Source organism: Balaenoptera ricei, chromosome 3, assembly GCF_028023285.1.
Source record: "Balaenoptera ricei isolate mBalRic1 chromosome 3, mBalRic1.hap2, whole genome shotgun sequence".
NCBI lineage: Eukaryota > Metazoa > Chordata > Mammalia > Artiodactyla > Balaenopteridae > Balaenoptera > Balaenoptera ricei.
The window spans coordinates 94,747,636-94,869,531 of NC_082641.1; the positions used below are offsets into that span (position 1 = coordinate 94,747,636).

The 121,896-nt window shown below is 40.0% G+C and overlaps 1 protein-coding gene across 5 annotated transcripts; it reads right to left on the reverse strand.

Moving 5' to 3' along the window:
- Positions 1-57,151: 57,151 nt before the first annotated feature.
- On the reverse strand, positions 57,152-104,661 carry TRIM36 (tripartite motif containing 36). Of its 5 annotated transcripts, XM_059919412.1 has the most exons (12): positions 104,383-104,661; positions 92,687-92,921; positions 86,052-86,072; positions 84,939-85,264; positions 83,248-83,394; positions 79,197-79,292; positions 69,934-70,187; positions 69,575-69,699; positions 65,908-66,198; positions 62,693-62,990; positions 60,853-61,240; positions 57,152-57,212 (listed from the first exon to the last, which is right to left on the reverse strand). In XM_059919412.1, exons 1-11 carry the CDS (start codon positions 104,443-104,445, stop codon positions 60,886-60,888), a joined length of 2,211 nt encoding a protein of 736 aa, XP_059775395.1. In that variant the 5' UTR covers positions 104,446-104,661; the 3' UTR covers positions 57,152-57,212; positions 60,853-60,885. The 5 variants fall into 5 exon arrangements, with proteins under 5 accessions (XP_059775395.1, XP_059775394.1, XP_059775397.1 ...); XM_059919411.1 differs by lacking the exon at positions 57,152-57,212 and having other exon boundaries at positions 60,726-61,240; XM_059919414.1 differs by lacking the exons at positions 57,152-57,212; positions 104,383-104,661 and adding an exon at positions 95,011-95,298 and having other exon boundaries at positions 60,726-61,240.
- Positions 104,662-121,896: the final 17,235 nt, after the last annotated feature.

Sequence of the window (121,896 nt, forward strand, 5' to 3'; positions counted from 1 at the left end):
GACAAGTTCACAGTCGGCTAAATACAGAGCTGCTACATCCAGAGGCATTTGAGGCAGCCACTGGGCCACGTCCTCAGATGCATATTCAGCTGGAGAAATTTCCATAAGTCACCAATGACCCCCGTCTTCATTGGTGGACTTGCACGCAGAATGCCATACATTAGGCACTCTCACAGAAGATTTTCTGATCAGTCAGAAAGTTGACCACTCCCAACCATCTCCCTGGTGTCACAGCCTAAGGAAGAAAGGGTTTTCAGGAATCTTATTTACACATAAAATGGAATTTGTGGAGACAAAAAAACCTGAAGGTCTTAGTTGTCTACAAGATCAATGTGTGGTAAATGTACATTGGAGTTAATCGATCAATCAATCAATCTTAGAGTGCATTCCCGTTCCCACAAGTATAGCGGATAAAACCTCGGAGGTGGTGTCTCCATTGTTCTGGCACTGTGTTCTCTTCCCAGTGCCTTTTAAAAGAATCTCTGTATCAGTTAGGATGCCTTCAGTTGCTGGTAACTGAGAACTCCAACTGAAACTACCACAGATGACACTGAAATGAGTTAACTTTAAATAAAAGAAGTTCAGAAATCTGGTCATCCAATTCCTGTGATTCACTTGGCTTTGTTCTTCTCCATGTGTTAGCTTCACCCTCCAGATGGGTGGGAGAGTTCTAAACTTCACATCAGACGCAGGCAGAATAATGTCACTTCTCCCACTGGCTTCCCTGGGGAAGGAGGAAACATCTCCAGAAGCCCCTGTCCCCAGAGATCTCCCTTCACATGTCATTAACCAGACCTGGGTTACAACCCTTTCCCTAAAGCAGCACCACACAGAGAGACTAGGATTCCCAGTGCTGTCAGGAACCAACTAGCATCCACCACCAGGGCTGGAATTGGAGACAGCTTTTCCTGAAGCCTATGGATGGATGTGTGAAAGAAGGATGGAGGCCTGAACAAATGCAGTCTCTGCTAGGAAGGAGAAAGGAGGGAACGGCTATCTGGTGGGCGACCAGTGGTGTCTGCTATAGGCATTCATCAGCCGTCCCTTATGCAAGGGAAGGTGATAGAATCACGTTCTAAGTGATTAATCCCTTATCCAATTCAGAGTCCAGTTCCAAGGGAAGGTTTACAACGAAAGGTCTGTGGAAGTTAAGGGTTCCTTCTTCAGATAGTCCTGACCGGATTATCACAGAGCAGAGAGACCTTCAGCTCATGTCAAAGCATAAGCAGCCTCTGCCACCATGAGGATCTGCAGGGCCAGCAGGCAGTAAGCATGAGCCCCTGCAGATGGCTCCAGCAGCAGCCTGTGGAGGATCCTACAAAGTAACTCACACAAAAGCAACGGAGAAACAAGGGTTGTGAAGCACAAAGAAAGAAGATAAGGGAGCACAGCTGCTACCTTCTAGACTCTAAAATAGTAACTTGTCCTGTGTATTTCTAGACTCAAAAACTGGGTACTCTGAACAGAAGTTTCAGGAAAACAACTTTTAGCTCAATATAAAATTGAGGTTATCAACAACCAGAACTGCCCAACAATAGCATGGGCTCCCATTAAAGGCTGAGAGGTCCTTTTCACTCAAGGAGTTCACGTAAGGCTGGTGACAAGGAAATCTGCCCCAGGAGAAACACACTCAAGGCATTTTAATAACAGTACAACTCATTTTGACACGAAGCATCATGCTGGTAACTTATAAGGCTCAACGAGTGCTTGATCGTCATGTATAACATGCATTTATTTAAAGTTTCTTAAACCTGAAAAAGATTCCCCACTAAAATGTACAACCAGGAAGTTCCTGTGCATTGATGAAGTTAGGACATGGGTTCATTTCTTCTGTGTGAGTGGGTAAGGTGCAAAAGGATGGCCAAAACCAAACTCATCTTCCCCAAAGTCAGCACTGACTCTTGACTTTCCTACCTCAGCGCCATTCTCCTTGTCACCCAGGAGTAAGTCCTTGGAGTCAGAGGTCCTTTCCTTTCCCTCCCAACCAGCCAGCAAGCCATTTGAATGTGGCCTCCAAAATGCTTCTCACATTTATCACTTCCTCCCTTTCTGACTGATCCTCTGGTTCCGAGAATAATTATCTACCCCTTGAATTTATGCAATAACTTCCTGACTTGTGTCTCTGACCCAAATGTACTTCCTAAAGTTCAGCTTCAATGACATTACTCGTCTGCTCAAAACTTTCCATCAAGTAAGGACAGCTAAGCCTCCAGAGACACACATTATCCAAGAATAGCCGGGTCTAATTAAGGTACAATCCACACCTCCAGAGCAAGGGGGTCTTCACAATGTCTGCCCAGTGGGATTTCAGCATGCTGTAAACCAGTGACTGCTGTAGGCCTGCCATTCTTCCCCCTTCCAAATGGGAGTTTAAAAATGGCTCCACAATTATACATGAGGGGAGGGGGCAAAAATCTTATCTCTTTAGTTTATAGGAGGAAGGAGGTGTCCATTGAACTAATAGAAACTGTTGTGAATCACCTGGAGATCCTGGACTCAGAGCTGGGTAGAGTGACTGGATTTGTGTTTGGATTGTTTCCCTTGGAGAGGAGGTGACTATAATCGATTGTAAAAAGCTCATTGACAAAGCAGACTGAGCAGAGACAATTCCAACTTTTGACAAAATCCCATTTCGTATCCCTTTTCCCGAGCACACAGGAAGACCATGTTTCCCAGCCTCCCTTGTAGTTGGATGGGGCAATATGACTGGGTTCTAGCAAACAGGATGTTTACACAAGTCAAGCAGGACACTTCCAAGCCTTGCACTTAAAAACTTCTTGCAGGACCCTCCTTTCCCCTCCACTGTTTGCAGCAAACTAAGACTGTTCAAGTCAGTAAATTTCCGAGATGGTGGAGCCTCTAACAGCCTGAGTCTCAGAGTAACCACAAGGAACAGAGCCCCTCCCCCTATTTACTCTGGTTGGTTCCATTCTGTGCTTGAGAAATGTTCCTTCTGACGTTTGACATTTCAGGGTCAGTATAGCTGGTGCTGACTAGTCCATACACAATCCCCAACCAGATATTTCATAAACTATAATTTTGGTCAAAAAAGATCCAGAAGAAAGAGTATGGTTAAAATTAACCAAATTCATCCAACCTTCAGAAAAATTCTCCCAGGGTGTCAGGGTCCTCTTACTATTAAAAGTTAGCACAGGTTCATCATCATCTGCATGTTTTACCTTAATCACCAAAAATTGCCATTCTTGACCAAAAATTAATTTCACCAAACTTGAAGCTTTTCCTTACTTCATCAAAAAAAAAAAAAAAAAAAAAATGGGGAATACCTTTTCCCTTGAATATCTCGGGAAATTTTTACTACAAAATTAAAGTTAAAAAGTAGCTCAAACTGTTGAAAAAAAATTTTTTTAAGCAACTCAACTGTAAAACTCACAAGCAGTAGTCCAAAAAGAGAAGACTAGTCCACATGTTAGGTTGTCTCTAATTTTTGGTTTAAAGTGATGTGGTTTTAACATTTATAAAATATCCAATCTTATTGTGGGAGGTAGGAAAACTTACTAACCTAAAAGATGAATACGACTTGAAAAAACAGCATTGATCTGTTCTCAAAGAGCAATGTTATGTATCTTTAAATACTAAAATCAAAGAAAAAGCTAGTTACTTAAAGCACTGAGGTAGCAGTTTTTAGATTTCAGTGTCAGGCAACAGTTGTAATTTTCAACAGTGTAGACTCCCCTCTGTGTTTGTATGTGGTCCTATGAGCCCTCTTTGGATTGCTCCTTGGAATCTCAACACCCATGTTACCAGAATATACTTTAACTCCAATAATCCATTACAAACTTTCAAGTAGACAGACTTCATCCACATAGACAAAGACTAACCAAAGCAAGCCAACACATGAAATGAAAAAAAAAAAAAAAGAGTTAAGCAGAGAGAAAACCACAAGAATAGAGAAAAAAGAATAAATTGGGGAAAAGAGTGAAGCAAGGGAAGGTGTGTAAACGGAGAAATGCATTATCAGCATCCTTCAAGTTACCAGGAAAGGAAACAGGAGGAAAGGATAAACAACTGAGAATGGCCACGTGGAATCAGCTGGGCAGAAGTGTTCCCTGAGTCTGATGTCCTATGAAAAATTACCATCTCAGGCTTTTGTTTCTGTCTTATACCTGGTAGGACCACAGAATTTGTGAGTAGGAAGGTCCCAAACACCATACCTACCCCTGTCTGATGCAGAAATCTTCTTAAATGTCCCTGAAATGTTTTCCACTGGAACTGGAGATTGGGTATCCCAGCATCACTAAGCTGATGAAATTTCATAGGAGCCAGAGTAAGATCGAAAATGCCAGGCAAGTGTCTGCTTTTCTTTCTTTCTTTCCTCCTTTCTTTCTTTCTTTCCTTCCTTCCTTCCTTCCTTCCTCCCTCCCTCTCTCCCTCCCTTCCTTCCTTTTTCTTTCTTTCTTTCTTTTTTCCTGATTCCCAGGATGTGGGAGTAGCGTGTGATGCATTTCCTCTCCTCCAGGGAATGTCTCAGCAAAATTACAGACTTTCAAATTTGGAAGTAGACATTGAACATGGTCAAAGAAAGGAGGACAAACAGAGATACGAAAAGTTTAGCAACAAAATTCACTGCAAAGTGAAAATACAAGATTGTTTTCCTGAGAAACTAGGTTTAGGGCAAGAGCTGGTCCCATCCTGGACAAAAGCCTTTAAAACTTTAGCTGATGTTAATGATCCCTCAGGGAACCTCTGAGATCCATCCTCAGCCACCCTCTCTTTTGACCCTACACACTCTCTGTTGACTCTTACCGCCCTACCCTCACTCCACTGGGAAGGCTTAACCTTTCTGAGTGGCAAAAAGAACAGGGTGATGACAATTGTCATTGACCCAAATCGATTCACAAAAGCTACCATGTCAGGAGAATGAATTCTACATCCTCCCAGTCTTGGGGTTTCATTCTAAGCAAAAATGATCACCAGGGAGAAAGAAATGGCAACACAGATACATGAAAATATTCATCTTATTTTCATGACACCAAGCCAGCAAGAGACAGGACAGGTTATAATACAGAGGAAGTTCCAAGCATGAAAACTCAATTCTGTCCTTTGTTTACAACTCCAAGACTGCCACCCCTATGATCTCACCCTAATCACATCTCACGACCCTCGCAAATTCCTTTCCAGATCCTTCTCCAAGATGGAGCCAGATTGATCAAATACTGTCCATGTATAATTATTGTTTGATTTATTTACATTTGACTTGTCTCATTATAATATCATTTTCAAGGAAGAGACCTCTCATTCCAATAACCAGCTACTCTCTATTAAGACCTCTGTCCTATCTGGCTGCACTTTGAGTGTGTTCCTTGTTTATGTCACCCTTAGAGTTACAAGAATTCAGATGCTATTCGGCCTCCTCTTCATTATCTTAGTGAACTGAGTATTTCAACTTTAACTTTAAAAACCCCAAGTACTAAGGTCTACAAGTTTACCTCTTTACAAGGTCTTTTACCAAATGCCAAACAGTAACATGTATAGACCCACATACTACTATTGCTTCCACTCTCCTACAACAGACGTCCTCCTTCTCTTTGTCAGAATCTATCCCTCTCCCAGAGCAAACTCATCCAAGCATGGTTTCACTATTGTCCTTGGAGGGATGAGGTCCAAGTCTGTATCTGAAGCACAGACCTTTCTTCTAAATGCCAGCCTCTATTTTCAGCTATTTACCTGACATGTCCCTGAGCCATCTTGCTTAGCTTGGCTTCCCTGGAAAGCAGAATCTGAGATGGAGATTTCCACGTGGTGGTTTATTGGAGCTGCTCTTAGGAATACCACCTGTGAGGGAGCGCTGTCAGCAGGGAAGAGCAAGGAGAGGTTGAACGGTGATGCAGCCCCAACAAAGGCTCCCTCAGTCCCACAGGAACCAGATGATCCTTCAAATCTGTTCCAGACTGGGGCAAGGAGGCTCAGACTTCGTATCCCAAGGTCTACCAGCCCTTGATTGTAGGCCGCCCCCAGAGAAGGGGGCATAATCTTCAGCGAAGCAGTGTCCTTCATGGCGATCTCCAGGGAGGAATTCAGCTATGAGCCATGGCAGCCAACTTCCCAGACAGCTGGGGAAATGAATATCTAGCAGCTTTACCTCCTCCTGATGATCAGAAGCAGGTGCTCCTGCTAAGACCGTGACTTCTTCCCTTGCCTCATGCTATATTGGCACGAGGAGCCTGAAGTAACTAAGTGAAGTCATAGCTGGAAGTTTAATAGAGACTCTTCTTGTGTTTCCTGATGGAAACATGTCCTTCTGAGAACCAGGACTTCTAAACCCGTGAAGCCCAGGGTTGCAGGGACAAGAAACACGAATTCCCCAAGTGGGTCAATGAAGCAATGGCAAGAGGGGCCACCTTCTACCTCTATCCCCTTGGTTTCCAGACTCATGTATTCTACCTTTTTGGGACACAGCACCACATATTGGTTGTTGATTTAGAATGCATATTGCGTCCTAGAGGATGACCCCATCCTGGCAAGGTATTATCTCAAAGTTGGTGCCACAGCTGTGCCTTTGAAAGGCCATTCTGTTGCTCTCTTTGGCTGCACCTTCTAGGTGGCATGGTATATTGGGGCTGGAGGTGCAGTATGTGGTGGATACAGTGGGTCCCACGGTCAGGGATGCATTGCTTCACTTCCTTTGTAGTAAGTAGGTGCGGGTGGCACATCACAGTAACACATCCAAACGGAACTCATCGTCATCTCTATCCCCACTCCCAATCCACTCCACATCCTACTTTTCCTATCTGTCACAAGCACACTGCCATGCTGCTCAAACGCGATGTTCCCAGGCAAGCAGTGCCACAGCCTGTGTAGCCCTGGCACTGCATCTTCTCTGGCACATGATTCCATATCCCAGAATATATTCAAAGCATCCTCCTGGAGCAGAAGTTCCTCTCCAAGATAAGTAGCTTTTAATAGCATTACTATATAGAAATAACAAATATGTTATACAGTAGGACAAGAAATCAGATGAATTTTCAAAAAACAGACAACTTCAAATAAATGTGGTGTCTTAGCAGATTGCTTTGGACTGGATGTCCAGAATGCCAGGGAAGTGTATGCACTGTCCTTTCTCCTTAGAAACGACTTAAGAGAAGGAAGCACTGCTTTGGGAAAGAGCACTGGAGTAATAACCAAGAGATCTGAAATCTAGAATTGGATTTTCAATTGATAATGATGTAATTTAGTTAAGACATTGAGCAACTTAGTCGTCCATTTCCTCATCTATGACCCTACCTACAAATATCTATTCCATGTCTTCTCTTGGATACCTCAAAGGTACCTCAAACTCAACACGTCCAAAACCTACATCATAATTTTTCCCCACAATCCAGTCCTTTTCTAATATTTCCAGTTCCTGCAAATGGTACCACCACCCATTCAATAGCTCAGGCCAAAAATCTAAGAATTATCCTTGACACCTATTTCTTCTTCAACCCCTATATTAAATCTATAACCAAGCCCTGCTGCTTTTACTTCCTGAAATCAGGATAGATGGTTCTAAAATTCATCCACTCCTGTCCATCTCCTCCACTACCATCAACACGCCCACACCTACTCTAGTCCCAGCCACTTCTCATCTGGACCAATGCAGGATCCTCCCAACTGTTCTACCTGCATTTACACCGTCTCCTCCCCATTCTCTTGAGATTCTGGGCATTTAGTCTAAATGCCCCACAGATGCAGATACACACACATACACACAAACACACAGATCAATTGTCTGCAATACAACCAGAGTAACCTTTTTTTTTTTTTTTTTTTGGCTGTGTTGGGTCTTCATTGCTGTGCTCTGGCTTTCTCTAGTTGCGGAAAGCGGGGGCTACTCTTTGTTGCGGTGGACAGGCTTCTCATTGCGGTGGCTTCTCTTGTTGCGGAGCATGGGCTCTAGGTGCGCAGGCTTCAGTAGCTGTGGCACACGGGCTCTAGAGCACAGGCTCAGTAGTTGTGGCACATGGGCTTAGCTGCTCCGCTGCACGTGGGCTCTTCCCAGACCAGGGCTCAAACCCATGTCCCCTGCATTGGCAGGTGGATTCTTAACCACTGCGCCACCAGGGAAGTCCCCAGAGTAACCTTTTGAAAAGCAAATCCCCTCCTGCCACCACTGCCTGCTTGTTTAACAGGACCTAAGAGGCAGGACACAGCCAGGTCCCTGCCTCCCTCTCCAGCTTAGTCTGAAATCAAGCTCCCACTCACTCTGCCTCCTGGAAAGCCTCCTCTGTTATGGGCGGAATTGTGCTCCCCTCACCCCAACCTACAAAACATGCATGTGTTAAAGTCGTAACCCCCAGTATCTCAGAATGTTATTATATTTGGAGGTAGGGCTTTAAAGAAGTAATTAAGGTAAAGTGAAGTCCTATGGGTGGGTCCTAATCCAACCTGACTGGTAAGTAAAATCAGTAAGAGGAGATCAGCACACAGTCACACACAGAAGAAAGACCATGTGAAGACATAGAGAGAGGATGGTCAAATACAAGCCAAGGAGAGAGCCTCAGAAGAAACCAGCCCTCCTGACACCCCAATCTCTGACTTCCTGCCTCCAGACCTGTGAGAAAATAAATTACTGTTGTTTAAGCCACCCAGTCTATGATAATTTATTACAGTGGCCCTGGCAAACATCCTCCCCAAACAAAATTCCTAAATCACATCCAAAAATAACAGCCATCAGTTTCTGAGCACATGCCTTGTGCCAGGGCCTGCCCTTGGCCCTTTGTTACATTATCTCCTTTAACTCTGACAAGAACCATTGTCCCTAATGAGAAGGAACCTGGGAAGCTCATGGATTTGCAAAGACCACCTGGCTCCAGAGCCCCTGCTCTTCCACACACGCCATGGCTTCCTGAGGAAAACTTGTCTAATGTTTCTGGAATTCTTGGGGATAATCTGGATTATTGCTTAAAGCATGAGTGTTATAAAAAGCCAAGTCCCCTTTCCACTTGGAAGCTGAAGAGTGGCTCTCAGCCCAGCTGGTGGAACACCACAGGAATTCACTATGATGGCCATGGAAGGAGGAGGAAGGTAGTAGGGATGGGGGGTGGGGTCTTTCCTTGGGGGAGCTTTGTGATCTAGCTAAGGTTCCCCCCAGCCCTCCCTCCATCCTCCTCTTCCTGTTTATCTGAAGGCAGGCCCTCCGTGACTGGACAGCAAGGTGGCCGTGTAAAGCCATCAGGGGAGTAAGATACTATCGGTGTATTAAAGCTGAGCCTCAGAAGGTACACTTACAACCATCCATGTCCCTCTGAATTTGCCTGGGAGAGTAAAGACTGCTTTAAGGTATTGCTTGAAAGCATGGAGTTTAGAGTCATGTCAGCCTAGGTCTGAATACTACTTCTATCTGTGAGAATTTGGGCAAGCCATTTAAATTCTTTAAAGTCACTTTCCTCATCCCTACAGTAAGAAGAGCAATTATAATAACATTATTATAGGGATATCATAATAATCAAATGAGATAATAAGTGTAAAGCGCTTACACAATACCTAGCATAGAGTAGGCTTAAATAAATAGTGTCTGTTATTAGAATTAATGAGAAAACATGCTTTCACATGGGGGTCTGTCTACAGTATTGTAGCATAATTTCTTACCTGTTTCAGACATTGTCAGTGCACCTCCCACATCCCCTCAGTCTTTCCTGTCTGCCCCTCCCCTGGTCACTGTGTTCTCTGGCCTCTGACAGTCTGTACCTGGGCCTCTCTGGGTGACATCTCAGGCTACTGGAGCGTGAAGAATGACGGGCACAGAAGTATGAAAGCCCAGCTCTCTTGCTTTGCATGAGGACAAACTCTGAGTTCCCTGGTGGGATCAAGTTGAGGATGAATCTTTGTCTGAAATGTCATCCTTGCTTGACTCTTTCCCCCTCCCCATCCTGCCTCTACCCCCCCCCCTCACCAGTTTCTCCTGGGATCATTTCCTCAGTAAATCTCCTGCACATGGACCCCTGTCTCAGGGTCCATGCTTCTGGGGAGTGCAGCCCAGGAAAGATCCCATCCTTCTGGTACTACAAAGAAGACTGACAACCTTTTCAAAGGTCCAGCTCTAAACCCTGCAGAAGAGGCAGGATGCAGGGCTTGAGGAGATGGGGTCCAGGCATTTAGCCCCTCCAGGTTCAGGATGTTGGTGCTTCACCAACACAACTAGTGAGTAAAAAGGACATGGGTTAAAATACTCTCTTTTGAAATCATCATGTTTGAAGTTGAAAATTTGAGAAATGGATGTTCTTACCCTTTTGACTGCTTTTTCTGAGCCTTAGCGTCTCCATCTATGAAATTTTATACTAACAAGTTTCACAGGGAGTTTATGGGGATGCCTGTACTTGTATCTTAACAAAATATTTTTAAGTTACTGTATTTTCTTTCTGCAACATCACCTTCTCGCATTTAGCCCACTGTCATAAAAGATGCTGCAACAAACCCCAGCCAGCACATGGTTACCTAGAGCACGGAGGAGGGAGTCATGCCGTGGAAAGCACACAGAGTCTCTACATACAAGGTCTCTACCATCACAGGGACCGAGACCACCAAGGTCTACACCATCACAGACACTGTGACTACCAAGGGGACCATTCTTTCTTCCCATTGGTCTGTGCAAATTCAACAAATTCTTACTGAACACTCTCTGTGCACCAAGCACTCTGCTATCTGCGGTGGTCACTGAAACTGACAGTTTTTGCCATTGTGGAATTAAAGACAAAAATTAATAACGAAGCAAAAAACACATAATTGCTAACTACTCTAAATGTCAAAAAAGGAAAAAGCCCAGGGTGCTGGGAGGGCTTATTATCGGGGATATGACCCATGGGAGTGGAGTGAAGGAAGGCATCCCTGAGGAAGCTAAGAGGGAGGGAAGGAAAGGAGGTAAACGAGCACTGAAGGAAGCATGTGCAAAGATCCTGAGGCAGCAAGAGGACTGCACATTAGAGGAAGTAAAAGAAAGCCGAAGGGGCTGGAGCACACAGTCAAATGAACGTGGTGGGAAACAGCGCTGGAGAGGTGACGTGAAGCCTGGTGGCACAGGACAAAAGACCACCAAGCACCTTCCCCGCCAATGTCCCCTGCCTAACTGGACCGCCCCACCTCTGGGATGCATGACCCAAGCCCTCCCTAGCAGGTCTGCCTGGTCTCTGAAATCTAGTGCTTTCCACCTGGGTCCTTCCTGGTTTCATCCACATCCAATTTCTAACGTTACCTAAGACTGTATTTTATTGTGAATTGATACAAAGAGTGTGGTGCTCTGATGACAGAGGTGAGCTCATAACAGGGAGGGCAGAGGCTTTCAGCACAACAATTAGTAGCCAAACCATCAACAAGTGTTTTCCAGTGATAGTGATTAGGGGTCCATGTTGAGGAGCTGTGAATTGTGCCCCCTCCTTTCCTAGAGTATATAAATGCTCCTGCAAGACTCTTCTTCTGGTTTGCTGGTAAACAAGATCAGAACACCACTTAGCAAGAGAACTCCAAACACCGGATTTTGTTTTTTAATGCCATGCGTGGCATTCGGCATTAATGCTAAAAAAAAAAAATGCAACTTTGCCAACAATAACCCACGTAAATGTGAAGGACTCTTTACAGTGAATAACATCTGTGATGATGAAGAAAGTTCAAGGGAAAAAAGCCTCAGCTGCAGTCCCGCAGAGATAAAAGCGAATCCAGGAGAGGAGCGGACCTTGAGATTCAGCGCTCTTGAAAGGCAGCATTATCTTTCGCTCAGTCAGTTTAAAATCCTCACGCTATGTTTCAGGGACAGGGACACTAATGAATCCAGTGAAGCAAGTCACAAAAACCCCAGATGGAACCGAGGCAGCCCTTTGTCCAGGTCCCATTTTCACCCTATCCCCAGCTAGGACCTCAGCCAGCTGACCTCGGGCATCCTTCGGCTTGGGCACCCCCCCCCCCCCCCCGGCACACTCAGCTGGACCCAGACCACCAGAGAGGAAGGTCAAGATTACTGAAGACTTCTATTTTACAAGTAACTGTGCTGCTCAAGAGACAGAGGAAAAGTAGACTACACGAAAACTGTATGAAGATACCACTTTGTCAAATTCATTAGAAGTTAAAAAAAATAATAAGACAAAAGAAGGGCAGAGGCTTTTTCAATCCCTAAAGAAAAGCAGTAGAGATTCACCTGAGGCTCGTAGTACTTAACTACGAGTTTATTTTGAACCAAAGTTGATCCTTTTTTACTATCAGTTTAAAAAGTAGCTCCTAAAGAAAGATAAGCTTCATATATTCCTAACTCAGAGCGTGTTTCATGGGGCTTGCCCACGATGAGACACACACACCGCAGCTCACCCTGTGTGTCCAGTGGAGGGATTATCCAGCTGGGGGCGGTGGTTTCCAGGTCCCTCGGCAGCCCTGCGCTCAGCCATTTAGCTGAGCCCTTTCTTACCCTCCATAGCAAGGGCCTACCAAGCGCGGGCAGAGTTAGTTCAGGAGACCCGCCCAGCTCCATTCCGGAGGGCTCTGCTGGGAAAGCTAGCACACTCGTCCACACTGATGCTTTCCCTCCCACTCATCCAACAATCCAGAATCATGAGATGGTGGGATTCAGAGGGGGCAACGTCCAAGTAAACATGGTACTGTCTGTCAGGGCTTTAAGACAAATCCAGCAGTGGGTCCAAAAAAAATGTGTGTGCTTCCCCACGCTTTCTGAGCTTGACTGGGGCTCTCTGTTCCCAGAGGCAATAAATTCAGGAGCAATCGTATGCTTTCTTGACCTGACAACGGGGAAACTAAGAGAAGAAGATGACAAACAGAGGTAAGAGAGCAGCAGCTGCCGAAGGATGTCAGTGCAAACTGTGGGCGGGGTCGTTGGTTTAAAATAAAACTTAAAAAAAAAGGAAAAGTAGCCAGCTTAGCCTGAGCAAGGCTCTGAGTGCCAACTTGATCTTCTGAGTTCACACAGGGTCATCGAGGGTCAGCCTCTAGAGCACCATATTGATACTATCATCCCCATTTATTGAGCACCACTGGTATGCCAAGCAGAGTTTAAAATGCTTTATCTGCATGCTGTCATTTATTTCTCACTATAACCCCACAAGGTTGGTACTTTCACTACACCCATATCACAACTGAGGAGAACGAGGCTCAGAAAGGTCAAATCAATTGCTCCAGGTCACACAGCTAGAAAGCACAGACCTTCAGACCCGGGACTGCCCACCCCCAACAAGGCAGCATCTTGTTCATCTCTGCAGCATGGCCACCACAGCAGGATGTCAGCAAACCACATGGAGCCGAAATGACACAACCCCAGCTGCTTCCAGCTCACATCACAAGAGCCCCAGGTGAGTTTACAACACCTACCTGCTGGTCGGGACAATAAGTGTGGGGGGGGGGGCGGGGAGTAACACAAGGCCCCCTCTGTTCCAAGAGTGAGGAGACCTAGGCCAAGTGGCTACCAGACCCTTCGGTGGGCCAGAAGGACAGACCCCCAGGGTGGAGCCAGCTTCCAGCTGTCACATCCACAGACACATGTCACATCCTGCTCCTGAAGGCCAGGGCAGAAGTTGTGACACTGTGAAGGGAGAAATGAGAATCCCTCTACGAGGAGTCTTACCCTCCATTGCAGGGTGGGTGTTAAGGAAGCACATAAAGCCAGCTGAGCTGACAAGTGACAGATCGCAGGAGGCCACAACTCCAGCTGCCACCTCTCACTGCCAGAGCTCTGGGGAGATGCAGCCTTGGGGAGCACAGAAGGGGGCCTGAAAGGCCAAGGAGATGCAGTACTGGCAGCAGAGGCCCTGGCCTAGGACATGCTCCACAGATGTCCGATGAAGAAATGAACAAGGTAAGGAATTCAGAGGTGCAAACGACTATGTGTAAAATAAATAAGCTACAAGGATACATTGTGCAGCACAGGAAATACAGCCAATATTTTACAATAACTATAAATGGAATATAACCTTTAAAAATTGTGAATCACTATGTCATACACCTGAAACATATAATATTGTATATCAATTATACCTCAATTTTTAAAAATCAGTTCTGTAACAAAACAAATTGAACAAGTTGCAAACAAGACCTTGGACCTGGATGTGTTGCCTCGAAACCCCACATGAGATGGATTGCTGGAATTCTTCTGTCCTAAAGCAGGAATTTGGGACCAGGGTTCTAGATGGGGATGGGGTGTGGAAAATGGCAGCATTTTTAGATAATTGAGAGATTAAAAAACAGAGATGCCTCACCCGAGCTCACACAGGTCAGTGAGGGAAACAAGGTAAGAAGCCCAACCTCCAGGTGCCCCCTCCATAGCCTCCCCTCCCCACAGGGTTTCCACACTTGCCTAAGCATAGGGTCACCTGGGGCACTTGTTTTAAAAATATGAATTCCTGGGCCTGACTCGACATTTACTGAATCTGAGTCCCCAGGGGCCGGGGTACATGTCTTTTTCATAAGGACTGCAGGTCCTCGTAAGAGCAGACATGTCTGGGAAACACAGCAATACTCCAGGACCTTCTTGCAATGGCCTTTCTGACATGAGAGCCTCACCAGTGTAAAAATTTTGAAAGCTATTTCCTAGCTCAAATGAATGTTTAGTGGTTTCAGGTTTAAAAAAATTAAAATACAATACAATGAGAAAGTCATTTTTGAGAGAAGAGTAAGAATTAAATGAAAATGGACCACTTAGCAATTATTTTCAAAAGTCAGATGATTTTGAAGAAAACCGCCAGCACAGCAGAAGTTGAAGGTATCCATTGTGCTAATAAGTATACTAATAAAGGAGATTTATTTGGAATTCAAATAAAAGTCAAAGAATAAGCTCACTTGAGACCTGCCTGTATTTTTAGAGACTGTGCTTTCTTAGGAACTTTAGACCCGAAATTAGTAAAAGTCAGTGAATCCTCTAAGTAACTGAAAAAGGTCTTGATCCCAGCCTACCTCACAGAAGGCCCCATCATCTAGGCCCTACTAGATGGTAGATTTGGGACTCTCCTCTTTCCGTCTACTGGCTGGCCTGCGGGAGGCTGGGTGAGGGAGTCCCTGAGGAAACAGGCAGACCTGGAGGGTTTCAAGTCCTGTCTCCATAACTATGTGTCCTTGGGCAAGTAATTTAAACTCTCTGGGTCTTGACTTCATCACCTACAAATTAGGGTAATAATGAAAGCTCATTCTCAGGGTCATTAGAAGTATGAAATGAAGGAAGTTAACACAGAATCTGCACTTAGTCAAAGCTCCGTAAGTATTAACCAGTTTCATTACTATTTTTATTGTGAAGTCTCAGTGTTACTCAGCTTTTTAATTAACACTGGCCTCATGTGGTCACCCACTGCTAAAATATTTTCTATTCCTGGCTTCCAAATTTGCTTGTATACCCGACATCTGAATTTTTACCCAGAACTAGTAGCACCATCCACATCAGCATCACAGCTTTTTAAAATCTCTCTCTCCAGGCAATAGGCTGCTCTGAGTTGCCCCATGATAAAAAAGTACTCCTAAAGGGGACTGGACTGAATTTTCCCATATTTAACTATGCTGAAGAGTCAGAGCTTATAAGTACATTTCCTGTGATGGGATTCCCTCATTCACCATTCAGCCAAGTCTTACTTTTCCCTTAAAACCTCCTGTGTGAGGTCTTTCTTCCCAATGAACCTAACCTGTGATGGGGTCGCACTTCACTGATGACCTACATTCAGCATTCATTCATTCATTCATTCCTCAACAAAGATTTACCAAACACCTACTAACTGCAACATTGCTTTTGTCTGTATCTTTCATCTGGCACTCTCTTGTGATTAATAATAATTATTATTATTATATTATTCCCACTCCACACTAAATTGTAACTCCCTCACCATCACAGACCATGCTGAATTCCTCCCTAAATCCCTAGTGCCCAGCAAGTGCTTTCCATACAGCAGACTTCCAGGAAAAGCTTTCTCATTGACCATGATCCAGATCCTTATCCATGTGGGGCAGTTTCCCTCATGGTAGAGAAGATAGGCTGCTCAACCAGCTTGCTTGGCCTTACTAGCAAGGTATATGACCTTAAGGTAAGTCACCATATCTCTGAGATCCCCTCAAGCCTTAAGACTTGATGCAACTTAGATCCTTGTACTTCTAAAGCTTAGTTACTTCATCCTCGGCCTCAGAATTTCCACTAAAAATGCTTCTCTCTGGGCATCCCAACATAGAGGAAAGCCAAGGGACAAAGAGACCTGTACATCCTCAGAGAATGGTTTCTGCATTTTCCCAGTGAAGTCACATATTCTGTTTCATTTTATTAAAAAACTCAAAAACATTCTGCTGCTAATCTTATCCACTTTCCATCTCATCCTTTATCCTCTCCTTCCCCCCAGGAAAAGACAAATAAAAACATATTAAGACCAAGTTGACTCCAATCAGCACCACTTTCAGCATTCCCTGAAGAACAGTGAACTCAGTAGTTGGTCAGTGACCAAAGATAAGAAAATTACAAAAGTAAAAAGACCAATATCTGTCCTGAAGTAGACTGAAAATTCCCTGCCCGTCTGATTTGTTGCACTTTTCATCCAGATGATTTGGCATCATGGAGACACAGGTTTTTACTCTGTTTATATTTCATGCCTTCAAAGGCAATTCATAAAAAGTAAAATAAAAATTTTTAAAGCATAAGTCTTGGGTGATAGGAGTTTCATTAAGCCATATTTGTTACTTAGATTTGGCATCATAAATTGTATTTGAGTCTGATATTTGACTTCTTTCATCAACTTTCCTAGACCTCTAAAATGTAGAAGTTCATCCATATTTTCTTCTTCACTCACAGATATCTTCCAGTGACGTTCTAAGTTGGTGAATAAATTATTATAGAAGTTGTCTGAATTGCACAGCCTCATTGGAGACCAAGGTGAGTCTCTCTGGAGCCACTGGTCTTCACGCTGCACTCTGAGAGCACACCGTACCCATTGCCCTGCTCACAGCCCTGTCCTTGGGAACTGCTGGTCCTGAGGCAGAGAGAACAGGGTGTGTGTGAATTTCAACAAAGTCATCACCATGGCTAGAGAAGCAAAGTACAGGTTGTGCTCATGGTGGGTGAAAGGCATCTTTGGACTCCAAGTACCGCACACTTCACTTTCATAAAATATTACTGGGATGTTCTCAGACAACAAGTGATGCATTTGATTCCCACCCTAAGCTGCCCCAAAAGGCAATGATGAGAAAGTCTGGTCATAAGCTTGGGTACAGCAAATGCAAGAAAAATCACAGGAAGTTTATATTTCCTCAACTTGCTGGCTATTTCATGCTCAAGGAACATGAGATTACATTTCTCTTTCTCTTCAAACAAATTAAGCTACAGACTCCAGTTCCTGCAGCTGGAGCCATCTTATTGCTTCCATAGCCTCTTTTTGCTTCTCTTGGCTTAAAGTCTTGTCATGGGGGTGGATCGGACCAAAAGACCTACTACTCCTCTCATAGAAATAACCTCGCAGGGCTTCCCTGGTGGCGCAGTGGTTGAGAATCTGCCTGCCAATGCAGGGGACACAGGTTCGAGCCCTGGTCTGGGAAGATCCCACATGCTGCGGAGCAACTAGGCCCGTGAGCCACAATTACTGAGCCTGCGCATCTGGAGCCTATGCTCCGCAACAAGAGAGGCCGCGATAGTGAGAGGCCCGCGCACCGCGATGAAGAGTGGCCCCCGCTTGCCACAACTGGAGAAAGCCCTCGCACAGAAACGAAGACCCAACACAGCCATAAAATAAAAAATAAATAGAAATTTTTAAAAAAAGAAAAAAGAACTAACCTTGCAGAAGATACAAAAAGAACTCTTGGTCATTTTTCTAAAACCTAAATGAGCACTTGATGCTGGGAATAGAAAAACTATTTTTACTGTTCTATCCCAATTCATGTACTCTTGTCTTGCCTGGTAGTGAAATTTGTAATGTGATTATAAAGCCATGAACTTGATACAATGTCCCTAAATTTAATAACTGGGCTCTGCAAGCAAAAACAGTAGGGAAAAATAATAATAATAAACAATTGCCCTACAGCTGGAGTCTGATCTTTTCACCCGTTCTCTCTAGTTGGGGACAATGCTGGGTAGACTGGCATTTTAGGTACCATTTGGCAAATTCATTCTAACAGAACCCACACAGCCCCCAGACCAAAAATTAGTTCATTCATTTGGTAAAAGGAAGCACGCAGCTCTCAAAAGGTCAAAGTCATGTGAAATTCTTTCATTCCCCATTTAAATAATAAGCCCAGTTGGCTTAGGGCGTGAAGACAATGCTAGGTTACAAGAAACAATATTCATTTCCCTACTGCTCTTCAGTAACATCCTCTTCTCTCCCTTCTTTTTTCCTCCCATAATTTCCTCCCTGAAACTTCAGTTTGCCATTGTCATGAATGGACCCAGAGTCCCTCAGAACAGAGTGAATGTTCCTGAAGAAAGAGGAGTGAATGGGGCCACGTGAACGTAGACAGCCACAGCTCAATTCTTCAGGCAGTTCCTTACCTAACTTCATTCCTTACCTTACAAACCTAGATGGGTGGCACAAGAAGAACAAGGCTAAAAGTAAGAAGACATTTTAATCCAAATTAGAGAAATTCATGACTATTCAGAATCATCCGGGGTTCAGTATTGCTTTTCCACCCTTCTTTCTGAGTAGCAAATAAATTCTGTCAGAGGAAGTGAGATCTTATCAGTCCTCTCTGGGAGAAAACAGACAGTTATACTTTTCCAGTGAGGAAGTGCTAATGTTAAATATATCTATATAGATATAGATATATAAATATATAGATACAAAATATATTTCTATATAAATTTTTAATATTTATAAATATTTTATAAAATATAAATATATATTTATATGTAAATTATGTTTATATATAATATAAACATAATATTTTTATATTATATATAAAGTATATGTTTTATATTATATATAAATATATAATATTTAAAATATTTTCTAAATATATATTATATATAAATATATAGTTAGATACAAAAAATACAGATAGGTAGATATGGATAGATAGATCTAGATAGATAGAGCTAGATATAGGCAGGTTGATGATTGATTGATTGATAGGTAAATACATAGATAGGGAGATCAATTGATCATCATTCCTAGGACATCAGTACAGAATTGAAAAACAGTACTGCAGGCTTGTACACAAATGCGGGAACATATGACGCCAAACCTAAAGAACACTAAGCTGCTCCCTAGAGGTTTTCAGGGGGAAATATTTTTCTTCTCAAATATCATCAGGTAGAGAACACTTGAAGCCAAACCAAATAACACTGAGCTACTTCCCAGAGGTTTTCATGGAACAATATTTTTCTTCTCAAAAACTATCAGATGGAAAACCCAATGACCACACAAGGAAGACCACAGTCGGTTACAACAAGCCACTTTACCATGAACAGGTTTTCCTGTCCTCACTGAACTGTTTTGGCAGATCATGCTATAGTGTTTGAGGAGAAAGTAGATCCAAAACAAAGACCACCTAAATCACAATGGGTACTTTCCCTCCTTTGTCTCGCTAGAAAGAAAGGAGCTCAAAAGCAAACCGACTTCCATAGTCTGAGATAACTGTGTCCCACTTCTTCCTCTTCCTACTAGTAGGACTGAAGTCTCTGTTTCCCCATTAGGCAAATTAAACTGTTATCTACTTCACTGTATTATTATAAAATGTAAGATTAATACATATAAAGGACCTAGCCCACAGTACACAGTAAATTCTCTATAATACTAGCAATAGTTATTATCTTTTGATTATAATACTTGTAGTTAAGATTCTGTAAATCTTGATATTGTCATGACAATCAAGAGGTTGGTTAAAAAGATTATGTATCTTGCACCCCTATATTCATAGCAGCACTATTTACAATAGCCAAGACATGGAAACAACCTAAATGTCCATCGACAGATGAACGGATAAAGAAGATGTGGTACATATATACAATGAAATGTTACTCAGCCATTAAAAACAATGAAATAATGCCATTTACAGCAACACGGATGGACCTAGAGATTATCGTACTAAGTGAAGTAAGTCAGAAACAGAAAGACAAATACCATATGATATCACTTATATGTGAAACCTAAAATATGACACAAATGAACATATCTATGAAACAGACTCACATAGACAACAGACTTGTGGTTGCCAAGGAGGATGTATTGGGAGTTTGGGATTAGCAGACGTAAACTAGTATATATAGGATGGATAAACAACAAGGTCCTACGTATAGAACAGGGAACTATATTCAATATCCTGTGATAAACCGTAATGGAAAAGAACATGAAAAAGTATATATATATATATGTATGTATGTATTTATACATATATATATAACTGAGTCTCTTTGCTGTACAGCAGAAATTAACACATTGTAAATCAACTATATTTCAATAAAATTAATTTTTTAAAAAGATCAGGTATCTCAGAATTTCCAGGACAACTTTAGTTTCAAATATCTTATCCTATGGTCATACATCCAAAGTATTGTCTTAGTAACTAGGGTACTCACTGATAGATATTGCAGGTTATTTGCAATGAAAGAAGGAAAGAAGAAAGGAGAAATTAAGAGAATACAGGATCTATTAAATATGGTAGTTTCCAAACTGGGGTTCTTGAACCCCTTAGAGATTAATGAGAGCAATCTTTTTGTGTTCCTAAAGTCATAATAGACATCTTACCAACTACACAGTCACAAAGATGCTAAAATATAACCAGCACATTAGACAAGTATACTGAATGCTTTAATGGAAAAGGAAATGAGAAATGCTTTCATAAATACAGCTTGCCAAAAAAATAGTAATAAAAAGGGTGTTTAGTGATAGAAAACTTAGGAACCACCACTTCAGATGAAGTTCTTCCATGGCTCCAGGGAAATCCTCCCCAAGCTCCTCTTAAAGTAGCAAATCAGCGATTGCCTTCTTTTTAAACCATAACTAGATGTGAAGTGATATTTTTGCAGAATTGGTTCAATAAAATCACCCTGTAACAGTGACTAGAAAATGTAAAACATGTATTTTAAGTGAGGGTGCTGGCCTCTGTTTTAATAGATAACACAACTTCTATGTCTTGAATGGGATGGTGGTTCTAACAGTTACTTTTCAGTGACGCCTGGGTTCTCCTCCCGGGCTTTTATCCTTATGCCTCCCTCAGACCACGTACCTTTGTTGTCTGGATTCAGGAAGATTCTGTGGCTGTGGAGTAAGTTAACCTCTATGGGGCAGAACTGGCTAGCGATGGGGTGGAAGTCTCCATCTCTATCCCATTCGTGACTACCGGTTGTAACCAGCAGAGCCTCAGCACAGCACTTGGAAAAGAAGACAATGGGATCCCCCTAAATACATTAACTTATAGGTCAACCATCATTATCAGCTCTTAATTGCAGAGCACCAACAAGCTGGAGCACAATGAAATTAGAGGTGGGAGAGTTAAAAACCAGAATATCTGTATCCCAAGTCAATAAGAGCTGGCTGTGACACTCAACACACCTGCACACAAAAGAAATTCCAGGGACTTCCCTGGTGGTCCAGTGGTTGAGAATCCACACTCCCAACACGGGAGGCAGGGGTTTGATCCCTGGTCAGGGAACTAGGATCCTGCATGCTGCCCAGTCAAAAAAAAAGAAGAAGAAATTCCATCCCCTGAGATAGCCAAACCTCTCCACAGCCTAGGCTGGTTTGTGGGCCTGAGGGGTGTTGCTGTCTACCCCAGAAGTGAAGAATTGGGTGGGAAGCCAAGAAAGAGGAGAGGAGTAACGTCCCTCTGCTTTGTGTCTGCCCTCCTTTATGTGGCTTCCTTATTTTATTTAAAAGTATATCTTGGAATGCTCTGAACACACTTCTGTATTTTCTTCCTAAATGAAGCTAAATATGTCTGGACTAGAAAATATTGTATTGTTACTATCTAAATAAACAGACAGGAATTAGGGACGTACCTCCTTACAAGCTCAACAGTGTTTTTTTCTGCCACCTTCAAGGTACACTGCTGCATCGTACTCAAGAGTTTTCCCACCCGTCACAAAGAAAGATATACTGCTCTCTGGAGGAAGACGGGAAGAGGGGAAACACCCTTTCAGGGAAGGGCAGCTGCTTAGTGCTGTTTTCTCATATTTATTCCCCCTTGTGACCAAAGATTATGTTTATGAGATGCCTCTCTTTTTTACATTTCCCATTTCATTATGCTATAATCCATGAATAACCATACTAAAAGATACCATTTATAAAGCACCTATTCCATTCCAGGGTCAGTAATAAGCCCTTTCATTTAACTTTGACAACAACCCTTGAGCTAAGTATTATCACCACATCTGGTTGATGAGAAGTCAAAGGTTCAGAGAAGGTGTGTAACATGCCACACTTCACAGTCCTAGGAGCCGCCAGAGCTGGAATTCAAACCCACGTCTCTTTGTCTACAAAACCTAAGTTCTTACCACCTCACCACATACACGTGCCAAGAGGCAGACTGGCAGACACGGAGTTAGCAGGATTACAGGGGCTGGTGCGAGGGACACCCCCAGACACGTCTTTCCTGGCCAGTCATGCCAGCTGGTAAGTCCACACAGCCGAATTCCCCTCTGTCTCCCCTTCCCCGAGTGGCTAGCCTGCCTTGACCCACCCGAGTCCTGACTTTGACTTGGTGAACCGACTCCAATCTCTTTGCTTCTGACATTGGTATCTAGTTTTGGGTCTCGTTTATTCCAAATCCTCACCTCTAATCTGAGCCTAATCAATCCTTCCCAAGTAGTTTTTCCAGTTGGTCTAGAACCCCATCTCATGAATTGGATGCCAGAAACAATCAGCACATGTGAGCTAAGAAAGTCTTCCTATTAAAGACTTATGAGTGTGTGTGTGTATGTGTGTGTTAGACATAGATACAAACACATTATTTATTTAAAACAAGACAAAACAAAACAAAACAGCTAATACTAAGATGACCCCCTAACTAGCCTGAGGATAGACCTCCCAGGAATCCTTTTGCTTCCTTCAGAGAATTCTTCACAGCCCCACATGTCTGGGGAAAACCGCCCTGCAAGATCAAACCTCCTCCACACAATCCTCACGTTCTTGCTGTTTTTCCCAGGCCTAGCTTGCCATCTACTGGCAAGAAGCAGCAGCAAGAATCCAGGGGCAAGGACACAAGAAAAGAAAGACAGGAGCGGAAACTGACAGCTGCCCTCTACCAAATATTCATGTCCTTAGATCTTCCAAGGCCCAGATCTGCTGGACAACCATGGAAAGGCTGGGAGCAAGGCAAGTTCTCACTCCCAAGCTGCTGGCAATACCTGTGTCTCCCTAAGGAAACACTATGAACAAGTGAGTGGTCCTTGTGTACTTCATTGGCAGAAAATTTTCTTCCATTTAAGAAACTGCATTTAAGGGGCTTCCCTGGTGGCGCAGTAGTTGAGAATCTGCCTGCTAGTGCAGGGGACACAGGTTCGAGCCCTGGTCTAGGAAGATCCCACATGCCGTGGAGCAACTAGGCCCGTGAGCCACAACTACTGAGCCTGCGCATCTGGAGCCTGTGCTCCGCAACAAGAGAGGCCGCGATAGTGAGAGGCCCGCGCACCGCGATGAAGAGTGGCCCCCGCTCGCCGCAACTAGAGAAAGCCCTCGCACAGAAACGAAGACCCAACACAGCCAAAATAATTAATTAATTAATTAAAATGAATAATGCTTTAAAAAAAAAAAGAAACTGCATTTAAGAAAACGCATCAAAATCTAGCAGTAAGATGGCGGAGTAGAAGGACGTGCTCTCACTCCCTCTTACGAGAGCACCAGAATCACAACTGGCTGCTGGACAATCATTGACAGGAAGCCCCTGGATTTCACCAAGGAGGATACCCCACGTCCAAGGACAGAGGAGAAGCCACAGTGAGACGGTAGGAGGGGCGCAATCAGAGTAAAATCAAATCCCATAACTGCTAGGTGGGTGACTCACAGACTGGCGAACACTTATACCACAGAAGTCCACCCACTGGAGTGAAGGTTCTGAGCCCCACGTCAGGCTTCCCAACCTGGGGGTCCGGCAACGGGAGGAGGAATTCCTAGAGAATCAGACTTTGAAGCCTAGTGGGAATTGATTGCAGGACTTTGACAGGACTGGGGGAAACAGAGACCCCACTCTTGGAGGGCACACACAAAGTAATGTGTGCATTGGGACCCAGGGGAAGGAGCAGTGACCCTGGGGGAGACTGAACCAGACCTACCTGCTGGTGTTGGGGGGTCTCCTGCAGAGGTGAGTGGTGGCTCTGTTTCACCGTGGGGATAAGGACACTGGCAGCAGAGGTTCTGGGAAGTTCTCCTTGGCGTGAGCCCTCCCAGAGTCTGCCATTAATCCCACCAAAGAGCACGGGTAGGCTCCAGTGTTGGGTTGCCTCAGGCAAAACAACCAACAGGGAGGGAACCCAGCCCCACCCATCAACAATCAAGTGGATTAAGGTTTTACTGAGCTCTCACCGCCACAGCAACAGTCAGCTCTACCCACCACCAGAGCCTCCCATCAAGCCTCTTAGATAGCCTCAACCACCAGAGGGCAGACAGCAGAAGCAAGAAAAACTACAATACTGCAGCCTGTGGACCAAAAACCACAGTTACAGAAAGATAGAGAAGATGACAAGGCAGAGGGCTATGTACCAGATGAAGGAACAAGAAAAAACCCCAGAAAAACAACTAAATGAAGTGGAGATAGGCAACCTTCCAGAAAAAGAATTCAGAATAATGAGAGTGAAGATGATCCAGGACCTCGGAATAAGAATGGAGGCAAAGATTGAGAAGATGCAAGAAATGATTAACAAAGACCTAGAAGAATTAAAGAACAAACAAACAGAGATGACCAATACAATAACTGAAATGAAAACTACACTAGAAGGAATCAATAGCAGAATAACTGAGGCAGAAGAACGGATAAGTGACCTGGAAGACAGAATGGTGGAATTCACTGCTGCAGAACAGACTAAAGAAAAAAGAATGAAAAGAAATGAAGACAGCCTAAGAGACCTCTGGGACAACATTAAACGCAACAACATTCGCATTATAGGGGTCCCAGAAGGAGAAGAGAGAGAGAAAGGACCAGAGAAAATATTTGAAGAGATTATAGTCGAAAACTTCCCTAACATGGGAAAGGAAATAGCCACCCAAGTCCAGGAAGCGCAGAGAGTCCCATACAGAATAAACCCAAGGAGAAACACGCCGAGACACATAGTAATCAAAGTGGCAAAAATTAAAGACAAAGAAAAATTATTGAAAGCAGCAAGGGAAAAATGACAAATAACATACAAGGGAACTCCCAGAAGGTTAACAGCTGATTTCTCAGCAGAAACTCTGCAAGCCAGAAGGGAGTGGCATGATATACTTAAAGTGATGAAAGGGAAGAACCTACAACCAAGATTACTCTACCTGGCAAGGATCTCATTTAGATTTGATGGAGAAATCAAAAGCTTTACAGACAAGCAAAAGCTAAGAGAATTCAGCACCACCAAACCAGCTCTACAACAAATGCTAAAGGAACTTCTCTAAGTGGGAAACACAAGAGAAGAAAAGGACCTACAAAAACAAACCCAAAACAATTAAGAAAATGGTCATAGGAACATACATATCGATAATTACCTTAAACGTGAATGGATTAAATGCCCCAACCAAAAGACATAGACTGGCTGAATGGATACAAAAACAAGACCCATATATATGCTGTCTACAAGAGACCCACTTTAGACCTAGGGACACATACAGACTGAAAGTGAGGGGATGGAAAAAGATATTCCATGCAAATGGAAATCAAAAGAAAGCTGGAGTAGCTATACTCATATCAGATAAAATAGACTTTAAAATAAAGAGTGTTACAAGAGACAAGGAAGGACACTACTAATGATCCAGGGATCAATCCAAGAAGAAGATATAACAATTATAAATATATATGCACCCAACATAGGAGCACCTCAATACATAAGGCAACTGCTAACAGCTATAAAAGAGGAAATCGACAGTAACACAATAATAGTGGGGGACTTTAACACCTCACTTACACCAATTGACAGATCATCCAAAATGAAAATAAATAAGGAAACAGAAGCTTTAAATGACACAATACACCAGATAGATTTATTTGATATATATAGGACATTCCATCCAAAAACAGCAGATTACACGTTCTTCTCAAGTGCGCACGGAACATTCTCCAGGATAGATCACATCTTGGGTCACAAATCAAGCCTCAGTAAATTTAAGAAAATTGAAATCATATCAAGCATCTTTTCTGACCACAACGCTATGAGATTAGGAATGAATTACAGGGAAAAAAACGTAAAAAAGACAAACACATGGAGGCTAAACAATACGTTACTAAATAACCAAGAGATCACTGAAGAAATCAAAGAGGAAATAAAAAAATACCTAGAGGGCTTCCCTGGTGGCGCAGTGGTTGGGAATCTGCCTGCCGGTGAGGGGGACACGGGTTCGAGCCCTGGTCTGGGAGGATCCCGCATGCCGCGGAGCAGCTAGGCCCGTGAGCCACAATTGCTGAGCCTGCGCGTCTGAAGCCTGTGCTCCGCAACAGGAGAGGCCGCGATAGTGGGAGGCCCGCGCACGGCGATGAAGAGTGGCCCCCACTTGCCGCAGCTAGAGAGAGCCCTCGCACAGAAACGAAGACCCAACACAGCCATAAATAAATAAATAAATAAATAAATAATTAAAAAAAAAAATACCTAGAGACAAATGACAATGAAAACACGACGACCCAAAACCTATGGGATGCAGCAAAAGCAGTTCTAAGAGGGAAGTTTATAGCTATACAAGCCTACCTCAAGAAACAAGAAAAATCTCAAGTAAACAATCTAACCTTACACCTAAAGAAACTAGAGAAAGAAGAACAAACAAAACCCAAAGTTAGTGAAGGAAAGAAATCATAAAGATCAGAGCAGAAATAAATGAAATAGAAACAAAGAAAACAATAGCAAAGATCAATAAAACTAAAAGTTGGTTTTTTGAGAAGATAAACAAAATTGATAAGCCATTAGCCAGACTCATCAAGAAAAAGAGGGAGAGGACTCAAATCAATAAAATCAGAAATGAAAAAGGAGAAGTTACAACAGACACCGCAGAAATACAAAGCATGCTAAGAGACTACTACAAGCAACTTTATGCCAATAAAATGGACAACCTGGAAGAAATGGACAAATTCTTAGAAAGGTATAACCTTCCAAGACTGAACCAGGAAGAAATAGAAAATATGAACAGACAAATCACAAGTAATGAAATTGAAACTGTGATTAAAAATCTTCCAACAAACAAAAGTCCAGGACCAGATGGCTTCACAGGTGAATTCTATCAAACATTTAGAGAAGAGCTAACACCCATCCTTCTCAAACTCTTCCAAAAAATTGCAGAGGAAGGAACACTCCCAAACTCATTCTATGAGGCCACCATCACCCTGATACCAAAACCAGACAAAGACACTACAAAAAAAGAAAATTACAGACCAATATCACTGATGAATACAGATGCAAAAATCCTCAACAAAATACTAGCAAACAGAATCCAACAACACATTAAAAGGATCATACACCACGATCAAGTGGGATTTGTCCCAGGGATGCAAGGATTCTTCAATATACGCAAATCAATCAATGTGATACACCATATTAAAAAATTGAAGAATAAAAACCATATGATCATCTCAATAGATGCAGAAAAAGCTTTTGACAAAATTCAACACCCATTTCTGATAAAAACTCTCCAGAAAGTGGGCATAGAGGGAACCTACCTCAACATAATAAAGGCCATATATGACAAACCCACAGCAAACATCATTCTCAATGGTGAAAAACTGAAAGCATTTCCTCTAAGATCAGGAACGAGACAAGGATGTCCACTCTCACCACTATTATTCAACATAGTTCTGGAAGTCCTAGTCACGGCAATCAGAGAAGAAAAAGAAATAAAAGGAATACAAATTGGAAAAGAAGAAGTAAAACTGTCACTGTTTGCGGATGACATGATACTATACATAGAGAATCCTAAAACTGCCACCAGAAAACTGCTAGAGCTAATTAATGAATATGGTAAAGTTGCAGGATACAAAATAAATGCACAGAAATCTCTTGCATTCCTATACACTAATGATGAAAAATCTGAAAGAGAAATTATGGAAACACTCCCATTTACCATTGCAACAAAAAGAATAAAATACCTAGGAATAAACCTACCTAGGGAGACAAAAGACCTGTATGCAGAAAACTATAAGACACTGATGAAAGAAATTAAAGATGATACCAACAGATGGAGAGATACATCATGTTCTTGGATTGGAAGAATCAACATTGTGAAAATGAGTATACTACCCAAAGCAATCTACAGATTCAATGCAATCCCTATCAAATTACCAATGGCATTTTTTATGGAGCTAGAACAAATCATCTTAAAATTTGTATGGAGACACAAAAGACCCCGAATAGCCAAAGCAGTCTTGAGGGAAAAAAATGGAGCTGGAGGAATCAGACTCCCTGACTTCAGACTATACTACAAAGCTACAGTCATCAAGACAATATGGTACTGGCACAAAAACAGAAACATAGATCAATGGAACAAGATAGAAAGCCCAGAGATTAACCCACGCACCTATGGTCAACTAATCTATGACAAAGGAGGCAAAGATATACAATGGAGAAAAGACAGTCTCTTCAATAAGTGGTGCTGGGAAAACTGGACAGCTACATGTAAAAGAATGAAATTAGAATACTCCCTAACACCATACACAAAAATAAACTCAAAATGGATTAGAGACCGAAATATAAGACTGGACACTATAAAACTCTTAGAGGAAAACATAGGAAGAACACTCTTTGACATAAATCACAGCAGGATCTTTTTTGATCCACCTCCTAGAGTAATGGAAATAAAAACAAAAATAAACAAGTGGGACGTAATGAAACGTCAAAGCTTTTGCACAGCAAAGGAAACCATAAACAAGACGAAAAGACAACCCTCAGAATGGGAGAAAATATTTGCAAATGAATCAACGGACAAAGGATTAATCTCCAAAATATATAAACAGCTCATTCAGCTCAATATTAAAGAAACAAACACCCCAATCCAAAAATGGGCAGAAGACCTAAATAGACATTTCTCCAAAGAAGACATATAGACGGCCACGAAGCACATGAAAAGATGCTCAACATCACTAATTATTAGAGAAATGCAAATCAAAACTACAATGAGGTATCACCTCACTCCTATTAGAATGGGCATCATCAGAAAATCTACAAACAACAAATGCTGGAGAGGGTGTGGAGAAAAGGGAACCCTCTTGCACTGTTGGTGGGAATGTAAATTGATACAGTCACTATGGAGAACAATATGGAGGTTCCTTAAAAAACTAAAAATAGAATTACCATATGACCCAGCAATCCCACTACTGGGCATATACCCAGAGAAAACCGTAATTCAAAAAGACACATGCACCCGAATGTTCATTGCAGCACTGTTTACAATAGCCAGGTCATGGAAGCAACCTCAATGCCCATCAACAGACGAATGGATAAAGAAGATGTGGTACATATATACAATGGAATATTACTCAGCCATAAAAAGGAACGAAATTGAGTCATTTGTTGAGATGTGGATGGATCTAGAGACTGTCATACAGAGTGAAGTAAGTCAGAAAGAGAAAAACAAATATCGTATATTAATGCATGTATGTGGAACCTAGAAAAATGGTACAGATGAGCCAGTTTGCAGGGCAGAAGTTGAGACACAGATGTAGAGAATGGACATATGGACACCAAGGGGGGGAAACTGCGGTGGGGTGGGGATGGTGGTGTGCTGAATTGGGCGATTGGGATTGACATGCATACACTGATGTGTATAAAACTGATGCCTAATAAGAACCTGCAGTATAAAAAAACAAACAAAACAACTAATACTAAACTTTCATTGGGTTATTTGTATGGAAATATGTTAATATAAATGTTTCAGACGTTACATGAAATTTCTAAAAATCTTATATTTGTATGTGTATGGAAATATGTTAATATAAATGTTTCAGGCATTACATGAAATTTCTAAAAATCTTATATGTTCTGGTATAATGTTATAAGTAATAATCCTAGTTATTACTTTAAAATGTATATCTCAGAAATAACTAATTTTCTTGTCAACTGCATTATTATGAACTTTCATCAAATCTTTAACCGTGGTCATTTTTAAGTCTTTTGTCATTTACAGACAGTTCTGGGTGTACTCTGATGATTTTTCAAATATGTTCCTATAAAAGGGTTTCATCTTCAAGAAATTCATGGAAAAGACTCTGACAAGTACAGGTTTCTGGTAACTGACTGTACTGCTGAACTGAATGAATAAGCATTTTCAGAACTCTAATGAAAAACTGATGAACTCATAAAAGTGCTAACAAAAGATCAAGATGAAAAAAAAAAAATTAATTACATGGGACTGAGTGAACTGATGAGGATGAGTATAATTTTTGTGACTTTCTGTCTGAATTAAAAAAAAAAAAAATCCCACAAGGACTGAGAGGCAAAGAATATACAAATCAATTTTCACTGCAAAGTAAAGGAGCTGTTACAGTGGAGGATTACTGGACTGAATGTCAATATTATGACACAGTATGAGTGTGTTTCATGTTTGGTAATTGCAATCATTGTTGCTTTTATTGTGGTCATCCATGTACAATGCTTGGTGTCAGTCTATTTATCTCTTGTAAAAATAAAATACAGTGTGTGTGTGTGTGTGTGTGTGTAAAAATTAAAAAAGTACAAAAAATGGGAAAATATGGTTAATACATGTGCCATTAAGGTTTGCTATTCAAGCCACCTAAAGTAGCCATTAGAACAACAACAGCTTCTTTTGCACTGTGCTGTACACAACCAGCACTGTCTCCAGAACTTTCTATGAATTAACTTTAATCTTCATTATTTCCATGTAAAGTAACTATCCTTATAGAAATATGAGCAGAAATTAAGCAGCCTGTGCAAGGCCACAAGCGTTGCTGTAGAACTGGTCTGGTAATTCAGAGCTCACCTGGCTCTGACACCTAAGCTCTTTCTTTTGTGCTGTCTTAACCATGCACAGCCTGGTTTAAAGTTAGGTAGTAAAGAAGATAGTGGACATGAGTCAGGTTCTGTCTTTTTTTTTTTTTCCTTTGGTTTTTAATGGGATCACGTTTAGTGTTTTGCCATCAAATATGATGTTAGCTGTTGATTTTGGATAGATACCCTTTTGCAACAGAGGGTTTAATTTTCTAAATCTAGTTTCCTTAATGTGTTTGTATGTTTGCAAAAAAAATATTAAGAAACGTATTGATTGTTATCAAATATTTTACAGCATCTTTTAAGATTATTATGGGATTTTTTTTGTATTAGAGATATGGCATGTTATAATCATATCTCTTTTGATAATATACCAGCCTTTCAATCTTAGGACAAATCCTACTTGGTCATGGCAGATGATTATGTGAAGATACCCTGAATTTGATTTGCTAATAGTTTAAGAGTTTTGCATCATTTTTTCTCAGTGAACTCACATATAGGTTTTTGTTTTTTCTTTCCTGATGGGTGGGAGGGTTCTTGTACAAGTCTTTTTGTGTCATTTGAGCTTAAGAAAATGAAGTAGATAACACTGTCGTTTTCAATGGTTTAAAATAGTTTATGTAGCATGGAAATTATCTCCTCTGAAATTCTAATGGTAAAATTATTTGATTATTGAAAAAAAAAAAAAGAAAGAAAAGAAAACGCATCAGACAGAAGAGGCAAATATGAACATCCTAGAGAAAGCTCCAGAAAACAGCCCAGGAGGACTTTGATGCTTCCCAGTGTTCTGGCAGATGGCATGGAGAACGCACAAGCCCACGGTGGGCCAGCGGACAAAGTGGCGAGAAAGCAGGTCATTGCTCTTCCCAGGAACTTGAACTTGTGAGCCCAAACTTGAAGGAATGCCAGTAACGCTCTAGAGCCCAAACTAAAGCCTAATGTTAACTCTTTTACTGACCTTCAATGGAAACATTCTCTGAAAAATAATAATATCCTTGCCAAGCTCATATAAAATTAGAAATTTCTGTATTAAACATGTCAAAAACATATCACGCAAATCTGATTTCAAGGCCCACACCCTTGCGACACCCTGAGCTTCTCAGTAACAGGGAGTCCTTCCAAAAATGACTTTCTTTTTCAAGCTTTGATTTTGTTCCCTAATCTTCTCCACATCCTAAGAGAAGATGAGAATAAGGAAGAAAGATCGGCCAGTCTACCTCATTGCCCTGTGCTCTCACTTGTCAGAAACTGGCCTAATGGGCTTTAAATAAATTTTAAGTGTTGGAGTCTTTTCTCTGTGTAAAGTGCATGTGAATTTCTGGTTAATCGTGACAGACTGATCACACGTATTCATTTCCTTTCCCTCCCAACACTTGGCTAAAATGACAATGACAAAATTAAAAAGATATTACCCACAAGGGCAAAGAGAATGAGAGAGGAGGCAACAGCAGACGAGGGATCCTGGCACACGTGTGGAACGCTGGGCACTGGTGGACGTTACAGAGCAGTGGTATTTCCAGCTAAGTGCCCACAGGGAACAGTGCTGCAGAGAAGCACAGAAGTTCAGTCTGCAGAATCACGGAGGAGAGCCGAGTGTCTGCAGGCACCTGCAATCCAAGGCAGGTAAAGCAAGAGGTACAGGAAAAGGACTTGGTTGAAAGTCTAGAGACAGAGCAGTTAGAAGCCATTTCTCCCCAAACAACCCCATCCCCACAGAACAAGATGACTACCTTTCTCACCCACCACCGGGCTCCCTGCCCCACCCACACTGGGGACTGAGGTTTATTCTCTGGAGAAATCAAGCCTAAGAGAGGCTCAAAATTTTGGGGTGCCAAGCAGAGCAAAAAATTCCGATAGGGCATCAGGCAAGAAAAAAGACTTCAGAGTGAACTCAGCCCTGCACCCTGAATACCAGCAACCAGGTTTACATATCACTATGAATTCAAACGGTGTAAACACTAATTATTCAGTTCTTCAAAACTATGTCACAATCATGACTGATTTAACCAAAAATTGTGGAATAACTATAGGGAGGATTGAGGGAGGGAAGGTGGCAGAGAGAAGAGAAGACAGCAGAGGCCTAAACTCCTCTCACAGAAGTGTAGAGATAAAGTGAAATTGATATATTTGAAAATAGTGGTAAACTTAATGTTTGTAAATATGCAGGTAAACATCAGAAGAAACCATTAAAAGAGTAGAAAGTAATTGCCTCTCAGATGAGTCAAGGAGATAGAGAAAAGGGGGGCACTGATCTTCTCTGTAAGACTTGCTGTACTATATTATTTTTAAATTATGTGCATGTGTTACTTTGATAAAAATATTTTTAATGAAAACAGCTAAGGAGCTTCATTTTGCAGAGATAAAAAAATTCCAGAGATGAATGGTGGCGATGGTTGTACAACAATGGTAGTGTACTTAATGCCACTTAAAAATCATTTAAAAGGTAAATTTTATCTTATCTATTTTTACTACAATAAAAAATGTTAATTAAAATAGCATTTGGATGGATAAAGAAGATGTGGCACATATATACAATGGAATATTACTCAGCCATAAAAAGAAACGAAATTGAGTTGTTTGTAGGGAGGTGGATGGACCTAGAGTCTGTCATACAGAGTGAAGTAAGTCAGAAAGAGAAAAACAAATACTGTATGCTAACACATATATATGGAATCTAAAAAAAAAAAAGAAATGGTCATGAAGAACCTAGGGGCAGGACGAGAATAAAGATGCAGATCTACTAGAGAATGGACTTGAGGACATGGGGAGGGGGAAGGGTAAACTGGGACAAAGTGAGAGTGTGGCATGTACATATATACACTACCAAATGTAAAACCGATAGCTAGTGGGAAGCAGCCGCATAGCACAGGGAGATCAGCTCGGTGCTTTGTGACCACCTAGAGGAGTGGGATAGGGAGAGTGGGAGGGAGATGCAAGAGGGAAGAGATATGGGGATATATGTATATGCATAGCTGATTCACTTTGTTATAAAGCAGAAACTAACACACCACTGTAAAGCAATTATACTCCAATAAAGATGTTAAAAAAAAATAGCATTTGGTAATTAAGTCAGGGATGACTGAACCATTGACCCACTGGTGATGATTGACCATTTGTTGCCATCTACAATATGCGGCAAGGCTAAGTGGCTTTTCTTATATATGTAAACTAACAGGCTCAAGCTGGTTGGTACAGGGCATTCATTAATTTCACTGAAAAGTTATCAAATGATACAGTAAGCACATGACTGAAAATGACGAGAACAATGGGAGACAAATTTTGACCTCAAAGAGTTTAGAGTTGAACATACAGAGAAGAGCGATCAACAATGTATTGCTAGACGTAAGAATCTAAGATGTAATCTGTGAAAAGATCTAGATGGTGCCTCATAGCAACCACTCCATGAGTGCTTGTCAGTGCTGAACAGAAACTGGAAACAGGTAACTGCTCTACTGTTGGTGGTAACAAAGTTTTGTAGAAACGTAATTCTACCCAAAGGACCAGGGGAGACTTTCCAGAGGAGATGCCTTTTGAACAGAGGTTTAAAGACCATTCCAAGCAGAAGCCAGTGGCCTCTCCCAGAGGTCCAGGCTATCCAAATACACCACAAATACTGGAACTGGTGAGGCTGCCATTTAAAGCTACAACAGCTTTACCCATAAAGGCTTTGAAATAAAGTCAACAACGAATGATTTTATAGGGCAAAACAATGCTTTCTCTGACAATCTGTTACCCTGAACAGAGAGGCTGACGGTCTGAGGCAGGGCAGGGAGACAAGGGCTTGGACGGAGCAGGGTGGGGGGAGATGGAAAGGAAAAATGTTGATCAGTGGCCTAGTATTTGCTAATTCTCTTGGTCTTACCATCCAGAAGCAATTACCCTTCAACTTCACTCACCTTTCCCTAGGTTAAACAAACCAAAAACTTCACCTGAGAAAATGGCCCAGTTTTTCAAACCACCCAACAGAAGCAAACAAGACAATTCATAAGGAGACTCAGAACACAACATGGTAAAGCAATTATACTCCAATAAAGATGTTAAAAAAGGGGGGGGGGGGGGACTCAGTAGCTTAGAGGAGAGGTATATGGGTATATGCATGGCATCACCCTCCTTCTTCTGCTAGTCTCAGAGTTCATCTTTAACTCATGATTTCCCTACAGAGAGGCAAGCTTTTGATTTTTATTTTGATGGGCCTCCATGTCCTAAGACACACCAAGAACATGGTTTCTAGCAAAACACTAGATCTACTATGTTACCATTAAGACCAAACAAATTGTCTGATAGAGCTCCTTCCTATGGAATTTTACATGCTTATGGAAACACTTACCTCCAAATCATCTAATTAACCCTACCAACTGACTTTCTCCAGTCCTGACCTGAAGAAATCTCATCATTTCAGGTATTCCTGGGAATTTTGAGAATTTGGTTTAGTTTCTCTATGGTGGAGGATCCCAAGAGCACTTTGATTCTATTACATTTCTACTGTAATGTTACTTGTGCCCTCTTTAGCTCCCCATGGAACCATGAGCCCCTCTGAGGAGGCACTGTGTTGTACTCATTGTGAAAGGAGTAAGAGTGGATAGAAACACAGAAGCATAAAGCTGATGCTATGGTACCCTGTGTTAATGACCTCAGCTGACCCTGGAGGGCACTTGTAGGTGGTTCTTATTCCCACTGCTGGCTTCAGGCATCTCTAGGCCCAGAGGGTGCCATCAGGCCATGGGAGTGTGTCAACCTACTTGTATAAGATGAAGTGTGAGGATTTAATGCCCCAACGAAGGAGGAAGGTTAGTGGATAAATGTCCTGGTCTCCTGACCCTCAGTGGGACAACTCAGAGCTATGCTCCAAACAGATTTCTCACGTGGTCCCCAGCACAATGAAGATCTGGTTGTCCATGGCTCATTAATGGCTTTCCTTGTCTTGTTCCCGCAATCCCTCATAGTAATTTCTGTAACCACCTCTCAAATAAACTTCCTATATGGAGTCTTTGGGAAAGCCCCATGGAAGAATCACAGCAGAGCAAATAGCAGTTCACCATTTGGAAAGCAGCTCTAACATGTTGCTAGAGGCTGAATGGCTGACCAAAGAAAATCAAGAGACCGCATGACCAGAGCTGCCATTCAGGAGCTGGGTATGGTCAGATCCATGAAGTCCTAAGGTCAGGCAGGCACAACATGAGTGGCTGGTACAAGAGAAGTGCTACTTTTAGGATTGAGCCCAAACAGGCTGGAACACACAACAAATTTTCACAAAAAGATGATCCAGACCCTAAGCTGCCAAACTCTTGTTCCTCCCTTAGTTCTTATCTATGATCCTGTGAGAGATTCCCAAACACCAGCCAATAAAGAAAGGAAAAAAAGAATAACAGGCCTGGTTCATGGGTAGGTCATAAAAATGTACTGCTACCACAGTACAGGGCACCCCGGGAAATCCTCCAAGCAGCGCACATGGTCATTAACTTTGTGTGGAGGGAGAAGTGATCAGAAGTCAGGATATTCAAGAACTCCTGGGCAGTGGCAACTGACTCATTATGTTGGTCAGGGGTCTAGAAGGAGCAAGAGAACAATATTCAGAAGTAGACACAAGAAGGTCTGGAGAGGAAGCACATAGATGGATCTAGGGGAACGGGCACAAAATGTAGGTCACTGTGAATCAGATCAATGTCCACCACCAGATCATCCACCATGAGATGTTGTACAGAAAGGCTCATCCCATGGATGACAGCAAGCCTCTGTCCTTGAGCACCCCAAGCGTTCACACAATAGGTTCACAATGGAGTAGTCAGGGTGGCAGGTATGGAAGCTATGCATAGGCCCAGTAGCATGGGTGCCTTCTTATTAAAGATAACTAGTTATTCCCTCTGATAAATGTTAGCAGCAGAAGCTAATGTTGAGCCCTTGATATGATACATTCCCAAGGAGGCCAGGTCATCTGGCGGCAAGTTGATTTCATTGACCTCCTTCTACCCTAGAGAGGATAGTGATTCATCCTTACTAGGATTGACGTGTGTTCCAAGTATGAGGTTTGCCTTCTTTGCTTATGTTGCCTATACCAATATCACTATCAGAGAGTTCACGGAGTATCTGATTTACAGGTGTGGGATCCCATATAACTTCTTCTTGGACCAAGGAACCCACTTTACAGCAATGCAACAATGGACACGTGATCAGAGGATCTACTGGCCCTATCATTTACCACTCCACCTAGAAGGCTGCCTGCCTGGTAGAACACTGAAATGACCTCTTAAAGGCACAGCTCATGTACTAACTTGGGAATGACACCCGATGAAGTTGGGGTGTGGCCTTCAATATGAGGTATAAACATTGAATCAATAACTCTTATGAGGTCAGCATCCCAACAGTTAGAATACACTGGTCTGGGAACTAAGGGGTAACAGCAGAATGACCCTCTCTCCATCACTTCCAATGAGCCACTTGTGGATTTGGGGCTTCCTGTCCTTGCAACTTCAGGTTTGGGGGGATATAGAAGTTATAGCCCATGGGGGTGGAATACACATGTTAGGGGACACAGTATAGAGTTCCACTGAACCTAGTTACCACTACCACTTGGCCATTTGGGGCTCCTCTATAGGAGTTCATATACTACTAGGGGTAGACGGTGATAAGGTGGGTACCACATAATGGGGGCAGGAAGGAATATGCCTGAGAACATGGGTGATTCACTGGGGTGTCTCTTAATGCTTCCACAGCCTTACAAGGGCAAAATAACCAGGGAGTCTCAGCAGGGCAGAAGGTCTGGGTCATCCCATCAAGCTAGCAATCTACAGTGAAAATGTTAACCAAAGGCAAGGAGAATCCAGAAAAAGGATCTGTGAGGGAGAGGATGAATATCATCTTAGCCTAGGGAACACCACATCAGTGCCCTACGAACTCTCCTGCTGTTAAGTCCTGATATTAGAGATATGACTAAAAACCATCTTGAAGAAGAATCAGTGCCAGAGTGACTTAATGTGGGGCATGGTGATGAGCAGTACAAGGGAGGCACCAGGGAAGGTGTATCCATGCCCTGCTCTTATCCCCTTGACACACCCTGGAGTTCATGTGAAAATGATAATTCCCACATGGTCCATTGGCTTCCTGCATCTCTCTGAGTCTGAGGGCTTTCTCCACTCGGGAAGTGTGCTTGGCTCTCCCATGTGGGGTAAGCTGGTAGTACCAGGGAGTTAACAACCCCAGAGTGACTCTCAAGCAATGAGAGGCGTTGATAATGACCCCAGCTTTCTCACCTTTTGGTGGCACAATTCTGAGCTGTGTTTCACACTGTTTCTTAGAGGGATCCCAATAAGACTGAGCCCCAGTTACCCCCAGATGTAACTCTTGATTAATGCCACCCAAATTGTTTTCTTCCTTTTCCTGTCTCACTTCCCCATTCCTTCTGAGTGCTTCCTAGGATCACCTCCCAAATCAACTTCTTAACTCCCAAATCCTTGACTAAGGTCTACTTTAGGGGAAATCCAGGCTAGGGCCAGAAAGTGAAGGAAATGTTGATATATCCAATTAATAGAATAATATGTGGTCAATGAAAGTGATAAGTATATAGGAATATGAAAAGACATATGCATTATAATGTTGACTGAAAGACAACTGTTTATTCTGTTTACAACCGAAAGCATGTGAAAACATATGCTTAGAAAGAGAATAGAGAGACTGACCACTGCTTTGTTGGAGCTGAAGGAAGAAAGTCTCTCAAGGAGGGAGAACAATAGCGTCAAGGTGCTGAGGGTTCTAATGAGAGCATTGGTCTCAAAGTTCTCAGCAGTCACAAACCACAAATCAGGGGCAAGATCACCACCATCCTGGGTACTGCCAGTCCTTTTCCCCAAAGCTGGTCATTTGCTCCCAGAGAGAAGGCTGGGGAAGCTCAGCTGATTCTGCTGTGGCTTTAGAAAGCCTAGATGGGAGAAGCCAAACTAACCACATACAGTGTTTGTAAACCAACCACAGTTTGGAAGAAAAGCTTGACCTCTATGTTGGGATACTCAGTAGCAAAACTCACTACCCCACAGACTCCGAGCAATTCTGACCCACCTTCTGAGTCCAACAGGGCAGAAGGTACCTAAGCCACAAAAAAATGGCTTCTGTCAATGGAAGTTTTCCTTTTTACTGAGAGAAAACAGATTAGCGTTATGTCACAGACCAGACCATAAATGAAAAAGATTTAAAAATTTACCATATAAAAATGTAAGACAACTGGGGGGAAAAAAACACACCATAAAAAGAAAGTCAAAAGCTAAACAATAAACTGGAAAAAACACTTGTAATATATACTATGACAAAGGGTTAATATCTTTAATAAACAAAAACAGGAGACAGATGGTGAATAATCTTTATTCATAAGCTTCACCAACATATTTGAGATTGTCAGCGCTCAGCAGATATTTGGAATTCTATGCTGACCTAAGAGAAAACTTTAAATGCTTTAAGAAGTCAGCATTTATCAATGGCAGTGGAACTGCTAGATTTTGTGAAGGAATCCAGGAAAAGCATTGGCTCATTTCCATGGTTTTACACTGAGCAAAATAAGGAAAGGAAAGTGTTATGCTGGGGCTGAAGTCGTATATTTAAACATAAAGCTCTGTGACCTAGGGCTTTCTAAAAGTTAACAAAGTCCTGGCAAGCTATGGGGAAAATAAATAATAAGGAAATCATTCAATAATAGCTCTGTTTTTAATAAGCTAATGATTTGACAGTTCTATAGGTTGGTTTGTTTTGGCAAGCTTGGAAATAATCACAGAATAAAATGTGAGATAATTATTTGGATAAAAATAAAAGCAACAACAAAGCCCAAGATTTCATATAGCACAAAGGAAAACAACACCTTGTATTCCTCAGGGACTGAAAACCACACAGAAGCAGATACCCATACTGTAATTTGAGGAACCCTAGAAGCTTCCAGTGGAGAGTGTGTCCTTCATTTCCTCCACTGAAATTCAACCTTTGAAATTCAATTCACCGAGATCTCAAAGGCCTTTGGTTTCTTATGCAAATAGCAACAAAGCTATCAATCGACAGTCATTTCCAACTATCACCTTTTGGGGAGGATATTTTTCAACTTAGAGTCAGACCCCAAGGGAAGGAGAGTTGAGATGGAGATTGAGGTGAGAACCCCAAAACGGGAAGACCTGGGAGGGGGAAAATACACATTTTGAGCCATTCCAGTTGTGCCAACCAGGCTTCCGCTGGGTATGCATACTCACAGGCACATCTGGAAGGCGTATGGCTCAGAAGAAAATGCCTCTGGATTGCAGAGTAAAGTGATTGCTAAAGTGTGATTTACTGGCTTAGATAAGGCCCACCTAAAACACATAATGGACAAGCCTAGGTCTTAACTCCGCCCACTCACCCGCAGTCTTTGGGGCCTCTCCGGAGTTTCACAAACACACCCGTTTCACAAGATGAATAAAATGCCCCAGCAGTGGGTTTCCAATTTCACCACAGCCGCTGCATGCCCTTCTCTGTATTTGCACACCTTGCTGGGTTTTAACAGTGAGGACAATTGGTCACAGATCAGTTAGCACCTCAGGAAAGGCAAGAAAGCTTTTTTGAGAAAAGAAAGAGAGAAAGTTTGCAAAGCCTCCAGATGCTGACCACCTCAGAAGAATTACTTTGCACTGCTTTGAACTGAGCATTCCAAACAGCTGAGAATCTTCCTCATTCTAAACTACCTCCCACCAACCCAGGGATATTCAGGCCATTCCCATTGCCTTCTGGGGATATCTCCCTTGTTCAGAAACCAAGAACATTAGATTCAAAAGAAAACTAACATTCTTTAGCACCTACCCATATCAGGCACTGTAAAAGGTGACTGACATGCATTTAATCCTCAATTTATCTCCATTTTGAGTGTGGGTGTTATTGCCCCTATTTCACCAAGGGAGGAACCGGTGCTCCTAGGGCTCAAACCCCTGCCCAAAGTCAGCAACTGGAGTGGAGTCAGAAAGCAACGAAAAAAACAATCTGATTGACACTAAACCTGAAGCCTTTTCCACTTCATCACCCTACTCTTAGGTTTGTGGCTATGAAAAAAAAATGCACCTAAACTGGGTTAAGGTCCACACAAGTCAACTTAATAGAGGAACTGGGTATACTCCTAAGATCCTCACTGGGGAAGAAAAGAGGGAGAGATGAGAAGTGGCCCCTGCACTAATTCAATATCATCGATACATTCATTCATTCAACAAGTATTTACTGAGTGTTTTAAATGCTAGAGGATGTTCTAGGTGCTGGAGATAGCCTGGATGGGGACAGACAAAATCCCTAGCCTCACAGAACTTATATTTTAGTCAGGGAGAGAGATGATAAACACAAGGAAGTCATGACAGGTGGAGACAAGGGCAATGAAGAAAAATATGCAGCAGTGGGCCAAGGGGACAGGACAAGTGATGTTGGAAGGGTGGCCAGGGCAAGCCCTTTGAGGAGATGAGCCTTGAGCACAGCCCTGCCTACAGTGAGGAGGGAGCCACCCACGTGGCTGGGGAGGAGGGGAGGGGCTGGGGGAGCACAAGTGCCAAAGCTGGGAGGATTTCACTTGTCATGTCCCAGGAGCAGGAGAGGGAGGAGGGAGGGGCAGGGCTCGGAGCTGAGGGCAGAGGACAGGCCACGGGCCAGCCCATGCAGACCCATGGGGCCACCCAGAGGGTGGCTGGAAACATGGGTTGTTGGCCACCCTCAGAGCTACTGCTTCAATAGGTGGGGCCTGAGAATGTGCATTTCTACCAAGTTCCCAGGTGATGCCGATGCTGCCGGCCTGGGGACCACGCTCTGAGAGCCAATGATGTGGAGCCTTGCACATCATGATAAGGCTTTGAATTACGTTCTCAATGTGTCAGGAAGGCACTGGGGGACTCCAAGCAGGCGATGAAGGGAAACTGTCTGTACGGGGCAAGGGTGGAAGTAGGGAACCAGCTGGGGAGCAACGACACCAGCTCAGGCAGTGATAGTGAAGGTCTTGAACTAGGGTGGCTGGAGTGGGAGGGGGAGGGGAAAATGGTCAGACTCAGAATATGTTTTGAAGGTAGGACTGACAGCACTTGCCAATGGACTGATGTGTACAAGAAGCAAAGAGAGACATCAAATGATGACTCCTTGGTTTTAGAGCAACCTGCTGAGTAACGGTGGAGGCATTTGCAAAATTGAGGAAGACAGCTTTGGGACTGGGATTCATTTTGAACATACTGATCTTCTGAGATGAATCAGAAAATTTGAATCCAAGCAGGATAGCAAGTAGGTAAATAACTTACATGTCTCAAGCTCTGGGAGAGGTCCAGACCAGAGGTATAAATTTGGGAGGCACCATTTTCTAACCAGTACATGCAATGGTACGGCTGGATGTGATCACTAGAGAGTATAAACCAGCAACAGCCAGTACTGAGCCCCGCAGCACACAAAGGAGATGGAGAAGGAACCGCCGATAAAAAGGGAAAAACCCAGGAGAATATGAAGTTGTGACAACCAAGAGAGAAAGTGTTTCCCTGAGAAGGGAGTGACCCAGTCCTGGTGACAGAAGAGGAATGTTGAGTGGCCGCTGGGCTTAGCAACCTGCACATGGAGTAGTTGGGTGGTGGGAGAGACAAGGCTCAAAATATATGGAGAGAGAAATGAGTTTGTGCAAAGTTCCCATTTATAAGCAGGGTGTTCATTTTCATCAACACATTGTCAAAATGGAAATTCTCTCCTGTCAAGAATATACTTGATATTGCTGTGAAGACAATTATTAATATAGGCTATTTATTTGTTTTTTTAATGTGAATCATGTAAGATAGAGTTTATCAGAGTCCCTATGTTTGTTGGGTACAAACCTGTAGCAATAATACAAACGATGAAGGTACCTTTATGTCAAGTTGTATGTTTTATGTATCCCAAGTACCAATAATAAAAACAAATGTTGGTCAATTATGCTAGAGGAAAGACTAAACTGTCTTTATATTCTCTCTGTAGAAAATTATATTACAGAATTTTGTCACGTGAGGAAACAAAGAACATGCAGAACCAAGAAAGGTAAGGGACAAGTTATATAAAAGTGCGTCAGACACTTAAGTAATAAAAAAAACTTTTTTTGGATTTTGTAATGTTTGTGATCTCTACCAGCTTTTTAAAATTCTTAATTCGTTGTGACTTATTTTCTCATTCCACATATTTATTTTCATGCCTAGTTTTGTATTCATAATTTGATACTCTTACAGAGGCTTCCCCACCCAGAAAACTGTATAAGCTTCAGGTGCACAAAACGTGCATCCATCCCTGAATGGAGGGGACGAAAACCGGAATGGGATATGTTCAAGAAATGATGGGAAGAAAAGAAGTACAGACAGCAAGTATGAAAGCTCTTCAGTGGCATAGGAGTAAGGCTGGGGGGGCGAGGGCGGGGAGCGTGGAGGAGGGGTTACAAAAGGAAAGTTAAATCATGGGAGGAGTGCCTGGGAAATGACACCACAGATGTCTCACATCAATTGGAGATCCTTGGTTGTCACATCTTCTGGAGTTTTCAGTGATGGATAACAAGGGAGTTGGGAGCTTGGAAGATAGACCACACACAACTGGGCATCACCAAAGAGCCTGTATCTCCAGAATTTCTCCTGGTACCAGCCTTACACTCTGACCTTGTGTGGGCACCAGAGAGAAAGGGAGGTTTGGCAGGAGCTGTATTCTAAATCACCTCAGGCACACAATTTCAGTGGGTTTTTAGCCATTGTTAAATGGAATTTGATTTTTGTTTAAGTAAAAGAGCCTGTTCCATCAAAGTCTTATGGGCATACCCAATATATATCAGAGATTAAAACACAGAGATCAAGGAGCTGCCAGATTTGATGTCTGATGAGGGCCTACTTCCTGGTTCATAAACAGTCGTCTTCTTGCTGTGCCTTCACACGGTGGAAGGGGTGAGGGAGTTCTCGGGGTACTTTTGTAAGGGTACTGCCCTCATTCATGAAGGTTCTGTCCTTTTTACTCCTTACTAGCCAATTCCCTGTTACTCCAACCCCCAGTAATAGTTAATATTTACGCTTAACTTTTCCTTTTCAAAATACTATGTGGTCTTTGTCTCCCGGTTGGACCCTGACCGATACAGGTGCTCAGAGGGAGAAGCCATTCTAATACACTCGCTCTCCCTGATAACAAAACCCAGAGAAGCCTTCAGCCTGGCCAGTTTTCCAAATTAAAAAAACTGAATCCAACATCCTGATGTTGTGTATAGAATCTGACACCAGCGATATTTAATACAAGGTACATAAAAGGTATAAAAAAGATTTTCTTCCATGAAGGACAATAGGTTCCATATCCTAGTGGCAAAACTCATGCCACAAAGTAAGCAAACACTTATCACAAATGTGAAAGAAAACCTTGTGAGCCGAAACTCGTCTCTGAAATGAGCTGCTCCTCCTAAAGGTGCCGCCATCTCTTATACTCACAGGAGATCTCAGTCCCTGGAAATGTCCACGCTTGGGTTCCAACCAGTACCCCAATGGGCAATAGTTACTGTTAGTTACAGGTTTCCCTTACACCACGTAATTATCATTAGTTCTTTTGAGCATCCACTAATAAGTCAAAATCAGGGCAATAGTCTGGGTCCTCGGGCAAACATGAAAAGCTCAAAAGTGTTCAGCTGTGGTTTGAGGAGGGGGCACTCCTGGCTGGGCTACATTTCAGCACTAGGGGGCACTATCCTCATTTAGAATCTGCTCTCCCCTTAAACACACCTAATACATCTTTGTTGTGGCTTTATTCCTCCCAGTTAGGGCATTTGTCCAGTTAAAGGGAAGAATCCCAAGAGTAAAAGAAAATAAAAGGCCGTTCAGAGTTCACTTGGGGACTGTGAAAGACTTGCTCTCCAGCTAGTTTCAAAACTCCCAAGAGTGGTCACTGAATTCTGATTTTTACCTGAGCAGTTAGGACGTGTGATTTCCGCTGTGAATGACTCCCGGTCTTACCCATTCAGCACTGCCCCGGCCCTCATCATAACTTGTTCTGCTAACCCCAAGGCACCCCTGGCTCCCACCTAGCAGGTACATGGACCACAGTTTCAGTTCAACTCCCATTGTGACGATGAGGAAACTGAAAATCAGTTACTCTTCAGAGCTTCCAGATCCAGCTCTGAGACCAGAGCCAATGGTCTGGAGAATCCCCAAACACTGCTCGTTCCAGTGAAGTTGTATTTAAAAACATCGTAATAGAGTTGACAGAAAACGATTCCTCCAGGTGGTGTAAAAAACTTCTCCAACAGAAAGAATTGAGGCTCTATTTCCACCATGGTAATTCAGCTGATTGCTGGTACACGGATCATGTTTGGAGTGGATAGCAATTTGCATCTATATCACGGCAGTTACACTAAACATTTACTCTTTGCCAAACGCCAAGGCGAATGCAGAGAGTTCTGCAGTTTATTTACTGCACAGCAGTACTCAGCTCAGGGGCCCACACTCAGCACTGCCTCTTTTGATAACCGACACAATGGTGTCATCTGCTCACCAAGCTGTGTACCCCGCAAGGCAGTGTCTGTGAGGAGGAGGGTGCCTCTTCTAATTCACACAAAAGCACCCCATGGACTGGCAGAGGGCCTCACAGTGGAAATGGCTTACACGGTTTATCTTAACCCTCATTTAATTACTGCAGCCTCATGAGGTGGCTCTTATCATGCACACTTCACAGCTGAGGAACCCGCCTCGTTCTAGGTTTCCCACATTACACAGCCAGTAGGTGGTAAAGCAGGAATCGAACCCAGGTCTGCAGTGCCTAAGCATCTACAAAGACGTTCTGGTGCAGACGATGAAAAGCTGTATGATTACCGGTGTCAATCTGACCTCACAACATTTACATACAGTCCCAGGGAGAATAGTCGCCATGGGATCTTCCCCAAGTCCCCGTATGCCCCTTCCTCTCAACTATGCGCCAAAATAAGCATGTAAAAATGAAACCAAATAAATTGGAAGGCTGTTGCATTAGCTATTTCATTGTGAAACATCACATATAAGAAAGTACATAAAACAAATGTATATGCCACTACAGATGATCATACTAAGTGAAGGAAGTCAGAAAGAGAAAGACAAATACCATATGATATCACTTACCTGTGGAATCTAAAATATGGCACAAATGAACCTATCTACAAAACAGAAGCAGACTCACAGACATAGAGATCAGACCTGTGGTTGCCAAGGGGGGCGGGGGGAGGGAGAGGGATGGACTGGGAGGCTGGGGTTGGTAGATGCAAACTATTACACTTAAGATGGATAAACAACAAGGTCCTACTGTATAGCACAGGGAACTATATTCAATATCCTGATAAACCATAATGGAAAAGAATATAAAAAAAGAACGTACATCTGTGTATAACTGAGTCACTTTGCTGTACAGAAGAGATTGGCACAGCATTGTAAATCAACTATACTTCAGTAAAAAAAAGAAGAAACAAACAAATGTATAGTTTAAATAATAAAGTGAACACTCCTATAATCACCACCTAAGTCAAGAAATTACCAGCACTTCCGGAGACACCTTCCTATTAGTTCCTTCCCAGTCATAACTTCTGCCCACATCCCTAGAGGTAAACTTCCCCTGACTTTTATGTTAAGGGTTTATCTTTTTTGATATCCACATATACATACCTGAAGAATATGGTTAAGGTCACTTGGGCCAGAGTCTCTGCTCTAGGCATTTGAAATAAGATCCTTCCCCTCATGGGCCTTATGTTCTAGCAAATTTGTGTCTGTTTTTGAACTTGATACAAATATCATGCAGACATATAGCACCGTATTTCTTCTGCACAACACTGTGATATTCACTCACTTTGTTATATGTTAGTTGTAGTTATCTTTCATTGCTCTCTATAGTATCCCACATACAAATGTTTCATAATTTATTTCTTCATTCTGCTGTTGATGGACACCTGGGTTGTTTCCAGTTTGGGACTATGAGCTTTCTCGTACATGTATCCAGATGGACATGAGAATGAAATCTCTAGTACATAGACCTATGAGTAGAATTGCTAGACCATTAGATATGCAAATCTTCAAATTTATGACATAAGAAAACTACTGTCCAAAAATGTTTGTACCTATCTACCATCTCACCAACCATGTATGAGTTCCTAGTAATCCACAATTTTGCAAGTACTTGTTATTGTCAGACTTTAAAATGTTTGCTAATCTGATGTGTTAGTGATATCTCAGTGTGATCTTGTTTTGCATATCTCCAAACATGTATTGTTGGATTTCCTCTTTTGAGAAGTGTCTCTTCTAGTCTTTTGCTCACTGACAGTGAAATACAGAAGCAAACCTCATCTTGAGTATACGTCTGATACTGTCAGGCTACAGGCTGCCATTATAATTTAGATGGTATTTTTTTTTTTTGGGCCACGCCATGTGGCACACGGGCTCTTAGTTCTCCAACCAGGGAACAAACCCTTATCCCCTGCAGTGGAAGTGAGGAGTCTTAACCACTGGACCACCAGGGAAGTCCCTAGATATTATTGTTGACATGATGACAGTTGTACCACAGGCTGATGGGGTCTAGAATTTGCTGAGCACCTACTATATGCCAGACACTATGCCAAGGAAGCTACAGCGGAAACTCACCTCAAAAGGTAATTCCAAGGTAATTGTAAATAGAAGCAAAACAACAATGTAAAGACAACTTTTTATCATCTAATTCAAGATATTGGTCTCGCTAGAAAAATAAAATTGTTAAATTATAATGAAAAAAATTCATTTTTCTTTGAACATACTCTATTGATAGGACACTTGACTACAGGAGAACAACAGCAACAACAAAAAAATGGAAAACAGAGGAAAAAAATCTTACTTCCTCAATCTACCAAGATCAAAAGAGAATCTCATGTTATTGAAGAGAGCCAACGAGTATATTCCACTATGTGAGAGAATTATAGAGAAACCCCAGGGGCTTCTAGAGAAACTGGGACTTTGTGACATTTGCTCCCAGTTTGTGAAAGTAGGAGGGAATTAATATTGTGTATACACCAGGCATACATTACTTCATCTAATCTTCACAAACACTACAAGATAGGTATTTTTTCATCTTATAGGTGAGGAAACAGTAGTTTGAGGGGTTATGACACTTTGCGGCGGTTACTCCCTAAAAAGTAGTGGATCTGCGAATTGAACTTGTCTACCTCGCTCCAGAGTTCTTTACATGTCACCACAATCCCTAGGCAGTGGGTCCAGAAAGCATGCCAAATGAGGACATTGTTGCCAAAGTCCAGGAGACCAACTGAGTCAGAACTTAAGCAACACTGACAGGAGGCGGGGAGGTGGGGAGAATTTACCACAGAAGCCATTATTCTTTACAATTTATTAGGCTTTCAGAAGTGGGATGGCGAATTCCTGACATGATTTTCTGGTGCACTTTGATGAGCAGCTGAGGATACCAAAAGGACCCTCTCTCTAAATTACCTCTCTAACCCACTATTCTATCATTTTTAAAAAAAAATTAATAGCTCTCCTTTTAAAATGAATTGCCTAGTTGGGGAGAGCAAGGGTCAAGAGCCCTGGGAAACTGCAGCTTAGTTTTGAGAAACTCTTGAGACCTCCAGTGTCCATGGCAAGTAGGCAGTTATATAAATGGATTTGGGACACAGAGGAGAGGTACAGGCTGGAGAAAATAAACTGTGGAACCATGACTGAAGTCACGTGCAAAGATGAGAGCACCTAAGGGATTAGGATAATCCCCAGGGCTCCACTATGTTCCTAGTGTTAATCAATTAATAGTCTGGAATTGGAAAATCCTAAAACACCAAAAGCAAACACAGATGGTCGAAAATGACTCAAGATCCTCTCCCAGAATGTCAGTAGGAGAAAAATGCAATGATCTGGAGTCTCTATTTTTCCTCTAAAGACTTAACTGTTTCTAAGAGATCTGATCTCTTCAAATTTAACTCATTTGCAATCCAATCTCTTAGTACAGGAGACCAGGATAGGCAGCCTAATTTCAGTTATCTTTTTACAGTAAGAACCTAATCCTTCAGTCTGCATTTCTTTGTCATGCTGCACCCATGTCTTCTATTAATACAAGTGTAGATTCCTCAGATGTCTAGATCCAAACCTAAAGTCATCTAACTGCCAAAGGCTGTTTCATGTCCCTATTCACGGGGAATCTAGGTAAATATCGTTGGAAATATCGTTTGAAAAATGATCATTTGGGCAAAAAATGTCAAACTCATGGGCCAACATAATCCAAGAATATTAAAAGCCATAATTTAAGTCCAGGTGAGTCAATTACATTCCCAGATAAATTAGGAACTGATGCAAATGATTCAAATAATTGCTCTTTATTTCATTTACCTCCCTCATCAAAATATTTGGACTATCTTCGATGTGATTATTTTGTTTAAATCAATATTTTTTTCATTTCAGTTGCCCCTAAATTAAACTATACATCAGTGGAATGCCAACATATAGAGAGAAGGAAGTTAATATAGACTGGAAACCTTTCTAGTTTCACAGATAACCTTTTAAAGTATAAAGTAATTTTACTAACTACATACAAATGAACTGTGAACAGGTTGGAAAACTGGAGAGAAGTGGTTGTGGCTCTTGGTTGAATTAAAACTGATGAAACAAAAAAGTCTTTGGAGGAGTTAAGGAAATGATCTCAAAGAACTCAACTGAGACTATTCACAGATTAAATTAAAATCTTTTCTGAAGCAACTTACATTTTAGGGAAAAGGCAAAGGGTACTGTAGACTAAGCAAATAATAAAGACAGATCTGGGGACTCTCACCAAGGTACACACATCTCTAATAATGGCAAGGCAAGGTGCTACCTAGAATAAATCTAAACTTTGTAGATAACGAGATTTTCCTTAACTGGAATCTAATAACTCCATCCATTTTAGAATTGATTATATAAATCTGAAAATTGTCTATGAAAAAGATTTCTTACCACCAGAATCCTTGCCAAACCATCTGCATTACAAACTTCACGGGTATGGTTTCTCTTGAAAATACTTAAAAGCTGAGTCTACTAAAGATACTGAAAAGATAGAGAACTTCTCATCTTCCCAACTGACAATACATCTCTTCAAAACTCTATGTGAGCCTTGAAAAACTCAAAGGCTTTCAGAGGCAGGGCAAGTTACAAAGGTGAGAAGTGATCCTGAAATGGAAGGGTACATGCCCTGCCCCAAAGCAGAAAGGCGTTCAAATTCAAGTTTTGTTTTGTTTACAAGATAGGTATTTTTCCCATTTACAGTTGAGGAAACAAAACATATACAGGTACATTCCTCCTGGAGTGGCCACTTTCAAACCCATGTAACAAGGACATTCTCCGAAGCATTATGTACAAGAGACTAGAAAATCTAATGACCCAACAATTAAATTCTATGCAGTCATTTAAAACTTGTTTTCTAAGAGTTAATGATAGAACCTATTTTTTCAATTTTTGTCATCATTTTACTTGCAAACATTCCTCAGTATTTAAATGGGTTTAACAGGAAAGTTGGATACTGTTTCAATAGTTAGATTTTGGGATAAGTTTTGAATTCAAATCCCCCCTCTGCCACCAATTAGCTTTGAGACCCTAGGGAGGTTATTTAATCTCTAAGTTTCCTCACCTGTAAAATAGGTAAAATGATACACTCTTGTGAATGTTATGAGAATTAAAATAAGATCTACATAAAGCAATATGCATAAGTTCCTATAATACAGCAGTCAACAAATGATAATAAATAATAAATTCTAACGAATCTTTTAGCTAATCGTGGCTATATTTCACAATTACCTCATTCTGGTATTACCAAGGACCAAGGGTTAGGATCAAGCAAATTCTATACAAGACACATTCTGGCAGATATATGTTGAGATTGGTTGGTTTGTTTTAAATAGATGTGTTCTATAACCCCTACACTTAATTTGGGACGTCCAAACTCACTCTATTATACTGTATGACCCAGTAGCTTGGAAATTTCAATTGAATGTTTACCTAAGTGCCCGAGCTGATTCAAAGCCTTTTTAAAAGATAATTTTGGTCTTACCTGTAAATCTCATGAGGCCAACCTCAGATGACATTTCCCATTCCACTCGAGCTGAGACTGCTAAGTTTTCACTGCAAACTTTATGCTGTCATACCTCCTACCCCGGCTCCCCAGCCATACACGCACAGAGGAACCGTCCTGCTCTCTCCAGCCCGGCTACTCACACTGTGATCTATAGATGAGCACTGTTGGCTTCACCTGGAGCTAATTAGCAATGCAGAGTTTTAAGCTCCCTCTCAGCCCTCCTGAATAAAAATCTGCATTTTAACTAGATCCCCAGGTGACCCATATGCATGTTAACACTGGAGAAGCACTGCCCCACAGTACCTGCTGCTTTTTAATTAACAAGATCATCAGCAGGTTCCAGGAGCCACTGAGAGATACACAGTGAACTGAGTTTATGAGACCCTGAATAGGTGACACAGACTACATGTCCTTTTCCTTTGTGTTTTATGTTCTCTTGCTCATTTTTATGTAACAGCAAAGAAACACACCTGGACCATATTATCGTGACCTCACAGAAAACTGAATTGTCTGACTGGCTGAATTATACCTCAAGTTAATTATTCATTTACAATAGTTCCCCCCTTATCCACAGTTACACTTTCTGGTTTCAGTTACCCACAGTCAACCAGAGTCCAAAAATATTAAATGGAAAATTCCAGAGAGAAACAATTCATGAGTTTTAAATTGTGCGCCGTTCTGAGTAACATGATATCTCACGCTGTCCTGCTGCATCCTGCCCAGGACCCTCAACCATTGACATTGTCCACTCTTGACATCTAAGATCAAGCACGATATGATCATGGCTTGATGATCCAGGATCACCCAAAGCAGATGATCCTCCTTCTCTCGTATGGTCAGAAGATCAATAGTAGCCTAATGATATTCACAACGCCTGCGTCACTCACATCACTTCATCTCATCATGTAGGCATTTTAACATCTCACATCATCACAAGAAGGATGAGTCTGTAAATAATATATTTTGGGAGACCACATTCAGGTAACTTTTATTACAGGATAGTGTTACAAATGTTTTATTTTATTATTGTTGTTGTTAATCTCTTACCGTGCCTAATTTATAAGTTAAACTTTATCATAGGTATGTATGTATAGGAAAAAAAACATAGTATATATAGGGTTCAGTACTGTTTGCAGCTTCAGGTATCCCCAGAGGGTCTTGGAACATATCCCATTTGGATAAGGGGGGACAAGGGGGGACTACTGTACCTCTCCAGTTTGGTTTTGGACATTAAAAGAAAATAACATCAGTTGAAAACTCTGAGTCCCCTAGTACAATTTTGTATTCAAATATATTCCCATCATTTGTAAAAGATATCTTATGAGGTTAAATACTATTTTCAGAAATGCTATTTAAAAGCAGAATGTATATGTGAAGTCACCATATAGTGAGTACTTACTATATACAAGACACTGTGCTAACTATTTTGTATACATTATCTTATTTACTTAAGTACACAGTGCTAGAACTATTTCACAGATAAGATGAAGCTCACAGGTTATGAACTTGTCTAAGATCACACAATTGCTAAATGACAAACCTCAGATATAAATCCAAACCAAAACTTCATACTAAACACTACTGCTCTGTCCATGTGATCCACAAAATTCTCTGTGAGACTGAGCCATGTAGGCAGTAAATGCTGTGAGAATTCCTGCAGTCAAAAACACATCAAATATCTAATTTTGCGTAATGGAGTATCACCCAAACTTATTTGCTCATGGAGTCCCCTCCTTTCCCCCAAACCTATAAACTACTGTTAGATCACCCTTTAGACATGTACCACAATGTACTAACCTTTACAACATTTTAAAATGTTTTTAGAACTCTCTGTCACTCAACAGTTTTAAGGCATATTAGGGACGCTCCAAGAAGGAATTCAAATGCTTACATGTCAAACATATGGGCAGAACTGGTAACCCAAGAAATTTTACCAGGAAAATAACTTCTGGAATACAAATATTTCCACTTAGTCAGACGTGCTTTGTTTAAAATATGGAGGGACTATCTAGGGCACAAAGAATCCAAATGGGAAAACAAATTAAGGTGTCATACAGCACCTTAAAACACTCAGATTTTATAAAATACTGAATCTACTCACCAAATACAAGTTCAATTTACCCCTGATTTTCCAAAAAATATCTTCTACCAAACAAAGTACATCTCTACACTATACTATAGCTCCATCATTTAAAATAAACAAATAAAACCTTAAGAGTCAAGGAGGGACTTCTCTCGTGGCACAGTGGTTAAGAATCCGCCTGCCAACGCAGGGGACACGGGTTTGAGCCCTGGTCCGGGAAGATCCCACATGTTGCAGAGCAACTAAGCCCCTGTGCTACAACTACTGAGCCTGCGCTCTAGAGCCCGCAAGCCACAACTACTGCAGCCCGTGTGCCACAACTACTGAAGCCAACGCGCCCTAGAGCCCGTGCTCCGCAACAAGAGAAGCCACCGCAAGGAGAAGCCCGTGCACTGCAACAAAGAGTAGCTCCCGCTCGTTGCAACTAGAGAAAACCCACACGCAGCAACGAAGAACAAACGCAGCCAAAAATAAATAACATTAAAAAAAAAAAACTTTAAAAAAATGAGTTAAGGAGTTATTTTCTAGAGCATTATAAAATGAAGATCTGAAAAAGATACTAATTATATGGATCCACCATTCCCAAAATAATACTTTATCTAGTTTCAAGATGGCAAAGTCCTATCCACCGCCTCCTCTTGAAAATCACCCCCAAAATGAACAAGAAACTGAAAAGCAAACTCAACTACAGTGCAACTAGGAGACATTATAACTGCAAACTATAATGAAAAGAGAACAGATGGAGGAATGGCAAATGCCTTAGTGAAGGAAGGTCAAATCTAAATGCTTGCAGAGGGAGCAGCCCATGAGAAGCAGGCTGATTAACTCACACAGACCCCAGACGGGCTCAGGAATTGCAGGGACCATGTACCACAAAGGCAGAGGTGAGTCACAGGGCTGAAAACCAAGGGAGACTCAAGGTGCTGGGATCCAGCAGTGATAAAAACTGGGTAAAACTCCTGCCCTCGTGAAGCTGCGTTAGAGGATGCAGGCAAAAGTTAAACTTATAAGTGCTTTGGAAAACAAAGCAGGGAATGAAAAGTATGGGGGGGGAGGATGGTGTGGGCACAATTTAAATAGAATGGTACCTGATTCTCATTGAGAAAGTGACATCTAAAAAAAGACAAAGGTAGGGAAGAACGTGTGGATACCTGGAACAGCAGGAGTAGTATGAAATGCTTCACTTTTTTTCAAAAGGCTTATTCTGATTTTTTAATCGAGAAAAAGTAACGGTGTGAGGGCTTGAGGTATAACATTGTTAGTCCTCACTCATATCTGGTTGTCTTCTTCCTGAGCACTCAGAAGATAACACACCCATGCCTATTAGTTAGCACCATGCAATTAGTTCTAGCCAATAAAACATGAATGGAAAGCATGTACTGAGGAATTATTATCTGCTGGGACTCCTCCATGCTCTTTCCCTGCTGTAGTAACTTTAGAAACCATGAGCTTGGAAGGTGGTGTCACAGAATGTAGGGATCCTGATCCCTGTATCATCAGTGGAGGAGAGCTTTACTGATCTACAATAGATTTTGTGAGAGCAAGAAATAAATTTTGGTTAAATCCAGAGGTTTCAGGGTTTATTAGTAGTAGAACTTAGCTATCCAACTAATTCTTGGCTAAAGAAAGAAGACCTGTTAGGAAAATATTATAATGATCAGGTTAGAATGTTGGTAACTGTGGAGGTGGGAGAAGCTGGATTCTGGGTATTCTGAAAGTCGAGCCAACAGGGACTGTTGGAAAATTAGTATATATAAGGAACAGTTAAACCCCACCTTCCAGTTTCCCAGCTCCACCCTATGTTATCAGATGATGACCCTCCTTCTCACCTCTCTCCTCATCCACCTGAGCCTCAACCACCACCACCACCAATCACTTCAAAAGAAGATAGAAGAGAAAGTCTCTGAAGAAAATTGGAAGAGTTCCTTATTCAGGGACAGTAAGTCCTCAGTTCCTAAGGATCACTATTCCAACAGAAGATTGAAGAACTCTTCTTTGGAGAAAAATGGATATCCCCAGAAGAAAGACCTGCAGAGTGATTTGGGGGATCTGGGGGGTGGAATCCAACAAAAGCCACCTCATCACTTGATTAAGTGATAGTGAAGTCCAATAATCAATAATCAGCCTTTAGTGCTTCAATCTTTAATAGAAATAGCCAAAAACATGTAAACAATTGAGAAAATGCTCTAACAGGGAAGTCAGGAAAAAAGAGTGGAAAACTCAAAGGAATAGAATAACAAAGGGAGGAAAAAATTTTTCAAAAAAATAATTTAAAGTCTAAGAGTAGTAAAAAAAATACTGTGTCAGTGAAACAAGAACAGGATGCTATCAAAAAGAATAAGAATATGAAGTAGTCTAATAGTCACTAGTAAGACAGTTTCAAAAAGGTAGTGATATGAAATTAAGGGGAAGAAATCACCAAAGAAATAATACAAGAATGCTTCCCAGAACTGAAGGAAATAACCAAATTTCCAAAACATGGAACAGGGGAAAATAACACACACTAAGAAACATTATAAATTTTCAAAACAACAGAGAGAAAAACAGAAGCTAAAAGCTTCCAAAGAGGAAAAACAGGTCACAAACAAAAAAACTGATAATCAAAATGGCATCAGACTTTAATAGCAAGACTGGGTGCTAGGACACAACAGAACAATGCCTTGAAAAATAGGAAAATGATTTCAAACGGTTAAGTGGGAGGTTAGAATAAAGAAATTTTAGAACGCAAGATTTCCAAAAATTCTACCTTCTCCAAACCCTTTCTCAAGATACTTACTGGAGAATATGCTCACTAAAACTAGGGCATAAACCAAGTCAAAGAAAAACATAGGATCCAGGAAATGGGGTTCAACTCAGAAGAGAAGGATGGGTTATTCCTGGCATAAGGGCAAAGGGAAGCCCCAAGAGAGCTATGTAACAAGCTGAGGAACCAACTAGCCCATATTGGAACAGGATGACAAAGAGCTCTAAGAAAGATTCCCCAGGAAAAATAAAAACATAGAAATATGTTTGATCTGTGAAAATGCCATATTAGAGGCATTTTATAGAGCTTATGGAAGATGTAGGACAATTTAGCTAGAGAGCCAAAGAAAATTACGTAAACAAAATAGGCACTTATTAACTCCAAGGGAAAAAAGAAGTTGTACAAGAAAGGTAGACATAACAGACCTACTTAGCTGAATATTGAACAATATTTACTTAGAGAGTTAAAATCCTCATTTAATATTATAGGATGTTGGTAAGTAATGTCTAAAATTATTAGGAGAAAATGAACATTACTATAAATGCAGAAAAAACAAGTAAGAGTTAATGTCACAGACTCTAGGGAGCTGGAAGGGGTAGAGGTGGGGGATTGGGAGCCCTCTGTTTTTTGGTATGCATCTTTTACCGTTATTGGACTTTATAAACCCTGCATTTATTATTTTGGAGATATATAGATATACTATATACATATTACTTAGAAGAGATAAAATAAGAGATAAAATACTTTTACAGCAGCTAACAGTACTCACCACTCTACCAAGGAAAGAAAGTTAGAAAATCAATGTTGCTCCAATAGTCTTAATAACACATGACAGGTGTACTATTCCAAAGGACGTTAGCTCTGCACTTAAAAGACTTAAGGTCTTTTAAGGAGACCAAGACTTAGAAAAAAAGAAAACAGATCTTCAGAAGCAGTCATATAATCTGGCCAGTGAGCATAGATTCAAACTCATCTGAACCACATTCCAACATAAACAAAACTAAGGAACTTTTTTAGGTCTTCTAAAAGCATGCAGTATGGCATTTGAAAAACTAACAAACCACTGCATTCAGATAAGATAAACAAAGGAATCTAGGGGGAAAAAAAGTATTTTTTATTATCCACAGGCAGTCAGACTATAGTCTATAATTCACTTATGGCACATTTCAATTTTATTTTGACAGTATGTTACAAACTTACTTCTACATGCAGGCATCAGTCTAGCCAGAACTTTAAGGGCACGTTTTTCTTAACCATAACACTTATTCTTCTCTATCCGAAGATATTTCAGACAAGAGATGGCAAACTCAGAAAAGAAGCAACTCCATTAGTCTCAAAGATGAATGATCTCAGCATAGAATGGCCAACGGGGAAGAGACATACTAAAAAAAAAAAAAAAAAAAAAAGCTAAAAGGAAAAAGTGCATTAGCTTTCTTAATCTTTAGGAATCAAAATGCTTCCTTTCATTTTTATGTGTTTTAGCATTTCAGAACATTATAAATACCCTCATTTAAGCGGCCAGCCAGCACAATGGCCCATAGCCTCCCTTCTTTTCCCTCAAATACACCAAACTCCTCCCCAATTGTGCCAGTTATTCTCCCTCTACGCCACCCGCACAACCACCACCAGATCCCTGCCTTCCCATCTCTGCCCCCAGGAAGATGATCCCTGCTGTGTGCATCTCTAGAGAGCACTTGCTGACTGGCTGCCAGTTGGGTTTGGTCAGCAGGCAGCCCCAGCAGATCCAGTGGAGGATCTTTCTTTCTGACTCCCTCCCTGTCTTGGGCACCACATCTTTGGCAACCGCTGCATCCCACGGCAACCCTTCCTTCCTGTTCTCACTCTCCCTGAGATCTAGTAACACTATTTCCCCTTTTCCCCCTTGCTCTAGAGGCGGTAATGGCTTCAGGCTGTGGCTAGTCTATCCCAGCCTTTCACCACTGCTTGTTTCTTCCTTTCAGGCTGCCCATATCTCTAAGCAACTCTTCCATTAACTTCTTCAGAACTCTGACCAATTCATTATCTCAAAGCCTTTTTGCACTTCATGTTCACTATACCTTACATGTTCTTCACTTAGCCCTTCTGTATACTGGCTCCTTAGAGATCAGGTGTCAAAGCTCCTATCACCTTCCTCAGAGGGGCTTCCCTGACCACCAAATCTAGTATTAGCTCCCACCTCAAGCACTCTCTTAGTCCCTTCCATTTTTATCATCTCTCTTTCCTAGAAATTCAGTTCCTAAAAGTAGGAACCTAACCAGGCTGTCTTGTTCACCTTGTACCCAGTGCACAGCATGGAGTCTAATAAGAGCAGGAGTTAAAGACTTCTTGTGAAATGACGTGGTTTCAAATCAAACTTTAAAAACAAATTCCTTCAAGTTTAATTTTTAAAGCAAAAGAGTCCCAAGACAATCTCCAACTCTTATGGGATGTTATTCCCATAAGCAAGTAAAACTCATTTAAAATGAATACAAATGTTTGGTAGAACAGCATTTCTTAAGACTATTCCCGCCTATAACACTAGTTACTAGATTGTTTTCTGTAGCAATCCAATGATTGATTATATTCCCACATGGGATACACTGTCAGGGCCTATCAGATAACGGGGGCTAGTCCAAAGATTTAACAGGCTCAGATGGTGTTCAATCCCCCAAAGGTAGCTCTAATTCCTACTACTTTCAAGAAAGCAATTGTGAATATGAAAATTAAGTTATTATACAGTATCATAGGGATATGCATGAGTCAACTCTTATTTATTTTAAAATTAAGACCCATCAAGCATTTGTAACAATTCACTGCAATTCAGACTTAACTACCAGAGCCCCATAACCCAAGAGTATGAATGTGAACTAAAGGGCCACTCATCTAAACCAAAATCTGACCTATTATGGATCAGAAAAGAAATATTAGACAAACAGATCAGTTTAGACAGTTGATCCTTCTACAACACAGGTTTAAACTGCATAGGTCCACTTATACGTGGATTTATTTTCAGTAAACATGTTCTACAGTACTACACAACCCCCGGTTGGTTGGATCTTCAGATGTAGAACCGAGGATGCAGAGGGCCAACCATAAATTTATACTCGGCCTTTCAACCGCATGCAGGGTGGACACCCCTAACCCCTGCATTATGCAAGGGTCAACTGTAAATTAGTTTCATGTTACGCTTTTCTAATGATCATCTCCACAAGAATTAAAGCTAGTAAATCCCCAAAATAATTTTATATAGAACTTTAGCTCTAAGTTAATATATTCAGTCAAACATCTTTTCATAAACTGTTCCTATTTTCCGTATAAACAGAGAATTCCTGGAATGCAGATTTCAATAATTATACTTAACTTACTTTAAGTTTTTATTAAAAATGAAAGAAGTCCAAGAGAACAATTTATATGCAACTATACAATGTTTTAAGTGGCTTTCCTATTCCTATTAAAGCTTTATATTTAAAATGTCTACATAATATGTGCTTCACAGGCTTGACACTATCAAACTTTACCACACATGTGACTTTAGCAGCTTTATTGCACAATGATCCACGTTAACACTGCATATTTGTTTAGTTCACCCAATGTCATAAAGTGCTATTCATAGGTGGGAAAGGAACAAAGCTTACTAAACACTGAAATTCTCCATGATATTTCCTACCTCAGTCAGGGAAAAGAAAGCTAATTTAACCTGAATAGCAGATTTCCATTTACATACATATATAACCAGAAAGGAAAAAAAAAAAAAAAACAGATCTAAGAGTTTTGTTTAGTCAATTAAAATATGTCAAAAGAATTTCAAGATGATTAATGCTAAATGCCTAACAGTCTAGTTTCTGAATACTCCAACTTTAAAAAAACTAACCAGTTTAAATAAAACCACCCAAGAAAGAATCTTTCAAAAATGAAGATAAAATTTAGATATGAGATTCTTCAAATTCAAAGAACTTTTAACTTTAAAAAAGGGTACACACAGTCATTATGATTTTAATTATTATTCCTAAACAATTAAATTTGTATTTTTACTTGCTTATATGACAAATGCTTATTACCAATGAGCCATAGAAAATGCCATACAACTGACCGGATAGTTACTTCACATTTTATAATATGTTTAATGACACTAAAAATGTATCAAGAACTTTTCAAACATGTAAACATAAACCAGGACAATCTGATATATAATATTTGTGCCAAAGAATGAAAATTACAAGACACAAAAAGAAAGCAAAAGAATATGACAATTATCAGTGTATCTTCACTAATATTTATGAAAAATAATGATTTGATACAAGCGCAAATATTTTCATAGAGAAACTAAAAAAAAAATTGAAGAAAAAAATTTCCCCAAAAATCATATGAAGTGAAAAGCTTCGTGTGTTAGCCAAGAATTTTGTGTTTCCTGCAAGAAACCATGTTTCCTACACATGCAAGTATGGGCACTACAGCTAAGAGAACTCTTAAAAATGTCCTTAAGAATACAGTTTGTGGTCTTAAAAAAAACCCAGCAGTATTCATTTTCCAGGCAATATATTCTGAATATTAAATACATAATTTTCCATTTAAATATACTACCGTTTCTATGGCCTTTTTTTACCTATCTATACCTTTGTTTTCCGATTAAAAACGAATGCACAACACAATGCTTAGTACTAATTTCTATCCAGAAGGCATTTAAAAAATATCTTCTCTTAGGACATAAACATGATATAAAAATGAAAAACCAAACACAAAAGAAGCATAATAAATACTTTTGTATCCCTTCCCCCAACCCCGAAACAAGGAATGTAAGTATCAGCAACGCAAGCTGACATAAATAAATTAGATTTCCCGGGGGTAAGAAGATAATCCAGTTAACCATTTCAGTATTAACTATGAAAAAAGTATCTTTTTCCCCGGTGTTTGTAAAAGGCAGGAAGCCTGTTTAGGCTTTCTGTTTTAAGAAGAAACATACACAAAAAACAAGTGTAGCGACCAGATACTTAGATGATATGTAATTAGTTACAAAGGTTAACACCAAGGCATTACTTTGCTCACATTTTTTATCCTAAGTCACATCAGATGCTTAAACTACATGGTCTCTTGGTGTTCTAGATATGTTGCTGTGATGGGTTCTTCAAGCTGAATTCCTCCACTGCCCATTAATGCAAATGCTGGATACATAGTATGTGAACAGTCCACTTGGCGCTCATAAAGGCATTTCATGTGATCCATATCATAGAAACCCACTTTGCCTTTATCGTAGTCGAGGAAAACCCCTATACTTGTTGGCATGGGGAGAACTCGATTTTCAGGTTCATTAGAAGAAGTAGGTGACTTGGGAATAAAAAATTTCTTCATGCCTATAGTAACTAACGTAAAGGGTTGTGAAGAATCAAAACAGGTATCCTCACTTCCGCTGTCATGCCCACTGTCTTGCTCGTATCTAAAATACAACACAAACAGACAAAGCAGAATCTTATCTGTATCAGCATAGGCTTTCAAGTAGCTTCGAGACATTTCCACAAGATAATATACATTGAGTTAAAATTAAAATCAATTGTACATCAAAACCTTTCTGGTAAACCATAATCAATTGAAAACATAAGGACTTCACATTGCCACTTAGAATTACGCCACAAACTCAGCCCCAAATTCTGTCATTAAGTAGCATCCATTTTTACCTATATACCTGAGAACCTAAAAATAATAATTTTGGCCTATCAAAAATAAAGCAGGGGGAAGGAAACTGAAGGGACTTGACAAAGATTAAATATTTCTAGCACAAAAATCATATATAAAAAAATTAAAAACCAAGACAGGCCCCCTAATCCAAGGAATTTTCAGACTAAGTAAAATAAATGGGCACTGCAAAATAACGCAGGAGAAAAAACCATGTTTCATTCTCCTGCTAAGAACTATATTTCCTGGTTGGGAGTTCTACATGGATCTATGATGCAAGCAAGTATTATAAAGGTTTTTTTTTCCCCCCCTTGATTATAAAACAGTAACACCTTGAAGAAAATTTTGATACAAAGTTCCTTCCATTTTTTCCCTATGCATAGATTGCTTCTTATATATTTGTGATAATACTACATCAACAACTTTAATCAGGTCTTTTCACTTCTAATATTTCTCATGTTGTAAACTTTTTTAGCATTATTAACAATAATCTACCAAGTAGACATACCACTATGTTTAAGTGACTATTTTCCTATTTCAGTTTTCGCTCTTATTTCAATTTCTCATCTTAGTGCAAAAAGTTTTTCCTATCACTCAGATTGTTAATCTGGGATTTCTGTAGACATAAATGGTCAAAAATTACTTGCCTGGACTAGTGCACACTATACCATCTAACAAAAATAAACTGTACAGTCTCCACTAAATAGTCAAACTCAAGAAACTGGAATTCTCTGCCATGGAAACACGTTTAACATGACCCAATTTTGTAAGTACTTACGGGACAGTTTAAAGAATTGTATCCCTTAACAAAAGAACAACTTAATATCAATTGTGAAATATGGCATTTAGAGGCATTTCACTATTTATGCAATTTTATCACATCATTAAGGTAATTGATATGAAAGACTTTGAAAATTCTAAATTGCGAAGCTATAACATAATCAAGAGGTGTACCCAAAACAGACTTATTTCCTCACAGCATGAGAAATTAACTGCTGAATCTCATTATTCACTGTGTGAATACAAGACAACCTGACTCCTTTTCTTAGCCAGCCACATAAGCACAGCCAAAACACCTGAGTCTAAGAAATGTATACTCTAAATACTAAATACTCTAAATGCAACAAGTAAATCCAAGTCTATTTTCAGTCTCACCTTGCTAAACCAGGATGTTTACTTCCTAAAGAACTAAAGAATTATCAGTAGAAGAATCTACCTTGGACTAACTGCATCCCGGGGAGACCGGAGCCATTCTTGTAGTTTATCACTGGAAGCAACTCCCACTTTTACCAGGTATGAATATGGTTCTACACGGAAGGCCCAAAAGTGTTTCCCTTTTGTAATTCCAACATCTCCAATGATGTAGTCTAAGCTTGTGAAGTAACCCACTTGGATCCGCTCCGCAGCAAGGAGAAGATTAAATCCAGCTCTGCTCTCTACACGGTCTCTCTTCAAGTTCAGCAAGAGGTGTTCATTATTATAGCCACATTTTTCATCAAAAAGGAAACTGAAAACTGTAAATAGAGCAGAAAATTAGTCTGCAAATTATTAGCATTTCTACAATCTATGGTTAAATTTAACAGGTTTTTCAAACAGAAATTACTAAAAAGATATAGGAAGAGGAATATATCATTCTACCCTACACAAACTATGACAAAACAAAACCCCAACTTAGAAATAATTTCCAGTAAATTCTCTGTACCTGAAAATCTTCATAAATTTCAAAGCAGAAGAAACATTTTAAATGCATGAGAAATTTATGAATGTAGTTCCTTGGAATAGATATAGCAAATCTATCCTAAGTATTTTACAGTCTTGAATCTGTCCTTTTATCCCTAAAATAAGGGGCTGTACATTTTCAAAAATATCTATGTATTTTATTAAAACTTTATTCCAAATTTTATAAATATGGAAACTATTAGCAATTTTAGTAAGGTCTTTTCCTTATCAATCAAGATGGCAAACATGAGAAACAGTGTACAGTGTAAAAAAAAAAAAAAACACACACAGGCTTTGGGTTCAGAGAGACCTGGGTTTGATGCCTGGCGCAAGCATTTAACTAGAGTTTAACCTAAACTTTGATTTCCTCAACTACAGAATGGAGATAATGTTGCCGGTGAATTTAACGTTCCTTCTTCGTCGCGAAAGAATTTGGAGAATTCCAAATTCAAGAAGTGGATTTATTTGGAGAGAAACACACTCCACAGACAGAGTGCGGGCCATCTTGGAAGACAAGAAGCAAGAGGCCTCGAAATAGGGCGTGGTAGGTTTTTACGGGCTGGATAATTTCATAGGCTAATGAGTAGGAGGATTGTTCCAATTATTTTGGGGAAGGGGCGGGGATAGCCAGGAATTGGGCTACCACCCCCTTTTTTTTTTTTTTAACATCTTCATTGGAGTATAATTGCTTTACAGTGGTGTGTTACCACCCACTTTTTGACCTTTTATGGTTGGCCTCAAAACTGTCATGATGCTGGCAGATGTGTCATTAACATGCTAATGTATTACAATGAGCGTATGAGGCTCAAGGTCTACTGGAAGTCGAATCTTCCGCCATCTTGGACCTAGTTGGTTCTCACTAGTTTTCATCATGTACTATGGGCTATGTCTTTCTTTTAAAGGTTGTGCCCTGCCCCTTCCCTCCTGTTTCAATAACACTATTCTTCTATCAACTTAAACCCATTCAGCCTAACATTTAGTGGCTGCTAGCCCAAAAAGTGGAAACATTCCAAACGCCCATCAATAGATGAATAGATAAAGAAAATGTGGTATATACATACAATGGAATACTATTCAGCCTAAAAAAGTAAGGAAATTCTGATACATGCTACAACATGCATGAACCTTGAAATAAGCCAGTCACAAAAGGATTATGTGAATCCATTCACATGAGGTACTTAGAATAGGCAAATTCATAGAGGCAGAGGTAGAACAAAGGTTACCAAGCTCTGGGGGAAGGGTGGATGGGGAGTTACTGTTTAATGGGCACAGAGTGTCAGTTTGGAAAAATGAAAAAGTTCCAGAGATTGTGAGTGGTGATGGTTGCACAACACTGTTGAATGTACTTAATGCCACTGATCTGTAAAAATGGTTAAAATGGCAAATTTTAACTATATAATACCACAATTGTAAAAAACTGTCGGCTAACAAGCTAAAACTATTCTCCATATGTGATTTGACCAGTCTTCCTGGGAATGCCTAATGCCCTGGCATGGCATTTCACACTTTCTCTCAATCTCAAAAGTCTCCCAGTTTGCAAAATAAATTTAAATGGTCACCCTATTCATGTGGTTTCTCTTGGAGAAAAGAAAGACAGCTTTTAATGTTTCCTTTCCTCCATCCCCCTTCACTTTGTCACTGAAAACAGTAGCTACTTTCAGGTTTCCTTTTTCTTCCAATTTCAGTCAGAGACTAGAAAAGAAAGCGGAAACTACATAAACAGTAGAATATTTACTTAATACTTGCAAATGGATCCTAAAACTCTCTTTTGGATATTATTAAAATTCAAGAAAAATAATTTGAGCCAACCCTATTTATTTGTATTTCTTTTTAATTAGTCACAATGTACATGAAAAACAGAGTGAATAGTACACTCTGGACAAAAAGGGAAGGATGGGCAGAGTGCACAAAATACGGGTACATAAGCCACTAAAAATGGGCGGGAACAATGAGGTCTAAAAGCCAAATGAAGGAACCTCGGAGGCCGTGACCAACTGGGCAGAATGATTTCCTGCTCACCAGGATGAGCACAACTTTGGTTCTAAATGTCCCTTATCCATGGAGACACTGTAGTGAACATCAACTCACCTGTAAGTCATTCTCATTCTATAAAAATTTACAGGTGCTGTTTAAGTAGAATCAGTGGTTATTAACTTGGAAGGGGGAGGGAGGATTGCTGGGCAGGAGGAGCTTTTAGTGTAGGAAAAAGCTATCCATGTGGTTCTAATACCTGCCTTCCATCCCCATGTGCTCGTAATTACTGAGTGAGAAAAGCCAGACAAGTCAGAATTAGGTAAATTAAAATTATTCTTCACGTTATTGTACCAATAAATTTTTAAAATATCTGCCTAGATCCTATGTTAATAGAGATTTCTATAAACTGATCAAAAATACAGAATTATACTATTTAATACTTGTAAGGTAGCATTTATGCTATTTTAATCCCAAATTAATAGCCCTGCTCACTCAAATGTCATGTTTTTCTGTATCTGATGTCAGTCAGAAATCTAATCCTGTTCTCAGCCTAGATGGTGAAATTCAAGTATTCAGTCTATTTCTAAATCCTAGCTGGGTATGGAATCTACTTTTCTAGAGTATTTTACAGATGAGAGGTGGTTTTAATGTAGGTCTGCATGGACACATTAACTGGTTTATTTTTTATCATGGTCTCTTCCAACTCTATGCTTTTCTTATTCCCACTATTCACAATACCTGGAGCTGGAGGAGTATGAAGAATCAATTCCCTGCTGCAAGGACTGCAGATTGAACCCTTGTAGGCTCTTACTCTGAAAGCATAGTTACAATTACTTTCAAGATCAGAAATGACTTTACTTGTGCCACACACTTCTATCTCATTCCAAGACAACATTTCCTCATCTCTATTAATCTTCCGATATTCGAGGACATAGCTATCAGCTTTATCCTTTTCTGGATGGTGCCAATTTATCAAAGCATTGTTATAAACTTTGCTCTGTTCCTCATTGATCTCTGGCACATCTATGCCTGAAAGAATTATGAAATAGAAAACAATGTTAAAATATTATTTCAGAACCTTTATTTTTCCTTTTATTTCAGTAAAAATGATTTATTGAAAATACTTAAAGGATTTCTCTGCTGTTCAAGAACTTTCTACATTTATAATACTGTGTATAAGAAAAAGAATAAATCCTGCAAATACAACAGGATGTTGGACTTTGAGGACATGCTAAGTGAAATAAGTGAGACATAGAAAAACAAATGCTGACTGCGTGATTCCACTTTCGTGAGGTATCTAAAGTAGCCAAATTCATAAAATCAAAGACTGGAGTGGTGGTTACCAGGGGCTGAGGAGCAGGGAGAAATGGGCGCTTATTAATCAACAGGCATAAAGTTTCAGTTAAGCAAGATGAATAAGTTCTAGAGATGTGCTGTACAACTTCTGTCTACAGACAACAATACTGTATTGTATACCAGAAATTTAAGAGGCTAGATCTCAGGGTAAGTTTTATCATAATAAAATTTAAAAAGGAAAGTAAATTGAGATTTTAAAAGGTATATTTATGTTTATAACTGAAAGGGGAAAGAAGAATGAAAAATAAGACAGACAAAATAAGTAAAACTCAATTTTAGCTTTACATATTAATGCTGAAACACCATAAATTAAAATTTTTAACCACATACTCTTCAATTTCCATCTACTGAATAACAACCCTAGACTTGAAATTTATAATATGTGTCCTCCTATAAATTATTTTAATAAATACTTTTAAATCTAAGTTTGGTCAGTATAATAATAAACAAACTTCAATAAAACATTATATAGTTCTCTTTCATATTATCTTCCACAGAGTTGCAAAGCAATTTATTTATTTATTTTAAAATTTATTTATTTATTTATTTATTTGGCTGCACCAGGTCTTAGTTGGGCATGCGGGATCTTCGTTGCAGCGTGCAGGATCTTTAGTTGCAGCATGCGGACTCTTAGTTGCGTCATGTGGGATTCAGTTCCCTGACCAGGGATCGAACCCAGGCCCCCTGCATTGGGAGCATGGAGTCTTAACCACTGGACCACCAGGGAAGTCTGGCAAAGCAATTTAAATGACTTTTTCTTGGTATAAACAAGATACATATTTTTTTAAGAAAATCAGAAACTACATAAAACACGCACAAATTAAGTAACTCAAAGATTATCACTACAATAATTTTGTGTAGCTCCTGCCAGTATTTTTCTCCCAGTGGCATTCCACTGTAGCAACATTTAACTATTTTCAGAAACATGTTTCTAATTTCTCACTAAAAATACAATGATTAAAATATCACAGCTAAATCTTTGTGCATATTCATAATCTTTTCCTTAGAATAAATTCCAAACAGCTTAACTGCTTTGGTCATATGGTAAAAATAAGCTATAGGAGTTACACATGCACATGCACACATAAATAAAAGCACATTTATATCAAATCACAGAGAAATACACGAAATGAAAAGCAGAAGTCTCCCTCTTCTCCTTGTCCTCCAGCTATGTACAAGCAGTGTACAGCACAGGTATGTCTATGTGTGCATTTGTGCAACTGAATGTTATGCAGCCATGGGATCTGAAAAGCCATCCAAACTACATTTTAAAGTTAAAAAAAAAAAAAAGCTAGTTAAAGGATAACATGACTGGAATGCTCTATGTGCCTGCAGGAAAAAATGAGGAGAGCATCCACCAGTAAGAAGCTGGGTGACCAGCAGCTTTCCATTCTGACCCACCCGTTTTACTGGTCCTTTGTTACGCACTGGTATAACCCGAGGTTACCCACACTCAACTTCCTTTTTCCAAAGACTGTTGTGGGACCCCCAGGGAAGGGAGGACCTTGTACTCCTAAGTAAACTAGCGTGTATATAAAAAACAATTCAAGTATACATTTTGGAAAAAGAGGAAAGTACAGTACATGAAATAGAATCAGCATTTCAAATATCACCACATATTTGGAAAAACAAGATCATCATAATAGACAAGAAAAGTATGTACCTGACAGAGATTCAGGTATTGATCGGAAGAGAAAGGTGGTCATAGTAATAATCCTTCAGTGTGTTTAACTTTTAAACAAGACAAATTTCCTTTGACTGAATACAAATCTATGCATCTATACCTGTACAGTAATTAAACTGTAAGTGTACTTTTCCAAGGACTGTAATTGTTCACCATTATTAGAAGAGAAATCTGAGGGAGATGAACAAGGTGAGAAGAAAAAAGGAAAGGAAGACCTCCCTGCTGCGGAGCAGCAGAACACAAACACAAGCAAATGTTAGGGGCCGAGCTGCCCGCCCTAAAACTCATATGTTGAAGTTCTAGGCCCTAGTACCTCAGAATGGGCCTTTATTTGGAGAGAGGGTCTTTAAAGAAGTAACACAGTTAAAAACAGGTCGTTAAGGTGGAGCCTAGTCCACTATGACTAATAGGACTGGAGTCCTTATAAGAGGAAATTTGGACTCAGATATGTATAGAGGGAAGACCACGTGAAGACACGAGAAGACGGCCATGTGCACACCTAGGAGAGAGACCTCAGAAGAAACCAACCCTGACGACAGCTTCATCTCAGACTTCTAGCCTCCAGAATCCAACAGGAATTCCCTGGCGGTCCAGTGGTTAAGATGTGGGCTTTTACTGCCAAGGACCTGGGTTTGATCCCTGGTCGGGGAACTAATATCCTGCAAGCCCCAAGGTGTGATTGATAGATAGATAGATAGATAGATAGATAGATAGATAGATAGATAGCTAAATAAATAAATAAAACCTTTTACTGCCAGAATCCTATGAAATTAAATTTCTGTTGGTATGTCACTCAGTCTGTGGTATTTAGTTTTGGCAGCCCTGGCAAACTCATACAGCAATGTAAACACTTAAACATCTTAGAATCATTTTTAGCCTGGAGATATCATTTCTAGGTTTCTGCCCTAGGGAAACTCATACACACGCACAAAGAAACACTGACAAAGATGTTCAATAGAGCATTGCTTACAACAGATAAAAAAACAGGAACAGACTGTCTCTTAGTGGGAAACTTACTTACATAATGGAATACTGTAAAGTTAACATATAGCTGTAAACCAGAACTTCATGTATTAACAAATATTTATCTTAAACTTAATTTCTCAAAAAAATAATTTACAAAAAAAAGATACATACAATGTGGTGCCATTCACACAATGTTTAAAAACATACAAACCAAAAGAATCTAGCTTCTGTGCATAAAAACATGGTTATAAAAACATAAATGGCATATGATTTTAGCGTATGATGGTCTGGGCAACTGAGATGCTGCATTATAATGTCAAACTGAAGAGAATTTGTGTTTCTCCTACACAATGTGAATTCAAACTAAAAACATGAAGGTATGCTGTTACTAAAACTCACCACTAGAGAAAAAGGACAATTCTCCAAGAAGTTCTGTTTGTTTAGATGTATTAACAACATAGTCTTCAAAAGAAGTCTGAGCCGCAGGTCTAAAGCTCTTCAAAGATTCTGTAGCTTTCTGTATTCTACAGACAGATATAAAATATTTTATACAAAAATGATTCTTTAAAAAGGCAAATCAGACTAAATATTTTCAATGAGATTAACAAAAGAAAACTTCACTCAACAGTCAAGCTAAGAGTGAAGCAAGAGATACTGCACATAACACAGCACTCTGAACCACTCAGAGCTACAGCTGCAACATAAAGCAGCATTTAATGACACTGCTAGAGAGAGACTGTCAGTTCAAAGTTAAATACCTGAGGTGGAGCTGTTTTGCGGTCTGAACAAAGCAAGACTGATCTGTCTCTTTCAGCACTTCTTGAGCGTATCCCACGAGTCCGTTGTTCTCTAGCAGCCCCTGATACTCTTCCATTTGAGTCTGAAATTTGTCTAATCTTAGTTTCTTAGAAGCATCAATTGCCTTCAAAACAGATGATTTCCTCTCTCCTAGGATTTCAAAGAGCTTTCCAAAATGTGTAATTGCTTCTTCTTTAGCCCGCTCTCCATTACACTATTATAAAACAAGCAAAGCGTTACCTCATCTGCTAAATCCAAATGTCTTTTCAAGAAAGAGTCGCAATTCAACAAAACGAACCCAAATACTGGAAAGAAAAAGATTTTGTCTGACTCCTTGATGTTTTCAGAACAATAATTTGGCATCAAATATGCTTACTAAGGAATGATCAGCAACTTTGAGACATACTTTGTAATTTTATAATACTATATTTCCTTAAGCTTTCAATCTCCAAAGTCCAGCAATAAACAACTTATTCAATGAAATAAGAAAGCAACATTCAATTTGTATACAAAGGAACTTGAGGCAGAAATGAACTGATTTAACCAAAGACACAGGAAAATACAATCTCGCACTTATTTATTTTTATTCATTTCTAATTCAGGAAATTTTATCCTTTCTACCATATACCAATTTTTTAAAAAGTTAAACCACAGCTATGAAACTGAAAAAAATTACATCCTATACTAAGTAATAAAAATGTAACTCTTCTCTTCAAATTAATATTTAGTTATATATAATTATAATTAAACTGTAATTTAATTAATATTTAATTATAAGTTATGCAAATTAACTTTTTTATGCTTGAGTTTTTCTTTTCTGAAAACTAGGGGTAAGAGAGACCATTTAGGTTTTTCTGAAGATTGAAAAAGATTATTTACATAAAATGCCCACCACAACGTCACATACTCTCAATAAACATTATTATCACTGCACACATAGCTATTCCTATACTTTGCCAAAAAATGATCCTCTCTATAGTGCTTATTAAACATTTTGCATGTCCACAAAATCACACCTTGACCTGATTTTGAAAATAAGACCAGCAAAGCACTTACAAGCATTTATCATAATAGACTCATAGCAGCAGCCAACAGAAAAGAGTCTTCAAGAACATTCTTAAAAGCTGACAATATATGGTAGAAGTGCATTGCGCATTTTCCAATGGCTTCTGGTCAACATTTAAAATGAAAGGAAATTTTTTCCAGGTTGCCTTCTCTGATTCCTAACCTCAACAGCCAATTTTTTAAAAGGAGGATAGGAGGAGAGAACAGAGGGTGGTGACATTCTGGTAGTATTTCAGTGACATATCACATTAAGTTCAGAAATATCATTATACATAGATCAAGAGGAGACTTTTTCCAGCTAAGTATAATTATAGATAAAAAGACAGTGTCACAGTCTTCACTGAGTAAAATTCAAGAATGGAGATAAATTTTCTACTGCAGAAGATTCTTACTGATAAGCCTACAAACGCAGCTTAGGTCAAAGGTACAAGAAGGAGTTAAATAATTTCTCCAGAATCCCAAGGCATCAATGCCTACATGAATACTTGATGCCTGAGTTCTTCAGTTTTCAACCTACTGAATGACAAACTCAAAAACAAGCACTGGGTTTCCTTATCTCAGAAGTAAAGGCAGCCTGACTGAGAAAACCAATAAAGACAAATCTAAAATAACCACAGACACAATCCCTGAAGCAACCTACTATCTAGATGATAATGTGCTATGTGTTCAGGGATTATAGTAAACTGAGAGAGTTTGTCAATCAAATACAAATGCGAGAAACAGAATCCTACTTTTAAATTACATGAAAATGCAATCAGTGACTATCAGAAAAATAATATTTAAAATATTAAAGCAATATTGGTAATATGGAGATTGGTTCAAGATGGCAGAGTAGAAGGATGTACTCTCACTCCCTCTTGCAAGAACAACAGAATCACAACTAACTGCTGAACAATCATCAACAGGAAGACACTGGAACTCACCAAAAAAGATACCCCACATCCAAAGACAAGGGAGAAGCCACAATGAGATGGTAGGAGGGGTGCAATCACAATAAAATCAAATCCCATAACTGCTGGGTGGGTGACTCACAAACTGGAGAACACTTATACCACAGAAGTCCACCCACTGGGGTGAAGGTTCTGAGACCCACATCAGGCTTCCCAACCTGGGGGTCCGGCAAGGGGAGAAGGAATTCCTAGAGAATCAGACTTTGAAGGTTAGTGGGATTTGATTGCAGGACTTCGACAGGACTGGAGGAAACAGAGACTCCACCCTTGGAAGGCACACACAAAGTAGTGTGTACATCAGGAACCAGTGGGAAAGAGCAGTGACCCACAGGAGACTGAACCAGACCTACCTGCTAGTGTTGGAGGGTCTCCTGCAGAGGCGGGGTGTGGCTATGTCTCACCATGAGGACAAGGACACTGGCAGCAGAAGTTCTGGGAAGTACTCCTTGGCGTGAGCCCTCCCAGAGTCCGCCATTAGCCCCACCAAAGAGCCTGGGTAGGCAGGCTCCAGTGTTGGGTCACCTCAGGCCAAACAACCAACAGGGAGGGAACCCAGCCCCACCCATCAGCAGAAAATCGGATTAAAGACTTACTGAGCTCTGCCCACCAAAGCAACAGCCAGCTCTACCCACCACCAGTCCCTCTCATCAGGAAACTTGCACAAGCCTCTTAGATAGCCTCATCCACCAGAGGGCAGACAGCAGAAGCAAGAACTACAATCCGGCAGCCTGTGGAACAAAAACCACATTCACAGAAAGATAGACAAGATGAAAAGGCAGAGGGCTATGTACCAGATGAAGGAACAAGATAAAACCCCAGAAAAACAACTAAATGAAGTGGAGATAGGCAACCTTCCAGAAAAAGATTTCAGAATAATGATAGTGAAGATGATCCAGGACCTCAGAAAAAGAATGGAGGCAAACATCAAGAAGATGCAAGAAATGTTTAACAAACATCTAGAAGAATTAAAGAACAAACAAACAGAGATGAACAACACAATAACTGAAATGAAAAATACACTGAAAGGAATCAATAGCAGAATAACTGAGGCAGGAGAATGGATAAGTGACCTGGAAGACAGAATGGTGGAATTCACTGCTGCGGAATAGAATAAAGAAAAAAGAATGAAAAGAAATGAAGACAGCCTAAGAGACCTCTGGGACAATATTAAACACAACAGCATTCGCATTATAGGGGTCCCAGAAGGAGAAGAGAAAGAGAAAGGACCTGAGAAAATATTTGAACAGATTATAGTCTAAAACTTCCCTAACATGGGAAAGGAAATAGCCACCCAAGTCCAGGAAGTGCAGAGAGTCCCATACAGGATAAACCCAAGGAGAAACATGCCGAGACACATAGTAATCAAATTGGCAAAAATTAAAGACAAAGGAAAATTATTGAAAGCAGCAAGGGAAAAACAAGAAATAACATACAAGGGAACTCCCATAAGGTTAACAGCTGATTTCTCAGCAGAAACTCTACAAGCCAGAAGGGAGCGACATGACATACTTAAAGTGATGAAAGGGAAGAACCTACAACCAAGATTACTCTACCCGCCAAGGATCTCATTCAGATTCGATGGAGAAATCAAAAGCTCTACAGACAAGCAAAAGCTAAGAGAATTCAGCACCACCAAACCAGTTCTACAACAAATGCTAAAGGAACTTCCCTAAGTGGGAAACACAAGAGAAGAAAAGAACCTAAAAAACAAACCCAAAACAATTAAGAAAATGGTAATAGGAACATACATAGCGATAATTACCTTAAAAGTGAATGGATTAAATGCTCCAACCAAAAGACACAGCCTTGCTGAATGGATACAAAAACAAGACCCATACATATGCTGTCTACAAGAGACCCACTTCAGACCTAGGGACACATTCAGACTGAAAGTGAGGGGATGGAAAAAGATATTCCATGCAAATGGAAATCAAAAGAAAGCTGGAGTAGCAATACTCATATCAGATAAAATAGACTTTAAAATAAAGACTATTACAAGAGACAAAGAAGGACACTACATAATGATCAAGGGATCAATCCAAGAAGAAGATATAACAATTATAAATATATATGAACCCATCACAGGAGCACCTCAATACATAAGGCAACTGCTAACAGCTATAAAAGAAGAAATTGACAGTAACACAGTAACAGTGGGGGACTTTAACACCTCACTTATACCAATGGACAGATCATCCAGACAGAAAATTAATAAGGAAACACAAGCTTTAAATGACACAATAGACTAGATAGATTTAATTGACATTTATAGGACATTCTATCCAAAAACAGCAGATTACACTTTTTCTCAAGTGCACATGGAACATTCTCCAGGATGGATCACATCTTGGGTTGCAAATCAAGCCTCAGTAAATTTAAGAAAATTGAAATCATATCAAGCATCTTTTCTGACCACAATGCTATGAGATTAGAAATCAATTACAGGGGAAAAAAAGTAAAAAACACAAACACATGGAGGCTAAACAATATGTTATTAAATAACCAAGAGATCACTGGAGAAATCAAAGAGGAAATCAAAAAATACCTAGAGAAAAATGATAATGAAAAGACAACGATACAAAACCAACGGGATGCAGCAAAAGCAGTTCTAAGAGGGAAGTTTATAGCTATACAAGCCTACCTCAAGAAACAAGAAAAATCCCAAACAAACAACCTAAACTTACACCTAAAGGAACTAGAGAAAGAAGAACAAACAAAACCCAAAGTTAGCAGAAGGGAAGAAGTCATAAAGATCAGAGCAGAAATAAATGAAATAGAAAACAATAGCAAAGATCAATAAAACTAAAAGCTGGTTCTTTAAGAAGATAAACAAAATTGATAAACGATTAGCCAGACTCATCAAGAAAAAGAGGGAGAGGACTCAAATCAATAAAATTAGAAATGAAAAAAGAGAAGTTACAACAGACACTGCAGAAATACAAAGCATCCTAAGAGACCACTACAAGCAACTCTATGCCAACAAAATGGACAACCTGGAAGAAATGGACAAATTCTTAGAGAGGTATAACCTTCTAAGACCAAACCAGGAAGAAATAGAAAATATGAACAGACCAATCACAAGCAATGAAACTGAAACTGTGATTAAAAATCTTCCAACAGGGCTTCCCTGGCGGCGGAGTGGTTAAGAATCCGCCTGCCAATGCAGGGGACACAGGTTCAAGCCCTGGTCCGGTAAGATCCCACATGCCGTGGAGCAACTAAGCCCATGTGCCACAACTACTGAGCCTACACTCCAGAGCCCGAGAGCCACAACTACTGAAGCACGCACACCTAGAGCCCGTGATCCGCAAAAAGAGAAGCCACCGCGATGAGAAACCCGCACACCGCAACGAAGAGTAGCCCCCACTCACTGCAACTAGAGAAAGACTGCATGCAGTAACGAAGACCCAACGCAGCCAAAAATAAATAATAAAATAAAATTAATTAATTAAAAAAAAAAATCTTCCAACAAACAAAAGTCCAGGACCAGACGGCTTCACAGGTGAATTCTATCAACCATTTAGAGAAGAGCTAACACCCATCCTTCTCAAACTCTTCCAAAAAATTGCAGAGGAAGGAACACTCCCAAACTCATTTTATGGGGCCACCATCACCCTGATACCAAAACCAGACAAAGATACTACAAAAGAAGAAAATTACAGGCCAATATCACTGATGAATATAGATGCAAAAATCCTCAACAAAATACTAGCAAACAGAATCCAACAACACATTAAAAGGATCATACACCGTGATCAAGTGGGATTTATCCCAGGGATGCAAAGATTCTTCAATATATGCAAATCAATCAATGTGATACACCATATTAACAAATTGAAGAAGAAAAACCATATGATCATCTCAATAGATGCAGAAAAAGCTTTTGACAAAATTCAACACCCATTTATGATAAAAACTCTCCAGAAAGTGGGCATAGAGGGAACCCACCTCAACATAATAAAGGCCATATATGACAAACCCACAGCAAACATCATTCTCAATGGTGAAAAACTGAAAGCATTTCCTCTAAGATCAGGAACAAGACAAGGATGTCCACTCTCACCACTATTATTCAACATAGTTTTGGAAGTCCTAGTCACGGCAATCAGAAGAAAAAGAAATAAAAGGAATACAAATTGGAAAAGAAGAAGTAAAACTGTCACTGTTTGCAGATGACATGATACTATACATAGAGAATCCTAAAGATGCCACCAGAAAACTGCTAGAGCTAATCAATGAATTTGGTAAAGGTGCAGGATACAAAATTAATGCACAGAAATCTCTTGCATTCCTATACACTAATGATGAAAAATCTGAAAGAGAAATTATGGAAACACTCCCATTCACCATTGCCACAAAAAGAATAAAATACCTAGGAATAAACCTACCTAGGGAGAAATAAGATCTGTATGCAGAAAACTATAAGACACTGTTGAAAGAAATTAAAGAAGATACCAACAGATGGAGAGATATACTATTTTCTTGGATTGGAAGAATCAATATTGTGAAAAGGACTATACTACCCACAGCAATCTACAGATTCAATGCCATCCCTATCAAATTACCAATGGCATTTTTTACAGAACTAGAACAAAAAATCTTAAAATTTGTATGGATACACAGAAGACCCCAAATAGCCAAAGCAGTCTTGAGGAAAAAAACGGAGCTGGAGGAATCAGACTCCCTGACTTCAGACTATACCACAAAGCTACAGTAATCAAGACAATATGGTACTGGCACAAAAACAGAAATATAGATCAATGGAACAGGATAGAAAGCCCAGAGATAAACCCACACACCTATGGTCAACTAATCTATGACAAAGGAGGCAAGGATATACAATGGAGAAAATACAGTCTCTTCAATAAGTGGTGCTGGGAAAACTGGACAGCTACATGTGAAAGAATGAAATTAGAACACTCCCTAACACCATACAGAAAAATAAACTCAAAATGGATTAGAGACCTAAATGTAAGACTGGACACTATAAAACTCTTAGAGGAAAGCATAGGAAGAACACTCTTTGACATCAATCACAGCAAGATCTTTTTTGATCCACCTCCTAGAGTAATGTAAATAAAAACAAAAATAAACAAATGGGACCTAATGAAACTTAAAAGCTTTTGTAAAAGAAAGGAAACTACAAACAAGACGAAAAGACAACCCTCAGAATGGGAGAAAATATTTGCAAACGAATCTACAGACAAAGGATTAATCTCCAAAGTATATAAACAGCTCATGCAGCTCAATATTAAAAAAACAAACAACCCAATCAAAAAATGGGCAGAAGACCTCAATAGACATTTCTCCAAAGAGGACAGACAGATGGCCAAGAAGCACATGAATAGCTGCTCAACATCACTAATTATTAGAGAAATGCAAATCAAAACTACAATGAGGTATCACCTCACACCAGTTAGAATGGGCATCATCAGAAAATCTACAAACAACAAATGCTGGAGAGGGTATGGAGAAAAGGGAACCCTCTTGCACTGTTGGTGGGAATGTAAATTGATACAGCCACTATGGAGAACGGTATGGAGGTTCCTTAAAAAACTAAAAATAGAATTACCATATGACCCAGCAATCCCACTACTGGGCATATACTCAGAGGAAACCATAATTCAAAAAGACACATGCACCCCAATGTTCATTGCAGCACTATTTACAATAGCCAGGTCATGGAAGCAACCTAAATGCCCATCAACAGACGAATGGATAAAGAAGATGTGGTACATATATACAGTGGAATATTACTCAGCCATGAAAAGGAACGAAATTGGGTCATTTGTAGAGACGTGGATGAATCTAGAGACTGTCATACAGAGTGAAGTAAGTCAGAAAGAGAAAAACAAATATCATATATTAACGCATATATATATGCATTAACCTAGAAAAATGGTACAGATGATCCTGTTTGTAGGGCAGAAGTTGAGACACATGTAGAGAACAAACGTATGGACACAAAGGGGGGAAAGCAGCCGTGGGTGGGGGTGGGGGTGTGATGAATTGGGAGATTTGGATTGACATGTATACACTGATGTGTATAAAATGGATGACTAATAAGAATCTGCTGTATAAAAAAATAAATGAAATAAAATTTAAAAAAAAATACTGGTAATATGGTGCTAATTCACATAATTTTTCAATGATTTTAACCCATTTTTGAAAAAAATTTGTAAGAAATGACAGTCTCATACTAGCCAGAATATTTTTACATTTAATTACAAAACATAAAGTGATCAAGGGTAATGGCTCTTCAGTTTATTTCAAATAGAGAAAAGAAATAGGGATCAAAATCAATGAAGACTATTAGGAATTTTAAAATAACCCAGTTCTATCCTCTCTTACTATATTTTTAAAGTGCTATCAGTTTTTAAAATTTTTTACTGAAGTATAATATGCAAAGAGGAAAATGTACATGTAAGTGTAAGGATCAATGAGGCTTTGCAACCACACCCATGTAACCAGCATCTAGACTGAACAATATTACCAGTATCCCAGAAGCCACCCTTCTAACCTTTCCAGGCACTAATCCTCCCTCTCTTCAATAACTCCTATCCTGAACAACACAGTCTAGTTTCACCTGTCTTGGAATCAATCACCCAGCATGTACTCCTTTGTATTTTGCATCTTCCTTTCAATATTAGTGCCAGACTTATCTACATTGTTGCACATAGTTGTAGATATTCATCCTTCACTGCTATTTATATTCCACTGTTAATGAACATTTGAGTACTTTCCATTTTGTGGCTATCACAAATAATGCAGCTAAGAACATCTTAATACATGTCTTCTGGTGAACATATGTGACAGGAATATACTTTGGAGTATCTGGAAACTTAAATAAACCTGGTCCTACCGACACATAGTACATTTTTCAAATGCAATCTGTTAGTTTTATAAGATACAGATAATCATAAAAGCTATTATTTTCCTTATATTGCTACTTTGGAGAACTCGTTAACTGCCACATAAAGAATGTCATTCTTTCCTCTGTGTTCCAATATCATTTACTCACAACGTCTATCAGCACGGATCACATAGCATTATTTTTTACATTTGTCTTCTTAGTCCCAGAAAAGCAGGAGTGAAATCTAACACAACTTTGTACTCCCAGCTCAAATAATACCCTCTGGATTTTATGAATGAATAAATGAATGTCTAAATGAATAAATGAAAAATATGCAAACCAGCTTATCACTTACCTCCGTTTCTTTCATTAACAAGTTTAGTTCAGAAATCTGACTCTTCACCTGGCTCTCCTTGCCAATAAGGTAATCAATATCTTTTGAAAGCTTTTCCTATTGGAATATATTAGAAACAGAAATAGAAGTGTAACAAAGGCCTTCCAGAATTTCTTTTAACACAGTACCCTCTTCTCTAGCCTATGATGAACAGACAGTAAAATCAACAATGGTAATTATCATTATTAACCCAGGGTAAACAGTCACTGGCCTTGAGCACACAGGCCTAAAGATACATGAGGGATTAGAAGCAGTTAGAAAAAAGAACAAGGTAGTGATGCTCAGATTAGTAAAAACTCTTGAATACACAAATGGCATATTTTTGTTGTCTCATCATCACTCCCAGAATGCTTCCTCCCAAGGCTTCTAAGTAAATGGAAGGGCAGCAATCCAAATAGTGTTGTCTTCCACCAGATTTTATAATTCACTCTCTCACACACACACCCCACACACAACAGGAAAAACAACAAAGACCCTTCCAAAATAATCTTCATAGTCCATCCCAGCCTAGACGGTCATTAAACAATTACACAATACACAATAATGAAAACACAGATTTATAAAAATAGGTAACTTCAAGAGCTTATTGAATAGTTTGTTCATAAAGTAGTCATTTTGAAACTGGTATAGTTTATCATAGAGATAATGTCATAGATTTTGGTGAGATCACTAGTGTAGCCCAGAAAACATTAATATACCTGAAATACATTTAAAAACAAACAATAATACCCTGACGCACCACGGGGTACAAAGTAGTAAGAGACAATGTATCCTGAGACTAAGAACAAGAACATCCAGAAAACACTTCCCATGCTGTTGCCCTGACAGGAGGATCTGAACATTTCTTGCTCACAACTGGTGACTAAGCGTTGAAAAGAGTTAGGAAGAAGAGGGGCAAAGCTCTTAGGAATTAAAGAAGTGAGTCTCCTTCTTATATCATGGTCCTCTTTTTTTACTTAGACCATGTTACAGGGTAAGAGAACGTATGCAGAAATCAAAGTGACAGGTCTCCAGCATGGCCCATCTTTAACTCTTTGGGACACCCAGCAATCAGACCCAGTGAGTTTCCTTGATGGCTCACTGGAGGGACAGAGGAAAGACCTGTTAGGCAGAGGAACAAGATTTCTGAGAACTCAAGGCACGACGGGACCAAGAAGGAAATCATAGGATGTTAAGGACAGGAAGAGACATTAAAATCCTGCATTTTAATCCAGCATTTTACAGATGAGGAAACCAAAGCTCACTGAGTACAAATATCACATAGTCAATAGCTGAACTAGAAACCTCCTCACCACACATTAACCATGATGTCACAGGCTGAGAGGTGCTTCCTCAGCACCAAGCTGCAAGGAAGATGATAGTTCCTCCGATACCACCGCTGTCAGGCCCATGTTAGGACCAGACCTACGGGGTATGAGTGCTGGCACTCTTTTTAGCTATAGTAGCAAAGAAAGGAATTTGGCCATTTAAACTGAAGTAGGGCTTAGTTCTGAAACAGCTTAAGTTAACAGTGCTAAATAGGCTAGAGAAGAATAGAGGACAGAATTCAGAAACACCGTCCAAGGTCTAAGTGGTTCCAGTGAGCTGTGATGCTTAAACCAAGTCTCTGGCCAACCACAGCCTTTATCTGAGACGGCTCCAGTCTTCTCAGTCCCCTTAAACTTAGGCAGTCTGTGTTAAGACTAGATCTGTCTTAACCAAGAATCAGTGGTCCATTTATTCATAATCCTCCAAAAAGTATATGCACCAGACACTGATACTAGGCATTTTATCCAGGAAGTTCATCTAACGTGAGAAGCAGGTTTAAATCCTTTAGTTCTATCAGGACCCCAGTTCTCTAGGAACTGATCAGAGGCTAAATTCTCAAGGACCCCAAAGTTGCTCAAAGCTTCCTCTAGAGCAGTGGTTCTCAAATGCTGGTGTGCATCAGTCTCCTGAGTGTCCATAAAGAACACAGAGGCCCAAGGTCATGAAAGTAGTACAGGCCTGGCTTCCATAGTTTTACCAAGCGTTCCAGGTGATTCTAACACCCAGCAGAGTTTGAGCTCTCTCCCTGCAACACTCAAGTGAGTAAAAATGAAAATGATATTATAAACCTATGTCACCTAGATCATGAAGGCCTCTGGCTTAACATCTAAAACAAGTAAAAAGGAAGATCTAAGGAGATCTGTTTGCTACTTTCAGCAAAACTGAATAATTTTACTCTTACTAAAAAGTGAATAAATTGAAAAATCCATTATGGAGTCTCATTTTTAAAAGTGTGAAACATAAATGGGAGAAATTAACAACAAGGCAAAGTATAACTTAAGTGTATGCTATTGTCAAATATTGATTCCAAGTAACAGAAAAGAAAATTTTGGACAACTTATATAATATCCAACCAATAAGAAACAAACAAAAAGGTGTCAAAGTTAAAATTAGCAAACAGTGTTATTGCCACTGTGAGGCACAACAGAGAAACAAAGACTGGATTTACTCACTCACTTGAAACAACTTAAAAAACCTAACAGAATAAATGAAACAGCTCTCAAGACACTGGACATCAAGAAACAAAAAACAGTGTCCCTGAGGGATGGGAAACAAGATGAGCCTATGATTGCTCTCAGCTTATTGTCAGGAGAAGGCTTCCCAGGCCTGGTGCAGAGAACTCAAATGGGGCCCAGGATCTCCCGTGAGATGAGGCGATGAAGCTGGGAGTCTGGGGAGGTCAGAGTTTATAAAACATGACACCTAAGAACAGGTGGCCATAAAGAGAAAGAACTCCAGAGATTTACCAAGCAGCCCCCTTGCTTATTCATATGAGCTTTGATCAATTTTTATGTGTGAGGAAATTGCCACAGGCCAGGGCAAGTATCACCCAAAAGAATTAAAAGGAACAATTTCAGAGCTCACACATGCCGGAAATAGTGCCTGTTCCCCACCAGCCAGACTAAAACAAAAAAAAAAAAACCCTCAAAATTCATAGGGCATTGGGAAGAGTAAACAAATGGCTTTACTTCAATAATCACATAAAATTAGTCCTAGAACAAAATGCTGCTCTGTCCTAACAAAGCTTAACAGCAAGACCAAAAAGGAACAAATTGTTCTAACTTAATCACACAACAGAAGAAAACTCAAGAATATCTTTAGGAATATAAAAATATCCACTGCCCAACAAGGTAAGCTTTACAATACCTGGCAGCCAATCAAAAGTTGGCAGGCTTGCAAAGGAGGAGGGGAATACAACTCATAATGATAAGAAAAATCAGTCAAAATTGACCTAGTAATGACACAGATAACAGAATTAGTAAATGAGGACAGACAATGAAACAACAATACTTGTAACCCATGTGTTCAATGTAGAGGGAGGACTGAGCATGTCAGACATACAAAATACAAAATATGAAACTGTATGTATAGATGCAAAATAGATACAGGTCAAAAAATGCATACACATATTGTTAAAGGAATCAAAAATTTAAATGGGTAGTAGATTTATAAATGAATTGATTCCCTTTTAAAAAGGAAAAAAGAATGAAACAAAAAAAATAGCATTATACCACTGCCTACTTGGCTGTAGATTATCAAATTTGAAAGTTTTAAAAGGGCCATGTATAAGGTTAACAGACAGTAAATAGTTTTAGCTGGAACCCACCAGAATAAACAAAAATGTTTATACTAATTCTATTGGCAGCAATAAGAATCAAGTGTCTTAAAACAGCTACTACCCTTCAAAGTGTGTCACTCCCATAACCACACTCAATGTCGTGGCATTGGGCTTATGTAGGGATGGATCATAATGAAGTGTCCTTCATCCCTCTCTTTCCTCAGAACTAGATATCAGTAGGACAAAGAGTTCCCTGGTCAGAAATACTAACAACCTAATATTAATAGATCATTAAGTAACACTTTAGATTATTAACTCATTTCAGTAAAACAGACCACACAATATGCACAATATGATTTTATACAGAAAAAGTTAAAGTTCTAAAGTTATAAAGGATCAAAATTTAGTTCTAAAAATAAGTTCTACCTTTAAGGTTTTGTAGGCACTGCTCATAGTGGTTACACGGTGGTTGGAATGATTACCACCCAACTTACAGAGATGACAAACTGGCCTCCTACATAATTCACAGTACATATTTATTCTCTCCGTTTCATGTTCTGGGCACATTAAAATCTATTGAATAAAGAATAAAAGTGGGATTAAGGGTCTTCATAGCTTACATGGCACTCAAAAGATTTCAAGTAATTGGATAAAGTCCCAAAACACAAAGATTTGCTTTATGATATCACTAAATAAAGCCATTTAAAGTAATGAAAGTGTAAAAAGAAATAAAAGCATTTGGTACATTACATGAGAATTCTCTACATTAGAATTACTGTTTTTCAATTTGAGGGTTCAAATGGTCAATTAATTATGTGTTATTTCCTCTAAACTTGGTGATAAGAAGGGAAAAATTTACTTCCTATAAGACTTAAGTGAAATGCTTAAACAAGCTAGAAAGGTCCACTGATCATAATGACTACGTAAATTCTTAATGATCATGATCAATATTTTTTAAGGTATCATAACAAATAACTTATGAGGACCCATAGCCTCATTATCCTCACAAGAAATCTGTTACTAAGAGAGTCTTGGAACACTTTATAAGCTTCCAGATGTTTGCTTTTACATATTGATTGCACGCACATTGACCAAATTTAGAACTGTGTTCTCCTGATTTAAGTTTCTACCTTTTTGTTTACTCTGTAAACTATCATCATAGTTACACTGAATTTTTACATAATATAGCTGTTTTCATTTGGAAAAGAAGGAGGATTCTTTTAAACTAGTGTGTTAATGGAAATCAAAAAGCTGCCCAGTATTCCAAAAGATTAGATTTTAAGCAACTACAACTGGTCTGATAACTTAGAAATTTTTTTTTAATTCCATTATAAAAAGTCCTGATACCAATGTGTAGCTCCAGGAGAAAAACTGGAAAAGATTTCAAATTTCTAAGCATGTCCAGGTTCCTACATTCTCAAAGCCATTACATTTAAAATAGAATATAAAGTCAGGCTTTCTGCAAGGAATGCAAGAACTCAAAATTATAAGGCAAATATTCTATAGGATGAGACACCTCTTTAGAATTTGACTATAGTGAATTACACTATTCACTATTTTGTTTCATCTATAACTTCATTCATTCATAAAGTTCTTCTGTACGTTACTATAGAAATTACCCAGAATATTTAAGAAATGCAAATTCCACTTCAAATACTATATAACCATTATATCATAAGCTTCAGACTATTAGGCTGTAGTTACTCTTATTTATTCATAATACAATTTTAGGTAACCAAAAATGTCAGAATGTTTCCCAATCACATCTTTTAGACAATTATGGATTTATCATATTAAAGCACAAAAGCTTTTTAACTTTAACCATTTCAATCTTAGAGAGTATATCTGACATCACCTTTCCTCTCTTACTCAGTTATCATTACAAACATTCATATATTGTATTGTATCACAATGTATTGTAATAGAGTGAACCATAATATTGCCTTCTAAGCTCTGGAGATGTTTAGCAACATACTAAATAACTCCAACTACTAGGCCTTCATTTCTTGTTCCAGCTTTTAAAGTTATTGCCCTTCTTACTGTCAGGTTCTAGACTTGTTACAATTTATCTTATCATATTAAGTTTAATACTCTAACTTAATAGAAACTTCACTTACCTTGGGTCTAAAATTCGTAGTTGGGCCCACATACTCATGCTGCGCTTTTACAGTACCCCAAGGATGATAAATTTTGAAGCATTCATTGCAGTAGCTTGCACTACAGTCCATGCAACTTTTTGTGGATTCTTGAGGTGGTGGTTTACAAAGGTCACACATAATGGCTGTGGCTGCCCTCGCTGCCTGACGATACCTTTCAACAATAGTTTCCAAAGTGAAATTTCGAAACAGACCGTTGATTCCCCGTTCTCCAAGATCCACATCATGTTCACAGCCAGGACAAGGAAAAGTAGTTGTCCTAGGGGTCAATGAATTGCGCTTCCAGCCTGTGTAATTAGTTAAGTCCTTGTTTAGTTACATCAGTAGGAAAATGGATAGAATGAAAACTAAGGAGTCATGTTTTGGAAAGATACATATCTACAAATATATTGCAAAAACATAATACTCAAAGTGGCTCCATATAAATCAATTTATGTACTGAAAATGCTTTTTTTAAAATGGCTTTTCCTTGGCATACAAAAGATAAGCCCAAGTTATTAAACAGTGATCAAATCAAAAAGGAATGAAATTATTCTATAATAAATCCCATATAAAAACCATATTAAATCAAACAGATATGTGGACAAAACATATAATACAATACTACACAGGGTCAAGATCTTTTGAAATTATACAATTAACATTTATAGATAATTTCATATATCATTCCCAAAGGAATTTGGCTTGCATTTAAATGAACACAGCCTTGGCTCATTGATAGGAACTGAGTTTATACATAAAAGAGCAAGAGTCCTTAACCCAGCCAGGGTCCATTGACTGACTCCAGGAAGATTCAAATAGTTTGGTAAACTATTTGAAATTATATGCAAAATTTTGCATGTATGTATCCACACATATTTTCTGGTTAAACAACCCATAGCTTTTATCAGGTTCTCAAAAGAATATGTGACGACAAAACTGTTAAGAACCACCGCAAGAGAGGGTATCCCACTGTAGTATTGTTTTATCTAGAAAATTCAGTAGGCAAAATCATTAGTTAATTGAGTGCAATCTATAAAAGAGTAAAAAGCTCATTCATAGATCTAGAATCTAGTGACTTTAAGAGGAACCAACCATTTAATATCTTCTTACGACCTGAAAAAAAGAATCATTAAGATTATTTAATTCAGTAAGCCAGAAGATACACCAAAAAAATTACAGATAACTTTACAATATATAAATAATACAATGCATGACCTTAAACATCACACTCTTCTTCAGTATTATCCTGATTTTAACAAATCAAGAAACCAAGGCATGACAGTCCTTACCCACAGGTTCACAAGAATCTGGGGTGGTCTGTTTAACACAGGTGTATGCCTATCATGTTCCCTCCTCTTCTGTATAAATTTGAGTACGTAGCCTTGGTTGCCCACAAAATAACTTCCTAAATATAAACACAAACTTTTTAACCTACAGCCTTCTTTCATACTACTATGTAACCAGTACCAAAAGTGAATGGTTAAACTTAGTATACGACATTTAGAAAAGGTCTCTAAACAGCTATATTAATATTGCCTTGGCAACATTACTATCATCACTGAAGACTGTCTTAAAAGATGTCTGGCATATCACTACATAAATCACTACAGGTAAAATTTAGTGATCAGCCCACGATATTATTCATTTGAAGAGACTTTACACCATGCAAAATGGCATTAGGCCCCCAAAGCTACTTATGCAACAAACATGCAGCTGCACTATTTTAAATTTTAAATATTTTCAAAATATTTAAAGATATTTTTAACCTTCACATTTTAAAATATACCCAAAAAAGCATACAAATAAAGCTGCCCCATAAAAACTTGAAAATCCTACATAAAATATACTCTTGTAATAATTCTAAAAACATGCAATACAGTACAAGATATTTCACAGCACAGCAGGCACATAATAAAGTAAGCAGCAGAGCTACTTTTAAAACACATGCCAATGAAAATTTTGTTTAGTGAAAAAACAAGCCAAATAATTCTGGAAGTGATATAGTACAGTGGTCAAGTTTAAACAAATGGAAATTCATATTTACTTGCATGCTTCCACACATGAACTAGGTGATAGAAATTTAAATGGATAACTAATCTCAACAGTCAATGTTTTTAAAAAAATGAATTATTGGTTTTATGACTAGAAGATTGTGATCAATTAAGTAATGGGGAAAAACAAAAGTAAATTATGCCAGTAAAATCACACTTTAACACTATACACTGGTGACACCCAGATTTTGGCCTCATGTTCAGAAATTTCAGAAAAAAAGTTTTATCCCTTTTCTGTAAACCTCTTTTAACTTGTCTTTATAATAAAAAAAAAAAACAAGGTGTAAAGCATCACACTGAACTCCTTATATCAGACAAAATATTAAATCAATATATCTGCTAAAGAGCTTTTATTTCATCTGTCTTAACTTCTACCATTGTTTTCATAAAAACAATCAACAGAATATATATTCAGGGCAATAAAGAAAACAGGACAGATCTAAGGATACTCTGGGAAGTAAGCTGGATGGAAAAAAATCAAGACGGTAGAATTAAGAATAAAACATAACAGAATCAATCTTTCTCTATAACTCTGCTAATATAGTAAACATTAGCCAAACGTGGCTATTTAAATTTAATTAAAATTTAATTTAAAATTCATTTCCTTAGTTGTAGTACCCACATTTAAAATTCTCAAGAGCCACATATGGCTAGTGGCTACCATCTTGTATGGTGCAGGGTCAAACATTTCTATGATTATAGAAAGGTCTATGGGACAGTACTACCCAGTAGCATGATATAATGGGGAAAAAAAGTAATGATGTCTTAGAAAGGTAAAGAAGCAATATAGGCCAAGCAATGCAATTTTCTATGTCAAACTCCATTTGCGGGGTCAATAATAGTTGCTAATTATCTGAACACTGCCACCTCACAGAATCAATTCTTTCCCCCATACCTTTAACTTCAAAGACAGATTAAACTAGTTAAGCATAAACCATGACACAATTATAAAATGAAGACGCCAAAAAAATTTCAAACTCGTTTATAGCAAATCCCCCCCAAAAAGTCAGCTTTCCATCATATGTTTTACCGTTTAAATGATCAAAGAGAATAATAAAGTATTTCAAAACAAAGAGAGTCAATTCATAACAGGTTCCAAACCTGTGCCAGCTGCAACTTCTCCCATATCCTGGCTGCAAACAACTTCCCCACTGTTACCACCTGGACACGTTAAGTAGACTATTTCTCCTCATGCTGGACCCTCATGTTGGGCTTCCTGGTGTTGTGCATTGGGCTGATGCCTTATGCTTCCACCTTAATGCTTCCACATTCTGACCATCTGATGCCTATGAGTTACATTTACCCTTTGAGTATTAGCATTTTCAAACTGCAAAAACTTTTTCTCGACTACCCTCTGAATCAAAAGTAGGTAACAAGGTAATTTTTTAAGCAAACTGTTCCTATCTTTCCTCCTAATTATTAAATTTCAACACTTAAAATTCTCAGGGACTCACTAAAGCCTGTAAGAGAATGGATTACATGTGGCTTCTAGAAGTGGCTGTAAGATTTTAAAATCGAGGCATGTAGAAGAAGGTGAGGAAACCAGAAAAGGGATGCATTTCAGGTGTTTATTTTCTCCACTAAAATTTAAGGTATCACCAGCATTCCTGAAAAAAAGTAGCCAATTTTACTTTAAAGGTCAACTGGAGTAAAAAAAAAAAATTATTTTAATAAAATGGGTTGGCCCACCTTTCACACAAAAGCAATGTACATTATTTACCCACAAGTGAGACCTGACTGTTAAAACTCTGATCCCAAATACCTTAAAATAAAAACAAAAAAATACACCATATGCACAAACAAGCAAAGATTATGGTATTAACTACAAAAATTATCAATACCTTTAAGTAAATTTTTAAATACAGAAGAAAGTACTGGCTTATTTAACCTCCCAAAGGGTAATATGGCTGTTAACGTAAGCTTTGTTCCATTAAGTAAACGTAAAGCATTTTTAAGGTAACATTAAAAAAAAACAAGGGGATGTCATTTTCTTTAAAAATATCCCATCATGGATATGTGTGTGTGTGTGTGTGTGTGTGTGTGTGTGTGTGTATACATGGCAAAATGCAAGCACTAATAATCAGAGCTCCATTTTAAAACATCAGAAATTGCTTGGAAATTTAGTCCTGTTGACCTTTAAGTCATGCCAGCCAAATTTGTTCACTTTCTACATGATTTTGAAGACTTGACCACTGATGTTTATTTTTAAAAAAACTTTATCTATATAAAGTTATTTGATTTAAATCTAACACTATACTGCCTGCGGCCACACAAGCAATAAAGCATTTTCTACCTCTCCACCCCAAAGATCTCCGTTGTGATGCTGTGAACAATGAACAGAAAGCTGGATTTAGAATTTAATTTCAAAGAGAAGATTCACAACCTGTTAACAAAAGATAAAGCAGTAACTGCGTCCTACACATAATACAATTATTGAATTAACAGTAAAAAAAAAAGGTTTTTCCTGGTACACATGGTATTTATATAAAGCCACCAATGTAAAACAGTCATCAAGCTTATCCTCTCACAGTTCAGAATTAATCACTGTTGGTGCATCACTTAAGAGACCTATACTTTATCCTATAGATTTGTATTTTTAAACAATCATACTTCTGGAAACTGTTGAATATATAAAGTAAAAATCAAGCATCTTTTTTTTGGTTTTTTTAAGTGATCTAAATCAACACAGTAAGTAAACATTACTAACAATGATTGTATCTTAATGACAACAGGTAATACAGAATGGGAGAAAAGCTTGTATATATATGACCAAAAGTGAACAGTTATATAGCTCTTTTATTTTTACACAATTTAACATGCTAGTGTTATACACACAAATCTTACTCTCCTTTCAAGGCATCCTTCTATTTTAAAATCTGTCAAATGACCCATGCAATGCTATTTGAAAGGAATATGTGTGAAAGTGTAAGCCACATACGTCATTTTACATTTTCCAGTAGCCACAAAAAAGTAAAAATAAGTGAAATTAATTTTAGTAATACATATTTAACACAATATATCCAAAAACTATCATTTTAAAATATAATATAAAATTATTAGAGATATTTTATATTCACTTTTTCACTCTAAGAGGTACAAGTGCATATCTCAATTCAGACTAATGTGTTTCAAGCACTCAACAGCCATATGTGGCTAGTGTACTGGACAGATCTGGAATTTTTGCTGTGAAGATACCCAGAGTGCTACTACTCTTCCACAAGGCAGCCATCATATTCTGCAGTCATCCCTTCACCAAGTTAAATATTCTTATTTCCTATAATTGATCTCCACAGAGAAGCTTTCTAACTTGCCCCCCATGAGGACATAATACAGCTTAACAGGGTTCTTCCTAAAGAAGAGGGAGGAACATCTCGGTAAATCTATTTCTGATCTCTTGTTCTGGAAAAAATGCCATCATCGATAAATATAAGCCATCATGGCATGCTCTGTACAAATCTTATAGCAAACGTTTGTCATTCAACATCCACTCAACACATATTTATTAAACATCTACCAACTACTGTGCTAGGTAAGTTCCTGAAAACAGAAACAGTTAACTATTTTTCATCTATATTTCATTCATACTTTATATCGATCACAAAAAAACTAACCAAATCTTAAGATTCAAAGCCTATATAAAACACAGAATTTCATGAAATACACATGTGACCTCAATCTAATGATCAGTAGAAATACTAGTATTTAACTAGAATTTTATTTAATGGTCTGTGCTGAATACTAATATACAAAAACTGAATCTTGTTGGTCAATCAAGCCAGGGTCCCTAATTATCCAATGAGGATCTACCAACAGAATATGAATTTTTATCTGGTAGAATGATTTCAAGCTATCACTGTCTTTCCTCCCCTCCTCAGCATGCCAGTTTCCGAACAGGGACGAAAACATAAAAGTGATGACTTCACAAAGAGCATGACCCTCTCCAACCTCATACATCCTGCACTCCCGCAGTTACCTAATGCTCCCTTTTTTGTATATACGTATAATTTTTATGTGTGTAAAATATCCTCCAAGGAATTGGTGATTACCATTTTTTAAAAAATCATGTTTTTAAAATACCATAATACCACTCTTAGAATAAATCTCCTCTTATCCACTCTCTGATGGAGCACATAGACACAAATATTGCTCAAGGAGACTCCATATCCCAGCATGGACCAAAAAAGATGACATTCTCTAAAATGCAAATGAGGAGAAAAAGATTCTTCTCTGACTTAAAAAAAAAGGGTTTTTTTTACAGTATTAAAAAGTTACTCCTATACTAAGGAGGGAGAAATGGACAGAGTGGACAAAAGGATTAAACTGAAAACCTCAAAGCCCAAACTGGGCAGAGCGGAAGCCCTGAAGTCTGCTGCTCATGGCCGCTCGAGGACTCTCCTCCATAGGAAGGAAGTGCTGAACATGATGCTGTGGTATTTCTACCCAAACCTCTGACTCCCCTTGACCCTTACTGCTGATTTTGGCCCTTAACTTCCCAGTGGCCCTGTTCCCAATGATTTTAAATTAATTTTGATCTACATTAATTCTGCAATAGATGTTCAGAAGAAAGAAACATCATCCCAAGAGGAAAAAATTTAAACACCGGCTATATAATAATAGTATAGGACTTCCCTGGTGCCGCAGTGGTTAAGAATCCGCCTGCCAATGCAGGGGACACGGGTTCGAGCCCTGGTCTGGGAAGATCTCACATGCCACAGAAGCAACTAAGCCTGTGTGCCACAACTACTGAGCCAGCGCTCTAGAGCCCGTGAGCCACAACTACTGAGCTTGCGCACCATAACTACTGAAGTCCGTGTGCCTAGAGCCCAAGCTCCACAACGAGAAGCCACCGCAATGAGAAGCCCACGCACTGCAATGAAGAGTAGCCCCCGCTCACTGCAAATAGAGAAAGCCCGCGCGCAGCAATGAAGACCCGACGCAGCCAAAAATAAATAAATTCATTTTTAAAAAAATAAATAAATTTATTTTTTAAAAAATAAATTTATTTCTAAAAGTAAATAAATTTATTTTAAAAAATAAATAAATTTATTTTTAAAAATAAACAAATTTATTTTTAAAAAATAAATAAATAATGGTATAGTACATGTGCTATACATCTAATTAGATCTACTTCTACATATTACTACAGAATTCCACTACTGTTTAGCTGATGTTCAAAATTCTTATTTTAAAATTTGGATTAAAAAATGGCTGAAGAATAAAATGGAATAAAATGATACCAAATAACATTCCTCTAAAAAGTCTTCTAGAACTGGGCATTACATAGTCTCATCCCTTAATTCTGCATATTTATTTACCTATTACCATACATAGATGGTTCCCTAGTAAGTACTTCAGTAGTCCATTATTTCATTCCTCATATAAAGGACTTCACAGGGTCAGAACACCCCCTAAAATACAGGCACAGTTAATAATGGGTTTAATACAAAATTCGTGTTCAATATCCAATATCCATTTTAAATGCATACCAAAAGACAATAAAAGTTCATTTTGACGTTTTAAAAGTTCATTTTAAAAGAGAGAGGGATTCTTTTCTAACTATAGTTTTAACTTATTCACCTGGAATGATTAACCCCCAAAACAACGAAAATAATTTCCCTTCCACAATTATCACTGAACACATAACCAAACTCCACCACCCCAGGTTCTACCACATACCTGGTCTGCTAATTCTGTCAATTTTATCCATACTAGGGGAAGGAAGCCGAAGTCGAGGACTGCTCTGATTGGAGTTGTCTGATCCCACGTCATTGAATGAATCATCAAGCATCAGTAAGAGTTCTTTTACACATTTATGACAGATACTATGTTGACAAGGGAGAATCAATGGGTGGGTAAACAGCTCCTTGCATGCCGGGCAAATGAGCTCTCTTTCGATATTCTTAATGGTAACCTTAAGTTGAGAAAAAGAAATCAGAATCAAAGCCTTTTAGTGTGTAAATACATTAACATGCTTATACCTCTTGTATAAGTACATGTGTTTACCTTTCAAAAAAGAATTAAACAGATTTTTTTTAAGTCTGAAGTTTCGTTTTGGCTATGAAAGTCTATACCATTAATTATGTCCCCCTCATCATCCAATGCCTAGTGGTGAAGGGACATGAAATGGTTAAAGAAAAAAAAAAAGAGAAAACCGGAAGTATGAGAAAAATTAGCATAAAGTATTAGGGGACCATAATATTTCATCAATAATTATTAAGTTATTCAAATCATTATTAATTAACTGATTTAGGAATTCAATGAAATCCTGAAAGTAGATTACTGCAATAAAAATTAAGTATATAGCACTAAGAATAGGATTATTCCTATTTAGCACATTAGCTCTGTAACTGGCAAGTAACAAGAGCTGGTAAAAACTGGGTTAGCCATTATGTTCATGGAACTCTACTTGAAATCTATTTACAAGCTGAATTATCAGCAACTTTCTACATTAAATGTGACCATTTTCCATGTGCTGCAACTGTAATGTAGGTAAGAGGTTCTCAGGCTGCATATCAAAGCAGTTATCTTAAAAGCACTTTATGAATACTAAAAGGGTATAGGGGATTAGAAGGAACCATTATAAGCGCTCTCTCGATACTACAGGCTTGCAATATTTTCAGTGAGAAGCATTTAGACTCATCACAACTAAAAAGGTCTGATGACCTCATACCAGTTTTCCCATCCTTTGCCTGTGTAGTTTTTCCCCACGGATCCCAAACTTCAGGTGCTATGAATCTATATTTAGCATTCCTGCAATTTTAATGATGGTATAATTTTAAAGTACTCGTAACCCCGTACAATCATTTCAACTACTGGAAACACACAGAAAATTAAAACTGAATTAATTCACTTGTTTTAGTTAAATAAAAATGCATGCGAGTATTCCCCTTAAAACGACACCAAGTGCTTTAATAATCCCTGACAATAGCACTTCAGCCAACTGGCTTTATCACTGTCAATGGGTCTTGCGATGCAGCGTTTCTTGATGCATCACACAAATGTTTAAAAAAAGCCCACATCACGTCATAGTTTTAGTAAATTTGGAGGATATCCACACCTCACAATTCACATCAAAGAATACAGAATATTCATATCCTCTCTCATTTCGTAAAGAATTTGACATCTGATTCAAAAGGAAATTATTGTCCTGAACGTTCAAAACAGGCTCTCACGCCCCATTTTATGAGAGGTTTACTTCCCACTGAAAGATCTAAAATCATTTCCACTTTTCTTGTACACAGAGCAAGTGCATAAGCTTTCTAATCACAATGGATATAAAGCAATTCTTACGCAAAAGAAAAATTTAGTGCTCATTTTACATTCACTGAGAGGAAACAATCTGATTAAGAGAAATGTGATGTGCTGGCTCCCCCAATTAAGCTATTTCAAAATAAATGAGGTTCGACGGGAAACTAGCAAGTTGGAAAGAATTGCATATCCGACCCCTTGAAACAAAAACACTTGTACCCCGACAGCTGCTGGAGTAAGCCCGCCTCCCGAGAGCAGGCAAAAGCGGGGAGGAGCCATTGCTCGAGGCGACTGCGGGCCCGAGGGTCCGAGGGGGACTGGAGAGCCGGCGCCACCGCGCTCCCAGACAAAGGAAGGCGGGACACGCGCGGGACACGCGCCCCGGGCCTTGACGGGCACCCGACTCCCTAAAGCGAATTAATTCTACAATCTGAATACCATTAAAGAGCCCCGCCCAAACTCCCCGAGGTTCTCAGGTGAGCCATCACCGCACAGGAGTGGCGCACTCTTCCGGGTCCCGGTGACCCCGAGTCCGACCGTCCCCACTGAGGGGCAGAAAGGAGGTGCCCCGGGCTGCGGAACCCTGCCCGGGGCGGGAAAGGCGAAGAGGAAGCGGGGCCACCACACGTCCGCCCTCGCTCCTCCGAGGGGAGAGGGTCCCTCACGGCTCAGGGCAGAGGGGAAAGAGAAACCCAGGGGACCCGGCGCGCCGCCACCGAGGCGTTAGGCGGCCGTCCCTCTCCCACACTCACCAGCGAGTCTGAACCATCCCCCTCCATGGTAGCCTTCTGCCAGGTGTCATCAACCGCAGGATCCAAACAGGCAGACGGGCGGCCCCTGGCTGGGTCTGGTGGGCGGGTCCCTGTGGCTGCCGTGGAACCTCGGTTCGGAGCCGGAGGGCGAGCTGGTCAGCCAGACCCGACCAGCGGACCGACGCGGCGAGGAGGCCAGGGCGGGCGAAAGCAAAGACGCGGAGAGCTGAGCTTTGCTCCCTGCGATGGCCCCGTGAATCCCGCCCTGCATCCGGCTGCAGCGGCAGCTCCTGCGGCCTGCGGCTGGGCGGGCAGCCACGCGGAGACCAAGGCCAGGGAGCCGCGGAGGGCGGGGCCTGGGCGGGGCGGCGCCGTCGCCCGGGCAACAGCGCCCACCGCACAAAGGAGGAGGGGCCGCGGGCGGGTGGGAGACCCAGCGGCGGAGCAGCAGGCGGGGGTGTGGCAGTCGGCGGGGTTCCAGCTAGCTCCGCCACCGCCTTTGACCCTTCCCCGCCGCTCCATACTGCCGCCCGAGCCTCCACCTTCGCCCCCTGCCGGGTAGGAAGCCTCGGAGGGTCGGAAGTGAGGGCGGGGAAGGGGCGGTGGAGGCCGAGGGCCGAGCCGGGGCGGGGCCGCGGTGGAGCGGTCCGGCGGTGCTGCCCCTGAACTACTGCCCTGGCCACTGCTCCGCGCCGACCCTCTGCTCTTCATTTTGCTTTCCGTGCGCTTTGCTAAAGCGCGGACTAACCATTCAGAGACAAGCTCCATTTCCTGACTCTAGCCGGGGCGGCGGGGCGAGGGCTGGCCCAGGCCGCCTTCCCGTGCCGTCGCACCCGGCACACAAGAGTCGCGCGCGGGGGAGGCGACCAGGGCGAGACCCGGCTCACCCCACCCCAACCGGGGCCGGGGGTTTCCCCTAGAGGGTCCCTGTCCCCGCCCCGCTCTCCTCCTTCTCTTCCGGCCCCATTCGTAGCGTGAACTTCACATTCCCTGACTGGTCACCAGCCACTCGTTGTCTGCTTCTGCTTTTACACACCAGGGCGCCGCGCTGCCAAGCACGGCACGTTCTTGCCAAGTGGCGCGGGGACAAGCCGCAGCGTAAGGGTCCCTCTCCCGGGTACTGGCCGGGAATTAGAGGCGGCAACCCCCTGCCCCGCCTGGTGTTGCGTCCCGCCGCCGCCGCCGCCGCCGCCGCCGGCGCCGCGCGGTTCCCACCCCCGGGCACAGAGGGTGCGGGGAAATCGGGACAGCTGGTTGGTCTTTAACGGCTCCGGCACCCACGCACCCAGGCGGTGGGCGCCCGCCCTGTGTTCAGGCACCGCTTTTCCAGCTCGGAGACTAGCCGCGTCAAATTCACCTGCTGCGGTTCAAGCGCGTTTCTTCCAGATTTCAAGGCAAACCGAAAACACATTAACGTGGGGTTGTTGGAAGCCGTATTGTTAGATCACGCCACCGCCCTCCCAGCTGGCTAAATAATTCCATCTCTTATGTATAGACTGAGAAAACAGAAGCTCTAAGCAGCTGGGCGAAGGGACCACAGAGCTGTAGCGCGGCATCCCGTTTAGGTTTTGACACGCTTCCCACTTTTATTTCCCATTTGGGACAAGTCTCTGTCTGTGGCAAGTTCCGCCGTCTTCCCACAGCTCTGTCAGCAGTAATAGCCTCTTCTCCAGCCGACAATTAAATAACGCTGTGGCAGTGTAGAATTAAGAACAGCAAGGGACCGTAGCAATTGTCTTTAATGGAATACCCTCAATTTACAGATGAGGTGCAGAGAGGATGAACACCTTGCCAAATAATGACTGGACTGTTCTGATCCAGATTAATGCCCGCTGCGTGGCCGAACATGCTGGAGTTGAGGCTGCTTCCTCCCCACGGGTTCTGAAGCGTCCTAATCAGAAGGGAACTGAGGAAGATAACAAATGCGTGTGTAATTTAGTTACCTATATGATGTCCTACACCATGTTCCCATATAGATTTTAAAAGGCTCGACCATTAAAAAGCATTATAAGTCGGTTTCTGTTTTTAATTCTGGTCTTTGGGTTCAACAATACCCCTTTGGCTGTAATCTCACATCAGCACACTTGAATAGCGCTTTGGTCTGAAACTAACGAAAGTACAGAGTAAAAGAGATTAGAAGGTTTCATAAACATGAACTAAAGAAAAAAACTGTATAGACAATACTTGGCTGAAAATAAATTTGAAAGCCCTTCCATTATGCAAATCAAATGACAATGAGTTATTTTCCACCTGATTCTCAAAGTTCAAAAAATATGTTAATACACTTGGTAAGAATGTGGGAAAGTAGACACTTTCAAACTTTTTTGTAACAGTGTAGATTGGTCCAGCTTATTTGAAGGGAAATTTTGTAAAACCTATCAAAAAATTTCAGTGTTTCTACCTTTAACTAAACAATTCCACTTCTAATAACTTTCCCACTGAAAGACTTGCATTGTACACTAAAACGTGTACAAAGATCTCAGGGGGACTTCATAGAAATTAAATATCAACCATCCATAATGTACATCCATGCCATGAAAAATATTTCAGCATTGCAGCAGTTAAAATGAATGCACTGATGAGAAAGGATTTCTAAAATAGTGTAAAACAAATACAAAACCATATGGATTCTGTATGTTGCCACTTTGGGAAAAAAAAAAAGGTGAGACAGGCAGGCATATTGCTTACATAGGCAAATAAGTAAATAAAAGTAAGTCTGAAATGGAGCACAAAAATTGGTAACAGTGTTGTGGAGAAGTAAGGGGATGGAGTCAGGTGCAGAAGACACTTTCCACCCACATTGTATTGTATTATTTGCTCTTTAAAATATGTGTATGTTTTACTTCTAGAAACTTTTTAATGTAACTTAATCCATAAACTTTTAAATCCATATTTATTTAAACTATTTAACCCATATACTTTTAAAAGCAAAACGGTGGAGGGGGAATATTGGTAAGATAGCAAATATGAAAACCACCAGTCTAAATGACCACTCTCCCATTTGCCTAGTCATTTCTCCCCCCCTTGGCTGCCATGCTTTGGGGCATCTCATCACTTTCTCTCAACATCCATCCATCTCAGCCTCCCAGTTATCAAAGATACCAAGAGCCTTCCCAGTTCCTCAACTTAAAATCTTGTGTGGTTTGGGTTTTTGTTTTTGTTTTTTTAATTCTTCTCTTTCCTTTCCCCGTACCTCTCTCTGACAGCCTTCAAATCCTCTTACAACAAGTCAAAATGAATCTAGTATAGTATGGAGGGCCTAGAATTACCATGCTTCTTCTCTGTAGACATTTGAAGGCGTTTATGTAGGAATGACATGAAAGATGTGTTTTGTTTTGTTTTTTAAATCATTATTCCCCCAATTTGTATTGCATATACCATCCCTTGGTGCCTGCCCCTCCCCAGTTTGGAGTATCCTAGCACCTTCTTTTCCAGTAGTTTCTTTTAAAACATGGGTCAAAATTCAACACAAGGAAGCCTCTTCCACATCTATCACCCCCTCCAGTCCACAGACCTTCAATACTCCTGCCTATATTATGATATCTTGTGCTTGGTGGTGTTGTGTAATTGCTCTTCTATCACAGGGGTGTGAGCTGTCTCAAATCTATCTGCTTCATGAAGTCCAAAAGGTCAATTTCTCCTCCTTCACCTGCCATCAACCACCACTCCCGAAACACACACACACACACACACACACACACACACACACACTATTCAGGTCTGGTAAAATAGACGTTCAATAAATGTTCATTACCTCACACTTAAAATATAAACCTGATACCCTTTAGTTTCTACACTATTCACTAAACTGACCTGCTCTCTTTCCACACTGACTCCTAATACCCAACAAGAGCTTAAATTCCTGGCCAAGTCAGGTCCTAATGACCCTGGTGCATATTTGCGTCAGTGCCGTGAGGCACCACTGGCTCTTAATCTGTTTGGTCTGAGGTCAAACAGCCAGGGTACTGTTCTGTTAGTATAGCTTGAACAGAACAAGCAACAAGGTCCCATGGCCAGCATACTTCTAAACCTTGCCCCCTGGTGGAAACAACCTGGGTTTTCAATTAAGAGAGCCCCTGGACTTAGGGGAAGTAAAGAAGGTGGCAATGAAGTCAATCGATGAAGTCAATCACAGGGTTTCACAGTAGACTGGCACATGCACTGTCTAAGCTGCTGGGTATCAGGAGGGACAACAAATGACATTTACCAATTATTGACCCAAGCATCTGACAAGCCAAGCTTACCTGTCATAAAGTGTTTCTGTGGGAACAACCTCAGGGGAGAGGAGTCCAGCGAGCCAGGAAGTTCGGATTTCCCTTGCCGAGCCAACTCCAGCTCATCTTTCAAGGTGCAAATCTAGAGCCTCCATCCTCATTAGTCTAGTTCTCATTGATCAGCTCCCTTTACTCTGAGTTCCTCTAGCACTTAGAGTCTTACCGCTCAGTTTAACACCATTACATGCTCTCATTTCGTACACTCATTTTTGATGTTTTGTAAGCCTTATCTTCCCATCCATTTCAAGCTTTTGTTTGTTTAAGAGAAAATCCAGGAGGCATTTATCTGCTAACTGGTAACACCAGACCAACAATTTGAGAGTTGATGAGAGATACAGTGCTGCTCTGGCAGACGTTTCCCCATTAAAGGCAGGAGTGTATTGGCTGCACAACTGGTGGGCAAAGGGGTCCCTTAGCCAACTTGGGGTGTGAACAATATCGATAATATTCAGAGGTTGTTAGCAGGTCCCCTTTGACCGCATCTTATTATTCCTACACTTAGGGTTGCTAGGTTTAGCAAATAAAAACACAGGACACCCTGTTAAATTTGAATTTCAGATACATAATGAACTTTTTTAGTATATGTCCCAAATATTGAATGGGATATATTTACATTAAAAAATCTGTTGTTTAACTGAAATTGAAATTTAACTCTACATCCTGTATTTTATCTGGCATCTCTACCTCCCATTGTTAATGATCATAGTTTGCATATAAGGTGTCTCAAGACCCAACCCTGTTGTCAAAGTAGCTAGATGTAATAGCTTTACTTATTGAAGGCCTACTATGTGCCAATAACTGTATTAGGAACTTCGCACAAAATATTCATTTAATCCTTGCAATAACCCTGTGAAATAGGTATAATTCCCTTCAGAGGGGACATGTAACAGTCACAAGTCCTCTCCACCTCTATCCGGAGATCAAGTAATACCCTCAAGGTCACATGGCTAGATACCAAGAGCCAAGATTCAAACCTGGGTCTCACTCCAGCATCCCTACTCAGGCCCACAGGAGTGTCTAACATGCAATTTCAATTTCATAGAAAATATGATTTAAACATTCTTTGACAAAGGAGTTTCAGAGACAGTTTTTTCCCCCAAAATTATCTTTCGAGTAATGTAGTAAAAACATCAGAGGAAAATTCTGATATTTATAAAATTAGCTACATTCAAGTGATCCTGCTATCATCTAAATCTTCTCTTCGCCTTTCCTCCTCCCCACAACACACACACTTTACCCAATCCCAAGATATAAAAAAATATTTTAAAGGATACTTTGCAGTGGGCACAACATTAGTATTATCATCCAGTTTAGATTCAGTTGTGTGAGCAACTATCTATTGAGCCTTCTGAAACAGATCATTTGGTGGTATTTTTGTTTTGGTTCCAGGAGATGTTTAAGACTTTACGTTAGTCGAGATGTGAGGATTTTCTAAACGTAATTCTTTCAGAGTATAAGCATCTTCTTGAAAGCAAATTTTGTGTTTATAAAAGTTCTTGAATCTTTTGTGCCTCAAAGACATTCAAAGTTAAAAGTAATAATTCACCAAGTAATGGACTCATCGCCTGTTTCTCTATTAAAATTAAATGTAAGCTTTCCAAAGCCTCTTTATTTTGCTCAAACTATTGTACTCCTTGGATGTGCCTGAACAGTAACTATTGAACTGTGGGAAACAAGAAGTGCTTTCTGGCTGTGAATATATAAAAATAAGTATGTTTAAATGCTAAATAAGGAAGCATACTGAATTTAAATTCTTCTATGTTCCTTGTCATCAAATCTTCATTATATGATTCTAGAACAGTGTGTGACAGTGTGAAGAAAAGAAGTGTATGAAGATGATAAAAAATTAATAAGATAAATCTTTCTAGAGATCAAAACAGTTTGAAAATACTGCTTTGTGTAATCCTAGATATTGATCACAGAGTTGGAAAGCTCTCTTTTAGCCCAAAGAGATGAGTTACAAAAGAAAAACCAAACCAAACCAAAACAAAACAAAACAACAAAAAACAAAACCTCAGAAAGCAGCTTCCAGAAATGGTACAAATTTCTGTATTTCTGTGATAGTGAAATATAAGCAAGTCCATTTACATTGATTTTTAAACCTCTTGAGAATTATCATAGGTATTAACCATACTCATAGGGTATTGTTTGATGAACAGAAAGACCACAATGGTAGAGATCACTGTGTACTTTAAATATTAAAGTAATCATCACAATAGAGTAAAACTAGATGATCAACTTTGTCATGTGGGTTTTATATTACTCTAAGATGAAAGGCTCACCTCCCACATTCAAGAACACAGCAGTAAGCTAATTTAATTTGAAATAGACACACAGCAAACTGCTGCCACTGGGAAATGCAGTAGATTGGAGGTGGAAGTGAAGTTCCACCTTTTACTCTGTAAAATTTTCTGTAAAGTTTGAATATTTTGCAATGAGCATGTATTAAACATTGTAAAATTTTAAAGCCGTCAGAGACAAGTGAAAGAAATTATGATGATGGTCAACCCCTCAACTTTGAAGGAAGGGAAGGAAAGGGCAGGGGGTTAGGAAGACAAGAGCCTCTGCTCTTTTTTTTTTTTTTAACTCCATGAGCTTGGTGTAATTAGATCAGTTTCACATTATTCTTTACCTTACCAACTTGAGCTACAAAGTGGAACCTAACTTCTCAGAGGAAAATAAAGCAAGTCAAAGGTCCGCTAGTCCATGGCTAATACTCAGCGAGGTATTCTGTGTTCAAATCCTGTATAATCACATATATAAGCAGGGTTTTAAATAGAGTTAGGAGGCGGAGCTGTGAGGAAAGTGGGCAGAGAATAAGCTTGAGTTGTAATCGTTAGGAGGCTACTCCTGACCCCTCACGCCCCACCCCGCCAAATAAAAGGCAGAGGGAGGAACTGTCCTAAGATCTCACTGTGAGAGCCTACTTTCCAACTCAAGACATTTCACAGGGATACCTGCCTCTCTAACTTTGGAAGTCAGCTGAGCTCCTGCTCCAGCTTTTGCTGCAGGCCCATTACTGAAACCTAGTGAAGAGGGTCCACCTAATGGAGAGCGAGGCAGAGAAATTCAGTGGATGAAGCCAGAAGGTTACTTGGGTTTTGTTTTTTCATTACAGTGAGCATATTGTGAAACACAATGCTAATTCTGAGAGGTTTTTGTTCACCTGACTTTATTATAAGAAGTTTTAAGGGTTCACTAGTGATTCTGCCCTACTCGCCCATTTAGTATTCATGAGAAGTTCACCTGCCTGCTTCATAATCACGTGGGATGTCAACTTGCAGATCCCTGGGTCCCACCTCAAAACTATTCTCTCCGTATATCAAGTGTTGCCTGCTATTGAAGGAAAGTATTAGGCAACTAATACAATTCTGGCTTTCTCTGAAGAATGTCTGAGCACCACGGGCCTAAACTCACCTCTCCATCATCCTATTCCCGATCCCATCAAGAGTGGTACATTTATTTTGCAATCAACAAAAGGCATCCTCTTTCCTTCTCCCCGCCCCCCCCCCGAGTTCCTAGGCAACCAGGGTCCTGCTGTGTGCTTTAGACAGCCAGTTTCTGGCCCTCTGGCGGCAAGGCTCCTCGCTCAGAGCCAGCACTTCCTTCTGGACTTCTTTCCCCAGGGTCGGTCCTCCAGAGGGTAGAGAGGGTTGTAGTACGCATCCCAGACGGGGCGGGGAGGGGGAAGGTGCTGGTGGCCAAGGGGAAGCTGTTTGGGGCGACAAGGAGCTTGGAGATACTGGTCAGGATGTCCCTATGCATGTGCAGGAGGCCCCTCGAATTGTAGGATGGAGCCCCAGGATTCGAAGAAAAGTAGAACCAGGGTCCTCCATTTGTACTTCTGGTCCGGGGTGTAAATGATAGGGATGGCCCGAAGCACAGCCTCTACCTTCGAAATGTTCATAAGTATTCTGTTTCGGATGAGTGTATTCCGTGTTTGCAGAACAGGAGAGAGAATTCAGGGAGGCTCACAGTTCGCCGGGGACGCTCCCGTCTGGGAGGGCGTTAACCGGCTCCCCAGCCCCGGGAGCCGCGGGACTGTCTGGCCTGAAGCATCCACGGAGTTGGGGTTAGTGAGGTATGAGACTGGTGTTTCAGGTGCTCGCACCAGAGCTACAGATCATCCTTCTCCTTTCTGATGACCTTGCGCAGGGCCTCCTTCTCTCGTCTGTGCCACAACCTTTTCTCGAAACTCCAGGTGCAGAAAACAAACGCGGACGCCGTTTCTCGCCTTCTAGCCACAGGCGAATCCCGGCAGGCCGCGCACCGCGCAGCTTTCGCATTTCCCGACACTTCCCGCCTGTAAACCAATTAGGTGCCTCTCCAGGCACTTTCTCTGATGCAGCGCGGAGGCCCGCCTCCCCGCAAGGCTTTCAGCTTAGGCGCGGCGCCACCTGGCCCGGCCGAGGGCGCGGTCACCACGCGCCACCGACAGCGCCAGCCTGGGTTTCTAAAGGGCTCCGGGACAGGTGCCTGGCTGAAATCCGGTGCCTTAGCATCTCCTCCCCACCAAAGGAAGGATGTTTGAAATGTTCCCGACCTGGGACAACGGCCAAGGACCTGGAAGGAGTGCTGATAATGCCAAGGCTTGGCGAACGGGGGTTCTGCTCCTATTTATCCGCCACAAGGTCGGACTGCTTGCTGAACCCGATCCCACCCTCCTCGCCTATTCACCGTCTGGTCCGACCCTCCCTCCTCGCTCCGCGCCTGGACGGGCGAGGTCAACCCCTCGATGTCACCACGCTTAGGAGCCCTGGGGGCGTCAAGGAGAGCCCCCTGGCCAATGCCCGGCCCTCCTCCCCATCTTCGAAGGCTGAGATCTTGACCCTCGCCGTCCCGAGAGCCCCCGCGGTCGCCCAGCGGGCCAAGTGCCTTTTGGCTCATTTCAGAAATGCCGCGCAATTAAAAAAAAAAAAAAAGAAGGCGTCTACTTTGCGTTCTGCAGCTGCTGGGGCGCCCTGGCTGAGAGCGCGGACCTGGGACTGCAGCCCCGCCCTCCCCGGCGGCTTCAAGGGCCCGGGACGCCTACAGCCACAGGCCGTGTAGTGCCTGGAGTGGGGGCCCAGGCCGCGGCTCCGCGCGCCCCGGCACTTACCTTGCCTCTGGCTAGCAATTCCATGATGTAGCCAAATTCACTTATCTCCCCCGACTCAGACATGGTTACGACCCTTCGCAAACTCGGGAGGAACCAGGCAGGTGCATCGAATACGTTCTTTTTCTCTCTCTTGCTCTGTTTTTAGTCTGAGTTTTGCCAAGCGCCCCGCCTGTATGCTGTTAACGAGGAAAAATGAGAAAGCGGGGGGAAAAAGCAAAAAAGGGGTTGGGTGGGATGAAGGCCATAGAGGGCTCCTGGGCAGCCACGTCTGGCGTTCTTAGCTCCGGGCAGGGCGACGTAACGGAACAAACGAGGGCGGCGGAGGCGGTGGCGACCGTGAAATCCTCACCGGGCGGAGCAGGGCGCGGAGGCCCCGCCTCCTCGGGGGTCGCGGCCCGCGCCTCCTGCCGGGGGTCGGACGGCTGCGGAGACAAACACCTACACAAAAGCTTGTCTGCTCCCGGCGTGGCGCCGCCCCAGCCCGGACACCCACTGGATAGTTAAAGCCGTCCTTTATGCGATGGCTGAGACGGTGGCTGTCTGGAGCTCTCAACGCAGAAAGGACCAGGAAAAATCCTCATCCCACTGTCTGGAGGTGCGAGGGCAGAGAGAATGAATGCAGAGCAGGCACAACAAAGGATCTGGCTGACAGCGCCGGAAAAAAAAATAAGTGAGGGCCCAGGAAGCGGCAACGCCGCATCTCAAGTCAGCCTTCCTGAAATCCAATAGGTAACAAAGACCAAGCCAGCGCTTCTGAGACGAGAACAAACACCAGGATTGTATTTTAAACACTCTAAGTGTGTAAGGTCGATTGTATCTCTATATCCTCTTGATACTCAACTTTCCTTTAATTTGAAAAAAAAAAAAAAAAAAAGGATTCCTGCCAGCAAGATTCCTGGACATTCTCACCCCTAGTTACTGACTAACTCACTTTCCAATTATTTATTTCATTGATTGAGTTAAACATTCAGTGCATGTTTCTCACATTTTATACTTCTTTTTAAAATAGCAGCTCCCCTAGGAGGCTGCAGCTGAAACGGCCTCTTAGTCTTCTCCCTGCTTCACTCATACCTGACTATCTTTGCTTCTCTTGAGAAGAAAACTTGGCGGAACAAAGTCAGGACTACTCTATTCCTCCACTATAGGCAGCCTCTTATCGTTCCTGAAAAGGAGGAAAGTGATAAGGGCATGAGCTTTTCTTTAAAAAAAAAAAGAAAGAAAGAAAGAAGAAAAGAAAAGAAATGCCAGCTATGATTAGATTAGACACAACTATAAGATTTACTGCAAGAATGAAACCATTTTCCTTAGGGATTTTTCTTGTTTGCCTTTTCTTTTGGTCATTTTCTGATTTCTCTTCTCTGGTCCAGAAACCCAAAAGTATATAATGATTTTTTTTCCTGCACATAAAGCTCCAATAATGTTGCTCCTTGACTCTTCTTCCACTAGAACTTTGCTCCTTCTTCAGTGTGTTAACTTTCTCTCTGAGTTGGTGCCGATCGCCTCTTACAGCAAGCAGCAAAAGTTAATGTGTTGGGTGTTCGCAGTTGGGCTCAGTAGGAGATAAGACAAAATCATAATGCTTCTTGTTTAGAAGCTTCTTGTCCTTCTCAAGTTCTGCAGAACCTTGTGTATGCCCTTTGCTTCCATAAGGAAAACTAAACAGAATTCAAGTAAGGTCTGTAGCATCCATGAATGCATTCCTCCCCAATATTAGCAATACTTGACAGATTGCCAGAAAGAGGTATTGCTTTAAAAGAGAAAGTTTTTCACACCCAGAAAGAATTTGGGCACATAATAAAAATCACGATGTTAGAGCCAAACTAGTCTTATGTCAGGCATGACAAGCAGGAAGAAGGGAGAGACAAAGGAACAAAAAAAGCCAAATGTTTCCCCTTAAAAAGCTTTCCCCCAAAACCCCATCCAATGACCTCTACTTACATCTCCCGTGTGAGAACAAGGACATATGTCCACCCATAGTTACAAGGAAGGCTGGGAAGGTGATTATTTTACTCTGGGAACATTGCCACTCTAAACAAAATCAAGGATTTATTAGTGAGGAAGAAGAAGAAAGAGATATTGAGCAGGAAACTGTCGGTTTCTGCTACCCCTGGGGTAAGTCCATTCAGTTTCCTGAGTTTCTTTCTTCTTTTTTTTCACTTTTTTGGCTGCACCACGCGGCACGTGGGATAACCACTAGACTGCCAGGGAAGTCCCAGTTTGCTGAGTTTCAATTTTCTCTTCTGTAAAATGACTGGTTTTGAACTAAATGGTGTTCCTCTTCTGGTTTTGAACTAAATGGTCTAACCTCTTCCTGCTCTTAATGCTAATGTCTCCAATCTAAGGATCCCTTTACCATCTGGCAGCACTAGCTGCTCCTCTTTTCCCTGAATAAGTTGCTGTTACAAAAGATCTGTCCACCCGATCACTTGCTATTAGGAAATACTCCAGGCAAAATATGCTTAACAGTTGCCTGGATTCCCACCCAAGGCCAAGATGGGGCTGGGGGCAAGGGTCTTAGAATCAGCTGCTGTAGTGGCAAGAAGTGGAACTGCCCATGAGAGTCCAGATAGGTGCCCACAAGTTGGACACTGAGCATTTACTCAGATGCCTGGTGGTACTTACCACTCTTTATTTAATCACTGAGTGAACAGCACTATGGAGCATTAAGAACTTTTCAAAGATGACAGGCATACAAAATGAAGACTGCATTAACATTTCCCTTGAAATTCTCTGTACAGACTTCAAAGACACAGGATCAGTCAGTAGGTGCCAAACAAAATTTGCTTTATTAGTTCTCTTACTTCTAAGAACAAAATAAGATTAATATCATACAGATTAATATCTAACTTCATTCCCCATAGGAACCAAAATTAAGAAAAAAGTTAATTCACATTTCTCAAAAATAATAAAAGTAGCATGACAGATGCTGCTTCACATGGAACTTCCCCACCTAAAAGAAGATATTTAATAGAGGGATTACGTGATGTGTGAATTTTTCACACTGAGAAGGCTAGCAATATTAAAGAGTCCCTCGCTGTGGGAAATCTAATTGTCAGTTTCCATCTAATGGAGAAAACTTTTCAATATAACTGCTTAATTGCCATGCAGATTACTGAAATAACTCTAACTTATAGAGAGCCACAGCTTTTGCCTTCATTTTCATCCATGATACCCTATTTTCCCCTCCTTATAGTAAACAACATAACACAATAGTTTTAACAAATAACACACAAAATACACATTCCAAGTTTTTCTTAGCTGTGGACACAAATAAATAATTGTACAAATTTAGAAGTTGAAATCTATGATGATGAATGTTTAGCAGTTTAAGAGTTAGAGAATGGAATTAGTAATATAAAAATATCCTGGTTTTAATAGACCCTCATATTTACTTCAACAGTCTTTATTTCAAAATTGGAAACATAAAATGTAGCTTTCTGACACAAATGCATCCTAGCACCTATATCTAGAAAGGTCATTTAAAATACCTAATTTTTTAACAGCTTTCTTGAGGTATGATTTACATACCATAAAATTCACCAATTGTAAGTGTACAGTTTAGTAATTTTTATTAAATTATGGAGTTATGCAATCATCTCATAATCCAGTTCTAAAACATTGGAATATCTCTCCATTTATTGAGATTTTCTCTTATTTCTCTTAGCTGTGCTCTATAGTGTTCAGATATATTGCACTGCTTTTGTTAAATGCGTTGCTAAGTATCTTATTATTGTGAATGAACTTGATTTCTTAATTTCATTTTTGGGTTGTTTATTGCTTGTACACAGAAATGCAACTAATAATTGCATAATAAACTGTATCTTGCAATGTTGTAAAATTCAATAATCCGTAATTAAAGAAAGTTTTACTTTTTCCTTTCCAGTCTGTATGCCTTTATTTTTCTTGCCTCATAGCTCTAGTTAGAACCTCCATTATAATACTGAATAAAAGTGACAGGAGTTGACATCCTTGCCTCATTCCCAATAGTAGCAGAGAAACAGTCCATCTTTAACCATTAAATATTGGTTTAGCTACATTCCATAACTTTTGATACATTGTGGGTTTGTTTTTATTCATTTAGAAATATTTTCTAATTTTTCCTTGTGACAGGCCATCTAGAAATATGTTGTTTAATTTCCAAATTATTCCAAATTTCTAAATAATTTAGATTTCCCATATTTCTTCCTGTTGATTTCTAATCTAATTTGGTTTTAAACAAAGACTATTTTTAAAATTTTTTTCAATGTTTTTAAAATATATTGAGGCTTTTTTATGGGCTAACATGGGAGTTAGCAAACCTTCTCTTACTGGGTGAGATATTAGTTAAACATTTAGCACTTGCAGCAATACAGTCTTTTTGATGAAAGCACAGTCAACAATAGATAAACAAGTGGGTGAGGCTATGTTCCAATAAACATTTATTTATAAAAATAGGCAACTGAATAAGCACATGAAAAGGTGCTCAACCATCATTAGTCATTAGGGAAATGCAACCCAATACCACTTCATACCTACTGGGATGCTTATAATTTAAAAGAAATGGAAAATAAGTGTTCGTGATGATGTGGAGAAATTGGAAGCCTTGTACATAGCTGATGGGAATATAAAATGATGCAGTGGGAAACAGTTTAGTGGTACCTCAAGAAGTTAAACATAAAACTACCAGCAATTCCACTTCTAGGTAGATACTCAAAAGAACTGAAAGCAGGGACTCAAAGAGATACTTGTTTGTACACAAGTGTTCATTGCTGCATTTTTCACAATCAACAAAAGACATAAACAACCCAAGTGTTGATCAACACATGATTGGATAAACAAAATGTAGTATATACATATAATGGAATTTTTTTGTCTATAATATGGAATGAACTTCTGATATATGGTACAATATGGATAGACCTTGAAAACATTAGGCTAAGTGAAATAAGCTAGACACAGAAGGACAAATACTACATAATTTTCTTTATATAAAATGTCTAGGATAGGCAAATTCATAGGGACAGAAAGTAGATTAGACAGACCGGAGGGAGAGGGGAATGGGGAGTTACTGTTTAATGGGTACAGAGATTATGTTGTGGATGATGAAAAATTTGGGGTATAGTTAATGGTGATGGTTGCACAACATTACGAATGTAAATAATGCCACTGAACTTCACACTTAAAAATGGTTTTAAAAAATTAGGTGTCTGGCTCTTGAGTTGTAGTTTACTGATTGTTTCCTAAAATATTATCTGTTTTGGGTAATATTCCATGTATGCTTAAAAGGCATGTGTATTCTTCTGTTGGGTGGAGCATTCCATGAATCAGCTAGGTAAAGTTGGTTTTCCATGTCTTAGGTCTTTGTTCTTCCTCTGTTCCTCCTCTACTGTAGTCTTTTGCGTTAAATTTTTTTTAGTGAACCTATTTCATTCTTCTGTTGATTTTAACAAAATTACTACTTCTTAATAGTTACTCTAGGAATTATGATATAAGTATTAACTGAGCGCAATCTACTTTAGGTTAATACTGACTTAATACCAGTAAAATACAGCAACTTAACAATACAGTTCCAATCCTCCTCCCTCCACTGCCATACATATTATGTATATATAACACCTATGTATGTTATAAACCCAAGAATACATTCTTATAATTACTGCTTTACACAATCTAACACAAGATTGCTGTGTTTTTAAAGAAATTAAGAGAAGATGAAAAAAATATATGTACACAATTTATTTATTCACAGTTTATCATTTCTGGTACCTATCATTTCCTGCTATCTGTAGTCATTTCCTTTCATTCTGAAGACCTCCTTTAGTATATTTGTAAGACAATGTGTTAGCAATGTTTCTTCAGTCTTTTAATGAATCTGTAAATCCAAAATAATCACAATAAAATTACTTTCAGGATTTTCTAGGAACATGTCAAGTTAATTCTAAAATTAATTCAAAAGACCAGTGGGTAAGACTCTGTACTCCCAATGTAGGGGGCCCGGGTTTGATCTGTGGTCAGGGAGCTAGATCCCACATGCATGCTGCAACTAAGAGTTTGCATGCCGCAACAAAGAAGTCCGCATGCCACAACTAAACATGCCACAACGAAGATTCCACATGCCACAACTAAGACCCAGTGCAGCCAAAATAAATAAATAATTTTTTTTTTTAAAGAGAGAAATGCACAAGATTGGCCAAGATAATTTATAAAAGTACAATGCTGTAGCAAATACAAAAATGAAGCCATAATAATTAGAACAACTGGTATAAGAATAGACGAATAGATCAATAACACAGAATAGAAAATCTAGATTAAAACTTATGATTAGATTTTACATGATTTCTGCTTATTTACTAAGTAATAAAGGTGATATTTCAAATCAGTGATGAAAGGGAGGAGATCGAGATGGCAGAGTAGGGGGATGTGGAACTCACCTTCCCCCACGAACACATCAAAAATACAACTACATGTGGAACAATTCTCACTGAAAACTAACTGGAGACTGGCAGAAGGACTGCTGTACAACCAAGCCTGTAAGAAAGCTACACACAGAATCAGGTAGAAAGGGAAGAGAAAGAGTCAGGTTGGGACCTGCGCTCCTGGGAGAGGTCTCAGAGGAAAAAGGAGATTACACAGGTGGAGATTTGCCCTGGGAGTGAGTGGTTCAAGCCACATATTGGGCGCCTTGGCCCTGGGGTCCAACACAGGGAAGACAAGCCGCTTGCCTGGTTGGAGGGCCGGTGGCACTAACAGGAGGGCTGTGGGAAGCCTGGACTCCACTTGTGAGGAGTGCGCAAACACTTGCTTGCTCTTGAAGCAGGGTAGAGACAGTGGATTGAGACAGCATACCACTGCCCCTGCATGTACCCCAGCCTGAGATGAATGATAGCTCCAGACACTCGCATCATGACACAGCTCTACACTAGGGCAAGGTCTGCCAAGGCCCAAGGAGAGAGCTCAGCAGTGAGACAAAAATGTGGCTGATGTGACGTCTGAGCAGGGCAGGGGCAGCCATTACTGGTGCTTACATAGGCAGCACATCAGAAGCAGTCTGGGTCTCTGACCCCAGCCGGACTGCGACAGGCCACACCCTGACTCATGCCAAGTGCCCACACTAGCCCCTCTTGCTCCAGCACTGCTTCCCTCTGGGGTGAGGGTACTGGTGCTGGGAGGGGAGAGAGCACACACTTAAAGGGAACAGAACCGGCTCAGACCCAATCCTCAAGACTTCTGCTCCAGTAACTTGGGACCAACCCCACCCCTGATAGGGTGATGATGGTCACAGAAAAGTCGGGAAGACCTAGCTCACACCTGGCTCCAGCCCTAGCCTCTCCATCTCAAGCCCCACCTCCTACCATGGTGATAGCTACCGGCACACCCTGGGGAAAGATGTGACTTGTGATCACATGAGATTCAGCTCCCCCCACCAAAGCCACTGGGCACACACAGACTGAGTGAGGATGCTCCCGCATAAGGACACTACTTCAAGACCACAATAGGTAACTGTTTCACCCAATTTCAGAGTGACAAAGAAAGTCAAACAAAATGAGAAGACAAAGGAGTTTGTCCCAATTGAAAGAGCAAGAGAAAACCCCTGGGAAAAAACAAGAAATGAAACAGAAATAAACAATTTACCAGACAAAGAATTCAAAGAATTAGTAATAAAAATGCTAACTGAAGTATGGAAAAGGATACATGAACACAATGAGAATTTTAACAAGGAACTAGAAAACATAAAGAAGTATCAGTCAGCGCTGAAAAATACAATAACTGAAATGAAAAACCTACTAAAAGGAATTAACAGCAGACTAGGTGATACAGAAGAACTCATAAGTGATCTGGAAGATAGAATAATGGAAATCACCCAATCAACCACCAAAAGGAAAAACAAATTTAAAAAATGAGAACAGTTTAGGAGGTCCCTGGGACAACGTCAAGTGTACCAACAATTGCATTATAGGGGTCCCAGAAGGAGAAGAGAAAGAGAAGGGAATTGAAAATATATTTGACAAAACCATGGCTGAAAACTTCCCAGACCTGAAGAAGGAAAAAAATATCCAGGTATAGGAAACAGAGGGTCCCAAACCAGATGAACTCAACAGACCCACACCAAGACATATCATAATTAAAATGGCAAAAGTAAAAGAAAAGAGAGAATTCTAAAGGCAGCAAGAGAACAACAAAGAATCACACACAAGGGAAACTCCAAAAGGCTATCAGCTGACTTCTCTGCAGAAACGTTGCAGACCAGAAGGGAGTGGCATGATGTATTCAAAGAACTGAAAGGGAAAAATCTGCAACCTAGGATACTCTACCCAGCAAGATTATTATTTAGAATTGAAGGAGAGATAAAGAACTTCTCAGACAAGCAAAAACTAAAAGAGTTCATCAATGCTAAACCTACTCTAAAAGAAGTCTTAAAGGGTCTTCTATAGGAAAGGCAAATACATAGTAAAGGCTGAAGATCAACCACTTAAATAAGCTAATATGAAAATTAAAAGACAAAAAAATTATAAAATCAACTATAACTATAATAATTATTAAAAAGATAAACATGAAATTGTTAAATATGACATCAAAAACACAAAATGTTGGGGAGGGGAGTAAAAAATTGTAGATCTTTTAGAATGTGTTTGAACCTGAAGGACTACTTGTTTGAAACAAGTAGACAGTTATAGGTCAACATATATGAACCTCATGGTAACCATAAATCAAAAACCTACAACAGATACACAAAAAAAGAGAGAAAGGAACACCAGCATACCACTAAAGAAAATCATCGAAACACAAAAGAAGAAACTAAAAGAAGAAAAAGAGAAGAAATACAGAAACAACCAGAAAACAAGTAACAAAACAGCAATAAGTATGTAGCTATCAATAATTACTTTAAATATCAATGGACTGAATGCTCCAATCAAAAGATATTAGGTGGCTGGTTGGATACAAAACAAGACCCATTTATATGCTGCTTGCAAGAGACTCACTTCAGAGCTAAATACATACACAGACTGAAAGTGAGGGGATGGAAAAAGATATTTCATGCAAATGGAAATGACAAGAAAGCAGGGGTAGCAATACTCATATCAGACTTTAAAACAAAGTTTATAACAAAAGAAAAGGAAGGGCATTAGGGATCAATACAAAAAGAGGATATTACACTTGTTAACATATATGCACCTAGTACAGGAGCACCTAAATATGTAAAGCAAATATTAACAGACATAAAGGGAGAAAGTGACAATAATCCAATAACAGTGGACTATTAACACCCCACTTATATCAATGGTCAGATCATCCAGACAGAAAATCAATAAGGAAACAGTGGTCTTAAATGATACAATAGAACAGTTGGGCTTAAGAGATATCTATCGGACATTCCATCCCCAAATGGCAGAATACACATTCTTTCAAAGTGCATATGGAACATTCTCCGGGATGGATCACATGCTAGGCCACAAAACAAGTCTCAACAAATTTAAGGTGAGAGAAATTATATCAAGCATTTTTTCAGACCACAACAGTCTTAAACTAGAAATCAATTACAGGGAGAAAAATGGGGAAAGCACAAACACTTGGAGACCAAACAACATGCTACTAAAAAAAACAATGGAACAATGAAGAAATCAAAGAGGAAATCCAAAAATGCCCCAAGACAAATGAAAATGGAAACACAATTTTCTAAAATCTATGAGATACAGTAAAAGCAGTTCTAAGAGGGAAGTTTATAGTGATACAGGCCTACCTCAAGAAATACCAAAAATCTCAAATAAACAGCCTAACCTAATTACAAAAAGAAGAACAAAGTCCAAAGTCAGCAGAAGGGAGGAAATAATAAAGATAAGAGAGGAAATAAATAAAATAGAGAACAACAACAACAAAAAAACAATTGAAAAGACCAATGAAATCAAGAACTGGTTTTGTGAAAGATAAACAAAATTAATAAACCTTTAGCCAGGCTCATTAAGAAAAAGAGAGGATGCAGATAAACAAAATAAGAAATGAAAGAGGAGAAATAACAACAGATATCACAGAGATACAAAGAACTATGAGAGAATACTACAAACAGCTGTATGTCCCAAAACTGGAAAACCTAGAAGAAACACATGAAATGAACACATTTCTAGAAACATTCAGTTCCAAGACTGAATCAGAAAGAAAAAGAAATAGACAATCTGAACAGACAGATCACTAGTAGTGAAATTGAATTTGTAATTTTAAAAAAAAATCCCAGCAAACAAAAGCCAGGACCCGACAACTTCATAGGGGAATTCTATCAAACATATAAAGAAGAGCTAATACCTATCCTTCTCAAACTATTCCAAAAAATTAAAGAGGATGGAACACTCCTAAATTCATTCTACAAGGTCACCATTACTCAATACCAAAACCAGACAAAAATGCTACCAAAAAAAAAAAATTTACAAGCCAATATCTCTGATGAATAGAGATGCAATAATTCTCAACAAAATATTAGCAAACCAAATTCAACAATATATAAAAAGGATCATACACCATGATCCCACCAAAAAACTACTAGAGTTCATCAAGAAATTCAGTAAAGCTGCAGGATAAAAAACTGATATACAGAAATCTATTGCTCCTCTATACACTAAAAACGAACTATCAGAAAGAGAAAGCATGAAAAAAATCCCATTTAAAATAGCATCAAGAAGAATAAAATACCTAGGAATAAACTTAACCAAGGAGATGAAAGACCTAAACCCTGAAAACGATAAAACACTGATGAAGGAAATTGAAGATGACACAGAGAAATGGAAAGATATCCCATGTTCCTGGATTGGAAGATTAATGTTGTTAAAATGTCCATACTACCCAAACCAATCTACAGACTTAATGTAATCCCTATCAAAATACCCATGACATTTTTCGTGAAAGAAAAATATCTCTTTCATAGATGCCACTAATCTCATTCTTGAGGTCCTATCTTCTAATACCAAAGGTCCTATCTTTTAATACCATCACACTGGGGGTTAGTATTTCAATACAAGAAGTTTTGAGGGGACACATACATTCAGTCTAAGGCTGAAGATTTTGTCTATTGATTTTGTTTCTGGTCACATTGTTGGGCTCTGTTACTATTTCTAATAGTTTGTTAGTTGATTCTCCTGGAATTAAAAAAAAATTATCTGAATACACATAGGTCATTTTTCTTATTTGTTGCCAATATTTAGAGATTTTTTTTTCTTATTTTGTTATAACTTTCATTATAATGTTGGATAGCAGAAATGATAACAGTCATTCTAGATTTATTTCTGACTTTAATGGAAACCATTCAAATAATTCACCTTTGTACCTGCGGATCTTGTGGGTTGAGGATTTTGGGTTAATAATACCCTTTATTGGGTTAAGAAGGTTTTTTCTATTCCTACTATGCTAAAAAGAATTTTTTTATTAGATATACATGTTGAAATTTATCAAATTCTTTTATGAGGCATCTATTTACATGACTGTATGATTTCTATTTTTAATCTAGTAATAGAGTGAATTACATTAATTTTTTTTTCCAGTGTTGAACCTCTTCTGGGATAAATCCTGCTTGGTTATAATACATAAATCTATTAATACATTACTGAATCTGATGTACCAACATGTTCTTCAGCATTTTTGCTTTAATGTCCACATTTGTCCCAACTGGTCACTTTCTGGTGGCCTAGGATTCTTCCTGTTCCCTGTATCTGCCCTGAGTCAGTAGCACATTTGAAGTCATTTCCATTTTTAGGTAGTAGCTTTTCTCTGTTAACATTATTCCATCTGCTTTGCATACTTCAGGATTCCTTATAATAATTTCTGGCCCGTCCAGTGTATCCATTTCTGTTTTCTAGTACTACTATGAATTTTTTAAAAAAACAAAAAAAGATCTGTCATTTCCACGAATTTGGAATGGGAGGGACAGAGGCCTTTGCATGGCTCTATCTTCCACCTTGTTCAAAATTCAAAATTGATGCCATTTTTAGATTCTTGCTGGAACCTGATTATTTCTAGTACTCTCCAATCAGTTTAAATATCACCAGAAAACTAAGCACATCTACCTAACATTTTCTTCCCTTTCCATAATATGCTTTTTGGTTTAATTCCATAAAATGTTAACTGTTAGGAAGAAAGGCAGTAATACATTAGCCAAAGTTGTCTGTTATGGAGATATGTCACAATATGCCTTTCCTACATGACTTTTCAACACCCATTTGGGACAAATTCTTAAAATTTCTTCTTAGAATGAACCAACTTGGTCAGCTACCAACATTTTTTTTCTCCTCTGCATCAGAATAAGGATTATTTTTTTTCTCCAAATGAAATGCTGGTTACCTCAGCAACATTAAGAAGAGTTTTCTTTTTAAGTCCCCTTTCCCTTGAGGTGAAAAGGATATTGTATTTTCTAGCAGTTTCTTTTCTTTAGAAGTTTATCACAGACGATCTTTGGCCCAAAGAGGGGGGCAAACTGCTTTGGGGTGGTTTGTTTAAGGACAGAGGATCAATTCTTGTCTCAGAGTTTCCCAAATTGCAAAGTTGGAACTGCGTGCGCATATCCTAAATTCGTCCTCGGAGGACACTTATTTCTCTAGCAAGCAAGACTTGGCCCAGGAGGAAGCCTAGGATGGCCAACTCAGGCTATCTTAGGAGACTGCGGTCGCACAAGACTCGCTGCTGAGCGGAGACTGCACTGCCTGCATCCCACCTCCATTCACTGAGTCTTGATATGTATACCAACAACACTCATTCATTCATTAAATATGACTGACCGCCTACTGTGTGCCTGGCAGTGTTCTGGCAGTGCAGATTCAGCAGTGAACAAGATAAACAAGGTTCTTAAAATATAAATGTCCTTTTAATACCATGCTGTGTTTTGAAAGCTTCAATTTTGTATGAGATTTTTTGATGCTGAGGTAATATGATCTTGGTAGGGAGGGCAGAACCTTTTTTTCCTGCAAGGTACACTGTGAAATGATATACCATTTCTTTCCTAGGAAATGAGATATGCAAAGAGATCATTGGTTTGTTTGTCATTAGATATGCTGGAACTATATTGGATAACTAGGTTTCTCTTAACTAAGGTCCTAACCACTAGCCCCACCCCTATCCCCCAACCTGTTCACATTGGGGCATAATTCTTTGGCAGATGACACCTTCTATAGGTACGGGGAAGGGAGGGTTAAGAGAGAAAGCTGCCTCTGATCAATACAGCTGCATCATCATCATAAATAATTTAACCACATACTCCGTTTTTAGTTTCTTTGATCTGCTTCTATCATCATGCCTGGTTGTGTTACTGCCACAGGAGTTTGCTCTTTGCGAGGCTAAAGAATCTCCTTGCAGGACCTCAGTCATCCTCCTGGGGCAAAGGTCCACTTTGTGTTATTCCTCCTGCCTCATAGCTCAGCATCGATGTTTTTTAACCATCCTGAAGGATCTTGAGTGCATTGTTGCTTTGAGATGTTATAAGCCAGGGATAAAGGAAGTTACTTATTAGTGCTGGAAATAAGATAAGTGGGCTGGTTCTAACAACCATCTTCCTCTAATAATTCCTTGTTTATTTTAGAGGGTTGTTTGTTTTGTGAGACTTAGGGGAGTGAAGATATAGGAGGAAGGAGAAAGGATCATTTTCAGGACCTCAGATTCAGATCTGGTATTGGTTTTGGTGGCAGTGAGTGAGGAGATGGGGGTGTATTCTGAGGAAGAAATTAGTGTAAGATTATCACGTAGCAGAGTTCATTGGCTCTGGCAAAAGTGATAAAGTGTGGCTTTGTTTTATTTTGCCACAAAGACATATTTTGAAAATCTCCTTCTTGTGTCACTGGTCCTCAACAAAGAACACAGCTCATATCTCCATTAATTTGGAGTTAAAAATGTTAACAACATCAATACTGGCCACTGACTTACTGCTTAACCTAAGTATTTGCTAGGGCTTCGAGCACTGCTGTTCTATTACAGAGGGGAGAAATATCTGGGAAGGAATTTGCAGAGTAGAATAAAATGCTAAGAAAGGGATTCTATAAGCATCATACTATAAAAATAGTGTTGACCTTGAGCAGTAGGAAGGACAAGCTTTTGGCCAAGAAGCAGGCACATTTTCACCTACAAACTGGCCAGCCAAGGCAGAGGGAAGCTATGGTGTATGCTTAAAAGTTTTAAAAGAGCACCTTTTTCTGAATAAGATTAATGGCACAACGGGAAAGCACATTGAGAATTGTATCTATGAACCTGTCTGCTGCTTTTCTGTAACTACGATATGTACTCCCTTCCCACAGAACATCTCCTTCAGAGTCTGGCTCTTCTTGCTACCTCAGTTCTCCTCACCGACTTGGCTTTACTTCACCTGCTTCTTATTTGAATCCATAATTGAAATGGAGGGATCTGAGTCTTTCGTGATGTGAAACAGATATACTCTCTTTTAAGGGCTCAAACCACTTTTGCGGCCCCTTTCCTAATGCCCACAGGTCTTCAACTACGTCCCGAAGCTCCCAGGAGCTCCAAGGTTCCCCCACAGACACTGCTGCCCATGTACCCTGGCAAAAGAAAGTGGGGAATTCCATAGTTTGACTGGCGTGGCCAGTGTCAGAAGGTAATTACAATCAGTAACAAACTGAGAATAAACCGCAATACCCCAGGCACAGCCTCAGGCTCTGACTCTGAACTCCTATCTCTTCATTTACTGAGACATGCACAATTTTGAATTCTATCAGGGGAAACATTATTATGACATTTCCCATTATAGAGGATTCTACTATGATTTTCTTTCTAACATAATTTCTGGAACACAGTGACACTATTTATAAGGTATTTCCCTAGAGAAGCAGCAATATAGCTACATTAATATAAATGAGAAGAATATTTGCTGCAGGTATATCTATTTTAGAGTTCCGTCAGCTTGCTAGGGGGGAACGCTGTATTTCACACAGGCATTTCATAGTATATTGTTTACTCTTAAAAAGGAAAATTGTTAATATTTATCTTCCAGTATCCTTTCATGTAAACATTCACAATACGTGTTTTACTATGTGTAATGGTACCTAGCTGAAATCTTTCTATCTCATGATTCCAGAAGGAGTTTTAAGTTTCTTTTTTCAATATTCCAAATTTGGTTTACCTGTATGAAAAGAAGTACTTTCTATTTAACTGTAAAAGTACTCACTGAGTAACAAACTCTAAATAATTTGTTACATGTTACCCCATTATTTTGTTAACAATGAGACAAAAATGACTATCATATATAAAGTATCCAACACCTACTAAGCCCACAAATATATATTCAATGAATGAATGAACATATCTACCTTACAAATGGAGAAACTGAGGTCAAAAGAAAGGTTTTAGCCATAATCATGCATAACTCAAGAAATCCCCTGAAAATCTGATTCAAATATTCTTTTCCTTTCTTTCCTTAAAAGACAAGTGAAAGTTCTAATAATGGACATTTACTCTTTGAAAGGGAAATCTGAGAGTAATGTTTTGTAGATAAAAAACCTTCAGATTAAAATTTCATAATAAAAATAAGGAAGCAAATTATTTCATCTAAACACCACTTTTGTCTTTCTTTTACTCTTAATTGTAAAATTCTGAAAAAAACCATTTAAATACTATGAAGTTACAGAGTCTCATCAATTATAACTCGAAATTGTGGATAAGAAAAAGCTGGAAATCTTAGTAAAGTTCTAACTTTTTAAAAATTGCATATTCCACCTTGTATTTTCTAAATGACTACTGCAAGTGGGAAATAAAACCAGAAATACAGCCTTGTCTTCACCTGCTACCAGCACCACAGTTCTAGTCTGAAAAACTATTTTATGGCACTTCAGTCCAAAATTTATTTCCTCCCCCTTCTTTGTTACAAAACCTTGATAAATGTGCCCAACTTAACAAACAAATGAACAAACAAAAAACAAGCAAAAACCCAGCCTTCTTTGCAGCTAGGGGTAGCCAATGAGATGTCACTGGAAGTTGTTAGGTGGGGCTTCTGGGAAAGCCCTCTGCCCCCTCCTTCCTTCTCTTCTAACTGAAACACAGTTCTGAGGCCTGGCATTCCAATCCCCATCTTGGACTCCTGAGGAGAACCTGAGGATAGAAGTCACGCACTAGGACGACTAGAGAAGAGAAAGAGATGAGCCCAAGTCTCTAGGAATCGTGGGGCTTCCATTCTAGCCTTGGACTACCTACTGCCCACCTTCTTTCACTCAAGAGAAAATAAAACTCTAACTTGTTTAAACCATGTTATTTAAGTTTTCTGTTACATGCAACCAAATCTAGTCCCAACTGATAAAGCCACATTATAGCTATTTGACCTTTAGCTATTCATTTAACTTCTCTGTATCTCAGTTTATTCATCTATAGAAATGGGCACAATAATAGTCCTGGCTCAGAGAGTTGTTATAAGGATTAAATGAATTAGTACATGTAAAGTGATTAGAATTGTAACCAGAGCAGACTGACCGCTCAATGAATCCCATCTGTTACTGTTATTCACTTGCACCATCTATAATATCATACCTGGAGTTTAAATGTGAAGGGAGAGGGTGTGTGAAGAAACAAAGTCACTGCATTTGTTTCTTGCCCCATTCTTCAGGGACAGAGACCTGGGCAAAGAGCATAACAGAACCCTGATAATACGATAATGCACACTTCTCAATTAAAATCACTTTACAGATTACCAAGCACCTTCAGATAACTGAGTTCCTCTAAGCCTTACCAGAGCTCTGAGATGAGGGTGAACGTTGACGCTTGTTTGTGTTGGCAGGTCATTAGCTGACTGGCTCAGTGGCCAGAGTCCAAGTTCACCGTTCCAGTGAGGGCCAGTTGGCTGGATTCCATTTCATAGCCCTAGATTGTGCAGCATACTTAGCCGTGGTTAATTGCTCTCTGATCATGATTCCAAGTTTAAATCGTGTGGGAGAAGACATGAGGGAGTATAACTCAGCCGTGCTGGAGAAACTGTCTGCCTTCTCCACCTGCCAGGAGGTACATGTGGGTTGTAAGTGAGGCTTTTTTTTAAAAGAGAGATTTCCTGAATCTTTTTCAGAAATCTGACTTTTTTTCAGCTAGTTTATTTAGAAAGCTTCTGAGCCTTAGGGTTTTGGGTTTTTTTAAAGAATTTATTTATTTATTTATTTATTATTTATTTTTGGCTGTGTTGGGTCTTCGTTGCTACGTGCGGGCTTTCTCTAGTGGCAGCGAGCGGGGGCTACGCTTCATTGCAGTGCACGGGCTTCTCATCGTGGTGGATTCTCTTGTTGCAGAGCACGGGCTCTAGGCACGCGGGCTTCAGTAGTTGTGGCATGCGGGCTCAGCAGTTGTGGCTCGTGGGCTCTAGAGTGCTGGCTCAGTAGTTGTGGCGCAGAGGCTTAGTTGCTCTGTGGCATGTGGGATCTTCCCAGACCAGGGCTCAAACCCGTGTCCCCTGCATTGGCAGGCGGATTCTTAACCACTGCGCCACCAGGGAAGCCCGAGCCTTAGGGTTTTAACTTGAGAATGCCTCTCAGATTAGCTCCACTCTAATCTTAATATAATAATGATAACAGCTGATATGTA

Coding starts and splice junctions, on each gene's coding strand:
- TRIM36 (XM_059919412.1), bottom strand. CDS start 104,445: ATGTCTGAGTCGGGGGAGATAAGTGAATTTGGCTACATCATGGAATTG. Junction 69,700..69,933: donor GCAAAACAGCTCCACCTCAG/GTATTTAACTTT, acceptor ATCTGTCTGTAG/AATACAGAAAGCTACAGAAT. Junction 61,241..62,692: donor CGGGATGCAGTTAGTCCAAG/GTAGATTCTTCT, acceptor GTTGTATTTTAG/ATACGAGCAAGACAGTGGGC.